The sequence below is a fragment of the Acanthochromis polyacanthus genome, chromosome 3 (assembly GCF_021347895.1).
Source record: "Acanthochromis polyacanthus isolate Apoly-LR-REF ecotype Palm Island chromosome 3, KAUST_Apoly_ChrSc, whole genome shotgun sequence".
Taxonomy (NCBI): Eukaryota; Metazoa; Chordata; class Actinopteri; family Pomacentridae; genus Acanthochromis; species Acanthochromis polyacanthus.
The window spans coordinates 3715406-3842184 of NC_067115.1; the positions used below are offsets into that span (position 1 = coordinate 3715406).

Genomic DNA, 126779 nt, shown 5'->3' on the forward strand with positions numbered 1-126779 from the left:
TCAGAATTAGTCTGCAGTGGCCAATGTCTGTCTTTGACTCTCTTCACTCAGCAGATTTTTTATTTCTGGATTCTGATTAATAAATGAGGATGAACCCAGTTTTGTCTCTGCCTGGACTCTTTTGTATTCGGCTTCTCTCTAATCATTTGTAATAAAAGACAAGAGAAATCAAACCTCAAGGTGCGCTCAGCCCAGCGGACCACCCACCTCAGGGACAACAAGTCCTGCTGGGTGCTGCTGCCCATCCAGGTGGTGATACTCCCAGACAAAACACTCTTAATGGTGCATCTGTAGAAGTTCCTGAGCATCTTGAGAGGGAGCTTCAAGTCCCTCAGGCGTCTGAAGTGGTAGAGACGCTGTGGAGCCTTCTTCACCAGGGTGTTGATGTGACAGGACCACGTCAGGTCCTGTGTGATGTCAACACCCAGGTACTTACAGCTCTCCACTCTCTCCACCTCTGTCCCGCTGATCCTGAGTGGGTGGTATGCCCTCTGCTGCTTCTTGCTGCAGTCCACAATCAGCTCCTCGGTCTTACTGACGTTCAGGAGGAGGCTGTTGTCTCTGCACCAGACCTCCAGGTGGGCGATCTCCATCAAATAGTCCTCCTCATTGTTGTTGGAGATCAGACCCACCACTGCTGTGTTGTCAGCAAACTTAATGATGATGGTAGAGTCTGATGTGGACAAACAGTTCTTAGTGTACGGTGAGTACAGCAGAGGGCTCAGCACAGAGCCCTGGGGGCATCGATGTTCAGGCTGTGTGAGTGGGACAGGTGTTTTCTTTGTGGTCTGCTGGTCAAAAATCCACCTGCACAGGGAGGAGGTGACGGAGGTCCCGCACCTTGGTGACCAGTCTGGAGGGGAGTATGGTGTTGAATGCTGAACTAAAATCCACGAACAGCTTTCACACGATTCCCCTTCCTAGTGTCCAGGTGGTTGATGGCCATTCAAACGGAACCCTGTTTATCAGCAGATATTTCATTTTACTGACGCCAATAAACTTTTGCGCTGTGCACACAAGGCATAGAAGGATCAGAAAAGGAGATAAGGTTGCCTCAGTATCCTGCTTTTGAAGGGCTACACATAGCATTACACTTACAAATACATATCCTGGATACTGAAAAGCCTTGATCCAACCTGGGACAGCACTATGCATGCAAATGCACTGCAGAGCTGAGCCAGTCACACTGAGTCTTCTGAAATGTGCACTGTGTGAAAGTGAAATCCACATTTCTGCCATATAAAGGTCACGGCAATGACCAATCTCTGACTTGTCAATAGCTCACGTTAACAACCTCGTCAGATGGACAACTGTGAAGAACTGTGGACAGTCATTCCTGTGACAGCCCTGAAATATCCAGCCTGACTCATTACAGCGTCTAAAGAGGCAACATGGATGTCTCATGGCAGCCGAAGCATTTCTTTAAACACATTTTTAATGGCTCGCATTACTTTGGTCCTACGGGGTATTTTTAAATGAACTCCCTCTCCTTCCCTGCTGCTGAAACCTTCATCCACGCATTCATCACATCCTCAATTGATTACTGCAGCAGCATTCTCTATGGTTCATCTTCAAAAGTCCTCAATAAACTTCAGTATATCCAGAACTCTGCTGCCCACCTCCTCATCTGCTCCCATGACCACATCACTGCTGTCCTCCAAAACCTCCACTGGCTCCATGTCCCACATCGCATCCAGTTCAAAGTCCTCCTTCAAAGTCTGCTTTATTGTGAATTCTTCAATATGTACATGAGGTACCAAGAATCAAAATTACATTACTCTCTCTTGTCTTAACAGTAGACATTAAATGAACACTAAGAAGGTTCTGAGATGAAATAGTATAAATTTAGAAATGTAATGTACAAAATAGGATATAAAAAGGCAAACACTATGCAAATGAAGAACTGGAGGGCAAAAAACAGGTAAACTAAGAACAAGGAAGCAGAACTAGAACCAAGCAACAACTAAGAACAGCAGAACTGAGTGAAATGTAAACACGACCATGAGATAAAGTGGCGGATTTAGTGCTTCTGACCCACAAAGACCTCCATAGCCAAGCCAAGTCTGATGTGTTTTATGACTGTTCCTCTGTTTTAAGGTTTGCTGATTTTATAAAGTAACTGTAAAGTGTCTTATTATAAAGCACAAGTGATCGTGGCTATCTGACATCCATCCTATTAAGATATGAATACAGAGTAATTAAATAGTTTAATTTCAAACTATTCAATTTTAGTTACATCAAGCAATTGAAATATAACCTAATTAGCCAAGCTTAACTAACCTAACAAACTTCTGGCTCCATCATACTGAGGAGAGGTGTGAAAGAGGAGGTAATACCCTCATGTGGATCCTCCAGTGCTTTTAACTACAGCTCCTCTGGCGCCCCCTGCAGGCTGAACCTCACATCTTCAGTCCTCTGCTGGTGAACATCTACTAACACCACCGTTGTCTCTTAATGTTGTGTCCATGCTGCATTTATTCTGGTGTGCAGTGAGCATTACAGCCTCACGGGGTCTCTGCTTTGGACGCAGATTTTCAGACTTGTTTTGCGCACAAACTGTGTGGAGTTGGATCAGAATATTCAGGCTGCATCCGAGACTCCTCAGAGCATCACAGCAGGAATTAACTCTGATTGTTTCTGTCTTCTGACAAAGTCCAAAAGCGTCCCCACACACATTTATCTTTTTTTTAAAAAAATCTCCTCCTGATTGGCGCCCCCCTCGTCCCGCTGATAAGCAGCATAACGGGGAGGAGCTCTCTTCTCGCGGGGCTCCTCCTTCCGACCCCTCCGTTTTTCTTTCACTTGCCCCCACACACACACTGATCTCCACCTCCTCCTCCTTCTCACAGCCTGCCTGATCCAGAGGGAAGATGAAAAAGACGTAAAAGAGGAGTGCAGGGGGGAGCTTCTTCTTTTCTTATGCGCGGAAAAAGGCGTCACAGCGGGCGCAAAGCGCAGCGCGAAGGACTGAAGGGAGGGAGACGCATCACGGACAGAGAGAGATAAAAAAGACGGAGGGAGGAGGCGACAGAGGCTCGTAAACACGACAGAAAACGGCGAATAGGACGGCAGACAGCGGCGATCACCCCCCACCGCCACCCCCATGTCCCTTCTTCATCTCTCCATCTCCATCCTCCTTTTTTCGCACCGTGTGGCTCATTTTTTAGCGCGTCAAAGTCGCTCGGTGTTTTTCTGGTCCCCGTTTATTTGAATCCTGCCCGCTGCTCGGCGTTTCGTAGAATATAAACATCAGAGGCAGGAGAGGAGGCTGAGCCATCACCACGACCGACAGGATCCCCCTGTAGGTCCTGGCCGGGACGGTTATCGGCGGATCAAACCGGAGAGGTGGGAGAAAACACAGCGAGATGACTGTCGAGTAACCGTGCCGAAGCTGAGAGAGACCCCGGCCCCGGTTATCACCGAGTCTCCAGCATCACCAATGCGATGGCTTAGCGGCTTCTGCAGCAGAAGACTAGACTCAGATCAGCAGGGCTCTCATCCACCATGAACCTCTGAAAGACATCAACACAGGCACAGATGGGTAAGAGGAGATGATGCTCTGCTTTGTGCGTTTTTTTTTTCCTTTTTCTTTCTTAATTCCGGATGTATGGAGGCTGGGTGGGAGGGGGTGTGGAGGGGGAGCAGGACGGCTGGTGACGTGAAGACCCCTGCCATTACAGCCCTCATACCAGACCGCAATGTAAGGGGGTGTATGTGCGTGATGCTGATGAAGTTGTTTCTCATGATTTAGCAGGAAGGTGGCTTGGAGTGAGCAGATGGGCTTTTCCTACTGCTGAGTGTAGTGTGCTTTAAAGAGGAGGCTGATGCCATCTTAGATTAATCTGTTCTCTTAAGTTTAAGTGAGGCATGGTTGTAAGAGTCCTCCAGGATCATGGGTGGATGGAGAGCTGAGTGGGCCTGCTGGGAACAGAACCTCAGGGGTCACGGGGTTGACTCGGGCACTTCTATCTGCAAAAGGTCAAGAGACTAAACGTGAAGACAAGCAGAACCACTGCAAAGAGCAACACAACCACAAAGGGAGGAAAAAAGGCCACAAAATGAGCAAAAAGAGAAACAAAGCGACCACAGGCCACGCTTCAAAAAGACTCACTGACACTTCTGAGTGGCTCACAGGACTGATGTTGCACTAATGCTGCCAGGATTTGGGGTTTGATCCCCTGTTTGGCGGCCCATAATTACACGCCCCTTTTAATTGCCTGCTAGTTTAGCTGTGTCCTTCAGGCTTCTTCTTCATTCTCACACATCTCATTTTCCACCCAAACAACAACACACCTGAGCTGGTGACAGGCTTGTCTTTGCTCTGTCTTGCAGCGCAGAGAAAAGCCATGCCACACGTCACCTCGCCACATCTACACCACCCTGCCCCGGGCCCTTGTCCTCTGTATGCAGAGACTGCAAGCTTCGCCGACAAAAACTATTTTCATCTTAACCGAAACCCTGCCACCACTGCCCGCTGAATCCATTTCTAATTTCCAACGAGAGCGAGCTCCTGCTCCCCGGCCGGTGCTTAGGGGTCAGGTATTGATCCGCGGCTCCAGAGGGGTGTATGAGGGGTCGAGTAAGCCGATCCCAGATAGGCAGATAGGCAGTTAGGTACAATTCTTGTGTAAATGAATGAGGGGGAGGTGGAGGCCTGAAGAGAAGCAGATGAAGGTTTTTGACTGCCGAGCAACACGCTGGAAGAATCTGGATTGTAAACATGAACTGCTTCCGTTTCCCCCTGACATGTTGCCCTTCAGCTTGGCAATTAATCAGCAATAAGTCCATTAGAGCTGCTCGGTGGTGCGGCAGTAGCAGACTGTAATACCTGGCAGCTCCCAGGTGAGAGCGTGTGAAGCAGGGCATCTCTGATGAGCATGCTCAGTCCCTTCACTGAGGATGAATGCAGGCTTTTAAGGATTCATGTTGGGTAGAGGTAATCATCTGAGAATCTCAGGTTGCTCCAAAAGGGGGGGGGGGCTCAGTTTGTGTGTGCTTTGTATGGATGACATTTGAGAAATGCCACTCTTCACCCAGTTGAACCCACAAGCGCACACATGAAATGGCAGCTTAATTTTTTGAGTTGTTTGGACAGCAAATTGGTCCCAGTTCAACACATGCCATTCAGCAAAGACAGCAGAGAGGGAAGGAGTTTGAGCCAGAGGAAAGCAGAAAGCACTTCACTGCATTCGCAGCAGCATAAACTGAAACTGAGAGATGCTACTGCGACCATTACTTACTCTAGTTATCTGTGGTTATCTCTCCGTGGCTTCAAATGGTCGAGGATGCCCTAAAAAACATGCCAGAGCTGCACGTTTCAAACAACAGCATCAACAAAGACCACATCTCATGGGGATGCTGGCCTTTTCACTTCACAGTGATGCTGATGCTGAGAGACAGGGCAGCGGGCTGGTGTGAGAGTCTGAGCGTGTGAAAGGGGAGGTGTGTGTGTGCTGTGGAGAGGAGGAGGAGGAGGAGAAATAGAAGATGTTTCAGGGGGCATCTTTGGGGTTTTAGATACCACCGCTTGGAGCTGAAGTGTAACCACTGTGGTCATACTGGGGAGATAAAATGAGTGACATCTGGAGATGGTGAGTGGATGGATGCTTAGGATGACTGGAGAATGAAACGGAGACCAGAGGGATTGAGTGGACTGGATGGATGTTTTCCAGTCATCTGCTTTTAAATAAAACTGTGTGGACTCGGGAGATCCACCTGAGCCCCACAGCTGAACCTCACTTCTTTTGCCAGATTTGATTAAGAACAAACCCATGTGATTTCTCCCTGTCTCACACGCTCAGTTTCACTCTGTTTGCTTTACTGGCGTGACATTTGTGCTGCCGCAGCATATAGAGAAGAAAATAGTGGATAAAGGAGACCTATGCAAAGATGTTGGTGTGAAAGAAAAACACTGACCATGATAGAAAAACCTACAAAATTACATCTATATATTAGAAGCTGTATGTTGCATCTTGTCTTGATCTTCACAGCAACAAATCAATACTTCACATGTCCAACTTGATTTTTGTTGTTAGACTCGATCCTTCTCGGCATGAAGGATCTCAAATTTCCAGAGCGATTCCTTAGCGGCATGTTTTTAGCTGCTCTTTTGCGTCGTTTTGTCTTTGAAATACAAACCAAAGATGTTCCATTGAGTTCAGGTCAGGTGACAAATTTGGCCAGGTCATCGCTTTCACTTCATTCTTCTTCAGAAACTCTTGTGAGATTCTGGCAGTGAGCTTTGGATCGTTATCCGGCGGGAATTTTCCTTTTCTGCCAAGCTTCTGCAGACTGGAAGTGATCTTGTCGGCAGATACACTGATGTATTCACAAACGTTCATGGCGCCATTGGTAAATGTCACCCCCTGAATCAGCACTAAATCAGCCCCATGTCATCACACTCCCAGCTCCGTACTTCACTGTCAGGACGATGCATTCACTGTGGTAGAACCGGCCAGGCTGAACCAATCCGAGCCAGCACAGTTTGTTTAGTTTTCATAAACAGTCCATAGCAGTTCATGACATGAGGTGGGCTTTACACTGTCTGGGTTGTCACGTCAACTCTCATTTCCACTGATGGCCCAAATCTGAAGCGCTTACCTGCTTTTAAAAGCAAGACTGTTCAGATTGCACGTTTTCTGCTGTGATTGGTGACACTATGCCCCTTGATTGTAGCTGGAACTGTGTTTGGGCAGATTTTTTGTTGTTCTCTTCCATCTTTGCGAAAATTCACATTCAGATCTACTCTACAGGTTAATTTCCACGTGGATTCATGATGCAGATATTCAGTGAAGCACAGCCCATTGATCCAACACTGAGAATGTCGTTGGAGTTTACAGCTCACTTCTGGTCAGAACTTCACCGTTTGTGTTTACATACGTGGCAGTCTAATTCATCTAGCTCTCGACAAGAAAGTAAATAAATTCTCAAAACGGCAAACTATATCTTCATGGCGGTTAAATGCGTCCTGACGGATTATTTGTCCTCTGTCTGTCTTTCCTTGTGGCAGCAGATAACAAACTTAGCTGCTGGCCCTGCAGTGTTTTTGTCTTTGCTCACTAAGAGAGAAAAAAGCTTTTCATCATCAGACAGGGTCATAATGTCTGGAATACTGATGCTTTTTCAGGAACTTGATCGTATTTACTTCTAATATGTTTGTGTTTTGGTTTAGTGCTGAGGACATTTTTGTGTCTATGTAGCTGGTGGTTGCAGTTTTTCTCTCTTTAATGAAACAAATAGCTGTGAAATGAGTAATTTGTAAAATAATGTGTTTCTCCATATGAACCAACGGTGATATGCAGATTTACACCTAAATTGTTTCATCAATTTGCAGCCTTTCCCCTTCATCCACTCTGTCTCCTTTTCCTCCTCTCACTCAGCTCTTTCATTATATTTCGTTCTCCTTTCACTGCCCGCGACTCAAGTTGCAAGGCCGAAACAAATGGCTTTGCTGGCATGCAGAGAGGCTGTTAATATTGCCAGAGGTGATCTGGGTACGCGGAGATCAGCCGCTTCATCCGCTTCCAAAGCATCCTGTTTTGCAGCCTTTCCCTCTGGAAAAAAAAAAAAAAGGACATATTTTTTCTAGGAAATCAGACGTTCGCTGTGAGTCACCCAACAGTCAAACGTCTGGTAATCACACCATACTGATTTCAAAACTCGCAGGCTGCAGTCGGATCAAGGACCAAAAGAGATTATTCCCGCAAGTCTTTTTCCAACGTATTGCATTTTGTGAAAGAGTGAGAGTGTCTGCAGGAAATGACCACAAACCGAGCTTGTTGTTATAAGCAGATGGAGGCCGACATCTGATATCCTGCAGTGTGTGAACACCACTGAAGGACAGCAAAGGGCAGCAAAGACAGTTTTGCGTAGTCTTAAGAAAGATTCTGTATCAAACTAGAGTAGCTGCCTCAGACAGAGTGGCTTCTGCTCACTGACCTTGGCTTGCTGGTAATGGAACAGAGTGGATCAAATCCACAAAAACACAACAAAGGAAACTTCTCGGCCATGATTAGGCCATAAAAGACACAGTTAAAGTGTGTTTTATAACCTTAATTGAAATAGTTTTGCTCAGGGTTACATTGAACAGTACGCTTAAGGAATACAAAACGAGGGTTTTTAACGATCCTCATCACTAAGACGTTCTTATTCTACCTCATTTGGGTGCTTGACCTTCAGCCTGCAGTGTGAAAAATGTGTTTCCAAATTCATCGGCTACAAGAAGGAACTTTCTTCTTGCTCACACATGTACATATGAGCAGGATTTCATGGCATCGCAACTTCGCTGGAGGCCAGTCTTGGTTTGCTGTGCGAGTTTCACAAGTGTGATGTGGAAACTTGAAAGAGCCAGACAAGTAGGAGACATATTGTGCCCAGCAGTTACACTTCAGAAATGAATGTACTGCATGTCCTCTTAAGAATTCAGCCTATCAGACAAAGTATTTTCGTATGTCTGGAAGGGATCTTTAGGAAATTGGTGCATGGGAAATGAGATTTTATAATTCTGTACCAAATTCAGAATTAAATGTGGGAACTGTTAGGAAGGAGTGGTTGTTTTCAGCGACTGTGGGTTCATTTCTGCTCCATTTCTAAAGCTGTAAGACACTGACAGAAAAGTGAAACTAGTGTGCTTTCAGGATGCAAATTTGGCACATGACTTATTTTCTGCAAACTACTGATGTTGAAAGATTGTGGCCTGGAGCAGCAGCTGTAGATGAACCGAAATGAATACTGGTTACATTTACCTTTTTATTTTTTTTAAACGGAAGCTGCCAAGCAGGTTCCAGATAAAGTAGCAGCAGAATAATCTTGAAGTGAATGTAAAAAAAAATGGCCGTCTCCTGGTTGCAGTAATTCTAGATGACCGGGTGTCTCCGTAGTGAAAAGTGCTGGGTGGTGAAATTAGAGCAAAGGTTGATGAAAGCAGGATTGTGCAGGAGGACATATTGGTCCCAGCAGTTAGTGTTTCTTCCCGCCCGGGGTGGGCTTGGGTATAAATATACTCTTTATTCCATGAATGGTCAGTGGGACAAAGGGGTGTTTTCAGTGCTGCACAGAGGCCAAAACCCTGGTGTGCACTAAAGCAACGACAAGATGCAGGTGAGCGGAGGGTGGAAGGAGAGAATAAAGAAACATGCCTCAACATGAGAAAAAACTGGAAGCATAATCTGTTTGGTAACATTTCTCCTTGTGCGCCTCAGTGATTGTTGTTTTTCCATTGACCTGAATCTTACGGTGCAACCAATCTCCGTGTGCATCATTACCGCTGTGTGTGTGTGTGTGTGTGTGTGTGTGTGTGTGTGTGTGTGTGTGTGTGCAATCCATGCTGTGCAAGCGGGGTCGTCCCAGGCTTCGGGATGTCCAGAGAGCACTATACTAACCCCAGCAACAGGTTACATACGGCCGAGCACAGCCTGCTGCTGCTGAAGGAATTAAGATGTGCTCCACCTCTGATCTGGCATCTGCGGAGCCTCATGGACGTGCACACCGCTAGCGTTCTCACCCTATTCCTGGAAAGACGGAGACAGGCACACGCATACATCTCTTTCCTTTGCTGATGTCTCTGTCAAGCAGGGTGCATATAATTTCACTTGACTTATCGGGCTTCCAGTGAAGTTCTCAGTGTCTTTTTCTCTGCCTACACATACCTGCATTGTGATCCCCCCTCAGCCCACACAAACTGCTAACCCTGTGTTGTGTTTAAAGACGGCACACAGGAGGGAGCTGGAATGGGGGTTTCAGCCGGTCTGTGTTTCCTCCCCTGCCTTGGGGTTGAGTGGGCCGAGCCCTCATTAGTTGTTCGGAGAACGTTTGATGGTTGGATGTGTGAACAGCTCAGAGTTTTCAGTCACTAACCTGCTGTCGCCCGACAAGCTGCGGAGACAAAAATATCATTCTGGAGCTCCAGCACATGAAAGGTAGCACCGTGGTGTTCTGCTTTGGCTCTGAAAGCTCACATCTTCCTGCACACTGTGAAGCGGGTAGTGTACGTGGGGCGAATGAGCGTTAAGCATTTTCTGTCTGAGCTGTGCCTTTGAGCAAGGCATTTTCTTATTATTTTTTGGCCTTTATTGCATGGGACAGTGGAGAGAGATGGGAAACGTGGCAAGAAGAGTTGGGGAATGACGTGCATTAAGTGGCCATGAGCTGGATTTGAACCCGTGATCGCTGCGTCTGTTTGTGGGTCGTCTGCTCGGCCTGCTGAGCTATCTGGGCACCTGTGAACAAGGCATTCGATGCAAAAAGACAACAAAACAGATGTCAGAAATGTTTCTTGACGGCCACAGACATCCAGTCATTGGACCGTAATTTTAGAAACCAAACTCGCAAGATGAAAACTTGAGTCATCGGCTTAACTTTTGAGTGACGGCAGGCTGAGCCGATGAAAGAGATTTTGATGTGAAATGACACAGTGAGACTCTGCAGCTGTGCTCAGGCCGGGCAGTGTGTTGATATTTATAGGTTGTCATCTATTGTTGTACTGATGACTTCAGATTTTTTTTTTCCAATCAAGTCTAAAATAATAATAATTAAAACAATTACAAAGCCAAAGTCACCAAAATAATTTCTGGGGCAGATGATTGTGTGGAACATTCTGTTATTGGGAGCATTTTCTATTATATTTGCAAACTAGTAAATATAGTTAAACAAGTGAAGAGTTTGTACATCAAATATAGTGCTACAGAACCAACTTTATTCAGGTGCATTTATTTGCTTTTTGCATCGGTTTGAACCACATCTCATCGCCGTCTTTGCACCAAGATTAGGATAGATTTTGAACGCGTACAGATGAACAAATACCCCACCCTTTGCCTCCAGGGCTCCCTCCACAGTCACTCCTCCAAAATGCATGAGCGCAGCACTGCTTGAGTAATACTGGAAGACTGATCCATGGGTGTTTGTGGGAAGTGGATATCTCATTCACCAGAACACACAAGCGTCACCGCTACAAACCAAACGAACGAGATAATTACCTGTGAAACCGAAATGGAGGCAACCACAGCTTCTCTTGTGGAGGAGTTTGGAGGTGCTGAGTGCATGCTCTCAAACTGAATGCAACGATTGGATGGGATTTTTATGACACTGACTACCACAGATGGCTGGATTTTTTTTTTTTCTTGATGGCACTTGATTTATTGATTGCTGTCAGGCTTTATAGAGACTTTAAACAAACGTAACAAAAACACCCCTGGAATATTTTACATTCCCAACCTGTAAAGACTTTAAGAGCCACATCTTCAGGGATGTTTTTCCTTACAATAAGTTGTTTTACTACTTACTCAGTACAGCCTTAATTTGCACACCAGTCAGTGCTAATAAAGTATTAAGTTGAATATTAAATTTAGTGCTGTTGTGACTTTTGTGCGGTTTCTGATTGTGTTGACTCACATTTTTGCATAATCAATGTTTTGCTCAGACTTTGTATTTTTCTTGCCCAGTCAAATTTATTTATCACACACAGAGTTGGCCCACAGCGTGTCACAGTCTGTGCAGCATATGACACGATTAATTCTTATACCCCGGTTACAATAATTATGAAGCTTTCATGAATAAGAATTGATTTATTTGTTGGATTTGTGTGCCAGGAGTTGTTTCCTGTACTCACTGAGGATGTTGCACTTCGCTGTTTGTTTTGGGTTTTATGATGACGTCGAGCATCTTGTGTCTTACCTGTGACCTTGCGTAGGAGTCGTCTGCCGCCTATAAAGATTGCTATCAGAGCTGTTTCTGATGCAAACAGTTTAACAAGGGCTCATAAAAATCCTACAGGTGTGTCTACAGTCTTGTGCTGACTCTCTGCTTACCAACATAGAAACGCTAAATTTTGGTCTTCAGAAGTACATTAAATGACCTGCCTCGTATGCCGCTTTTCCACTAGCACCTACTTGGCTCGACTCTGCTCGGTTTGGGAGGTTTTCCATTAAGACATAGCACCTGGTACCAGGTACTATTTCAGTACCTACTCGACCGTGATACCAAACGAGTCGAACTGATAATGTGACATCTGCAGAGTGCAGGCCACTGATTGGACAGGGAGTGATGACACATGAGACTCCTTCACGAAAACCAAACCCGCCATTTAAAAAAACAAACTTGCAATGGTGCGTATTTCTCTTCACGGAAGTTGGCAAGATAAAAAAGTCATCAACTGAGCAGCAGGTTTACCATCGCTTCCATGTCCTCCATTGTTGTGTTTGTGTCGCACACAAATGACGTTAAAGGACTTCAGGGCCGCCGTGCCATGACGTCTCCACCCAAGATGAGGTGGTACTCAGTTGTAATGGAAAATGACCAGAGTCGAGCCGAATAAGTGCTAGTGGAAAAGCGCCTATAGTGGTCCCATTGGAGTGTACATAAAAGACAGACTTACAATGCTGTTTTAGTCCCACTTAAAAACTCCTCCATAGTCTCTGAGACGCATGCACAATCACACTCCATTGCTCCAGCAGGGTCTTGAGGGGGCAGCCGTTGTGATGATTAAGTATGGATTTCTGCTCTGGCAGGTCAAACTGAGTGTGGCTGGGCTTTATGTGTGGGTGGATGGAGAGCCCTGAACACTGCTGCTGCTCGTCAAGGACAGGAGCGACCATCAAAGGACTGCCACTGCTACCTTCTCCTTCCCTCACTTTTCTGTCCCTCCCCTCCTGCTCTGTGGAGGGTGCTTCCCTTTTCTAAATAAGGCAGTTTCTCCCTTCGTGTCCTCCCCCCCTCCTCTTCATACACAACACCACTCGTGGTGCTCTTGTCAGACAGCCAAGCTGAGTTTACCACTGGGCCAAAATAGAAGTCGTCTGTCCTTGAGGATGTATCTTTCCCTTTCTTTCCGTGCCCCACTTTGTCTCACCCTCTTTTTCTCCTTCCCCTCTCTTGGTCACCTGAGTGTCACCTTACGGTCATGTCCCGCGGCAGACACTCTGGGACACCCTCAGGAGACCCACCTCGCAGAGAAAATGGTGCTGACCTGTGCTCGACCCAGCACCAGTGTTTACTGAGGCTACGCCGCTGGAATGTACCACTGCTGCACAATTTATAGGGGGTTTCTGGTGACAGTTGGAAACGTAGCACAAGTCACGTCTAGGTCAAAGATGAATATGCAGATATTTCTTAGCTTGCTTAGTCAGTGAGGTGTTCCAGATGGTTTGTGTTTAACATGCGGAAGAAAAAAAGAAATGCTTAAAGAGAGAAGTTAAGATACAAGAACTGAGCCTAATTCTCTGCACGTTAAGCAGTTTTGGTGGGTTGAAGATTAAAATACATCTGTGCATCAAGATAAAACCTGGGTGAGTACATTTTGTTTTAACATTTCAGCAACTTATTTGGACTTCTGTAACACAGAACTACAAATCGGTGGTCATCATACTATGATGTAATGCTGTGATCAGAACCAGAACTCACTCTGGCAAGTTCCTCTGAAAAATGTGTCGACACAGCGACACTATTTAAATTTATAACAACCAGTTTTTGCCGATCTCAAAATAATTTCATGGAGTTCACTATCTGTGCTTGCATCATTGCAGTGCAAGAGGAAATGCTGCCAGCGTAGCATGCTTTCTGTTTTGCTGAATCATCAAAATGTGAAGAGGTGTGGGTTTAAAAGTAGGTCTCAGGTGTAAAGCTGCACTGCCTTCATGGTGCCTCAAAGAAATAACCTCAACTAAAACAACGCTTTGGCAACAAAAAATCTAAATGATCGAAATGGCATTTATTGCAGAAGGAAAACATTCAAACCGGATCTAGAGAATCAGTCCATAATAACCGATATGCCGCAACATTTAAAGTACATGTTCTGTCGGTTCCTTTTTTGCCTCCAGAACATGGATACCATATCTCTGGTAGTATCCTTTGGATATCTCATACCCAGGCATGAACTAACCATGACATAACCCGTTGGTTTCAACGCCGAGAAAATGAAGCCCGGATTTTGCTAGGAGAGCAACTCGGGGCAGGACCAGTGTATGGGCGGGCCAGACTGAAGCCAGACTGCTGAAAGCCTCGCCCTAAAGGATCTGTCAATCATTCCAGACAAGACTATCAAGTATAGCCACGCCCCCTGGCTCTGCCAACTTTAACGATTTATGTAAAATTCAGTATTGATTTATTTTAAGATCAGCCACCTGATCTCTCATTTTGACCATGAAAACTAACGGGAAAAAAATCCTGAGCTGTAGAAAATCAGTATCAAATTTGATTTTTTCCAAAAATGAATTGGGGTCTATGGAGCAAAAGCTTTTTGGAGCCAACCCTAGCGGACGGCGTGATATTGCAAGTTTTTGACACTTCCGGGTGGGCTTCATTTTTGGAGCCAGATGCTACGTCCACTTTATATACAGTCTATGCTCGTACCAGGATGCTGGTGGTAGACACTTCTTGTTCTTGTGGATTGCAGGATTGGGTCTTCGTAGATCAGGTTTGATCCAGCAAATCCTCCACGTGTCTGATCTAATTGTGACCTGAGACGTTTGTAGACCAGATCAAGACTTTGGGTTCATTGTTTCTTGAGCCGTTCCTGAGCAGGTTTTGTTTTGTCAGGCCACATTGTCTGGTGCTGGGGATTGCCATTGCTCTGTCTGCTGTGTTGGGGTGTGCTTGGCCTGAAACAGTGTTTAGACGAGTGGTGCTTGTCAAAAGCGTTTAATAAAAGCATGGAGGGTGTGAAACAGCGAAAACACAATGCGTAGTTAAGTCCTGCTTCATAGTGATTTCTCAGTAAATGGTTATAGCTGGATATAAATATTTGACATTTCAGTGTCTTTTGATTTGGAAATGCTTTCTGGGTGTGTTTACAACTTGGCAACACAATGTGTTTTCATGTTGAAAATCTAATATGTCTCAGTTTGACACAAGCTGGCTTGAAAGAACACAGAAACATTTGCAAATGCTGTTAAAGCTCGATTCGTTGAGGCTTTTAAGTGGATTTACAGTCCAAATTGGAGGACACAGGCCCTTGTGACATTGTAGAAAATAGCAACCACCGAAGTCATATTGTTTTTCTGTTTTTTTTTTTAAATAATCTGCAACCGATTGGCTTGAAGGTCATCTCCACACAACGCACACTGACTTTTGACACACTTGTGCTTCGTTGCCTCTTGTGAGCCTACAGCATATCCCAAAACTGCTCTGAAATCATTCTTTAAAATAGCAGATGATCCTTGCACTATTTACCTGAACATGAAACATGAAGATGCACTTCTACCCAACTAGGTGTTAAGAGTAATAAACCTTTTTCTTGAAAGCACTGATTCATGGGGGAGATTCTTGTCATTTTACCAGCATTATGTTTATTATAACACGATTTCAAGGATGTGCTCGAGAAAGAAGAAGAATGTGGAGGCCAAAGTAAAAGCTACAGACAGTAGACAGAGGAGGAAGGTCGGGGGCGAGCTTGTGATTCATTTCAAGCTGCAACAAAGCAGCTCAGCCATTCAGCATGTTTTGTGAGAATGACAATGACGCACGCTTCTCACATTACTTTTGTTTTTGGCTGTTGGGAGATGCATGCGTCAATGAAGAGGCTGCCGCTGGTAGTGTGAGGGAGGTGAGATGTGAGCAAAGGTGGAGGAGGAAGAGCAGCGCCAACTGTTAGTCTGCGGATGGATGGATGGATGGAGGGCCTGAGAGGGAGAGGAAAGACGAAAGACATTTTCATCAGGATTATCCTGCAGCAGAGAATCTCATCTGGGAAAGTGGCCCAGTGCTTACTGAACACACGCACACTGCCTCAGGAGGCTGCAGAACTGGAAGAGCTGTGCTTCACCTCTGTTTGCCCAGGAAATCCCCTCTTTAAGGCTGCATGCTGCACTGGGGTCCTTCCATGGAGACACTGCAGCTGGATCTTAATATATAATAATGCAAATTTGTGTGTCTGTAATTCTGTGTGTGTGTGGTTTGTGGGTCTGTTCTTCTCGTTGAATCTCAGTGGATTTCCTCCCACTTGATTACACTGTTTATTCTTTGCACATCCCCAAACTCCTGCCCACCCGCCAGCAGGCTGCAGCCAGGAGGGAAGCCTTGATAGCAGCATGGAGCTTTGAAGTTGGAGGCTGGAGACCAGATGCATAAAAATCTTTGTGGATTCAAGAGTAAAATAATGCTTATAGACAATAGCAGAATTGTGTAGTACAAATAGTCAGTTCATCAGGAAATTGATTTCCCATCAAATCTGCCAGTGGGGATATCGTCCCCACTGTTACCCCCCAGAGGAAGCCGTCGATGGCTGAAACCTCTTACCAGAGTGAATCCTTCTCTAGTGGGCCTAGTGTTGGGCACTCAGTGGTGCATGTCTCCGTTTACTCCTGGGTGTCCCAGTGCTGTGAGTTTTCTTCGTGTTCCATTGCTGGTGACACTCGTACACTGCTCTGTTTGTCTCTCCTTGCTGTGGAGGATGAAGAATGAACTGTGATGCATGGAGGTTCATCTTCAGGGCCAGATGGAGCTCTGTGTCTGGCTAGCCCCTGTTTACTTTGTGGTTAATTTCTCTCACATTAGAAGCAGTGCAGGTTCACCACATGTGCAGTAAAGTTGTAAAATTCTCTGTCTTGCCCTCTGCTACGACCCTTTCGGTAATGATGGCTCGCTAACTTTATATCTCTTCTGGAGTCCACAGGTCCCTTGCTATTCCTTAATGTGCCTCCTGCTTATGTGTCTAGACAGCGCTCCTCACGCGCCTGCTTCACCACGTCCACCACCTCACCATTCACTCCATTTCATTTTATTGCCTTTAGCTGTAACAGGACTGCCTCCTCAGTGAGTCCCTACACAGCACATTGGATCTGTGCTTCACAGTCCTGTGTCTGACGGTGCAGGTTCTGCTGCTCCTGGTTTTGTTTCCGTCACTAATTCCTTCATTCTCTTTCGGATTACTGAAAGGCACTGGGCAGGACCACATTTTCACAATCTTATCTCATATAAAGCCACCTTCTCCATCCCCTCTGCTGAAACAGTTCTTCCATTTTAACTTAATGTAAGATCCCTGTAAGGCTTTTATCTGCCAAGATTTTGATCACAACAAGCAGCACTGATTTTTTTTTTTTGTTACCCTTGGTTTAATCCTAATGAACATCCACCTTTCATTGATACAAGCCCCTCAGAAATGTTATTTTTCCAAAAGCTGGATCGACAGGTTGAGGGTTAGTTGATTTTAGTTGTTGTTTCACGTGGCCTGCTGATTCTGATTTCAGGGAGTAACCATCTCAGATTTCAATACGTCAGCCAGTATGCTTTTATATATTTACTGTGTATTTTAGTTGTATTTGAAATGGGAAATGATGGAGTCATTTCCAGCAATGCATTTTCTAAAGTAGTTAAAAGCTTACCATGAAGACACCACTGGAGTCCATGCACGCTCTGCTACATGTGCTGCAGACAGTGCTAAGAGCATTGCAAGCAATGAATGTGGAGGCGTTCTGCTGGAAAAAACAGTGTGCAAACACTATTTTTAAATTGTCTTCTCCATCAAAACAAAAATTTTGTTATAGGCCACTTTCTCTCGACTGATGAACCTGTTGCTTTTGTTTTAATGTACAGATGCTTTCAATTAATGTATATTTAGTGCCCCTCTACTTCCTCTGGTTTATTTGTAATGATTTATTTTAAACATTAATATTCCATTTAATTGCACCTAAAAAATCCTGTCAAATCCCAGCCATTCCAAATGCTTCATACATTCGATCTTGTGCTCTTCTATGGTTTCTGTGTGGAAAGTGTGAAGTGGTTGATCTCTGATGGCAGGTTTCATCCCTCTCCCCTGAACTCAAGCCCTTCAAACTGATTCACTTCTACTCTCTAAATTTACTCTGTCTTGTTTCTGTCAATTCTTACTGCTTCACACCCATTTTTTTTAGTGTCCATGAACATCAGGGCCTCACCATGATGTTTTTAGTAGCTCTTGCAAAAGTATTACTCCTGTCACGTTCAAAACCTTCTTCTCTGTCCTGGTTAAATGAAGACATAAGAAATAACAGCAAATCCCTAGCCAGGGTCGTACATAATCCTAGAATGCGTCTTAAAACCATAAACTCTGTGATTGATCCCTGCTTAGCCAGCAGGTTGAATCCTCCCCAGAGAGCTGTGAAGAATTTCTTCATTTCTTCAGCGCGGTAACACAGTATTCAGAGAGCTTCATGTTGACTCTGCTGCTCATCTGCAACACTGACTCACTTCAAGTGAAATCTCAACCCTGGAACTCCCTGTGGCACTTTAAAAACCATCCAGTAGCCCTTCAGACTGCATTGCCACTTGGTTTTTAAAAACAGTATTTCAGACTGTTGGTCCAAATATTTCTACCATTATTAAGTTTTTTCTGTTTCCTGACATTTTCCCTTTTAATTTGCAGCATGCCACTGTTTAATCCCTCCTAAAGGTGCCCTCTCTGGTTCCCTTTTAAGTCGCTGTAGACCCATCTAAAACCTGACATTTTTATCAGTGACTTCAGAGTAAATTCTTTCAACAACAATCCGATCTTTGGAAAACCTTAATCTGGTTTTCACGCTCTGTGCAGCTGTGAGGCCGCTGATGCAGGCTGGAGCTTCATTGTGTTCCTCCTTTCTTCAGCTCAGCGGTTCATGATGTCTTAATCAGCCATGTGAAAAACTATGTGGGCACCAGAGATGTGGGTTTTGTGATATTTCCCTGCGTATGGCATTTCAGATTATTGCTTCGGCACATGTTGCACTCGTGTCCTTTCATCCCATTTGTTTTGATCACACGTGGCTTGGATTTGATTTCGTGTTGAAGGCAAGAAATGAGGTGATGTGTTGGGTGGGATGGTTATTGTACACACCGTCCCATAAAGTCACAGGTCAAGTTTACACCACTGGTGATGCGTTTATCCCCTTTATGGGGGAAGTATCCAATCAGCTGATTGTCCATGACCTCTGACCTACTGAAGCACAGACGTCTGCAGCTCAGAGGAATAGAGGAAGAGACAAATGGTTTAATCCCACAGTGTGAAAATGGAGATGCAGAGCTTTGTTTTTTTTTAAAAAAAAAAACCTTTCTAATAGATAGAGCTGGACTCGAATATCCGAATATTCGTTTGCTACGGCAGTATCCGGATATTAATTTTGGTTTCCGAATATTCGGCTCATCTCGGCTCCTCCGTTCATGTTTGTAAACACCACCCGAATTGCCGGGTTGCTGCTGACTCTGACGTCACGCTTCACTTCGTTGCATAAACACAAGGCAAGATGCTGAAGACTGTTTGGGAATTCTTCAGTTTAACTGAAGACAAAACGAAGGCAAAATTTGGACCCGGGAGACCAGACGAACGGATCCGAATATTCGGGCCGTCTCCGCCACAAGCCCCGCTCCCGCTCTTTTTACAAAGAACAAATTTATTCACAAGGTTACACAATTCAGAAACAAACATCTTCATCAGTGACAATCGGACATCTTCGAGGACATACAACTATTTATCTTCCTGCTGTTCCTTGTTTGTGTTATTTGTATGTGTATTTTAAGTAGTTAATATTTCAATAAAGTAAAGTAATTTTGCATCTTCAACAAAAAATGTTTTAAATAAAGTTAACAGAATGTAAAAAGCTGTGGATTGTTTTCTTTTCCTTCTGCAGTTGCTCCTCCTCTCATACTCCAAGGCTTCCAGATGGATTTGATGTATATAAGTTGTGAAATCTGACAAAGTTTGAAGAAGTTCCGTGTTTTCAGATTAACATCACAATATGCATGAGTTCTAACTTAAAACCCAGAGAGACTTAAAATAGATGTGTATTGATCGGAATCACTTAATCAGTCAATAAATATCTTTACTGAGCCGGTTATGGTTCTATCAATCCAACAAAAAGCCCCACATAAGAGCAGCATGGCTTCCTGCCCTCCCTGCCTCGAGCTCAAACGCTGAATGTAGGCTCTTTCTGCCTGCCGTTTCACTCCACCGGTGGCACATTGTTCTGTAAAGGTTGTGCAAGCAGACCCCACTCCCACCGGCACTGCATCTCAGTTGTAGGTACCTGGAAGACAATGGAGGGCTGAATTAGTGTGACTGAGCCACAGCTATTATCTGACAGGAGCTAAGCAATGACGGCTTGTGAGGAAAGGTCGTGTGAGGGATCAGGTGTGTTTGGGAGTTTGCGTGCTTCTGCAGCATCCAGGTCAGACACCGCCAACAGCAACCGGCTCACATTTAGCAGCTGTATGGGACAGAAGGTCAGTCTTGTACACCATGTACACACACAATGTATGCACTGTCAGTAACCGAAGATACTCCTTTAGATCAGCTTCAACAATGTGTACGTGTCGTGTTGTTTATGCTAAAGAAAAAGACCGAGCTGAGGGCCGGGATGGCGTGGAGGTCTTTATTTCAGTTGCAAGCGTTTAAGGCACCAAACATAATGCAGATTATGTCAGTTGGTGCATGTCATTGGACACTTTTTGTTTGTAAATGTGAAATAATATCTGGGTCATGAAGTTTAGTGACGTGATGGAAACAACCCAGAGACCCAGCATGAGGGCGTTTAGGTCAAGCTTTGGTGTGCTTTTTAGTTTGTAAGTTTCCATAAGTTATTTTGCACAAAAATATGTAAAAAGCAGGAATTTCCTTGACAAGAAAGCTTGATTTAAACCTTATTTTGTAATTGGAAAATTTGTTGCCTGTATATTTTTTTTCTGTATGTTTTCCTGTAGAAAAATTGCACTCATATTTTTGCATGTTAACACGGCCTGTTCTGCACAAACAGTTTCATTTGAATTACTTAATTTGTACTTAATTACATTAACTCCTAATACAGTTTTTACAGGGACAGGGATTGTTAAGTCACCTCAAATTTTCTGTGAAATACCTACAGCTCAGTCACAGCATTAAACTGACAGGTGATCTTGTTACAGTGCGATGGTCTGCTGGAAAACCTTTTGGAGTGCAAAAAATGGCTTGTCCATGCAAAGAAAAACTACCCAGAGCTTTTATTAGAATATAGCAGAATAAAAATCATCACTGTTGCAGGTATTTGGTCATAAGCCAGAGTATTAGACAAATTAAAACTCGTTAAGCTCATTTTAGTCGACCTCGATTCACCGTTCGCGTTTGAACCGTATTTTGTAGCGATCATCAAACGGCTAAAGGGTAGCTAGTTGCAGATTCTTGACGTTTACGGAGAACAGCTCAGTCTTGACATGGATATGTTGACTTTTGGGTTGTTAAATGTTTGTTCTCTTGAGTTATCAGTCAAATGCCAGTGAGTGTATTTGCTTTACTCTTAAGTCTGTGCACGTCAGCCTACCTGAATGTGACACTAACACTGCAGCTTAGCATGCACTCATATCTATATTGTGCTTTTTAAAATATTAAAATGGATATGATTATCCATCACCGAAGAGCTTGAAGGCCCATTAGGTTGCACTGTGTGAGTTTACGTGATGAAGGCCTGCGGTTATTCTAATTCTCAGGCTGACATGTCGTCCTATTGTCACAGTTGCTCATGACGGTATTACATCAACGTAATGACAGTTCAGAGATGGCTTTATCGGGGATTATGCGAGTGTGTGCGAGGCTCATAGACACACACATGCTCCCGCCCCCTCCATAAGCAGTGATACAGCAGTATTCCAGAGACAGGAGGTGGGTACAGAGTTGAATGGGCTTCATTGTGTTTCAGCAGCACTGTCTTGGAGACAAGCCTGTGAGCCACTGCGCATGCACACCCACAGAAACGCACATAATAGGAGGCACTGTGCTGGAATTAACAGCAGTCTGGTTCTCTAATAATTGATGCTGTTTGTGCACATTGGCTTCTGCTCGTCTCTAGAACTCTTCATGCATCTACACACAGAGTGGAATCCAGGCGTTATGCTGCAGACGTACTGCAAATCTGCTGTCTTAACATTGGCTCTGCAGCAAGAGATCAAGCGAGTTCTCATTGTTGCATTTTTTTTTTTGTCGCTATTTCCATATAAAAACAAATGAATTCACAATATACTGCTTTCATTTCTTTGAATTACTTAAGCTTTATTTATTGAAGGAATCTCCATGAGATCAAGATCTCATTTACAGCAACCTGAGAAGTAATTACATATACATAAGAGATCACAACACTGAAAATCATTCATCTGAAGCAAAACAAATCCCCCCCAACCCCTCTAATTAAAAGTAACAAACTATTACAGATATAAACGAGCAAACTTTGAAGTCTCTAAGATGAGTGAATGTATTTTATTTCGCGCTGTGCTGCCGCTCATTCTGGTAATAACATACACAGCGTCAGAAATCAGTTTGTCACAGTTCACAATTGCGGAACCTTCAAAACCAACTTCTCCTGTGAGCCGGTCTTGTAGAAGAGCAATCTAATGTTACCTTTAGTGATGATTTCTTCACCTTTTCTGACCCCATTTTCAGTCCTTCCAGTCCTAGTTTTTCCAGAGGAAAAAAAAGAGGCTGCAATCATAAAGCAATTTCAGTTGAGCCAGCACACTAATCTTTATGTGCCACACCTTTCCTGAGGGCCTACGTGCAATAAAAATACCTTTTATTTGTTCACTAACTGAGGCAGACAATGAGTCCCATGATGTAATGAAGAGATTTCGGCTCACTTTATGTGATTTTTGAGATCGCTGATGGATTCAAAGTGAATGTGTAGACGGAATAAGAGATGTCAGTGCTGTGATTTTTATTAGATGAGCTGTTCGGTCCTCGGATATTCTTAGTCCAGATGGAAAACCCTATCAGATGCAGCCGTTTACAGCCCCATCAGGATGATAAATAATAATAATATGTTCAATTTATATAGCGCCTTTCACAAACCCAAGGTCGCTTTACATAAACAAAGAGAACAACAACAAAACTACGAAGAGGAGGAGGCAAAATGATTATTGAAAAGATGAGTTTTGAGCAGAGATTTGAAAGTAGAGAAGGAGTGACAATCACGGAGGGATTGGGGGAGTGAGTTCCAGAGCTTCGGGGCAACAGCACTGAAAGACCGCCCCCCACGGTGAAGAGTTTGGTTTGAGGGATGGAAAGGAGGTTGGAGCTGGAGGACCGGAGAGAGCGAGAGGGTGAGTAGGGGGTCAGAAGTTCACTGAGGTACGGAGGGGCCAGATTATGGAGAGCTTTGAAAATGAGAAGGAGAGTTTTGAATATGATGCGGGACCGAACGGGGAGCCAGTGAAGCTGACGAAGGATGGGAGCGATGTGAGAGGAGCGGTTGGTGTGAGTGAGGACACGAGCTGCTGAGTTCTGGATGTACTGAAGTTTCTGTAGGGATGATGCTGGGAGACCAAGGAGCAAGGAATTACAAAAATCTATACGGGACATGATGGAGTGAACCAGAGTTTGTGCATCAGTGTCGGTGAGGAAAGGGCAGAGGCGAGCGATATTGCGGAGGTGAAAAAAGGCAGTCTTAGACAGCTGCTTTATGTGAGGTTGAAAACTGAGGGTGGAGTCAAAGTATGCCAAGGTTTTTAACAGCTGAAGTGGGTGTAAAGAGGGACAGTGTCAATGGAGAAAGAGAAGTGGGATGAACGTCAATAGCTTCATTGATCTGACTTTTTATGAGGTGACACAGCACGTCCAAGTTTCAAGTTCTCTGATATTTTATAACCGCCTACACAACGAATCACGTTGCTGTTGGTCTCGACTCTTTTGCTTCGTGCAGTTTGCAAATGTTAGCATGCTAACCCAATAAACCAAGGTGAGCATAGTGAAATTGCCTTGACGCCTCATATTTCTCATGTCAGTGTGTTTGCATGCTGGTATTTGCATAGAGCTCTAAGTATTGCTGTGCAAGTACAGACTCACAAAGCTGTGTAGACTAAGGAACTAGTAACTAAGTAACTAACTTCAGTTCAACAACAACACCACATCAGTCCACAATGTTTTTTTCCAACACTGGCTGCATATGAAGCAACACCAGACACAAAGCTCCCACTCTGCCTTAAAAGATAGATTTATTTATTTTTGTCCTGAATATATTGTATAGTCAGTTAGTGGTGACCCACATTGCTTTATTTTATTTCTTTCAGTTATCAGCTCTGTGTTTACGGAGTCATGGTCAGTGTTTTTCACCTGCTTGTTAAACAGAGGTGTATCCGTACTACAAGTTTGCGTTGTCTGGTTCTGGTGCAGGATGTTTGGTTTGGTACATTAGTAACCCAGTAAGTCTGATGCTTGGTTAAATATGGTGTAATTACATGCAATAATGAGTGTAGAACAGAGTGTCTAATGTGTAATTTCCTCCCAGAATGTTTTTTGTTTTTAACAATTTATGCAAACAGGAACTCAGCACTTCAACACTCCTCCATATCATTCAGATCTCAAGTCTAGGAGCTCTATCGTTTGTTATTGTTGCATTAACATGAATAAGTCCAAACTGAGTCAACATCATGTGTCTGGCAGGAGCTACATCAGACCGGTAACTCATTTGCTACAGTGTGTGTTCTTTCCTAAGGTTGTCTTAAACAAATTAAAGGAAATTAAACAGTGTCTCACGCTGCAGACTGTTTGCAAACTAACAGCGGAAGCCACGGCGGCTTTGATCGATGTCAGTTCCTAAACCACGATCAATTAGTCTCACTGCACACATGCAGTTTTGTTTGAGCAATGCAGCTGTATTATTTATTAATTTAAGCTTTATTTAACCAGGAAGAGTTTCACTGAGACTGTCTTTTGCAGGAGCATCCTGGCCAAAACGGGCAGCAGAACAAATGATCAGGTTAAACATGCACGTAGGGTGTTTTAAAAAGAAGTTGCATAAAAATTGAGTGGCAAAGCATCATAAAATTGCAAGTGATCACATGGAAGCAGTTTGAATCAACCAGAACATGCAATTGGGTCTGTGTTCACATCAAGTGGAGTTGCTTTAAACTCAGCTCTGTAGTGTTCATGCAATTTTTGATTCCAAGCAAAGGAAGCAGAATACTTAAACACCCTTTCCTCCCAAATTCAGTCCAGGCTCAGGGTGCAAATACCATGAAAAAGTTCAGAGAGCAAAGACTATAACGTTCTGATCTTTTTTGAAGGATGTAGATGCACGACCAGTCAGCAGTTTGGACACGCCTCCTCATTCAGTGGTTTTTATTAGATTGTTTTCTGCATTGTAGATTAATACTGAAGACATCAAAAATATGACAGAATACATATGGAATTATGCTCTAAACAAAAAGGTGATAGTCTTCAGTATTAATCAACAATGTATAAAATCAAACAAATAATAAAAACTATTGAATGATGAGGTGTGTCCAGACTTTTGACTGGTCGTGTTTGTGTGTATTTAAATTCCATTGTTTGTTGTTTGGTCTCAGATATTAAAAATATTGATCTATTGAAAGTATTACCCCAAAACATGCGCTCAGAGTGCATTTCCTGCACTGTAATAGCCACATTAGCACAAAACTGTTGAATGATTATGAGCAGGAGAGTCGGGAGAGTTTGGAGCTGCAGCGATGGTAAAAGACTAAAATCACACAAACACTGCGTTGGCTGCCTCTCTTGTGCACACATGCTGTTGGATCTGTCTTCTCTCACGCACACATATGCTCTGACACGTCTTTATCTGTGCCGCACAAAAACACAAGCTCTCCCTCTTTGCTCTCGCTCCTCTGTGATACTGTACGGCACAATCGGGATAAATGACACACAGCAAAACGCCACTGAAATATAAATCAGCCAGTAAGAGGCAAAAGCCCGCAGACAGGTAGAAGCGTTCACGCCGACAGTACCAGCACAAATAAATTACACACATAATCATCCTGCGCACACCAGAAATGCGAGGTTGGTGCGGTGCTCGACACACGCAAAGCACAGGAAGCAGATCTGATGTGCAGTGCAGCTTTCTAAATCACCAAATCTTCACTTATGTTTCCCTGGTACTGCCCTCCATAACCAGCCCTTTGCGCAGCGATACCAAATGTCTCCCTGATTTGTTGCAATTAATATGCAAAATTTTGTTGATTTCATCACTACAGCCAGCAGCAGGTGCACACTGAGCTGCTTCAGTGGGACGGTTTGTGGACTAAATGTGATGCTCAAGCCAACCTGACACCAAAAGCTGCTTCCTTAAGTCTGAATTTTCTGATTACCTGTGAGATTTCACCCTTTAGGTGAACTGAGAAAATCAGTGCTAATCTTTGCAGCTGCATTTTGTACTTTACCACAGGGGGAAAAAAGTGTTTATACCCTGCTAGGTTGTTAGGGTTGTTCTTATGATCACATAATCACACAATCAGCAGCATGTTCACTTATTGCAACACATGCACAGGTTCCTCTCCAGTTTTTCTCATTTCATGTCACCCCCCACCTCTCTCCACCTATTTTTGTCTTCTCCTTCTCTCAGACACTCTGGTACAGTGTCACGCTGCCTCTCTGCAGGTCTCCTGCCATTACTGCCGATCTGCCATCAGTGTTTTTCAGCGTACTTGTGTATTGTGATGTAAAAGCTGCAAAAAGAAAGTTTTATCAAGCCTCAAATGGATACCTCTGGCTGTTACCAACCTGTGACTAAATAACAGGGTGTAGGGGTATGTGGAGAGAGAGGCGGGGACTTCAGACCTTCATGTTCCAAATTAAGCGATGATGTTGAGTTGCATCTAAGCTATTATAAGGCATGAAATTCTTATTTTCATTTTAAAAAATGTCTGCATCAGTGATGTACGGAGAAAGGTTTGATCAGTGACTGGAGATGAGCTTTAGGGTCAACATATAATTGCGAGACTTTTTGTAACATCGTTGACATTTTTGCTGTTTTCAGACCTAAAATCAACATGGCCACCTATAACCAAACACCACGTCATTTTTACAGAAAGATTCTTCTAAATATTATTTATACAATTGAGTAAACTTGAAATTGAAAGTTATTTATAAAGATAATACAGTAAACCTGTTGACTACTTTATATTAAATAACTCAGAAAGCCTTGGGCTGTGTCCGAAATCGCATACTAACATACTACATTCTCAATGAGTATATACTGTATACTACGTACTATAAGTATGATTAGAATGCCAACCGTTCACACTGTAGTATACTACTATGTTTCCCATAATGCATTTCAAACCTCTGACGACAAAAACCGGAAGTACGGCTATCAAATATCTCGGCTGAATGCCGGCTTCAGGTCGATTTTACGCTAACAAACAGTCGCATAATTAATGTGGCAATTTCAAGCCAGCACTCCTCATGCAGTTATTAGCCAGATTATGTGAATCGTTTCAATTGTAGCTGCAGGCTACTGGAGGTAGCTGCTACTTGTTCTGTATGCAAAGCGAGCTGCTGCAACTAGCTGCTAGCATTCAGTAGCACGTTGTGAGGCGTCTGACAAATTTACGTTGGTCAGAAAACGCCTATTTCTCGAATCTGTGGGGTGATTAGGATGACTACTTAACCACATAAAATAAAATAAAAATCGCCCCGGTCCAGCCACAGATCCCGCTGAGGCTTCCATTTCGGTGGGTAGCTCGCAAAGCATTATGGGGCGGTTGAGTATGACTAGTGTGGTCACCGCGCATACTTAAAAAATTTTCCGGAAATAGTATACATCCGGGTATTTGTCGCATACTCAATCTTTTCATACTATCTAATGTGAACGCACTACATACTTATTTTGACGTCACACTTAGTATGAGTAGTACGTTACTATGCCATTTCGGACACAGCCTTGCAGTCTGGCCAGTCTTTTCTTCAGGAGGAAATGACATCATGCGGAGCAGGTCATGTGATCTGGAATTAACACACTTCCTGGAAAGTGATTTCTTAGACACAGATACAATGTTATTTTCCATGTAAAGTTTGATATATTCCCAAAAAAGAAACATCTGTCAGGATTATCTCAACTTAATAAAAAGAACACAATCAAAACAATTTTCAGTAAGCTCATTTTATTACTGTTTATCTAATTAGAAGGTGGTTGTTCTTAAATTTGGAAGGTTATTTAGTTGACATTTGAGTGATGTCCAATCATTTATTATTAATAAATGATTTTTTTTCCATAATAAATGATTATGGAATTTGTAAAGACAAGATCATATTGAACATAAAAACATTATTTTTTTGTTTACTGTTAATAAAAATGTCTGCACGATATACCGCATGGACTTAAAAATTCCCTCAATTATATATTGACTCCTAAAGACTCAAGGATAAAAGAGGTACTGTAGTGGAAGTGCATCCCACTGGGCAAGAAGTGATGTGTACATCCTGGTGAACCCTGATGTGTTTGTTGGATTACTTGGCATATCTCCAGTTCTAGAAGCAAGCAGGAAGTACAGTAATAGAGGGTTTATATGGCAAATTTTACATTACTGTTGGTGATATTTGAGTGGAAAAGACTGTTCCCCACTGAGAACATCAAGAGGACAGAAAAAGTAGTGCTTGTTGTCCTCTCAGAGTTTAACCAATCAGCATTTGTCTTTTTCGATTTGAACAAACCAGCGTCAAGACCTGCACAGCGGTTCTTCAGCCACGGTCAGAAGTACCCACCTTGCAGTCGATGCTTTTCTCTGCCCCTGAAACGGCCCTGAAAGTGGCTCTACAAGGGCACATTTCATGGTGGGATCGCGCTCAAAGGCTCGGGCTGCCCTAAAATGGCCCGCGTATTCCTGGAAAACAGCCTATTGTTTTCATGTCACAGTGCGCTAAGTGGCAGAGTATTTGTGTGCTTCAAAACTGATGCCATTTTTGGGGAATAATTAGGAGACGTGTTTGCAGTGCTTGGGTAGCTTTAGTGCTTTTTTGGCACGAAATGAACGGTTGCACTGAGCTGCATTTTGACAGACAGACTGTTACAAAGCTTCTTTTTCCATTTAACAGTCCTTCCTATTACCATTCATTCTTGAGAAACGAGGCCTAGTATGAAACAGTATGTTTGTGTGTTCATGCTGATGTGTTTGCACATTTCGGCGTCTGTAATGCGCTCTTAAAGGTTCATTGACGAGGCATGAAGTTGGAGAAAAGCCCCCCGACTGTTCTGTACCCCTCACTGTTTCGCCGACATAATGCTGCATTTATCAGAGAAGAGAGAGGCTGTTTGTGTGTCTAAATGATCCAATTTATCCATTTGAGCATACAGCTGTGTTTGTATTCAGACTGTACCACCATTTAACCAGATGGGCCGCTTTACCATTGTCAGCCAAATTCAGGAATTCATTGTTGGTGCGTTGGAGTTCAAGACTTTCTTTGTTTCTTGACGGAAAACTTGATTTACAGCGAATCAAAAAATACCATACACACTCGGTGGACAATGAATGGGGAGCGTTTAAATTAACATCAGCATTGGGATGACTCTGTCACCTTTGTCAAAGCATTAGCGGCTGTAGGCTGAAAACTCATCACGTTGAGAATAACCTCACGTCACCTCACCGAATCACATCCTGTCTCCTACATCGTCCTCCTCTGCTCGCACTCATTACTCTCATTAAAGAAGTCCTCCTTCTGCCTCTCTCCTCTCTGCTCGCCACATCTGAGTCCTTGCTGCATTGATCCTTTTAAGGTCAGAGGGATTTTGTTTTTCATTTTTGGTTACTGGGAAGTAAAAGGCTTTTCCTCTTGCATTTCATACAGTCGGTTGATTGAAACAGAAGTGATACAGGAAATGAAGCTTATTCTCCTCCTGATGCCAAAAAATGTAAAATGTAAGCAATGCGAAGAGCAGGAAATTGAATGAGCAGTGGAGTGAAGGGCTGAAATTTTGCAACAAGTCTAGAGTCACTGCGGTTTGAAAGCAGTCCTTCCTGTTTTGTGACCCCTCATCAAAGGTCAGCGGCCTGCGAGCAGATGAACAAAAAAAAAAAGCTCCTCTTTAAGTTAATTTAGTGCAGTAGATTCATATATTTCCTTTCATTTTGCAGCTCTTTGAATTCTCGTGCAATTCCTCACGGAGTCCTGACAGACTACTAGGTAACAGCAGGGTTTCAGAGGCTTGTTTTCTACCATTTAATATATCTTAATGGCTGCATGCGCACTTAGAGATAGATGCCTCTCCTCCTGAGATAAACCTCCGGGCATAGAAAGCAGCTTTGAAACAGATGGGATACAGATGGTAAACGAAAAAAGGGAAAACAATTCTTTAATATTAAAATGCCTAAGAATAGCTAATAGAAGCAGGTGCTTGGGTTGGGGAAACAGGTAGCTACACTGATGGATGCTTTTAAAAACACAAATCCTGCAGGACTCTAAACCTAAAATGTTTAATCAGAATTTCCTGCAGCTCAAAGTACGGAAAAGTCTTTTGATTGTGTTGATGCACAATCTATCCACTGTACTGATTAAGACCATGTAATAAGATTTTATTTAAACATCTTTACCGACAAGGAAAAAATTCTGCTTTGTAGTGATCATTGATGCTGATGTCTGACTGAAGTTAACTCTACAAAATTCTGCAACATTGTAGCCACACAGAACCTCTATTTCTGCAAAATATCAACCTTTTTTTTCAATTTTTCATAGATGTATGTGATCTCTGTAGACTAAAGTTCCTAATAGCCTCTAAAGCAGCATTCAGAATAATGCATCTACAGCTGCCATTAGTAATGAACTCTCGTCCGTCCATCAGGAGAAGGAGGGCTTAACATCACTAACAGGCCCTGTGTAATTGTGGTGTGTTAGCTTGTGTGGCTGATTGAATGCTGAGGAGTGACGATGAGTGAAGTGGACAGATGTTACTGAATTTCCAGGAACTCAATTAGACCTCATTGCTTTATGGGAATTATGCAGTGCCGCATGTGTATGAGGTTATCGGTTTCCACCTCTGTTTGTAGTTTAACTGTGTGTCTTCTGTTTGTCGGCATTTGTGTCTATTTCTGTCTGCCTTGTGCATCCCGTACCATCTAATAGTGAGGGTAAGGTGCTAGCTGAGCGTCGCACTCCTCCACCACCCGCATCATTAACAGGTTGTCTTGCCGAGTATAATGAGCTGCCAGTCTCTTCTCCCTTCTCACACATTTACCTCCAGAGACAGCCAGTGGCCTGATGGGACAAGTACTCATTTGCTAATTTTTCAGTTTTGTGGGGGGGGAGAAAATCCCTTATTTGCGCAGTCAGTCAGATTTGTGTCCATGCAACATCCTTTGCCGCCTCGACAGAACGGTGGCAGGTATTCATTAGGAGCCGGCCATCGTGTCCGCTGGCAGGTTTGCGGCGGCTTGTGGGCCTTCAAATGGGTGCATGACTGTTTTGTTAGGGAATGGAAAATAATGACTTTCTGTATAGAGCACCTCACAAAACATTGTTTACAAAGCGCTTTGACAGACAAAGCAAAGGCAGGACACCCCGAGGGCAGAATAATAATAAAAAGCCGTACAGTCAGGCCAAGCAAAGCAGGACAAAATTAAAGTTGCAATAAATTCAGCATTATTCACTTAACCTTTCTTTAACCAGGAGGTCTCTTGGATTCAAATCATTTTTGAAGGAAACTTTCCAAAGAAGGCACACTATTATGAAAACCCAAAATATTATAAAATCGGCAGACCTAAGTTAAAAGTTAAAAGTAAAGGATATTAAAACAGTGAAAAAATCCAACTTGGGATTTGCAGTTGTGCTGTTCTGCTACACATCTTTTGACCAGAGCTTTGAACTCCACCAGAAAGACACAAATGACCCATGATTGATGAAGTTCAGAGCAAATCCTGGGCACCTTGTATATCAACCATTTAGACGAGTGAGAATTATAACAGCTGTTTGTGTACAGGGTAAAAAATGAGACGGGTATGAAAGAAATTTTAATAATAATGGTTAATATAGCGATGTAAAGCTATATTGGAGTACTGGTGTCCATAGCTGAGACTGTAGTCACATTTCCTCTGTGTGTGTTGCAATCTGAGTGCCTTTGTTCATTGTTTTTGACAGTCAGTCTAGCAGAGTGTGCATGTTTGTGCATGTGAGTCCCTCCCTTTGAAACTGTTGGTCCTCCCACGCTTAAAAATCACCTGAGCATGACTGTCTACAGCGTATTATAAAAACAAAAATGCAGTCCAGCATTCAGCCCAAAAAATGAAGCTAGAGGAGGACGTACAAATGAAGCGAAGAAAAAACATTGCTTGAGTTGACGACAACTTGCTACGCCCATTTGGTGCATTTTACAGAGCTAGCGTGGGCTAATGGTTCTGGCTGGGTTATTATTTTTGCTGACTCATGTGTACACAACATTGTGAAGGGGGGAGGGGGGGTGGCATGTGCCTGCTGGTTTTGTCTGTAATGCTGGTGGTAGTAGTGTTTCTGAATGTTACACAGGAAACTCTTAGTATAAAATTAAGGTACATCTTAAACAAGACACGATAATACAAAACGCAGCGTGTCCATATAAGTAAATGCCAGGAAAAGAATTAATGCAGTAAAAATAGAGGTGAAAACATGAGATTGTACAAAAGCAAATCTGTAGGCATAGGCTTTAAGAAGTGACCTGTTCTATGGTTTTATCATTCCAAAGTTAAGGGGTTTTGATAGTTAGGGCATTGTCACGTTTAGATTTTCCATTAGATTAAGATTTAAGCCTCGACTTTGGAACAGCATGGAGAGTTCCACCTGAGGACCTAAAGCGTCGAGCTGGTTCATATGGTGTCAGTTTCCTCCTCGTAGATTATGGCCATGAGCTCTACAGATTTGTGTAGGTAAACTGTACAACATACTGCATCATCTGCTACCTTTTACTGTGTTTACAGTTCCACAAACTGTTTTTGTCTTCCAAACAGTGCTGGGTGGTTGCTGAGTTGAGATAATGAGCTTCTCCTGCTGTAGGTTGTCACATGTGATAGTAATTTCAGTGAGTCCTGATCTGTTGTTCGGGAATGAGAATAATAAGAATAGTTTTTGCAGCCCTGAAATAACCCACTTGTTTTGTTTTTAAACCTGCACCTAAACAGCAGGTGTTTTATTATTATTATTATTATTATTATCATCTGCTGTGTATGTTCTTACCTGTTTTGTCGTTCTGGAGATGATTAGCAAGCAGTTTAATTAGTCAAAGCTCTAATTGCAAATGCTTGGCCTTTCATTAAGGGAGTCTGTGTTACCAGCTCTGGGGAGATATGTACATATGTTTACCTAAGCTCTGCGTCATTAAGGAAGGAAAGTGGCAACTAACCATGAAGTATTTTCATTCGGTGCTGGAGCTGTATCAACAGCATTTGACTGTAAAAGTTTTTCCTGGGTTTCATGCAAAGCTGAAGTTTAAGATAAACTTGCTTTTATTATTTCAGTCATGTGGAGACCTCATCGCTTTGCTTCAAAAGTCTGCTTTCACTTAACATTTGCTGTCTGAGTGCAAACTTGCTGTGCATGTCAGAGTTACGAGATCAAACCAGCACCAGCAAACTGTCACATACGGTCATAACAGCAAAAATCAGTTTGCAGATAGTAATTTGTCTCTTCTTGGTCCAAGCATGTAAAGTTCCCCAAAGCGTAGTTCAATATAGGGCATTCTTGCAACTTCTTTGACTGCTAAGTATAAGGGAAGCTTTAGTCAGGATATTAAGTCTGAGGTTTCATTAAAAGATACGTCATGTTTGTTTTTAAGTGGAAATGCTGAGTCATGATGTCGACTGCTTATCTTGCTCGAAATGTGTATATAAAAGTCCCTTCGTTAACATATTAACAAGGTAGAAACTTTGACTTAATTGGGTTTTTTTTTTAAGTGGAAAGTCCCTGCGAGGAAGTCAGATTATTTACGTACATGTTCCATTCAGCTTCGATCAACTAAAGCACAGGACAAGCCTGCAGTGACTCATCAAACCGCCGTGATCCACCGTAGATTTGGAAAAATCAACAAAGAAGCCGAAAAGATACAGAGTAGATCAGTAGATGACTTTAAATGTTTTAACGGTAAATAGTTTTCTGTGATATCATTTGATGTACGTCAGCAAATGAAGTTTCCCAAGTTGTCATGGAAACACAGATGTTCTGTATTGTAACAACTATTTGTCTGTAGTGGTTGAAAAGATGGCTTGTGTTTTTGTTTTGTGTTCCTGACCAGTGATTTCTTGTGCTCATATGAATAATAGCCACCTGAAGATTCATACCTCCATGATCTCTGAGCAGTCTCCATCTGCTGATGAGGATCTCGTGATAATGTGATGAAAAACCCTGGAAGAGCTCATAATTAGACTTTATAGTAAGGTTGTCTTCCAGCCAACTTTCTTGTAAAGGTATTAGAGCTGGCAAAGTGCAACATCCAAATTGCAAGAGCTGCAATTTTTTGATAAAAGATAAAAGGTGTCACAACATCCTAAAGCACCGTGGTGCTACTAAAATGCCCCAGACTACAAAACATGTTCTCCAGGAACATGCTTGTTTGGTGCAGAAATCACACCATCGTTGTCATTTTTCATTGGAAAGGAAGCATGTCCTTTCCTACTAAAAACCTGACTTGCATCCAAATACCCGTCACAGTTATCGCCATCACGCCCTAATAGGTATGAGGATTTCTACATCTTCCACAGACTGCAAGTTGCGGCTATTGAAGGAGAGCACAGCCAAGTTATTTCAGTTTGTCATGGTACTTTTTATAGCCCAGAGCGTAAACTCACACCCGGCGCCCCGAGGCTACACGTCTGGCTGTCTCCACTCAACTCAACGGAGACACAAGTTTCATTGATATGTGGCAGGAATATTTTATACGTGGCTGCATTCATATGTTTCACGTGGTGACATGATCAGCTCTTGTCTTCCCCACTAATTCAGTTATTCCTGGGTCATCTAGAGGTCCTGTAAATTTAGACTAAAATTAAAATGTAACAAACGGATTTCTGCAAGGACTGATTTATGGTTCTGCCGCGACACGCTTATTTGACACGACAACATTAGCTGCTGGTTGGTGTCAAAGTCATTACCGGACTCTGATTTCTTTCTTTCAGTCCATCATTATTTTATGATGGGACAAACAATGTGTTCCAGGAGCAAGCTTACCTTCGAGTTTCTTTCATGTTATCTGGTGATTTGTCAGGGTAACGATAATGAAAAATGTGTTTTGCTGATGTGCTGTGCTGCGGTGGGAGCTTTAAAATGCCTGCAAACTTTCTGCCTGACTTTCTTTGTCGGCCCGAGATGACAGGGGGAGGCGAAACCCGGTAGAATCTTATTTTCTGTTTTTTAAGGCTCTGGGCAGGAAAGAAGATGGAGAAAAAGACAGTGGGAGAGAAAGGGAATGACAGTGAGATGTCAGCTAAGGGAAGATTGAAAACGGTGACGGTGTTATTTGTCTGTGTGCACGCCTGTGTGACGATTAGCATGAACGCTCGCAGGAGCACAGCACACAGCCCAGGGTTGTTTACCAAGCTCTCAGAGGGATCGGACATGCTGGCACACCACCTCCTCTCTCTGACACACATCCCGCTGACAAGTGGCTCAGGGTGGCTGACATTTTCCTTTTCGTTTTTTTTTTCCCCCACCGTTTTCTTTTTCCTCTCCCTTCCTGACCTTTCCAGCTCGGCCCGCCGGTGCTGGTGGGGCTTGTGCTGTCGAAAGGGAAGAAGGGTCGGCAGAGATAAGAGCACTTGAGATGCCAGTCGGTTGGCTGGGCTTGCCAAACGGTCAAGGTGGACACCACTGGCAGGGAAACATGAGCTGAATGCAGAGCTCCAGTAAGTGAATGAATGTTTGTGGTTGTACTTGAGTGGCTGCTGACAAATCGTCCAAACAAGAAACACATGAATGATTCAAACGCTGGCCTTGTCTGCCGTTTGACTGTCAGAAGGTCTGTTCACCCAAGTTAGAAAAAACACATTCCTACCTTTAGTGCTATTGAGCCATTCTTGTGGTTTTATTTGCACAGATTTTAAGATATCTGTCTGTGAGATTTCTCCTTTTTTTTTAACCAATTACAGTGGAGGTGGAAAGAATTATTCTGTGGGCTCCCACAGGCTGTGGATAGTTTTTATATGAGCAATTTCTTTGGTAGATAGTAGTTCCAATGAAAACTGAGTTCTGCGACGGTTAGAGGATTATTCAGAGCTTGGAATTTTGTTTCTGGAAAGGCATGTTGCTTTTCAGTTTCTTTTGAAAGTGGCACCAACAAGTATTTTTCATAGTAGCAGTGGATTGAAGGAATATAAGAGAAGGTTTACACAGGACCAAACTCTGCAGCTCCATTTTCGCTTCTGTCTCTTTAAACACTGGGGGTGTAACGGTACACTAAAATGTAATTTCGATTCAGTTTCCTAGAGTATTCGGTTCGGTTAATTTTCGGTACAAAAAAGGCCGGGGGGGGGTGCGCGGTGCGCGGTTTGTCCCGGGCATACGAGCGGCGGCAGCTGTTAGCCGACCAGCTAGCGGGGGAGACCGGGGGAGAGCAGCTGGCGGACCCGTAGAGTTAAAAATGACAGCTCCGGTGGCTTGGTGCTTTACGTTTTTTGGGGTTTTTTTTTTTTTGGGCGCGGACCAGTGAGGCGGCAATTTCGGAAAAATTGTAGTGAGGCAGTGGCCTATACCAGTGAGGCGACCCGCCTCGTCGTCGAGGGGAAACACTGCATTTAACACGCCTGCTAGCAGCGCCTCCACTTCTGGAAGAAGTGGTGTCCGACACTCTAAAGCGTCCGTGTGAAAACACGTTAAGGACTTTAGTTCCCGACGGAGCGCTTAGATCACTCCAGTCATAAATTTGAAGAGAAAATAATAGGAAATCTGAACCGAAACGGTGCGCAAGTGGACCGAACCGAACATGCCGTACCGAAACGGTTGAATACAACAACGTGAACCGTTACACCCATATTAAACACCACATGAAAAGGTGAGGCTGCTCTGATTGGTCGGTAGCCCCTTTGAAAGTGAGGCAGCATTGGCCACCTACCTTAACATCACATGTGTAAGTACAGGCAGAGAGATGTAGATGTAGCAGAAGCAGTTTTAGCGAGGAAATAACAGCAGATTGTGAGGCAGCTGCTCATTTACTGAGCACGTGCCAAAGTAGCCGCTCGGTGGGCGTTATGTCAATGTTTACCTGGTCATGCAAATATGTAATGGAACTTCCAAATTAGGTGTTTCAGGTCCAGGTTTTGTACGAGTGCTAACCTTTTATATGCAGAAAAACTGCAGCTATGCAAGGAAAAATACAAAAAAAAGCCTCATATGGGTGCTTCAAATATATGCCTTTGGTACAAAACAAACAGTAATGCAGATTTCTATTTTTTCCCCCAAATTTCCATTCTTCTTCATTGTATCGGGGTGGCAGGAGGAGTCTCAGAGACAGATGCATCACAGCACTAAGGAGACAGAGCATGCCTCTTTGCAATGTGGGAAAAGCAAAACGTTCAACATGAGAAATGACAGTGGGTCAGTAATAGGAGAAAGTCTCCCTGATAGCCTAATTGAAGGTTTTCCGAGCTGCAGTCTCTGAGCTGGCAGCTGAAAACCGTAAAAAGTGTCTTAGCCAGTGTGTGTGTCCCACTCTCCTTCAGTGGTCTTATCTCTGATGCTTCTGTCAGACTGGAGGAGCTCTGATTCTGACAGTGACTGGTGTCGACAAAACAGACTGCAGCCACCGCGACCTCTCTGTCAGCCAAGAGAATAGCAGAGTTTCAGGTGTGGAGGTATGTTGTACTGCCTGCAGTACTCTGTTTTATCAGCTGAACTCTGTGTAGCTTTACACATTTCTCTCTATATACATTTTCTGTCATTTCATGCCTTTTGTTCATTTATTATCTCCTTTTTTTCTGTGAATGGTGCACAAAATGTACATTTGTATTTAAAAAAAAAACCCAACCCATCTACTGCATTGACAGTGGTTCCAGATGATTGTTTGCTCCAAAATGCTGTGTTCAGTCAGAGTAATTATCTTCCTCCTGCTGTCACATCCTGTGTATCTGCTGCCATTTGGGGTTATTATACTGAATTTCCCTTCGGGGATGAATAGAGTGATTCTATTATATAGAAGGCTGAGGTCAAGGATGGCAGTATTCATTTTTTTCAGTGCGGTTTTGGAATTCAAATCTGAATTGTGCTCGGGTCAGTTAGTTGCATGATTCTAGTCAAATCAAAGAAACAAATCTGCTGAAACTGAGAACTGGTGCACATCATCGGCTGCTTCTGATCCGAGGCTTCTATGGCAGCGCTGCAGGAAGCAAGCCCGAACGAGGCGTCATCATAAGCAGCACTTTTGTTGCACCAGTGTTGTCAGTTATGTTGCAAGAGCTTTCTGCCTGTGTCACACACTACTTCTCACTGGGTTTTTCTGCAGTGTGTCGTCAGATACAGAATTACTAGGAGGGATTTTTTTGTTGCTAGCGTTTCCTCCACTTCTTTTGCATCTTGTAATTCACATCTGCACAGAATGAGGCCTGATAAAAATCACTCAGGAAGTTTATTTGACTCAAAATAGGTCAGCGGTCAGTGCATTTCTAGAAAGCTGCCAGAACTTTTGAGATCCACTGTTGGCTCTCCAAAATTAGGAACAGAGCAGACGGCTCATTGTGCTGCTGGAAGTATGACAAATTTATGTGGCCCAGAGCTAGTTCCCAAGCAGTTGCCTTTCGAATGATCCTTTTCCTGCCCAGATGGGTCACAGAGAGGTGAAAGGAGGATTTTAATCCACATACCAGCCCTGGATCATGGAAAAAGGGACTCCACTTTAAGGAGTTATATTTCCTGGCATTTTTATTGTGGTTTCTGTGTAGCTTCATTTGCTTTCCATTCGCTTTGCTTCACTGTTCAGTTCCTCAAATGAACTTCCTAAATGGCAAGTCTGAACGTGAGAGAGGGTGTGGTGTGAAAGCTGACAGAGTTATGGAGATAACAGTAACACACAATGACCCACAGTCTCTGCAGACAGACATGTATTCACTAGTTGAGCAGAAAGGCACACACTGGGCTTCTTCTAAGGAAGCGCACACACTTTCTGCTTCACAAACGGTCCGACCCAAAAGCTCTGAATTCCCAGCGTGCGCGCCGCTTCCTGAACTGTGCATGTAGCAGATAAGTGAGCCGTGGAGTGCAGAGACGGGCCTTGTGATCGCTATTGGCACCGGACTTGTTACGAGTCTGCACAACGCCACGGCTGCAGGAATCTGCTGTACGCGATCGCACGCTGTCGCTCCCACACGTGCGACTGCAGATCAATCTGTCACACTGCTTGAGCGCTCTGCCTCGGACGGGGAAAAGAGCTGTGGGCAGGAAACAGAGGGAGGGTTTGTGAGGGTGTGTGTGTTTCAGTAATGCAGGTCTGGGGTTGTGTGAGGTGAGGTGCATGGCTGTGCTATGAGTCAACAAATGGGTCTTGGAGTCAGCTGACTAACTTTCAGTCTGTACAGTATCAATGTACACTAACAGCTGAATTTCTTCTCACAGAGTTCATTTTGAAGTACCTTGTTTCATTTCACCATTAGAACAAAGGACCAGACTTTACTTCTATCAAATCACAGCTACACAAGCAGATTCATAAGGAGAGTTGAGATTATGTAGATGAGTTCTGCACAGCTTGTGTCAACTTTCAGAAATCGTTCCTTTAGTAATTGCTTTTGAGTTTTCAAAGCTTTCAGAGAAATTAGTGGCTTAATTACAGGTGCTTGGCAGATCCAGAAAGGGGGAAAAAAAGAGATGATGAGCGACAGAAAATTTCCCTTCAAAAGGCAAACTATTATTTTACAGCTTCAGCAAAACAAAAAACAAAAAAAAAAAACGGATTGAACTAAAATTCTGTTAAGATTTTGCCTTGCCAACTCTATCAAAGTGCTGCACTGACAACCACCATTATCTGAGTTATGGTTAACATTCAAGTAAACAAGTTCAGCCTTTATTTGGCCCCATTAGTGGTTTTATCACTTTTAGTGTTTGTCAGAAGTCCTGGAGTGCAGAGAGATTTCCTCTTCCTTTATCCCACAATGAACTGCAGCTCCAGCATGTTTAGACTGACATTTACAACTTGACCACAGTCCAAAGAGGAGTGAATCTTTTCGCACACAAGAATGCTGGATTCTAGCAGTTTTGTCACCCGTTACAGATGCTTCTTTTATTCGCTCTAACCCTCTGAGCCCCCCAAGCAGCTCCTGGGTGTTTTATGTTCCTGTTAGGCTTTTAGTCTCTGGGGGTGAGCTTTTTACTGCAGCATGACAACAGCACCACTATGACTAGAAGTAGAGAAAACTCTTCTGTGCTGCAGAACAAAGTTATGTTGTAAATCATTAAAAGGAATAAAGCAAAATTATATTGATTATTCGTTTTACCAAAAAAATAAAAATTTCCAAGTGCCCACAAATGGTAACTTTGCATAGTGCAGATATTGTGCCACTTAGTTCCTACGCTAAGGAACGTGGCGGAGTTATTTGATGTTATTGTGTTGAATTGTCTGTATGTCTGTTGGTAAAATAACTCAAAAACGGATTAACAGATTTGGATGAAGTTTTCAGGGAAGGTCAGAAATGACACAAGGACCAAGTGATTAGATTTTGGCAGTGAGAGCTTAGAGTCTGGATCCATGGCTTTGTCAAAGATTTCTGTATAGTTACAATATAGTAGCACTGTAACCATGACAACGAGTGAACACTATGTCAGCAGCCTGCTGACGATCACATGATTGTGATCCTCCTACAAATCCACCGCTACAGACTTATCGGGACTTTTCCGTCCGAAATGAAACAAAGAACAACTGATTAAATTGTGGGGGTGTTTCTGAGTCCCATCAATTCTCACCACCTGCTACATATTGAGGTCGCATGATTCGGTATCTGTACATAACATACACATGCAGAACACACGCCTGTGCTCAGTGCAAAGTCATTTTGTTTGTGGGTACGTCTATAGTAAACGGCCGTACTCGATGTTGCCGTGATTTCTGATCGTCAATAGCTATTAAATAAATGCTGCTTCTTTTTTTAAATGCTGTCTTTCTGACAATGCCATATGGGGGAATGAACAGCCTTGGCAGAGTACCGCGCTCTCTGAGTGCTTCGCTAGTTTTAAATGTCTCCTTTCTGCTCTGTTTAACCGCAGCCTGCAGTTCAGTAGACAAGTTTTAGAGTTTGTGTTCCATGACAAGGGCACCGGATTTTCAGGTGCAAGTCGTTTATTTTTGGTAAATTTCCAAACGAGACATGTAGAATAAAATGATTTTTGATGAAGTGTTACAATTTTAAGCATGGATTTGGTCAAATTTTCTGACAAAACGTATCATCAAAAATGAGCAGATCAAAGACTGTCGCAGAAGTTGAAAATCTGGAAATTCACTCTGTTTTTAGCGACAGAATGTCTTTCAAACCCAGCAGTGGATTCTGGGGTTCAGAGGGTTAATTGTCCCTCTTCACTGCATGTATTTTATTTATTTTTTTTGTTAGGGTTTTTTTTAATGTGTATTATATCTAACCGCTTCTCTATAACCCCCTACGCTATGAAGATGCATGCAAACGCAGTGAAGTAACCTGATTTTCACCTCGGCTGGTCACGTCTTTCACTTCTGACAGAAACCTAGCTGCACATTGACACACTTCCTCTTTTGCAAAGCTGAAATGAACAGTGTTTCTACCCACACATCTGTAATTCACTTATTAGAGAAAATTGGCCAAAAAGAACACAAGAAAGCAAAATGTAGTGAAGCTCTAGAAATCTTATGGATATAGTTGGTGAAATATTAAATGTGCAGTGTGTTTGTCGTTTTTACAGAGACTTTAAAAGGCTCTTCCTGTGGGACTACCTGTGATCTCTTCAGGATTTCCAACAATAAAGCAGAGATTCATCTGCACAGAGTAACTTGTTGGTTTCTGTAGACCAGACCTTCTGGCTGTGTTTACACACCCAGAGTCGGCATATTTTGACATCATTTCCCAAATGGGGTCTTAAGCTGTAAGCTAATTCTAGAAATCTGTTACATTTTCATTAGCAGTTATTTCTTTGTGTGCTCAGCACTCGGTATGTTTGGCTTTTTAGCTGATGAAGGCTGGGGTGTTTGTTCAAAACTGATTATTCAAAACAAACTTATGTTGGTGCGAAGACACAAGTTGGATTCCCCACCCTGAATGTGAATTGCCATCCATCCATCCATCCATCCATCCATCCATCCATCCATCCATCCATCCATCCATCCATCCATCCATCCATCCATCCATCCATCCATCCATCCATCCATCCATCCATCCATCCATCCATCCATCCATCCATCCATCCATCCATCCATCCATCCATCCATCCATCCATCATACATTGCTTAATCCTCATCTGGGTGGTAGGAAGACTCACCACACCATCGCTTGGCCACATGGAGAGACAAACACTCACATTCACACCTACGGACAATTTAGAGTTACCAGTTAACCTCAGCATGTTTTTGGACTGTGGGAGGAAGCCAGAGCACCCGGTGAGAACACATGCATGTACAGGAAGAACATGAAAACTCCACGCAGAAAGATCCCGGGAAGGCCGGGACGCAAACCGGAGATCTTCTAGCTGCAAGAGGACAGTGCTAACCTGTGAATTACCAGATTTTTCTAAAGTGTTAGCTGATAGAAAGGATCAAAGGAGACAATTATTTCTTGGTCTTTACCTCAGCTCTTGTCATACTATTGGAGGAATCTTTACCCTCCTTGTGTTCAGATGTATGAAGGCATATCTCTGCATGTCTGAGAGCATCTCTTTATTAAGGCTGAACAATATTGTTTTGTGTTTGAACATTTATTTTAAACATTTCAACAGATAGAAAACGGCAACAGAAGACAATGAATAAATTCTCTTTACATAATGATCTTCAAAATACTATCATTTATAAACAATAATAATGACAATAAAAATAACTAATAATAATCATGTCATAACAGTAATAATAGTGTACATGATATAGAATAAATATACACCAATATATCCATTTACATTCATATAAAACTACCAACAGCAAAACAGCAGAAAGAAAAAAAAAAATGGCGTTGCAAAATCTTGTTTTTACACAGTCTATATTTGAATATGAAAAGAACTATGAAGTAAATGTAGCATGGGCATGAGTCTGGTCAAAACCCCGCAGCCTGGTTCGCTTTCTCAGGGCAGCAGTCTTCACCATGTTCAGCACACTGTCTGTTGTTGTACAGACTTGACGTCTCTCTCTTGGTCCCACGGCAGCCAACAGTCGTCTCATCCCCGCTGCCGTGTTCACACTTGTACGGTCGTTTGGGAAAAATCCCATTTTGCAACAGCAGCATTTCACTTGGAAATCCACTGCAGCTTCATAATATTCCTCTGTTGTTCTCTTGCTCTGTGATGGCAACTTGAGAAAAATAGGGCCATGACTGTGCTACAAGCTGCCCGTCAGGAGGCCGGATCCTGCTTTTAAAACTCTCTTTGCTAACTGTGTGAGCTGGTTTTAAGAAAAATGAACGCATCACTGATTTCTGTCTGTTGTTTGGAACGTATGCTGAAACAATGGCAAATGTAGACTAACTGGTATTCTTGCTAGCTGGATTATGTTCATTTTGTCGTTTCTTGCTTTGGAATAGCGTTGCTGTCGGTTAAAAAGTCACGCTGCTCTGTAGTTTTCTTGCTTTGGGTGGCTCTCAGGTCTGGTTATGAATTCAGCATACGGTGATTTGTAGTGGAGACTGAAACGGTCGAACAGATCAGTTGTGTGGAAGAAAGCAAGACATTGCTAACAGAGTATCTGCTTTTGGTCAACATAGGGCTGGGCGATATTGCCAAAAAAAATAAAATCTCGATCTTGGACGATTACAATTTTAATCTATTTTTGTCGTTTCTTTGCGGTCTGTGTGCTATGGCTAGTGCTAGCCATGCTGCACTCCCGTAGCTGCCAGCACTCTTCCCATTCTTTAGGATGCCTCTGCCGGAGGTGCTGAAAGAGGTTAGTTGTGCTGCTACTCTTCGTTTTCACAGTACTTTTGCAAACCTTGCACACGACTGTAGTTTGCTCTGTGTCAGTCTTGTCAAAGCCGAACCACTTCCATATAATCGATGTAACATGAGGCCCTTTTCTCGCGACCAACTCTTCGTCTGCTGTTCTGTCCGCCATGACGGGGGTGTGAGTGTTTTGGAGGAAGGAGATGAGAGGCGGAAGCAAACGCCAGTGCACAAGTCGTGAAAGGCAGAAGAAGAATCTGTATTGTTATATATTTAAGCTCGCCTCGATTTTACGATTTGGCAAATTTTCAAATCGTCAGGTTTTAAAAACGCGAATTAATCGAATTAGTTTATTTATCGCCCAGCCCTAGGTCAACATAATCATCCTTTCTGTCAGGGAAATATTTCCGTACGACTGACATTGCATTTCTTTTTCCGTGTTTCTCTCCTGATCCTCACTCATTTTGCTGTAACTGTGAGGTTCCCTTTCCTCACACTCTCTTAGGAAAAAAAATGTATAAAAAATATCTGATTATCTCAGAATCTTTACATGAGAGTAAATTGTGTGCTTCTCTGGTAGAACCGTGTGAGGTTTTCTTGGCATTGCACGTCCTCTGGCTGTTGCAGTGTGGACGCTGCGATGATGCATCATGCGGCTCTACTCAGGAGGGACTTGAGGGACCAGTAGTGTGGGCCTTTTCCCTGGTCGTCTTCTCAGGAAAGCGAGGAGCCGACGACGGCAGAGCCTGGAAGAGAGTAGAGCTGATAGCAGTTTCACCTCGTCCCTCTGAGCTCACAGCTGGCAGGGATCACCTGACTCTCTGTTTCATCTGGCTTTGCAGGCATCCGTCTCCACACGTCTAAGTTCACTTTCATAATGCGACAGTCTGCCTCCACTCTCCCCTCGCCCTCTTTTTCTCTGTCACTCACCGAGTTTACATGCATTTTAATAATTTGATTAGAGCCAGTGAGGTAATATTGCAACTGTCAGATAAACCCCTTTAGAGTTATCTTATTCGCATTAAGGTTGTAATCGCAGAAGCAGAACTCGATTAACCCAGCTGGATTACTCAAATTCCTCTTGGCACATATACAGCTCAGTGGTTTCCTTCGCTGGAGAAAAAGAATGTATCATTGCTAGCAGCTATAGCAAAGAAATGACGTTTTTTTGTATTTTTTTTACGGGGTGACAACCAAACAGGCCTGTTGTTAACGCTGTAAGTAACCGAGCTTGTGTTAATATTTATCATGTTTCAGTTTTATTTATTTATTTATAGTGCACCTTTCATGGAAAAATGCTTCACATAGCAAGAATAAGACATTTCAACAGCAAAACTGTACAATGTTAAAACAGATAAACGGGGTTAAAAAATGAGAAACAGTGATTACAGTGTAAAAAAAGTAGCATTAGGATGGAGCATTACTCCAAATAAGTATTTCTTTTACAATTATGAAATAGCAAGAGAACTTATCATCATGTCAGTGTATATTTGAAGTAATAGGTAACAAGAACTTGCATTGTGGAAGTGGCAAAGGTATAAGTTGAGAAGGTGTTTTTTGCATTGCATCCTCAGCTCAGTGTTGTTTATCATCCATGCATTTGCACGTTTTCTGGTCTCATTTTTTTTTCTAATTTCAACCTAAAAGTTTTTTTGCATGTGCTTGTGTTGCTATTTATGGCTGTATTTTATGGCAATTTCAAGTGAGATCTGCTGTTTAAAATAGCCTGCAAATAATAAAAATAACTTTATTTGTATAGCGCAGTCCGTACAGCAACTGAAACCAAAAATCTCAGCACGACCACTGGAAGCAGTGAGGACTCAGTGGTCCTCTGTGCAGCATAACAAAATAAAAATGTCATAAATTATGAAAAGATATTTTGCTACGTACATTTTTAACTTGTTTCTTATCTGCCCTGCGTAAACACAGCTGTATGCTGATTAAAAATCAAGATTTTTAGTTTGATTTGGGTTTTTTTTTTCAGCAAGTCCTGAAGTCATGCATGATTTTATTTAATGGGTTAATAATATACTCTGAAATATAAATATTGGCCTCTTATATCCACTACCACTTGGCTTTGGTGCTGTTATCGTGGCCATCAGGTTACCGCAGATCTTATTTCCTTCATTAAACTGTTCTCCTGAATCTACGGTTCCGGTCAAAGTGTTTGCGTGCATTTAAGCGTTCTAAAGTGTTTCATCTCCTTCTGTTGAATTTGCTGTTGTACATCGCTCTTCTTCTTCCTCTGATCTCGATCACACACAGCTTCTGGCTCTTTCCTTATTCAGCCACCATTGCATTCCTCCCCCACACCTCTTTCTCTCTATTTTTGTCTCTTCCTCCCTCCCTCCTTCTCTCACTCGCATCTGAAGCTACACAGCTTCCTGCTGCACTACAGTTTAGTTTGCACCAACCTTCCTCTTTTTTCTCACACTTTCACTTGACACTGTCTCTCTCTCTCCCTCTAGCTGTTTCTTTTTTTTAATTTTTGCTCTCTACATCCCCTCCTCTCTGATCAAGCTGTCTCCTCAGTTGACCTATATTAACAAAACTTGTCTATGAGCTGCGTTCAGGTAAAACTCCTGACTCCAACTGTCCCGCTGTTCCTCAGTGCTGCTGCAGAACGCATCATCGCCATCAAAGTGCCCATTTGCCTCGTCGCGTGACGGTGAAGAGTTAAATTGAGAAACCACTACAGAAATTGAATTTACGGTTGTCAATTTCATGGCTGTGGGTTGTTGCTTTTAAACCAGTGTGGCCACTTTTCAGCAGCGAGTTTCCTGTTTTGCACAATACTGGACACAATGGCGCCATTCTCCAGGTCCATCAGCCCCGATTTTGTGCGTTCAGCAATTACCGCCTGGCCTGTAGACTAATGCAAAGACCATAAGGCTTAACCAGAGCCAAAATGGAACCTTTCTAATGGCTTCCATCTTCCTGTTTCCATAATAACAATGGCAGCCACACAGACAATAGGAGTGTGTCAGTAAATCCTCCAGCCCAGTATTTTTTGGGTGTTGACCTACTTTGGTTAATCCCAGTCCTGCGTGTTTGCTTGTGCGCGGCTTAATTTACAAGTAAGCAATTTTGAGTGGAGCGTCAGAGACGTGGGGCGGCGTGTGACCTCACAGATTGACCACATCGTTAGCCAGCTGTCTGACTCTGTAAAATGTGACTTTCAACCTGAGTGGATGCAGCAGATTGAAGGCAGCAGCAAAAACACATCACAAAGATGCGGTGAACACAGGCAGGTGCACTCTTCAAAAAGGCTGTTTCGTGCTAGGATGTGTATTCACATGGGTAAACAATCACAGAATCAGTGAAAAACCCACTTGCGTCTGCTGCCATTTCATTTCCTCCCACGTAGGCAGACAAGAGGCCTGCATGTTCGGTGGGCAGAGCTCGTCCCCACACAGATCCGCTACAGAGACCACCGTCACCCCCCTGACTTGCTCTCATGCTCGCACACAAACAAACACAACTAATGACTTCTGTATTTCAGGCCCAAACAGTAGCTGTAGTCCTCGCAGCCAACAATTCTCAGTTCAGCAGGCATCAGAAGGGATGGGAAGGTGGGAGGGAGGTGGAAAAAAAAAACAGACCGAGAATTGGTGTTTTCATCCTGTCTTGAAAATAATGACACACCTGGGGAAAAGCATCGCTGCAAGGAAGGCATCTTTGTTTACTGTCAAGATGATTGGCGGAGCCCTGTCATTACCACTGATGTTACACCAAAACAGGAGCATGAGTCAGCTTTGTCCAGCAGACACTCACAATGCAGAGGAGTAACGGCCTAACAATAGCCTCGTACCAGTTGGCCCTAATGGAGTCCAAGTGAGTGGGCGTGGCATAAAAAACAAGAGGATAGATGCTGCAAATGACTGAAGGAGTGAATCGCTGCAGTGAAAACAGCTTTTTTTTTTTTAAGAGAGCAGTGCTCATTAGTGGAGCTGCACTGTGATGTATGACGGTGTGGGAAATTGGGAAGATCCACGTTGACGCCTTTGTAGTGGGGAGACTTTTTCCCGTAGGCCACAAATGTGTAATTGGCTTACTTTTTTTAATTTGAAGTTCAGTCAACAGGGCTGGAGACTAAATCACTGTGCTACAGGGAGTCTTATCAGCTTTCTAGGATGGAAAATATTCTCGAAACTGGTAGAGGAAAGCTGAGTTCAGGTCAGGGTTGGAATTAAGATGGTGGCGATGATTAGACGCCGTTTAACTTCATTTGAAGTCACAGTTTGATTCTCTGTGGATCAGGCAAAAATGCTTTGAGACTCAAACTTGCTTCTGGTCGGTCGTTTCATCGTGAACACAAACAAGAATTTAATCTCATCTGACTCATTAGTGCATTTAAGCTGCAGCATTAGTTTGGAATTAGTAGTTTAACAAAATGCTCACACCTCAAGATATGTTTATTTTTTAGAGCTTCCGACTGCATCTCATGGTCTTTGTCAGCAAATAGAGATGCAGAGTTTGAGTTAAAGCTGAAGGGTTTCAGATATAAGAAATAATCTTCATGATTTGTTACCACCCGGCAAAACTGCGTTTTCCGGAAGGTATTGTTTTGAGCTGCATGGTCTTGGTTGGTTGGTTGCTTGTTTGTCTGTAACAATTTGGTTTCCGCGCGATAACTCCATCAAATTTTGATGTAGCTTCACCATATTTGGTACACAGGTGTACCATAATAAGACACAGGTTAAGTTTGAATTTGGTGACCTTGACCTCATTTTCAAGGTCACAGGGGTCATCTTTGTCGCCGGGCGGTCCAAGTTTGGTAAAACTTCTTGTTTAAATTTAATTTTTTTTTAGTTGTATATGAATCAGGATTAGGGTCCCTGTAAAAAAAATGTATTGGATTTCTGACTTTTTTTCCCTCCTGGATTTAAAATGTAACACTATAAAAAAACATTTTTTAGAGCCAGAAACTCCATAAACAGAAAAAAGCATTCAGTTTTCAACTTTTCAATGGACTAAGCTTTACCTAAAGTTCTGACATTACTCTACATGTGTAAATCGTTTGCAGTAACTATATTTAGTAAAAACAAACGTAGTAAAATATTTTGTACGCAGTTTTTCAAAAGAAATGTGTATTTGTCTTTTATTTCTAGTTTATGGCATTATAAGTGTGTTACACTGCACAGAAGACAATCCAGAATTTGAAAAAAAAGTTTTATTACCTTTAGACACGATCCTTTCTGAAATGTATGTTTTGTTTTTAAAAAGCATTTTATTGAATAACAAGAGCAATCCGAGATTTCTGACCTCCGCCAAGGGAAGATGTGGATGGTAAAGCAAGATCTTTTTTGCCACAAGAAAAGTTAATTCTGTCATCATGATTGTCACTAAATTAAATGACATAAAAATCCGGATCCAGAATCCAGATCCTTATCCGGATCAACACAAAATTTGAATGGAGTCTTCCCTGGGCCAAGATCCACCTCTGGTGAAAATTTCATGAAGATCCGACAAGTAGTTTCCAAGAAGTCCTGTCCACAGACACGCACACAGACAAATAAACGGACCCGATCGCATAACCTCCTTGGCGGAGGTAATAATATACAGGATCTTTAAAGTAGTTGGAAGGATTTACCACTTATTTGGTGACGCTACATCTGCAGCAAATAGATTACAAATAACAACATAGTCTACCTTTGTACAGCTGCTGTGTTTGGTGTATTATGCAGGATGGTAAAAAATGCAGGTCTGATACACAAAATAAAGCTACACAGAATGTTACATCATCCCCTGAACATCAAAGCGTCTTCACTCGTTTGTCTTGCCACAGTTCCACTCCATTCTACTTCTTCGTCTAAAAAAAACAGGCTTAATAATGAATCTCAGTTAGACAGAACTTGACGGCTTCAGTCGGCATCGTAGTCGCTGCCGTCACGTCTTCAGGAACATGTGGTCTTTACATGGAAGCAGTGTGACCGGTGGGTGTCAGGGCGCCATTCCAGTAAAAGCCACCTTCTCAGGAACGGCAATCTGGAAAGACGGAGCAAGAGAAATCATTATGATAACAGAGGAAATTATTCTTAGCAGCTAAAGGGAAGATGGGGGTCTGAGCATGTCGTCGCTGCCTCTGTGAGCTGCTGGTGTCGGAGTATTTTAGCTGACAGTGAGAAAAAGTTGACATGAAAAGAAGGAAAGGAGCTAATCAAGAGAACAACTGAATCACCCTCAACAGAGGAAAAGGGAGAGTTGAGTTGAGCGAGGCTTGTGCTGTCCCTGAGGTGCGTTCTTCGTACCGATTTTACGGTTATGAACCCAAAAAATACACAAGAACATAAAATTAGAACACAGACCAATAGAAATACAGCTGTTTTTGTGTGTGTATATTCCCATTTCTCATACTAATAAAGCAACAAGTCATCCTTCTACCATTAAAATTCTTTTACCAGCGTATTTACCCACCACCGATTTCACGAGAAGCACAGCTCAGCCTGTGGGAGAAATTCTATAATGTCTATTGTGTTTCTGGGAAGCTTTAACCACTGAGAGAATCATTCAAGTGGCACCCTCGAGTGAAGCAACTCCAGCAATCTTGTTTTGTGCTTGGAGATTGCAGATCTTTAATAGGAAGACTGAGTTACAGATATGTGGCGTAGATTTGTTAAAATATGAGCAGTTATCCAATGTTTCTGGATCTTGGGACTGAAAGATATCTGACCATTAAAAATCTGCCGTTAATTGCTGGTTATGTTAGATTAGACCATAAAACAGGTGGTGTGTACTTCCATGTCACAGATCAGAAGTGTTTATACCTCGTCTGAAAAGCTCATTCAGATTCAGAAGTGTGTACAAATGTAGTACAGTTTTGTTTTGTTTTTTAAACCTAATGTGAGTGTAACATTTCTTGTGAGTCACTTCACATCACATTCTCCCCCATGTGGAACTAAAAAAAATAGCAAAAACAGTCGAGTTTCCGTCATATTGTGCAAAAATCTGCGTTCCTTGGAGTCTGCGGTGACTCATAGTTGTCCCTGTTGGGCAGCAAAGGTGGTGACAGTTTAATCTGCACTTGACCCAAGTGTCTGCAGGTAGTTTGACATTAAACGCAGCCCTAAGATGACAACCTTCTCACTTCATAGCTGCTAAGTAAGGGCCAGATTGTACAAAAAGGGTCTCTCCTGCAGTGTTTGCTTTTGAAAACGAGAGGCAATCAAAATGTGGGTCGTTGTCACCAAAAATGCCGTGCAGTCTCGCATAAAGCTGGACACCTGGTCACCCTAGTTTGAAGCGATTCACGTAGAAGTGCTGCATTCTCAGCTCAGACAAATTAAAACCCACCCGTGTAATATTGTTCAGGTCTCTCTGGTGCTGCTAGGGGCGTCTGACGGCAGATCCTTTGGGTCGTCTGTGGATTTTTGATGTCAAAGTTCCTTCAACATGAATGTAGGATTCAAACTTTGACAGCACAATGCGGCATTGTATTTGATATGACTGGAGTAGGAAGTGTGAAGTTAATCCAACCTGTTGAGCCACAATAGTCACATTTAGTGGAGGTATGTTGGGTTAAAATATACCAGAGTTACCCTTTAATATGTAGATGATAGTTGGGAATTCAGAACATGTATGTATGGGTTTAAACACAAGGCTGGAGAGGGTCTCATCCACTCCAACACATTCCCTATTCAGAACATCTCCATTCACTGAGCAGCTGCTCATAGCTGCTTGGCCTCCAGAGAGGTAGCAGTAGATAGGGATGGATAGGTGGGGGAGACGGTGAGATGTACCGTGGAACACTTGTCTCCACCTTCAGTACAGAGAGCGAACAGAGGGGAACGAGAGAAAGACCTCACGGACTGCCACGGCTCTGAATTATAGATGAGGTCAGAGGAATGCGAGCACTCCACCGGCTTTTCCCATCCGCTCACCTCCATCCATGCACTGCCACGCACACACACACACTAAATCACGCCTGCTACACTGAAACAATATTCCATGCACGCACCAAGTCTCTTAGAGGTGGCATACTGTCACGCTGCAGCTCCAGCCCTCCTCTTCCACATATTGGCGTACACGTAAAACCCCAGCTGTATCTCAACATACACACAGTTTCACACATGCACACAATTTTTGGAGGCCCTCAGCTGTGCCTGCATTATTGAAACCCACTTAGCACGCGGCCTTTCTCTTGACATTTGACTCACCAAACCAGTGACCCGTAGTCTCAGAGAAGAACAGTTGAATTCCCGGATTCAGCTAGAAAAGAGACAAGAGAAGAAGTGGCGCGTTCAGCTACCCGAAAGTCAACGTCTGATGCTAGAAAACAAGGGGCCAAACTACTTTTTTTTTTTTGTGAAATGACCCACCGTATTTGTCTCTCGTGTCGTCCTGCGGATCAAAATTGACCTGTTTTATTTTGAAAATGTGGAAAATATATATATATGTTCACAGTGAGACTTCTGATGTCCACATTTTCAGCATTTTTGGGAAATCTTTGAACATTTTTTGGTGGGGAAAAAAAGAAATGTTAAGAATGTTTCTTAAGAACATTCACACAAAAAATCGACCAAAATCCAGCGAATTTCGCTGGATTTTGGTCGATTTTTTTGTGTGAATGTTCTTAAAGAAAATAGATATGTAATCACTTTAGATATTTTTTGGATTTTTTTTAGAAGATGCTTACTCATTTTTTTGAAAATACTTACAAGAATTTTCTTGCCAAATTTGGGGGATTTTTTTTAAAATAAAACTTAAAGAATTATTGGAATTTTCTTCCTGAAGGTTTTGCAAATTTTCTGAAATTTGGGGAATTTTTTTTTGCTGAATTTTTGGATTTTTTCACACAAGGAAACCATATTTTTTGGTGCCCGTAAATGAGGACAACTGGAGGGTTAAATCCAAAAGAGGAAGCCAATCTGAGCTTGATAGCAAAATTTGGAAAAATGCAAAAAAACTAAAAGACATTAAAAAGTTTTGGTTGTGACGTTTGTGGATGTTTTTATCCAACAAATCACCTTCAAAAGAAAAGAGGCTGACAAACCTTTAGTAAGTGTGTGGCCAAAGTGTCAGCTCCAGGTCTTAGGATGCACTCGGGCCTAGAGGGGGACTCTGGCATCCACCCATGTGGCATTAATCCAAAAACAGCTCCCAGCATCACATATATTCAAAAACCGCTTACCACAATCTGAACTGACACAGCAAAGCCAATAGGACTCAAAAGCTGCCAATCAAGAGTGGCATTCAGCCAGAACAATCCTGAAAAAGACTCCAAATGCACTGGTATTATGTGTAAGAAAGTAATGAAGACAGAAAGTTTTGTCAGCATATTCATCAAGTGAACACATTTCAAGCCGTTTTGTATTTTATCCAATGTTAACATTTTCAAAAGAAAATGCTCTTTAGAATGCTAAAATCCATACAGAGATCGCGTTTTATTGAGACTATTCTCTCAATTCAGCCTCAGCAACAAAGAAGCTGTTAACAGCACTCTGTGATGTGTCTGTAAAGTCTAATCAAGCCATTTAGACATAGAAGGAATAGTGTGAGCAGCATAGAACAGCAGCAGCTCTCCTGCTCCACGTGTGTCGTCTCAGAAACTGTTCAGCCACAGCGTTGCATTGTAGGTCAGCGTCAAGCTCAGAGCCCGATGCATGATCACTGGACGTTGGATCTCTCAGTGTGAAATGCAGGAAAATGCACAAGGTTGCGTACAGTGCGAGGGAAAACCATTCTGCATTTGCAGTCGGCTGCACTGAATAAAATAGGAGTGTGTCTGTTCTGTCAGATGCACGTGAGGCGAATGACTGCAACATGCGGCTGAAAACCTGCCGTGTAGATGCGCTGCTGGGTCACATTATGCACTCAGGCATGAAAACTGTGTGACATTCATCCAAAAGCAAACAGCTCAAAGCATCACATATATGTACCGTCTATAAAATATAACCGCAGCTTTGGTAGGACTATTGAATTCAGCTTAGTGAAAGGAAAAGATAAACGGTCCTGTTATACAGCCCTGCATCCTGAAGGGAAGAAAGACTCGAACCTTTTGTCGGTCCAGTATGTAGAGGAACAGAAGAGCAGTGATGGCTGAAGGCTGTTTTGGTTGAAACTGAAAAGCGCGACTGGTAGTAGCTTCAGATGATTTTTCTAAACGCTTCAAAGACACACGTACTGTATGTACACTCCAGGCCAAGTTTCTGTTCACACTGTCTTTCTTTACAAGGTAAAAAGTAGTGAAATCCAGTGTGGATTGTGTGGATTTTGGGATGTATTCACTGCATGATCAGGCTTTGCTTTCATTGATATGCACCATTTATCTCAATTTGCCTTTAAGTATACATTGAAGTTACCCGACAATTGCTGAATAAATGTCAACAGAAGAAAAGAAGGGCTTAGTTTTAGAGTTAAGAAGATTAGCAAGAGTCACAATTTCAGTCCAAAAGTTAAAGAAATGAAGTCACAGTTTGAATTATGCACTTTAGTTGTTTGATTTTTGAGAGTTTGCAAACAAAAATCCCAATAAATCTCAACAGTATCTCTACAACAACCACAGAGATGACTAGAAAGAAACAGCTGAGTAAAGAAACAAGAGTACAGTTACAAATACCTGATACTTGTAGTAAAAATGTATTCTGATGAGCAACTCTTTATAAAATATTCATGTTTATTTTGTTACAAAGTATACCAGTCAAACTTTTTTGTACAAATTTGATCTTGCTTCCAAACTTTTGGCCTGTAGTGTGAAGAAAAAATTACTCTCTGTCCCATTAGTAAGATATTTCCTGGCAGGTGTTAGCTTAAGACATCCCAGAATATCACGCAGGTTGCATCTGTCATCTGCAGTCACCTTAAATCATTCTGTAGATCCTGTAGGTCGCCTATAGGTCATGGTGTGGAGGTGCATGTCAGCAGGCATCGAGTTGAAGGCAGCATGAAGACGGAGCAGAACATTCACATCTTGCAGAAGTCGATGTTTGCGAGTATGAAGAAGCTATTAGGGCATCAGCGAGGCATTTTCCAGCATGATAACGACCTGAAGCATTCGGCAAAAAGACCAAGTAGTGACTGAACAAGAAGAAGTTTAAAGTTTTGGAGTGGCAACCACAGTCTCCAGACTTGAAACCCATTGAAAACCTGTGGGAAATCCTTAATCACTATCAGGACAAGTCCAATCATGTAAAAAATGAAGAGGAGCTGTGGGAAGACTGTCAGTCAACCTGGTCAAAAATTACTGGAGATACTGCAGAAAACTGGTAGAGTCCATGCCCCGCAGGCTGCAAGAAGTCATCAAGCAGAAGAGATACCCTAAAAAATATTGACATGACTATATCATTGGTGGTAGTTAAATAAAAATGTGGTTTGAGCCCAATTTAGGACTAATTTTCTTTACACATTGAAGCACAAACAAAACCGTCATAAGTTTAGACCACCTGGAATTTAGAAAACATTTTCTTTCTCTTTAGTTATGTATAAAAAATACTTCAATGGTGATGTTAATAAATGTGAATTTGAATGGATAATTCACAGTAAATATGTCAAGATTGTATGGAATAGTTTGATGCAATAACATTCAGATTTGCACTTTGGTCTAAAGTTTTGGCCACCACCGTATACCCACGGTTGAGGACCCGTCTTTTTGGAAAGACAGGAGGAATTGTGAATGAAGACATGCAGGTGAGGAACAGCCTCAGGACTCTGACATCCAGGATGCAGTTTCATCTTCTCACAATCTTTCCAGTAAAACAGACTGGCTAGTGGAGCAAAAAAAAACACTTATACGACAGTTAGCTGAGCAGGCAGTGAGGGCAGAAACAAGAGGGGAGCAGTGCATGGTGAGAGATTTACTCCTATATTCTGGCAGTGGAAGGATCAGGCTGATAAAAGTTTATGGCTGAAGCATTTCATTCTGAAACTCATCCATCTTTAGAGCAAATTGCTGCGTGATGTTTGAGATTTTACTAAAGAAATAATCTTTGAAAACCCCTGTTTCAGTTTTCTGTTTATTTTCATCCCTTTGTGGGGTCATAAGACTGAGAAATGCAGGTGTTTTCATGCATAACAGAAGTACTTCATGCTGGGTAATGCTGAGCATGCTTGGCTGTCTCCCTGTTTACCTGGGATCATGTGGAAGACATCAAAGTGTGCTAAACTGTAGCCTTGTTGCCTCAACCTGTCACTTGTCTCTTCTCAGTTACAGGGCATGCTATTCTGTTTCTAATGAGCCGTGGGTGTCAATTTATACCCTTTTGTGCCCATGTCAATCCATGCTTTGTGTCTTCCCCTCCCACACGCTACTGATACCCTTTCTTTGACAGCGACACTCACAAGACCGTAGTTTTTATTTGAAATATCTGAGAATTCTCCTACTTTGTCTGACTTTACAACTAGATCATGTTTCTCTCCTTGTCTCCTGCAAACAGAAAGTGTTAAACACAGTCTAACAAAGTGCAAGAACTCAATTTAGGTAATTTCAAGTTTGAGAATTGTGGTTCAGTGCAATTAGGAGTTTTTCTTTTGTCCGTGAGAGAAGCACTTCTCTAGCTGAAAGTTCAGTGTCTGAACTAAGAGCACTTTGATTGTGCTGAGCTTCTGATCGTCTGGTTGGAGGTTGGGCTCACTAACTGCTGCACCCAAGGTGCTTTGTTTTGTTTTGATATCCCCCCCCTGGGTGCTTGTTAGGTGAGGCCGGCGGGCTGGTCAGAGACTGTGTGTGGTGCTGAATAAGCCGAGAGACATTTGTAGTCCAGATGAGACAATAACAAAGTCTTTCCCATGTGGAAAGATGTTTGTCACTTTTTTCCTTTTTTTTTTGTTTTTGGTGCACAAAGAGAATAAAAAGGGATTTAGATGAGGCTTCTCATGGAGCACACACACACACACACACAGAGCACAGCTTTACTGGAGTTCTTATAAAGCAAAGGCCTTTAAGCGCTTTGGAGAGGCAGTGCATCATTTATCATTCCACCTATGAAACAGTTTAGCTGGCGTGGCAACATTTTTAAAGCGACAAACCACCGAGTGTGAGATTGTGTGAGCTGAAGTGTGCCTGCAGATGTTTGTTTGTGGAAATACTTGTATATCAGCACTTAATGTCCACTGGGTCCAAGGCTGCAGTCCTTGAATCCTTGTCCTGTTTGTGTGTGCATGTGTACATGACAGCATCTGTATAGTCTGCACATTTTAGTGGCTTTTGATCGCTGTCTCTCACTGGTAGCTGTAAAACAGAGCCAGTTCATGAGAGGAAGTATAAATGTACAAACCTGTTATCTCTAGATTTCTTTGATGCATTTTACAGTGCCAGAAATGCTCTAAAATGTAATGATAGATTTCTTTTAGGTCTGTTCTGTGCTTGATATAGAGGAAATAACCAACAGAGAATCCTAATCGTTGTGCTAATTCTCCATAGACAGTCAAGCCTGAAATCATTCACACCCCTAGCAAATGTTGACTTAAAGTCGAATGTCAATAAAAGCTGTGAAATTATTTTTTTTCCCACAATGATGCCTCTTCTAAATCATCTTATTATCTTTTAGGAAACACCTGTCAATTGCTGGTTGAAACAAAGTAACTTTAAGCCAAAGTTTGCTCGGGATAGGAATAATTTCAGGCTTGACTGTAGACACTAGACTGTTGTCTGTTTTGTTTAAAAAGGCTAACCTCAAATTCTAGCTCAATGTCACATTACTTGAACAGGTCAGCAGTGCACGCACGCACGCACGCACGCACACACAGATTAAATTAGAAGCAGTTAACTGGCAGAATTCCTCCTCCCGGCACGTAGACGGTCTCTGTGGTTGTTTATCACTTGGATCGGCCTCCATGACTCCAAACCAAATGTTTGGACTGCGTTCGTGGGCCAGCGGTCGGGGGTGTTCTGAGCTCTCCAGGGGTGCATGTGCAGTCCGAATGCTTTTTTTTTTTTTTTTCTCAATTCCTGCAGAGGGAGAGTTGGGGTGGACTGAGGAAATGAGAAGGCGAGGGGGGAGATTAGTTTTAGAGCTGTGAAATCTAAGACAAACAGTGTTGCGGGGGAGAGCAGCTATCTTTCCTCCTCATCTGATATCAGGCTGGCCTCAAATAAAAGCTTTCTGCTGTATAAATAAAGGAATTGAAGCCGGCCTGAGTGAAAACACACAAAAAGTAGTGTTCTGTAAACTTCCCCTTCCATAACTTTAATGCATTCCAGTTCTGAACTCAAGCCCAGGTTCAGTTGATGAGTATCATATGTGAATTATCAGCGTACAGACGTATACTGACCTCCTTTTGTGTTTTATCCTGCTGGTCGACATTCCTGTGCTGTCTAACTTATCTCCATGTGTTAATGGATGAATCTGCAGGTGGGGCTTTAGCTCAGGCATTCATGTTCGCTGCTCTTTGCGCACACATTCACAAAGTTGTCGCTTGGTTGCATTCTTGGAGGTGGTAAGCCGGTATTTAAAGTACTTTGTCATCATCTTCTTACACAACAGCGGGTGTGCAGAGACAGTGTGACTTTCAAAACTCCTCCCTGTGCGTTATCTGACAGCCAGCATCAGAGGGAAGATGCAAAACGCATCAAAAGAGTTCTGTGTCTGAGCGCGCTGGAATCATTTCTACACTCACGTTTTGGCTTTGAACTACCAGGGTGTCCCCGAATCCACTGAAAGCAGCCCCGCGAGGCCTGCAGTCAGTGCTTTTGTATGTCTGTGTGAACTAGTGGTGGACTAAAATAAGGCGAATGGTCAATTTTTACATTTTCCGTGATTCCTCTGTCTTTATATTAGTCTTCAGCAGTAAATGAAAAGCTTAAAAATGCAAAAATGTGATGCATTACATGAAGATGTCAGTGAATTTGCTCTGGTTTTTGTTATTCTTCTTGTTTACGTACGTGTACCTGTTCTCAGACAATAACACCTGCAGCAAATGAACATTTTAGTCATCATTTTCAATGTTCTTTCTCATAATGCTTAAATTACTTGTGAAGGACGCATTAGAACAGCAGGACGTTAATCACAGGCACATAAACAGAAACGGAGCCAAAGACTAAAACAGCAGTTTAAAATCTTGATGCGTCTTTGTATTTGAATGTGACACTCGACTACATTTCTTCACACTGTCACACCATATTATAGTTTGTTTTTCAAGTTTCGTTTATTCAGTTTTTTTATTTGTTTGCATGCAAATTATTGTGAAGTGTATACATATGCAAACACAGTTTTACCTGCATTTACTAGTAGTCATAAGCTCTGCTGTGCCCCAAATCAGTCGAAGCACACGGCCTGTAAGTTTCTAGATTTTCTTTGGACATGCTTCTCCTCAGGCGACAAAAGTGATTTAGTCACTTGGCTACTAACAAAATTCTCATTTAACACACAGAAACCCACCTAATGCATTTTAATGTTGGTGTGCTATGTTTCTTACCTGTCAGAAATCTGCTGAACATATTTGACATTTTTGCATGAGAAGACAGCAGAGGCATGAAGTCTGCGCCTGTCTGACTGACTTTACATAGGGTTTCTGCAGGGCATTAATTAAGTTGACTGTGAAAATTAAGGTCTTAGATAGCATTAAAAATCATTAAATTTGATTCTCAGTGGTGTTAAAAAATTCTTTCTGCAGTTTTCAAGAAAAATATTTGACAATAGTAATATTCGATTCGTCAGATGTGTGCATCGGCCTAAACATGCCGAAGCATTGCCATAATTGTTCGGCCGGGTACAATTGCCAAACCTTGCATGTTTTTAAAGTGGCCGGCAGGCTGGACCAGGTGGAGGAGAGCTAGGAAATGCAAATTCCAGCAAAAACTGCTTGAAAACGTGGATTTCAGAGACTGACTGCAGCCCGTGGGTGGTCAGGGATTCAGAAACAGTGACAGTTTTCATATAAAAATCATCTTTTACAAAAACAAACCCGTGTAATTTGTTGAGTTCACGGTGACATTAAAATTTTTTACAGTATAGCATTAACATGGCATTAAAAAGCATTAAATTTGACTGGCTGATTTCTGCAGAAACCCTGTTACAACTCATGGTAAATGGTCTGCATTTATATAGCGCTTTGCTATACCTGCAAGGTACCCAAAGCGCTTTACATGATACGTCACGTTCACCCATTCACACACACATTCACACACTGATGGCGGAAGCTGCCACGACCCATCAGGAGCAGTTAGGGGTTCGGTGTCTTGCTCAGGGACACCTCCACATGAGCACGACGGGCCGATCGAACTGGCAACCCTTCGGTTGCGAGACGGCCACTCTACCCACTGAGCCATGCCGCCCCCATCGCAACTCATCTCAGTGACAGTAGACAAAGCGATACATTAAGTCCCCTTTCAGACATGGGATGCTGAACATTGCTGGCTTCATTAGTGCACTCATGTGATGTTGTTTACTCATTAATTCTCCATGTGTGTTGCCTGAGAGCTTTCCAAACACAAGGTTAAGCGTTCACCCATCAAGCACACAGATTCAGCTTTAGCTCCATCTCAGTTCTTGGTCCCAGTGATGCACCCTTCGTGACTCTGTCCTTACTCTTTGCATTACATTCACAGCCGACGGGGGTCGGTACAAATTTGCTGTGTGCCGTATGCTTTTTTTGTGCGCTAGATTGTGTCTCTTCTCCAAATGCGACACGGAGTCTGTGGACATGCATGACTGAATTTAATTAAAAGGAAAGGCTGCTTTTGCGTCCCTCTCTGTTGCTTTCAATTTCTCTGTGTATTGGGAAAGACGGAGAGATGAGTCCTGGTTTTCTCGTCTTTGTATTTCAAGGCGAGCCATGAGGGAAGCAGCGGAGTGAAGGAGGGAGAAAGCAAACGTGAAGGGGAATTAGAGATGACAAATAAAGTGTGGCACTGAGAGCTGAAGAAAGGATGTGGGAGATGTGGTGGCGCTTTGCTTCAGTAATACACTGTCATAACCCGGCTCAATGCCACAACAAAAGGACGGGAGGATCAGGCAATTTATTACAAATTAAAGTAAGATAACAAAGAATAACTGCAAATATGGAGTGTGTCTTGTCTGTAATGTCAGTAGTAGAACATTCGGGGAGAAAAATCTACCAAAATCCGGCGAAATTCGCTGGATTTTGGTAGATTTTTCTTTTCCTGAATGTTCTTAAAGAAACATTTTTTTTAACATTTCTTTTTTTTCCACCGTAAAATGTTCAAAAATCTCACAAAAAAGTTTGTTTTTTGTGTGAGTATGTGGAAGTTTCACTGTGAAAATGTAATTTTTTTTTCCACATTTTCAAACTTTAAAACGACAGGAGGGTTGAAAGAAGATAATTTCAAGATTGTTTGACTTCACAAGATTTTTAAGAAGCATTGTCTGAAAACAAATCCCTCCATCTTGCTGAAATGCCACTTGTTTACAGAATTTATCTTAAATCCAGAGGGATGAGACAGTTTGACTAAAAATAAGACAAATAGACTTGGTAATATTTTGAGTTTTTGCAGTACATCCCCAAAAACTGTGCTTTGACTGATTTTTAGTTGGTCAGAGAACTTCCCATATCCTTCTCCGTCTTTGTGGCATTTATTTATTTTATGTGAAGCCTTGGGCAGACATGTAGAGATTTATAGCAGCTCGTTCTGTAACCACGTTCATGTGATTCGACCGTATGAAAATTGCAGGTGTATTAAAATGTTTTCCAGTCATCGCAGGTTTTCTAACTTGTAAGTCCTGCTCCATTCATTGCTCTTCTCATTCCCTCACAGCACCTTCTCCAAACCTCACCTCTCCTCCCCTGTCTTAACCCTCTCTCCCTCTCCTCGTCCTGTCCTCCTTCACACTCATTTCACATCCAGTAGGGGCTGAGCTGAACTTTGCTGCTTCACATTCATGTGATGCGTTCCTATAGGAGGTGGCTGGCAAACTTGGCTCTTTTACTCCCTTACCTTAGTGTTTTGTTCTTTGTACCCCAGACCGCTGTAGGCTCAATGCGTTCAGATGTCCAACAGTTTTTTAAAAAAAGGATTCAAGTGCAAGAATAACTCCTGCTGTGTAAGCGGTGCTGTGTTGACCGTAGTGCGTGTGCCGGGCTAAAAAGGAAATCCTACTCAAAAGCGAACGCAGATGTGCACAGTCAGTGGCTTTGAAACCACTTTTCTATTTCAGTCAATTTTTAAATATGAAATATTTGTGATATAGCTATGCAGAGGTGTACAAATAGATAACTTTTCTGTGCAGTTAGTCTGGCGTATTATAGTATTCTTGTTGGAAATCAGCCTATCCTACAATTAAAAACCAACAGAATATGTGTAAGGCTGTTTCCACCCAGTTCTTTTGATGGAGTAGTCAGGAGACTTCTTCTTAAAATCAAAAGTATTTATTACAGCAAAATTGAATGTGCGATACAGAGCTCTGGGCCTGAATCCTCTGTCCCTAACCAACAAGTGTTCAGTCAGTTCAGATGGAATCAGACTGCTAACTGTACCTGACCCAGTCTTCTTATACTCTAACAGTGTGTATAGCTGTCTATCTGGGCTGGCCGCCCCCTCCGGTGCTGCGTTGGTCCGCTCTCCTCTGTCACAGCTGATGTTTTGTCATTATCGCTCTCGTAGGAATGACTTCACCGCTGCAAAGCGAGATTAGAGACTGCACACACAACACGCTCATGTTCTTTACTGATTACGGCCTACGTCAAAAACTATCTGTAGGGTGATATCAGCTAAATTGGGCCATCAGGTAAAATGGGCCATTTAAGCTTTGGATGTCCTCGCCCCTCTGATTTTTAGAGCCAATGACAGCAAATGGTCTCAAATGTTTGCCACAACTGTACTTAACATGAAACAACAGATTTTATTGGTCTGTGGTTGTTTTTGTGAACGGAGATAAGATTCAAATCCACACTGCACCAGAAAACTGCGTGGTGAGTGGACTGCCATAAGAATTTCTGATAAAAATTATAAGGATGATAAGTCAATTAAAGAAACGTGTATATATAAAATTTTTGATGTGTAATATCTGTCTTGATGACACCTATCAGAAATAATGCTTAAAGTTTGATATTTGGACTTTTTTTTTTTTCAAAGATTGACGTTTTTGTTAGTGGCCCAATTTAGCTGAACCTATTCAGGTAAGTTGGTCCCCCTGGTTTCAGCTAAAATGGGCCACCCTTGTTGTCAGTCACACATGCACACATGTACACATTTGAAGGGAACGGAGTAGGCATTTATGTGAAAAGGATGCATCTGCCTAAAAACAATGATGATCAGTGTTTTCAGTAACAATCCACTGACTTTATCTGCAGTTAGTATGGCAAACAAGAAGCAAGTGAGAGGAAAAGAGAGAGGGACTGAGAGATGGAGGAAGAAAGGAGACAAGCAGAGGAGACAGAAAGTGAGAGAACAGTTGAGGATAGATGAAGAGAGGAGGAACAAGGACCAGAGAGGAAAAGAGAGAAGGATGAGGCAAGGAGGAAGGGGTACGTTGCTATATTGACTTTTTTTTTTTACAGTAAAAATTGATAACTATCCCTTTGTAGTTGGACTGGCCCAACTTACCTGATAAGCGTCCCATTTTACCTGATCAGCTGGCCCATTTTACCTGATCAGCTGGCCCATTTTACCTGATCAGCTGGCCCATTTTACCTGATCAGCTGGCCCATTTTACCTGATCAGCTGGCCCATTTTACCTGAACTTTGCTTGTGTAAAAAAATTGGCACAGCTGACGTATCAAGACCTGTAGGAACTAAACAATCCTATTTACCAGATAATTTCAATGCAAAATTAAAAGAAAACAACCATTACTAGCCATAAAACCACATTTTAATAGAATACATGGTTTTTTGTTAGTGCTTCAAGCGATTTACCAAAAAGTGGCCCATTTTAGCTGATATCACCCTACCTTTATTATCAAAAACTGTCTGTACTTTTATTATCAATCACCTTATGTCTTGATCATCCTTGCATTCAAACACATGAATAATAAGTAGAATAAAGCATAAGCTCCTTCTTATCGATTCTGGACTTTTCTACTCTTTCTTTCATTGCAGTCACACCGTGGTAATGATGCTCTTGACCTTCCTATTCCTCAGAACCAATACAACTCTTAAATATGCACACTTAGCAAATTATGAAACACACCATTTCCCACATTCTTGAGCAGTACAAGTATTCACCAACATCTGTCATTCTTCTATTTCATCTCGTGCACATAAGCAATTCCTCTGGGAGAAGCTGAAGAATATATAAATAATGATGCAATGACAGTGTTGCTTCCTCACTCCGTCATGCTTACCCGTATCGTCCATCCTATGAAAGCCACAGGACGGGAATTAAGTCACATAATTACATTAGTATTATCAGCCGCATAAATATGTACATTGTTTGATGCCACTTTGATTTTTCAATACTAAAAGACTAAAAATGTACACTTATTTAAAATTGTTTCCAGCGATATAGCGCCGCCCATATCAACTATTATAGTTAATGTTAATTGGAGTTCATTTTATTTTGATAAATTACTTGCCATGCTGTAATGCCGTAAAGTACAAAATATAAAAGGTTTTCATAGAAAAGTGCAAAGGTGTAAAGTTAAAGTGGCACCTCTATGGTGATTTTAAAAAGAATGGGGAGAAATCTAAGTGTCTATTTAAAAGGTTTTTTTCAATGGATAAAAAATGTTTCGTGTATTACACAAAATGCAATGGATATTTCAAATCAATTTAAAAATTTTATTTGTCTCCTGGGAGCAATTCAGAGATCCATAGAGCAGCTGGACACAGAATGGCAACAACTGTGCCATGTGATGCTTAAACACACGGAGCAGCTATAAGGCAACTGCTTTTCTCCTTATTGTGTTGTTGTTGTCTGTTGTTGTAGCAGCCATTGTCTCGTGGTGAGTTCATCAGATGTTGTTCTGGTAATGAGGTTAGAATTTCAGTGGTGCAGAGCAGCAGCTTGAGGTATCCGGTGTGAATGGCCTGTGTTTCCGTTTCACACCTTCTGACGACATGAACAGAATATGTAAATGAAGACGGCTTTTTTTGAGAATTCAGCCGTATTAAAATACTGTGTATGTGAGCGGAGAGTGAGATGGAAGCTAACATGATGTAAAATGCCTCCGTGTTGAAAAGCACCTGTGTGTTTTCCTCTCAGGTGCTCATGCTTTGCACTGTGCTGCTTTGATCTGACATGCAAACTCCACATAGTTCACAAACCGCATTTTTTTGTAAGAACAAACCATTCCAAATGCTTTTAAAGCCCTTACGGCCGCTGGAAACCGGACTGAAGCCACTGAGCTCAATTATGTAGTGCTACAGAAGAAAAGAATGTGTTTCAGTGAAAAGACATTTCACATTTACATCTTCGATAATAACTGACCATTCATGAAAAAGGCCCAGGACCATCTGATGAATGCAATCCCTGTTTTAGCTCTTATTTGGCCTCCTCCAACTCTTTAGAAAATTATACGGCTACTTATCTGCTTAATGCTCCATTATGTTCGCCATGAAACTGCAGACGTTGTCACTGCACTGTTTGATGCTCGGCAGTAATAATTCGGTGAGTTTTTTCACTTCTAACAGCTGCCTGTGTTTGGCTGCTAATGAGAGTGATAGGAACCAGTTGATCCAACATTAATTATACTGTCAGACAACAGTGGAAAATAAAAACAAAGGCTATTATTATGAATTGTTTGACAATACCCACACCTAATTATTTCATTCAGCTCATATCAAATCCTCCTTAATTGAATCAATCTACTCCATTATGCTTGCACAGAAAAAACCAAAGGGCATACATCCATGAGGCTTGTTGCGTCTGTAAACATCATACTCCCAACATCTTTTTTCTCTCTTTTTTTTTTCCTTTGTATTGATTCCCTCTCAGCTGCGTTCTTGTACTTACAGGTGAAACTGAAAAGTCAGTGAACAGTGTGCTATCTTGAAGTATAAACTGCAGATTTGTGTTTTATTCTTCTTGTCAGTTGTTCTTACCAAAACCAAAGGGTGGCAAATTTCCTTTTTCTTTTTTCTCGACCTATTTACCAGCCCCACAGGCCATTACGCTTACATTAATTGTGATTTAACCACGAAGGTAAACGATGCAGATGGGATTAGAGAAAATACTCTACAGCGGAAATTTGTTTTTGATATTAGTCTGACCCTTGTTTCTTCGTTTCTTCCCTTCCAGGATGAAAATGCGGCGGCACAGGGTGTTCTTGCTGTGCACGGTGGGTCTGTGCGTCATCTCCTTCCTCCACTACTACAAGGCCCTCCACTACGTCTCCCTGCTACGCGAGCTCTCCGCTCCATACCCCAACATCAAGTCCTTCATCATGGTCACCGGCTTCTTCTGGAGGGAGAAAGGTGTGGCTGCCACCCCGCTCAGCCCGGCCTCCCCCGAAGAGGCTCCTCCCCTACCTGTTCTCCGCCAGTCGGACACCAAAGCTAGAGGGATGGCGGGTTCTGTGGGAGGAGGCCTGGGGAATGGGGGAGTCATGGTTGTAGGTCCTGGAGTGATTGGCCATGCGGGGCTGGAGATGAGGCAGAGGGAGGAGCCGGCGCCTCCTCACCCGTGGGAGAAACCAGAGGAAAACCAGCCGGGAGATGCGCCAAATGAGGTGGGGTGGATAAACCGTCAGCATAATTTTATTTACAGTGAGAGATGAGAGAAACAGAATGACTTCTAGAGTGTGTTGCAGCCTAATACATCAGCCCAGTCGTAGAACAACAGCTTAATTTTAAAGCTGTCTGTTGTTGTGTTGGACTTTTGCATTGTAAGGATGGGCAACACTGTTAAACACCTTTCTCTTACTACAAGAAAGATGCGGTGCATTTTGTGCACTAATGAGGTTGTAGCGGACTGCAATATATTATATAAAGTGTTATCGTAGCCCTATAAGGTACAGTCAGTTCCAGCCATTTTCAGTACAAAAAAATCGCTAATATTTTGTTTGTAAATAAAAATATGACGAGAAATACAGGGAATATTGGACGCGCATCGCGAGGTGCATTTCCTTGAAAACCAACAATTCGTGGATCATATACCGTCTTCAAGACATGTTTTGGACAAAATAGTTTACTGGCTCGTTTCATCTGGATGTCCAAGGTTGGATTATGGCCGTTTTTTGTGGAATATTTTCATCTGTGTGTAATAATGAACCCGCAAATGTGAGTCGCGCGGTGTACGTTAAAGCCGTGTATAGAGAACGGATGGATGGATATTCGTTGTTTGTCGGACAAATGTGTTTTTCTCACCCGCTGTGGTAATCACATCTGAAAGTGGTTTATACCGGCGGATTCATGAGAATCTAAGCTTTCCATCGGCGTATAGTGTTTGTATAATCGCGTTTGCAGCTTTAGGCATTTAAGGAAATGCTTATGCAGATCTCAAACCGGTGAAGTGCAACGGGTTAATGCCGTGATTCCTAACCTGGGGTCCCCAGTGGAGGTCACAGCAAGGATGCTATAATAAGTTAATGTGAAGTGAAGTTCTGCAAAGCATGCTGTGGACTAATAACATCACTGAAAGCAAAATTCACAGCACGCGCACACACGAGGAAGAGGAAATAGTCCAGTTCATGACAGCTTGTTTAACCATATCCGCAGCAAAATTCACCAGAATGGAGGCAGTGCATGCAGTTTATCAAACACCTGTTCAACAAGTTGGACACAAACTTGTAGAAATGGGACATTCTGCTGCATTCTCACAGACAGTACTCTGTTCCTTCTTTAACCCCAGCCAGTATGTTTTACACAACCAGAGTGATCATTATGCTAATTTCTGCAAAGTGTTGCCAATACGATAAGAACAAACACAAATTCTGGGTAATGATTGACTAATTAGCTTTGTATGAGCAAATGAGTTGATTGAGCAGCCTCTCCTCTCCACCAGCAGCAGAGCAGAGAGTAACGGCACAGACGGTCCATCCCAGTTTCACATAAAAGACCTGCGTCCATTTCCTTATGCTTTATGTGGTGATATAAAAGAAAGAAATCCACTTAGGATTACCAAGCTCTGGTTAACTGAGAGCCTACACAGTCCTTTAAAAGACGAAGCTAAAAACAAGTCACGTCTAGTCACTGTTACTTATACGTACATTCAAAGCAACAACTTCATTACAAATGCACCTAACAAGTTTAGAAATTAAGATTAAGACCCTTCACTGTTATTTGTGGTCTGAATTTATAAGAGTTATGTAAAAATTAAGGATAAAACCAGTCAGCTTAAAGTGACTGAGTTTCCTGCTGTTCCTATGTGAAACTTACTGAGTTACTGCTGGAAATGCAACAAACATGGAAAAAAAAATGCATAAACCTGCTGGGAGATGATTTCAAAGAGTGTGAATTAATAATGCAATAAGACAGTATCTAAACCTGATCACAAGCCCTTTGTTTAAAGTCGGTGCTTTCGCATTGTGGACAGTTGAATCCATGCTCATGTCACCATGTCAGGACAATAAGTAAAAAGAGCATGAATGTGACCCATATGCTTTAAAGCACTGTCACAGATGTCTGAGAAGCTGTAAAGTAACATTTATACAGTAAGCATTTACCACAGACTATACCGCATTTATCAAACTGTGCACTAAGCCTACAAGTTTTTATCATCTTCTGATCATATTGCATCTTCTGCTGTCGCTGTTTTTATCAAGGATCACTTTCGCACGGTTTGCTGAATCCATGTGCAGCTTCTCAAGCCTCTGAAGTATGAAGAGCACGTTACATTTCTTAGCGTTACCGAGTTAAATCTTCACAAACATGATGTTCAGGTTTCTTGTATCTGGTGTCTGTGGTTGTTTTATTGCGCACAGACTGAATGTGTTTATATTGATGTACGCATAAGACTGTCACTCAGGTCCTTTGTGATCAAGTTAAAGATACAGTAAAAGACATGTGGGGAAAAAAATGGTTTCACACTAAAAGCCAACCTTAATTTGTGACCCCAATCTTCTAAACAAAAATCCAGGTTACCGTGTTCCTCCACCACATCCTGCTCTTACTGTGGACTTTGTTGCTGTTTAAACGAAAAACCTTGTGATTAGCTAAAATCTCTTATCACAGGCTACTTTTTCTAAAGCCTGAGCTCGGAAGGTGGTGCTGAGGTCTATTTTGCTGCTCTCTGTGGCAGGATGTTTTAGGAACCCTTTTCAGCTCGTTCTAATGTAACATTGCCTCATTCTTTATTGATCGCATCTCTTCTTCCATCTGTCCCCTGCTATCATTCTATTTTATCACTGAGCAAACAATGTTCAACCTTCAGCAAGTTCCCACATTCATTGTCATGGCGCCTCAGAGACAAAGAAAGCCGCCATGTTATCACTTATCCGAGAGCACATGGCCGGCTGTAAAGGGAGCGGACGCCAAATGGGTTTCTAAAGAAGCAATTCCTTGGAAACCAATGTTGCAATGATAAGGTGTCGTTGTGAGTTTGTTAGCCGCACTGTTATTGGTGGATATTCCTAAACGTTAACAGCAGGCTGGTTTCTCTGCCTTTGCATCCGCTCACATTACCTGGTAACCCAACAGTGTAGTCACTGCACTTTTTAAGATACGTTATTGCTAATATAACTGCATTGTGCATTAATGCGCACGTTTACACAACATCTATGAATGCAGAGTGCAACAAACAATTACAAGTGTACACTTTGCTTCAAAAGGTTAATACTTTGCACTGTTTCAACTAGCAACATTAGCGGTTCTACAAGTGTTTTGTGCGAGGACACTTCAGCGTGTGGAGAGGCCGAGGACTCAAAATCCAACCCTGAAATCAGCCGACTGACTCAGATTAGTCTTTGACGTTAATGTGATGCTTGGGAGGTAATATTATGAGCCAAATTTCATCTGATAAAGCACCACTGGGGATCATCATTTGCTGTAAAAATGTCCAAAACTGGGCTTCACAGTGAGGTCGTGGTTAGCACTTTCTCCTTGCAGCAAGAAGATCCCCGGTTCAAATTCGGCCCTGGGCCTGGGATCTTTCTGCATGGAGTTCGCATGTTCTCCCTGTGCATGCGTGGGTTTTCTCCGGGTACTCCAGCTTCCTCCCACAGTCCAAAAATATGCTGAGGTTAATTGATTACTCTAAATTGTCCGTAGGTGTGAATGTGAGAGTGATTGTGTGTCTGTATATGTAGCCCTGTGACAGACTGGCGACCTGTCCAGGGTGTCCCCTGCCTTCACCTGAGTCAGCTGGGATAGACTCCAGCACCCCCCATGACCCTAATGAGGATAAAGCGGTGTATAGAGGATGGATGGATGGATGGATGTCCAAAACTGGTGGAAAACGGACAAAAAAGCCTGAAAAGTGCATCCCCAGTCTTTGTCTTTTCTTTCACAGAACTCTTGTTTTTGTTTTTTACTTGTGCCCTGTCATTAAACCATCTTTGAATTTGTTCTCAAGGGGCCAAGAGCACCTCTCAGTTTCAAGGAAACTACTACAAGGCTTTTGTTGCATGATTACTCTTTATATAAACATTTCAAAGTAATTACACTGATTCAGAAACACACGTTTTACAAGCTAATATGTAGGTGGTATTTCAATGAGTAGGCACTATCAAAAGGCACCTTAGTGTCACTTTAAGTTACAATATTTTCCCTTCTACTTTAATCAGCTGTGGTGTAATTATCAGTTCCCTTCATTACTTTATGCCTATCGTCGGTGTACAGTTTAATTAATTGTGGCACTGAGACTTACTGTATTTTTTGAAGGGGAGGTCACCATAACTGTGTCCCATCATTGCCCTTTTTTTTCCAGAAGAGAGTTGAAGACCACTTGAATCTGCGGAACCCCGGCCACCCGGCCCAGCCTGCCGGGCCAGAGGTACCGTTTGCAGGAAAGGAGCACGTGGTGGTGTTTGCCCATGAACAACTGCCAGACCCTGTAGAATCAATGGGTGACCTCCACACCCGTACTCACCAGCTTCAAGACGACAAAACACCTTACTTTGTCCGCACCAAAGCTGGAGCCCTTTGCTTCAGACAAGGGACGGAGGTGGCCACCCCTAAGGAGTACTCTGGAAAGCCAGGGGGTGCTGTGGCTAACGGAGCCGGGGGAGCTGGTCGAGGTGGAGCTGCCGGGCAACGGAAACCTCTGGAGCTCCAACAGCAATCTTCCATAGCCCCAAAAGCCAAGGTGAAGGCCAGGGGCAATGGGAAGCGACTGGTCAAGTGTGTTTGCCGGCCGGGATGGCACGGACCTTACTGTGGGGTTCCCACCATGGTGTACCATTCAAACCTGCCAACCAAGGAGCGACTCACACCCAGAGAGACTCCACGGAGGGTGATCAATGCCATCAATGTAAACCACGAGTTTGACCTGCTGCATGTACGCTTTCATGAGCTCGCCCAGGCCGTAGACCTGTTCCTTGTATGTGAATCCAACTTTACTGCATACGGAGAGAAGCGGCCCCTCAGGTAAGACACAAATTTTTTGAACTGGTGCATGTGTGGAGATTATGAAAGCTATGCCCTTGAGGTTAAGTTGTATTTCAGTGAGATGTGTAATCCCCTACTGAGCTGCTCTGTGGCCATCAGTAGATGACTCTCTTTGCACCTGGTAGTAGAGCATGGTAAAATCAAATGCGCTCTCAGCAAACTTAAAGCTGGATGAAAGACGCCATGGTGGTACTGGTATTACAGTGTCATGAGAAGAACATCTATACACATGCACATCAAGCCACTTTGTTTCAATATCCATAAAGGAGTTTTTTAGGTCACACTGCACACCAGAGAAGCCCCATTCAGCAGTTTAAAACTCAACAGTTACGCATAATCCCAAATTTTGCCAAGTTGTGACACTGCTGGTGTGATGAGTAGTTACTGCTAACAGCTTGCAGTCTTTTTTTTACAGCCACCCTTCATGCTTCTGGACAATCAGTGTCTTGAATAACAATTACAGTTAGGTTCCTTTGGCAACAACATGAAATGTCTCAAGAGCAATTTTACACCAGATTATGACGAGAGACACGATTGACTCAGCGTGTAGCCTTCAATGGGGAGATTGGTATGTTCAATCACAGGATGTGACACTCCATGAGAGCAGCTACATTCAGTGAGCACTGTCTTTTGCTATGCATATCAGCAGGTTAATAACGTTGTTCCTGCATTCAGTTTGGTGTGTGGTAAGTGGCTTTTCTGTACTGAAAGGCGTCATTTGTCAGACAAGTGCCTTTCCGACCTGTTGTTCTTTATCTTTTCTGCTTTTTATTTCCATTTTCTTTCCAAATGCCAATTTCGAAGTGTTTTTTTTCTGTTCCATAGAAAATTGTTTAAAAATCAATTCACAGCCTTTCAAATCTTCTTGAGCTGCATAATCCATGACAGTAAACATCAAGTGTCTAGTCATTTTTTTTTTCAAAGTCGCATGCATGACAGTGTAGTTTAAAGCCACTAGACTTCTAATACGAGACAGTTATGTTGATTGTGTATCGCCTTATTATGGATTCTTGAAGTCCAACAAATGTGTCAAATCGATTTCCTCAAACGGTGTTCAAAGCAGAATTTTAATCATGTTTTAAGAAATAGATTTTCTGCTGCATTTCATGGTACAATCGCCAAACGTCAGCAATTGAAATAGCAGCAAACTCAGCCCACATGTCTACTGATTAAAATACATACTCAAAAAATAACAGAATAGGTTCAAGCACAAGCTGGCTGGTTAAAATCTGCACTACATTTTCAAGGAACTGCAATATTACATGATACAGAGCGATTTGTTAAGTATGAATGTACACTGTCATAGACTAAAGCATGTTTTCAGCATTTAGTAACACTGATCCACAATGTGGTAAAGACTGGAAACCAACAACCTCATGAAGCAGTAGGTAAAATACATTAGAAGATCTGACAGCAGCAGCTTTGGAGAATAGTCAACAAATACACTGCAATGTTTCTGGCTAAATAAACCACCTAATGATATTTGTGATCTCTCCAGTTTCCTGCGGCTCCTTCTCAACGGTACGTATGACTACATACGACACAAGATCCTGTACGTGTTCCTTGACCACTTCCCAGAAGGCGGTCGGCAGGACGGCTGGATTGCTGATGATTACTTGCGGACCTTCCTGACACGCAACGGCATGTCCAGGGTGGTGGGCGCAAGATCAGACGATGTGTTCGTCATCAACGACGCAGATGAAATCCCGGCACACGAGGGCCTCCTGTTCCTTAAACTGTTTGATGGCTGGACAGAACCTTTTGCCATCCACATGCGCAAGGTAACATCATGTCAGCTGTGAGAGAACGCGTGATGCATGAAATTTAGATCTTTTGTAGTTGTAGTGAAGCAGCTGTGCGTCCGCCGATTACATTTAGGAATGCATGCAACAGATGAACCATATTTCGCTTTTTTTCCCACAATTCTATTACATTTTCTTCTCTCTCTGTGTCCAGTCTTTGTATGGCTTTTTCTGGAAGCAGTTTGGGTCTCTAGAAGTGGTTTCAGGCTGCACGTTGGGGATGCTCCGCGAGGTCTATGATGGCGACGGTATCAAACTGCGCCGTCGTGAATATTACACCATGCCGGGTTTCCGTAAGTATGAGAATGACACGGGCCACATCCTGGTGCAGTGGTCGGTGGGCAGCCCCTTCCACTTTGCTGGGTGGCACTGCTCCTGGTGCTTTACGCCCGAGGGGATCTACTTCAAGCTGGTGTCGGCGCAGAACGGAGACTTCCCGCGGTGGGGCGACTACGAGGACAAACGTGACCTCAACTACATCCGCGATCTGATCCGGACAGGGGGCTGGTTTGATGGCTCCCTGCAGGAATATCCTCCCGCGGACCCCAAAGAGCACATGTACGCCCCCAAGTACATGCTGGAGCATTATGACAGGTACCACTACCTCCTGGAGAACCCTTACAACAAAGCGTCCAGACTGAATGAGCGCTAGGAGTTCAGTTGGGGGGAAAAAACAAATATGTGAAATAACTAGTAGGGTCCAAGTAAGGCCTCTGCACTGAGTTTTTGGGGTGGAACGGTACTGATGATTTACAGCTCTTGTAGGAGCAAAACTATGTATCTCCGCCAGGCAGCACTGATGTTGCAGGTTTAAAATCTCTTAAAAATCATTTCTTTGGGGTCAAAAAAGGGAACACTGAATCATATCCGCCATGGATCTACAGAGAAAGCATCAAGAGGATGCAAGCACTGGATAAACAAAATCATAGATTTCCTCATTCCTCCCTTTTTGAGGGAGACGCCAAGCTAACTCTTTCTGCCACCCCGCCCCTGTCCTCCCTTTCTTCACCCGCCAATTCGACACGCCTGTTCTCTGAGAGAATGGGGCAGCTTCAGTGAAAAGCCAGGGATATTTTGCAGACATGTGGAACCTGTGGAGATGAGAAACTTGTGAAGTGAAGGACATTTTTTTTTTTTTTTTTCTGTCCGTGTTTACTAAAGTTTACAGACCGGCTGACGTTCCCTCTTCACTCTCTACCTTCAGATGTCTTCCTGTCATATTTGGTGACCTACTTCCAGAAACAGACTCATGTTCAGATATTACATTTTTTCTTGGGTCGCAGTAGAAAATTACAACTCCTATTTAAACCCCCCCGCTGGAGTACCAACCGCCAAATGAAAGGGAATGACTCAGTGGAGATGTTTCAGCTCATACATATGCTCACATTCATCTTCATGCACCTTAGATCTGTCTGTGCGTTTGTTAAAAAAAAAAAGAGAGAGAAAGAAAAACAAAGGTGTGCTTGGTCAGTCTTTGTGTCACAACATGAGGTTTTGGGCTGTGAAGGAGGCATAAAATCAGCAAGCGGAAATAAGAGGGACAGACGGCAAGAGAAAAAGGACGATAATGAAGGCGGAAGAGAGCGGTGGTGATGGAAAGAAAAGTGTCTGCAGACGTACGAGTATTGCAGGGATGTGTGTTTCCCAGAGCTCTGAATAAATCATACCCCGTCGATGGCATCTGAGGCGGTTATTGTCGTTATTGTTCGTCCGATCTGAGAACAATCAAGACCAGTTGGGGTAAGATCACCCTTCAGTTTTTCATCTCTCTGACTATCCAGCAGCTGGAATAACTTAGTTTCCTTGGAAACTACGGTATGTGAAGTAGAGAGACGGGATGAGTGTTGTTAAGATGAGTGGGTGGGTTCACATCGGGCAAGGAGCTGCAGCGTTCAGACGAGGTCAACCCCAACTGTGAGTCCCCTTGATTAAATATTCTGCTTTCTACCCAGCTGCCACTAACAGACTAAAAATGGCTTTTCTAAGCTTGTTCTTTCTCCCATCCTCTCTTTATGCAGGCAGTGTTGCTCTTCCCAGTTTGTTTCCTCATAATCCCCATTAGCAGGGGATGTTTTGTTCACTCTTCATTTTGCTCATTATTTTTTCTCCAACGATTCTACTTTGTGTCAGAAATGGTGAAACTCGTCCTGTGACTTTCCTTCACTGATGCGTTCACAGACTTGCACTCGCTCTCCCTCCTTTTACTCTATATCTGTTTCATGCTAATGGCCCATTTCAATAACGGGAGTCTATTTATCTTCTCCATGGCTCATTTCTCTCCTTCCGGACAGTTCAGCCGTTATCATGCCTTCAGTTTGCCCACAGAACATTTAGACAGGCCTTCTCTGTGCCGTAGACAGCTGGCGAAGTGTGCCTAGGTGCCTGAATCCCCACCCCGAATCGTTTGGCACTCGTCGACAATGTCGCAGACATTTTGGTGAGCGTACTTCTGTGGTTGTGTGTGATGTGGGCTGAGGCCAGCAGGGAGCCGCGTTCCATTGTTGTGATGGGCAAGGAGAATGTAGCAGCAATGTTTACAATGCTACAGAGCAGTAGAAAAAAAAGGCTATACATGGAGCAGACAAGCACCGATCAAACAACAGTGCATGCATTGATTTTTCTCTTAACTGCAGATTGACTGTATCCGCCATCTGCTCCTTCAGCGCTTGTCTGGGCTTTGGAGATGCTGTTTACCTCGGCTTCGGGCGAGACGCTGTTTCAAGGTGGAGAACTCCTCAGGAGGAATAAAAAGTTGTAGAGGGGCCAGGATAGGACTGAGAAGCTATCAAAACCGTATGATAAAAGTTTAATGTTGTAGCTTTAATTCCACTTACAAACAAGGCACTGACAGAGATCGTCTCGGTACAGAATGCTCTTTTTTCCACCTGCTTAAAGTGTCCTTGAATCAGACGTTAAAGTTTGTCTTTTTTTAGATGTTGCCGATCTAAACCCCTAAAAGCCGGATTGATAACACAGTAACAAAGCTAAAACATGCTTAACATGTTAAGCATTTCTGTCCCTCAGTTCACCACCATGCTGGCTCTTCATGGCTGTAAGCTCTTGGTGGGAAAATGCGATTAACCAACAGGCCGCTGACAGTTGTGTCGGGCCTGTGCGTGGTCTGTGGCGGCAGCTGTTAAGGGGTTTGGTGTTGGTGTTGAGAGCCAAACTGCCATCCAAACCCAGAGGGGCTGCAGAGAAATGAGCTTTAAATAGGATTTGACATGAGGCAAGAAAAGAGGCGACGGCAATGCACCATTTAACACTTCTTATTTCTGAATTAGATTTTCTACCTTTTAAAGAAATAATGATTGATCACAGCTGATGGAACAAAAACGAAACGAGTGATGAATGTTAAAGAGAGGTGGGCAACTTGGGCCCTGAGTTAACACTTTAACAGAGTGGATGCTTTAGAGATATTAAATCATGAATTCAGGCAGTGGGCCATTTTGCATTAAAGCACTTCCTTTTTATCTGCTTCATTTTTTGATGATTTTGTGGCACATATCCAGGCAGGGGCACATCCCCTGCTGAATTAATGAATACTTTTGAGCTTTTCTAGCAAAATATCATAGATGGATGTTTTCTGATGTCAGCAGTGAACACGAAACTGACCAAAGTAGTCTCATTTGAATTACGCCAAACAAACAATTTTGCCCTCTTCCCTCTGACTTCAAGGCCTCAAACCGCAGCCTCTTTCTTGGTTAAAAAATGGGTTCACTCTCACAGCTCCGTGCTGCCGTTTGCAAAACTAAGTTTGTGCTTTAAAGTTAAATGCCATCTCTGAAATGTGACCACAGGGGTGTCGGTTCAACTCGTCAAGAACTGGGGTGTGTGTTTGTGTTTAATCCCTGCCAAGAGGCATTTAACTGAAGTTAACTCCCAGCTCTCAGCCTGCTGCAATCAGGCCGTACATCTGGTGAGCAGTGTGCGTGTTTGTGTATCCCCATGTATGCTCCACAATTTTAAAATCATTTCTGTATGTGTGCAACAGACAGAGTGACTCATGCCAGATAAGGGTGTCTGGCGTGGTAAAAGACAAGTCAGGTTGCTTCTTACTTGGACTGTTTCCCTATTATCGCCATGGCAACAATCCCTCTGATGAGTCCCTTCGATCCCCCACAGCCTGAGGTCATCAGCCAGGATAGGAGGAGAATAGGATAAGAGGTGAGGGAGTGCAGAGGGCATACGATTGGAGAAATCACAGCATAGTTTTCCACTTAGCTCCACCGGCAGAACCTGACATGAGTATGAAATGCAAGCTCTCTCATTGCTCAGTCATTTTCGGTAAATGTCACAGCACTGCAGAGCTGAGAATAGTCACACACACACAGCGTACACCATTACCCTGCACACACCTTTATTTTTCTTACTGTTTGTTTGTGTCTTTTTGTTGATTTGACTGGCCCATCCCAGTATGCAGACAATTTGCATGAAAAGCAGAAAAGCTAGACAGGAAAAGCGGGTTTTTTTGTTTGTTGAATGACATGAGAAGCCTTTTTTTTTTTTTTTTTTTTTTTTGGACTGAGCAAAAACAGGAACACAAATATACAAAAAAAAAATAAGCAGTCCTTTCTCATACAAAGCCATCGCTTGCTCTATGGAGAGTGGAATCCAGAAAGAGACATTTAGGAAATAATCCTTCCAGCACCGCTCCCAGTGACAGTCTTATTGGATGAAGCGCGGTTATGACACAGAGGAGGGGAGGGAGGTAATAAGCTTGACCGAACGGCTTTGATTTTTCACTTTGATGAGGGAGAGTCATCGCGGTGATGAAATGAAAACCGTCCAAATGAAGGGAGCAGCTCATCTCCTCTGTGAAAGAAAATCTATAAACCGGTGACAGTTTAAGTAAAGATGAGGTTGTGATGTTGAAAGACTGGAGCGGCGTCTGAGCCGCCTCGATGGGCGTGCAATGGATTCAAAGAGGCCGATATCCAAAGAGGAGGGTCTGTCTTGCTCAAGGACACTCCAGCAGATTGTGGCCGCTTAGAAGGTGCTTAAAGTCTGACAGATTTGTTAGCGGACAGACTAATCGCTGCTCTGACCTGTAGCTTGCTGTCAGTTTTTCTCATGATCAAACCTAAAATCAATAAAGCAATAACCAGGGCTGTAGTGGAGGTTAAATGTGTCTAAACACTATTTACCCATCACTTAAATTCTGAAGCAGAATTCATGCAGCTGTGCCTCAGCGTTTACAGACTTTTCACCTGTTAGTGCATGAAAACTAGGCTTCCTCTCTGATTGAATCTGGAACATGGATCCCTCATTCAGCACCGTATTAACACAGAGCCGCTATGAGTCCGACATCCGCCTGTATGACCCAAGAATGAAAACAAACGCACCCCCCATGGTAAAGCTAGCAAACTGATCGTTAAGCCTGCGGTGCGACTTTTATGGGCAGAGCATGATTTAGAGTCCAGAGGAAAGACGTTTGGCATCTTTGTTGTATAGAGCAACCTGTCAAATGAAACACCAAAACATAGGCGGAAACCTGTATTTTTGAATAATATTTTTAACCATTCAGTTTGTCAGCTTTACTGCTGCTTTGTAGATTGAGCTTGAAAGTAACTCTGCAGCTCATAACCTGCTTAAACGCCGCATGAAGCTGTTAATTCACAACGACTGTAATTAACACTGTGCAACTTTGAGTACTGCTAGATGGACAGCTTTAAAAAGTGGGCTTGCAACAATCGAATTAAATGAAACCGCTCTGAGGTGGCAAGAAAACGTTTAAGGTCTACCTTATTGATTTTTTTTTTTTTAAGACATCATTTAAATGCAAGCAAACAGAAGGTTGTAACCCGCTATAAAATGACAGACAAATCTCTCACTAAAGGGACTTACGCTGTACAACAAACACGCAGTCTTCTGATTTAATTTAACCCCCTGAACCTCTAGCAGTTTGTGGGCGTTTCCTGCTTCTGTCACATTATCCACTCTTATATTGACATTAATCCTAAAACACAAATATACATATTCTTTCCATTATTTATTGCACAAAAAATGTTTAAAAACTGGAATGAACACATGTAGTTTTGCCCAAATCTGTAACCAATACTGGAAAAATGGGTGTTCCACATACTTTAGATATTTAATTACTTCCATCTTTAATTTGATGTCAGGTTTGTGTAAATACAGCCTGCAGTTCAGCTCAGTTGAGCTGAAAAATCTCTGAAGCACAGAATATTTCTGTTTTTACATCTGCTTCCAGCAAATGGTTCATTTTTGGTCCGTTTTATAATTCTTACAGTTTATTTAAGTGCTGTTTACATTAGTGTGGTTTAAAGACAAAACTGACAAATTGAACAAATTACTTTCAAATCAGACAGTTATGTTCCTCTATTATAATGAAAAAAATGATCAGAATTAAACGCCACATGCTGCAGATTGTGTAGTGATTGCAGATTGGTTTTCAGTGCATCCCAATCAATGGAGGTAGGCTTTTATTCTACCACTAGGGCCCTGCTAATAAGCAGTCTTTAACCATATCAGCATAGCCTTCAGGATGTCACAGCATTTTCGGCGTTTTTGTCGTTTCCCCAAAGATACAAGCTCCGGCTCTTAATTTGATCCGTTTTCTCTGAGCCGCTTGCTTCAGTTGATTAGAACAGAGGGAATAAATTAAGTGTAAAATGCAGAACTGTAAAGGAGACAGAGTGATACTGCTGCAGACAGGTTTGGAGTTGCGTTGCTAGGTAACAGCACGGTGCCAGCTTTATTTGCTTTCAGTTATTGATATCAGCAAGAGGAAATAGCCATTTGGAAGATTTGTGGTTGAAAGTGCAGTGGTCTAAAGTTAGCATGAAAGCGCAGTCAGCGGGTGTTTTCTCAAGAATCATTTCCATCGTTCTGCGAGGGTGGTCACAGATGAAATCATCAGTTCCATTTAATATTTTATTTGGCAAAAATGATCGTTTATTTAAGAACATATCTTCACATGATTCACACACCTAAAGGCCTAAACGGGCACCCCAGTGATTTAGTATCCTGCGTCCCATCAAAACACAGAATTGATGCAGCAGGAGCAGAGACGGCCTCCAAACACAGGATCTTACGTTGGGTCACATGTTTTTACTTCTTTGCCTTGTAAATACTCCAGTTTACAAAACAAGTTATTTGTTCTAAATTATAAAAGAAAGTTTTCAAGCCCTGGTCGACTTAACTTCAGTGACATCACCATGGCATCATCGGGCCGCCGTGGTAATGTTTAATTAAACTGACAATAGAATTGGTGAGGTTGCTCTTAATTATATCTTAAAGCCCAGAAAAATCTGAAACATCAGTCTAAATAGATCACTATCAGCCCTCATGCCCCCCATTGTCAGACCGGCCCGTTTTCCAGCACGCGCACGCTAACCGCCAGCACATGTTTGGAGCGTTCAGCGTGTGAGTGTGTATTCTGTACAGATGTGTTTCTGCAGGGCTGCGTTTCCCCACCATCACCCCCCATCTGTTGTTGTGCTCACAGAGTAGCTGACTGGCTGCTTGTCCACGGCGCTTACATGCCTTCACAGCTCTGGACCCCCGCCAGAGCTGTGGCTTCCACCCATTGATCTTTTCCAAGAAACATTAGCGGCAAGCAGGCCGGAAATCAAAGAGAGGAGGGTGTGGGGGTGCAGAGGAAAGAGGGCCCATTTTACTGGGATCCCTCTCTTTTTTACTTTGTCCGTTTCTTTCTTCTTTCTTTTTGATGGCTCCTTGCATGGCTCTTGAAAGCGGTATGGCAAAGGTGTACGGTCTTCTTTGCTTCGTGTGACTTTTCAGCTAATTCATTCCGAAGTCCATAACTGTGAAGAACATTGTGGCTAAATCAGGCTGAACACTCCACCGCTTCAAATCAAGAAATTAGCTTCTTGTAAAAGGATTTGGAAATGGGGCCCAGCGCATGTCTCCCAACAGGCTGTCGTCTTGGCTGTAAACATGTTGTTATTCTCTTCATGCTAGTGACGGAAAGCATGCACATTCCACAGCCTGAGCAATCGCATTTGCTGCGACAGCTGCATCGATGTGTCACCGCTGATTGGAAAACACTCCGACCACAAGCAGTGCAGCCAAACAAGTGCACGGCCGAATCCGCTTTTCTGTGCTTGGTTGGTGCTTAATGCCTGGATCTGGTCATATTACACCTGTTGTGATGCAAATAAGTCGTGCTAAAGGGTCAGTCCACTCACATAAGAAAAGTGAAGCATGTTCCCACTCCTTTGCAATGCTACATTATCTGAACTTAGTTTTATCTGCCTAGATTTCGAGATAAGATTTTATTTTCCTGACTCCACCCTAATACAATATTGATAGTGGTTTTCCTTCAAAAGACTTTCTACCGCAGAAATTGTCCTCATGACAGCTACTGACGGTGTGTTTTATGGATCATGTGGAATAAAAGAGTGATTGTTTTTATGAATCCCACAATAGATGCTCCATTCTCTTTAAGCATTCAGAGCTGGATGCTGATATCTCAAAACCTGGCTAATAAAACCAAAACTGAACTAATCCTTCACCGCATTAGAAAGTGTTTCTTCCACTGAGGAGTAGTACCTTCCTTTTGTTTACAGTCTCGCTAATGAGTAAATCAATTGGCTCCAGTCCAGTTCTGCTCAGAAAGAGCAGCCAAACTGTGGGAAAGAATTTTCTCTATCGCACAACGAAGCGAGCGCCGCCTCAGCAAAGCGACTAATTCAGTTACGCAGCGTTGAATGTGAAACAGTGGAAACATTTGTAACGAAGACCAGGAAACGCTGCTTCTGTAAACATGTCAGGCTTTATCACATGAATGTGTCTGGAGTGTATTGGAGAGGTGTGTGTGCGCACAAGTGTTGGTAAGTCAGGAGTCATAGCTCTCGTGAATGCCTTCCAGGACAGATTGCCGGCTTCGGGGTGGGTGTGGGACGCGTCTGGTCCAGGAGTCCATATGTTGTGACGGGGCAGATCAAAAGATGAAAGTCGGTGCGGCGCCGCGGAGACAGATGGACGCTGTGACACATACGCTCGCGAAAAGTCGGGCAAACAGACAAGCTGACACCTGGCTGCAGATCAAATGCCGTCAGAAACTGGAGGGATGAGTGTTTGTGTGTGACAGACAACACGATGTGGCCAAAAGTATACAGACATCTCTGACAGCGCATGGTCTCAGTTTGGCTCCTTTAGTTCCAAATATGGGAAATCCTAAAGCCCCTGAAACCCAAAGTATTTCTATGTCATGATGATATATGCAACAAAGTAAACACATGAGTAGGCACTATTTATTAAGAATCTAAGACAACAAAATTCATCAGATATTTCTACATCCTGACTGGTGCAAATAATATATGACATCACTTTTTCTACCTTAGTCCCACCCTGTAACAAAACCTGAAATAAAGTAGAAGAAACAGGACTTTCTAGTGTGAAACGGTCAAAACTGTGCTGACTTTGGTAGAAAATAGTCCATGCATGGAAAGAGGCTGATTGGAAAATAAATGTGAGCATTTAACGTACTATTTCAGACTGCAGCCCACACGCAGAGATCTGTATACTCTCGCCCATGTTTGTTGTGTAGGTTGATTCCTCTTTGTGCGGTTTGTGCGCCGTCTGCTTTGTAAGTCGAGGTTCCCTGCAATTCTCGGAAACCTGCCGCTCCTTTGCAGCCCAACCTGAGTTGAGACGGACACAGAGAACGAGGGTGACTGGGTTAGAAAAAAGCAAATGAAGGGGAGGGGAGACTGAGGGAGCAGCCTCCAGAGGGGGTTTGAATTCCTCGCAATCAGAAACGGAGACCGAGATGGAAAGAGGGAGGGCGTGATCCTTACAATCAGACTTTCCACATTTAGAGCGTCTCCCCTCTTTGTTTTGGTTTGCGCTTATGCTTTTATGTGAAGTCAATCGATGTGTCCTTCCTTTTTGGGGTTTGATTTTAAAAGTTTTAATATTGCTTTTGGTGGAGGCCTGAGAAACAGAGAGGGATAGGTGACCAGTGTCTGTTTTTCTGTTTAACTTTGTTTTTGTACTTTCTTATTTGTAATTTCATCCACTTGGCAGCTTCATATTTAATATCTTTTTAAGGCGGTGAGTGAATGTGTGAGCCTCCTGCTAAGATAGACTTCCACTCCACCTCACAGATCTTTTACCTCCTCCGATGACATAAAGGGGACTTCATACTGTGGCGGCCATCTTGTTTTGTTGTTTTTGTGACATCATCTTTTCCTCGTGACCTTAACAGCATCACCACTTGATTTATGGGTTGCTTTTTTTGTTCTGATATATTCTTCCACTGTTTTTCTTTGATTTTTTTTTTATGCACACATGGCAGTTGCACTCGCAGATAACTACACACACACATACATTCTCACAATGACGCAAACACACGCACACACAGTACAGTCTCTGTTTTTTGTTGTTTTTTTTCTTTTTGGTCTGATAGCAGCCATGTCTTCTGCTGGTCAAACAGTCAGACCACTGTAGGCGCTCTGTTTGAGCCCTCGCTGTCACGTGATCGCTGTGAAGGCTGACCATTGTGTGACCAAAAAACATTTTTGTCATCACTCAGCCACTCAGAACCGGTTCGGGCTGGAGTCATGACCCGAGAACAACCCAGGAAACAGAAGGCAAAAAAAGAAACTGCCATTTTTGCCCTCATCTTTTCTTTCGGTCTTCTGAGTCCGTCACACAGCAAAGCGGTGCTGGTTTGATGCTTTTTTTTTCTGCTTCTGTTATCACTGATATCCTCTGTGTGTGTTTTCCCCCTCCAAACAGACAAAGATGTCACAAAACTAAAATATATATATTTGGGAAAAAGCTTTTTGTTTGAGTTGCATGCTGAACTGCATAAGAGTAATTCTGTCTGTAAAACTATGAATTGCACCTTACTGGAGGGATGTGCTTTTTTTTTGTTTTTATGCATACATAAATATATATATGGGGGATGTATACTGTTTTATTTTTGATTTTGATAAAGGATGTAATTGTTAGCTAGTCAGGCAATGTATGTATCTTAAACAGGGTTCAGATTTTTTTTTTTTAACTATTAATAATGCGGAGTTTCACTCTAGCTGATCAGTCACTGGTGTTTGTTGTAGGACGGCTTCACTAAGCAGAAACTGACCGTGGTGAGCATGAAAAAGCCCAGCAGAGTTCCAAAAATACTTGTTTTCAAAACAGGAGTTTCCTGTCTTTACTTGACTAATCTGGGAATTCTGTGATTCTTTAAGATAAGACACAATTTGACAAAGTGTTTATCTGAGAAAATTGATGAATTCTGTGCCAACTGGAGAATAAAGTAGAAAATCATGGTGATAGCTGCTGCTTAGTGAAGCATCGTCTGCATCTATTCACACACACACACACACACGCACACTGGCCTGTCCTCACACGGTGACCACTAGGAGGCGATCTGCTGGTCCTCCCAAATAGCACACATCCACACTCCCTTCTTCCGCCTTCCGTCCATCCTGTCCTTGAAAAAGGGCGAAAAATACCGACAAAAGACACCATGTTGTTCACACACAGACACACAACAATACAGTCTTGGCAGATGAGTGGCACTCGGTGTGGTGCTGCCACCCGGTCTAATGTCCCCGGGGCAGAGTACTGTCTGCAGCCAATTAACCAACAGGGCTGTTTGCCAGTTCCATATCCATCTAATCCTCTCCAACCGCCCGCCGGTTTGCCAGAATAAGCCCTCCATTTCTTTATAGACTTTGTTGTGTTGAAAAGAGAAGAAAAAAATATGGTTTACAATGGGAGAGGGCTAATGAAAGCAGGTTAGTTGTTTTGGTGTATCTCTATCGGATAAAATCCTGGTGAATCTGAATGGGTTGCAGCACTTTGTCTTTTATTTTATAAACGATGAGATCACACCATGCCCCCGTTTTTAAAAACAAAAACAAAAAAAAAACGGTCACACCTTTTCAGGAACACATTTCCAAAAGCAGGAGGAGCATGACTGGACATTACTGTTTTATTTTTGGCACAGTGGCTGCACATGAGCGAGCCCTGCTACACATTGTGATAACATACAATAACGCAACCTCTATGCCCTGCCTCCCTCTGTCCCCATGCACTGATAATGATTGTAAATGGTCGCATAGTTTTATTTTTTATATCATTGTTGGGGCTTCATTTTGTTTCTGGGGTTGTTTTTTTTTTTTTTTTTTTGTATTTTGTGCTGTTATTTTGAAATGATTTGATGGGTCTCTGTGGGAAAATGTGTGTGTGTGTTCTGCAGCTTACTGTATGTGTGCGTGACAGATGAGTAAAAGAGACTGGATGCGTTGTTTAGTGGCTCTGTGTTCAGCTCCCGATGCACATCAGCCCTTTGCCTGTGTTCATCATTGTGCCAGTGTGTTCAGGTGTTCCCTTGCGCCTACATTCGTTCATCCAAATGAAGAGAAAAGGAACTGGAGATGAAGAGGAGAAGGCAGACGGCCTTTTCCCTCGGGGGGGAGAAAAACACATGCGAGAAGATACTTTTGAAAAAAGGATATTTTTCTCCTCTGCGGGGGGGTCACAAAGAAGAGTGTACATTTCTAAGTTAATTGAAAATGATGAATAAAAAAATCATTTGTTCTCAATATGAACGGCTGTATGTTAACCATGAACAAAAAGTAATGAGTTCTATGACAAAGACATATAATAAATTAATTTTAAAATTTTAAGCACCGCTGTCCGTTTGACTTCAAAGCGTGTGTGTGTGTGTGTGTGTGTGTGTGTGTGTGTGTGTGTGTGTGTGTGTGTGTGTGTGTGTGTGTGTGTGTGTGTGTGTGTGTGTGTGTGTGTGTGTGTGTGTGTGTGTGTGTGTGTGTGTGTGTGTGTGTGTGTGTGTGTGTGTGTGTGTGTGTGTGTGTGTGTGTGTGTGTGTGTGTGTGTGTGTGTGTGTGTGTGTGTGTGTGTGTGTGTGTGTGTGTGTGGATGTTCTACACTGTTAATAGATTACTGTGATTTGCATCATCCATCTCTCATCTCACTAGAGGGCAGCACTGCAACACACATCATTACATCTCATTAGGAGGCATCACAGCAAACTTTCTGTTGCTCTGGATTCCTTTTAATGAACTGCTAATGGAAAGAAAGGCATTGCATCTGACTGAATGCTGTGCAGAACTCTACATTGCATATTCAAAAGCCGTAAGCCTTCGCCAGCCTCAACCGAAGAGTCCCTTCGTATTTTTTGTGACTGTTGGTCACACCTGAGTCAATAACTGCTTCTCAGTCGCACCGAGGAAGGCCGGATTTTTGTTTTGTCTACAATATGTTTCTTTTTTTGCAATTTCTAAAATGAGATGTAGGAAGAGATAAAGATCAAAATTTAGCTAAGATGTCTGAATTTTAATTTTCCACACAAAAAGCTCACATCGCACAAGATCTGTTCAAGAACCACTGAAAAATTTAGAATCTACCAATTCTTCCCTGTTTTCATTGTTTCTGGCAGTTGTAGTATTGTGGGTTGTATAAGATGCCTTTAAAACCTGCTGATGGCTTTTAGGGTTCAGATGAATAAACCTTATTTGTGAATATGCACAATGTGAGAGAAATATAGATTACACAAAAGCTGTGACACGGTCCCATCTAAGACAGGAACAAGATTGAGTTACAAAGGAGGAACTGTGTGAGAAAATCTGTGCTTCGCCATGTTCACATGTCTGTTAAAAATGAAGCAGCAGTCAGGACAGTTAGCGTGGATTAGAAAAAGATCTGAAACAAAGAAAAATGGCTGGCTAAATGGCCTGGCTCTTTTAAACAAAGATGTGTGTAAAAGTAATGAGATGTGGCTTTAGAGGGAATTAAAAGAAATCACTGTTTCACTATTGGCTGTGCAGAGTGACTTACTTCAGCCACAGCTGATCGCTTCTCCAAGAATCGGTTTCTTCACATAATTCCCTCCTAAAACCATAAAGCTGTCATATTAAAGATTTATATTTGGGGCTTTTTGCCTTCATTTGATAAGGCGGTGTAGAGACGAGCAGGAGATGGACATGCAGCAAATGTTCTAACAAGCTGGGTATCAAACCTGAACTCCACTCTGTAGTGAGCTTCAGAACCGCTTACCTAGCAGATCTGTCATTTTACACACAATAGGGTCAAACTATTTCTTGAAATGGTGCAAATTTCAATAATCAATTTGCTAAAATCAGTTGGCATGCATCAAACCTGGGTTTTTATTTCCATCTTTTGGCACTTACACACATGACCTCGTTGGCAAATTGGTCCCCGTGGACACAGCTCCTCTCCACGAGGATCATACCTTTGCTAAAACAATATAGGGGAAATTTTTTAAACTTAGCTAAAAACAGGAAATAATGAGTTTGCTGTCAACGCCACTGCTGCTGAGTATCTACAAATGATACCACGTCAGTCAATCTGTTCATCTTTAAAAACAAAAGATGTGGGGAAAAAAAGGTGCGATTTTAGGCCATGTTACTGCTATGACACGTTACTCGGGGAGGAGGCAGCGCCTTTGTGTCTGAACCTTCGGCTAATGTCCAGTTGAAGTGCCAGATCAGCCACAGTGGACCGGGGTGTAACAGCTCCCAGCCCAGCCACACAGACCGAGGAATGTACCGCTGCTGTTTTTCCTCAGTCTGCAGCCAAGACAATGAGCTACAAACAAAAGGGTTTTAAATATCTGAAGACGCTCACACGCAGACAGAACAGGCCGATACACACAGATACAGGCAGGATGAATGGAAATGTACACTGACAGGGACGGGTGTTAGCAGGACTGCAGCATAATTATCATAATGAAAATCAACAATTGCCCGAGTAGGGTTTGATCTTTTGCTCCATTAAATGCACAAACACCGGCTGACACAATTGCAAAGCAGAAAACATTCACCCCAGTGTGTAACAGTTTCTAATTTGACGTAAAAATATTATACAGAACAGTGTGCTCGTCCATTTTAAAGCTGCTACAGTTGATATTTTTATATATACAGTGGATAAAATGTAAAATAAGTCACTTGCATAACAATCCACAGATAATTGCTGCCTTTAAGGTCTATGGAGCATCTTTCAGTTCACTATTTTTGTTTTGTTTTTTTTACCTGTAATTTGACCATTTAGGCTCTCTGTCTCTTCTCTCTTCAGTATTAATCCCAGCACACGTTTGCCGAATGATTTTTAAAACCCACTGGACACAACTCACTGAATACCAGAGACAGAATCTGATGAGAAACATTTGTCAGCTAATGACCTGATATCTCCTAAAACTGCAGAGACCAAAGGAGAGTAAATACCGGTCCAGCACTCGTCATGTAGGTACTCGACTCCAAATGACTGATCCAACATCCAAACTGATAGAAAGTCAGCTTAAAAGATGTCAAATATGTCTTGTGGTGCAGTTATTGACATCCTTTTCTGGTCCGGCTGGAGGCTTTCTGTGTTATTTTGTTTTGTACGTCTAGTTTGTTTGTCGTCGTTTTTTTCTTTTTTGTGTTTTTTTTTCTCCTCATACGGAATTGTTCAGTGAGTTATATATTTCTCTTATTGTAATTGTCTAAGTCTGTACAATTCTTGTGCAAAAGTTTAATAAAAAAAGTTTTGAAAAAAAAGATGTCAAATATTATAACCTGCTTTTTTCTGCCATATATAAAGTGTTCTTGATATTAACAATGGTAAATCAACTGGGCATCACTCCTGTCCAAGGCTGAAAATGAGCTTCTACCTTCAGGTTTGGTATTGATCAGAGATCTGTAGTACAATAAACAGCACTGTTAGTAAGTTCTCTCTGTACCTACACAGTAACTTATACACCAAACAGATTACAGCGTGTGATGTACGGATCAAAGTCATATTGCATTGTTCACAGTCTTTGGTGTCTGTGCAGCTTGAAAAGTCCCATCAGGGCTCCATCAAACACACCGCTGATCGGCGTCCTCACCAGTCCAAAGCTCCACTCTGTTACGCTGTACTCAGCTGGGCTGCCTGCTGAGACTCAGTGTTCCTTTCTGGGAATAACTCTGATAAATGACAGCAAGTTCCTTCACCGGTAGCATTTGAATAGTAGCAGAAATCCACACTGATGCATTATTAAAGCTGATATTCCAATCATAATTCATAGTGATTGTTAGAAAAGCCAAAGGGACACGATCTGACTCACTCATGCGGTGAAAGTAGCTCTGCTCTGTTTGTGCTGTCAAATCGCATGATTGTGTATTTACTGATGCACATGTGCACTTTCTACTGTTTCTGCAATGAACCACGAACCCAGTTCTGTCCTCATACAGGCTGCATTGCCGTCTAATAGTCCTCCTTTGTCCTAATTTACTAGTACGCATTTGCATCCTTTGCTGACCTAATGAGCCGCTTTCCAGTCTGAATTAATAAAGTTCATCTCATCACCTTTTAATATCCTCTTTGTGTTTTTTCCTAATTGGTGAAGACTCACATCCCCATCTCAGCAGTTAATGGCCATTCAATTAAAATGCTTTTCTCAAAAATTACAGTAGCCCAGCCATGGATTGGGAACAGAAACAGATAATTAAATGTACTGTGGTGCAAAATTGAATCATGAAGCAGGAAACGACTGCAAAGCAGCACAAAACCTCCTCCCAACAGAAGCATAATTTTCCCTGCAGGAAAGAAGGAGTGCTGTCTGGTGGAACAGAGCGGAACAGCATGTAACAACCTTATTACATCGTGTATTATGAACCTGTTATTTGCTATATTACAACAATACAATATCTGAAAGGACATTATGCCCCAAATACACCATTGTTACAGAAATGAAAGAATGCAGTTAACAAGGGTTCACGAGGGTGGAAGCGCGATAACAGCAGGTTGCCATGGAGACGTCCTCGGATGGACCGGTCCAAAAGTCAACAGGTGTCCTTGGCAGGGGGGGGTTAGGAGAGCTATCTCTTGGCCATGAAAACTTCCAGAGGAGTTTGTTATCGTTCCAGGGGCGCCAGAATGTAATCAGTATCCTTCTTGTTTATGCGGGGGAGAGGAGCAGTTTCACCTTCCCCTTAGCTGCTCTCAACTTCTTAGACCTCAGCTGTGGCGATCCTCACCTTGATGGCATCCACTTTGAGACTCAAATGTATTAGAATAGAATAAAAATCGGATTGCATATGGCTGAAAAAACTGAAGTATTCAGATATATCCTGCATTTCAGTACTAAATGGTCTAAAGCAGAGGTTACAAACTCATTTTAGTTCAGTGGCCACATTCAGCCCAGTTTGATCTCCAGTGGGTCAGACCAGTGAAATCACAGCTTAACAACCTACAACCTGAAACTTCTTAAGAAAAATAAGATCAGTTTCAACGACACTCTGCCTCAGTTCATCATTTACACATTAAAATTTACAGATTACAGTTTATCTACAAAGGCAAACAATTAGCCACAGCTTTGTGGAACTGAATGATATTATATTTTACTTTAGGGTCAAAACAACAAAAGTCAGACAGAAAAAGAGACAAAAACAACACAAGCAAGACAAAATAATACAAAAATGAGACACAAAACAACAAAAGCAAGAAACAAAATGAAAAACATGGGATAAACGACACAAAACAAAACAAAAAAGAGACAAATAAGTTACCAAGTGGCAAAAAATGGGAACAAGCGAAAAAAAAATTGGAGAAAAAATTACACAAATGACACAAACGAGACAAAAAACAGACAAACAGCACAAGCAAGACAAAAGGAAACAAACGACATAAACATGAGACAAATGACAAAAGTCAGATGAAAAAGGCAAAAAAAAAACCCCAACAAAAACAAGACAAAAAATATTACAAAAATGAGAAACAAATCAACCAAAGAAGTGGACAAATGACACAAATGAGACAAAAAAGACACAAAACAAGACAAAAAACAACAAATAAAGTGAAACATAAAATCATAGAAACAAGACAATAAAACACACAAATGAGACAAAAAGGAAACACAAAACGACAAAAATCAGACAATGATTATAAAAAGGAAAAATGCCTTGTATTTCTATTTCAATTTTTGTATTTTAAAACGAAAATCAAATAACCACTCGTTTTTTGTTTTTCAATATCCGTTTCACAACGGAAAATCCAATTACCAAAATTTACACGGAGCGTGTCACGGTGAGGGGATGATGGATCAGGCAGTGACTCTTTGTACTTCTGACCAGAGATTCTCTCCTGAAAATGACTGGCAGCTTTACATTTGTTGTTATTTAATGGTATGTGCATATCAGTAGTGTGTGACAGTTATGTCTATGATGAAAAAAAACCAAGACAAATTCTTTACAATCTTCATACTAACACTGAGCATAAAGCGGTGTATAGAGGATGGATGGATGGATACTTACACTGTAAATTAAAAAAAAGTTCTGCGAACACCATCCCTTTCACTTCTCAGTTGTTTTTGTGGGACTGTCAGCAACAGTAATAAGTGGACTGCTTGTTAGCAAACACAGTGTAAACAAACAGCCTGACCTGTTCCCAAGTAATTTCTGTTATTTTGTGCCTGACATCACTTCATCTTTGTTTTTGTGACCTTGGAGGAGTCATACTGATGCGTCAGTGCAACACCAATGATCTTCAGGGGTTTTTTCAGCTGGTTAAAAAAAAACTCTTTCCAATGTTGTTTTAAACTGCAAATGGCAAATAAACTGAAGTGAACTGAAAAGTGTGAAAATGAATACATACCCCATACTGCACAGCACCCATCGGGCTGCACATACAGCGTATAACTCAATGATTAAAGCGATTTAGGTGGTGATCCCGTCTCTCCTACGGTATTTTTTTTTTTCCAAAAGTCTCTACTGAGTACAAAAATCAGCAGAAATGCCACAATAATTACAGAGAAATCAGGCAGGATTGAACCTGAGGCCCTGTGTGTCAGCGTTAATGAGAATAACTCATATAAACCACCTGCAGATGGAAAACTCTGGATGGCTGCTGCAGAGCTGGATGGCAAAGATTACAGAAGGCCTTGGGCGAAAAGGATCGCTGTTGCTCCTGTATTGCATGGTGCTGTGTGTGTGTGTGTGTGTGTGTGTGTGTGTGTGTGTGTGTGTGTGTGTGTGTGTGTGTGTGTGTGTGTGTGTGTGTGTGTGTGTGTGTGTGTGTGTGTGTGTGTGTGTGTGTGCGTGCAGCTTCTCAGAAAAGCACGGGGTGGGGTCAGGCTAAACAGGGCAAGCAAGTCTGTAATTTGCAGCCTAAAAAATGGGGCCAGACAGCTCGTCATTCTGTGTGTGCATGTGTGCGTGAGTGTGTGCATGACTAAAGGAATACCTGTGGGCTTGTATGTGTGTACGTGCATCTTTGTTTACTGCCATTGTTGTGGTTGGTTCAGCTGCGTAAAAGCCTCAGAGAGTAAAGAATCTCTGCAGAACATGAGTGGGGATTTCACAACCATTAAATCTATCCCTAACCACAACCCAAAACATGTGTAACAGTTGGAGAACTCCCACTTCAGCAAGACAAGAATTTGATCTCGATACTCCCAAGTATGAAATAAATGAATATGAAAGTATGAAAAAAAAATGTCCATCAGGGAAAGCCCAACATATTCACTATTTATTTAAGGACGTAGCAGTTTACTGTTAATGTACATACAAGTTTTTGTCTCTCATTACAAATACTTGGACCGTAGGAACTTTCATGACTCTCAGAAAATGTGTCCTACTAACTTTTTCCTTTGGAGCCAATGTGAGGTGGACATTTATGGCTCAAGATTAAATATCTTGACAATTATTTGTTGATCATCATGAATCTCCCTCTAGTGCTATTTACAACTTGAACTTTAATCAACTTTAAATCTAAAATCTCAAAGACCTAGTTGACGGAATGGCACTGATTTTGGACATCCATGGTTCCCAAACAATTTGTCCTCCTGACTTGATGATTCCCTGAACCTTCTTTGAGCTACCCCAGCATGTAGACTTTTTAATTTATTTCATTTTTTTAAAATATCTGATCAAATACTAGATATATTTCCATTTTATTTATTTACATACATATATTCATGTTCTCCTGTATGGAGTCACAGGAGTGCCAAATCAAAATATAAATAAATAAATAAATAAATGTGGAAATATAAAGGGAAATAAATAATTAAATAAATAAATGTGGAAATATAAAGAGAAATAAATAAATAAAAGGAAAAAACAGGAAAGGTAGAAGCAAAGATAAAATTTTCCTTTTTATTTATTTATTTCTCTTTATATTTCCACATTTATTTATTTATTTATTTATATTTTGATTTGGCACTCCTGTGACTCCATACTCCTGTAGATGAACTGTGAATGATTCTACCCCCTTGTTTATTCTAGCACAATCCTTTGATCAAAATTCAAATTTGTCCAGCACTCTCTTTTTTGACCAAATACCTGCTAAATAAATGGCATCAGTTTTAAATGTGCTTTGTGTTTTTGTGGTAATTAATAGTATTGCCAGTCTACTGAAGCAACACAGCGACTCTTTTAGCTTCTAAAGTTCAGCATGCTGGTTTTGCCATTGTGACTATTGCAGTATTTAATTTGGTTCCAGGAGCTGTCCTGACCAAACTGCACAAGTGTGACACAGGCTAAAATGCCTCCTATTAACTCTGGTGACACACTGCCTGGGATAAACAACAAACTGAATGCACAAATGATCCAAGCAGTTACAAGTCGGTGGAGCTGAAAATGAGCAAAGAGAACTAGTCCCTGTATCCTAAAGTATTATAGCTGGCAGCAAAACCCAACAAGAAGTCATGTCAGTTTCCTTCTCACCTGGTCTCCTGTTGTGCAACAACTTCCACAATGTCTGTGATGTTGACCAATGAGACCCTGAAGTGCTCTTTCTGCTCACAACATGATGAAGTGAAAGATCCATTCTTGCTGTATCCACACTGCAAAAACTCCAAATCTTAGCAAGTCTATGTGTTTTATTTTTAGTCAAAATGTCTCATCCTACTTGATTTAAGATAAATTCACTTAACAAGTGATGTTTCAGCAAGATGGAGGGATTTGTTTAAAGACAATGCATCTTAAATATCTTTTTAAGTCAAAAAAATCTTGAAATTATCTTGTTTTGAGTTGAATTTTTACAAAGAAGCTCAAAATAAGTTTAACCACAGTCAAAATTGACCCGTTTTAAAGTTTGAGAATGTGGGGAAAAAACATACATTGTCACAGTGAAACTTCTGATGTCCACATTTTCAACATTTTTGGGAAATCTTTGAACATTTTTTGGTGGAAAAAAAGAAATGTTAAAAATGTTTCTTCAGGAACGTTCACAAAAAAATGTTTTTAAAGAAACTATTAGAAGTTTTACTGATATATATGGAATCCCGGTAGATATTTGTAGGCTTTTTTTTTTGGGAAGATTTTTACTCATTTTTTGAAAATATTTACAAGAATTTTCTTACAAAATTAGGGGGAATTTTTTATTAAAAAATTTTAAGTAAAATTTTTAAAGAACTATTGGAATGTGCTTCCTGAAGATTTTGCAAATTTTCAAAAAATTTTGTAGAATTTTTTTGCTGAATTTTTAGATTTTTTTTCAGACACGTACACAATATTTTTTGGTGCCCGTAAATGAGGACAACAGGAGGGTTAACACATCTCAAATTAGGAGGTTACATGAAAGCGAAAATCGATTTTTGAGCGAAAAAATGCTTTCTTTCTTGAGCATATCTGGCTTATTTTAAGACACCTAAGCTTGACAATGTTGATAAAATATAGCTTAAAAAAGTTTCCCCTGCTAATTTTAAGATCTCAAGATTCTAAATATCACATCTTATTTCAAGAAATCTTACCAAGCCATTTTTCACTTGTTCTATTCAGGCGTAAACTAACCGTGATGTCACCCGTTGGTTTCAATGCCGAGAAAATGAAGCCCGGATTTTGCTACTTCCTGGTCGCCGTTTTGGATTTTTTGGAGCCAGTGACGTAAAAAGCGTCATCAAACAGGCTGGACTGGAGAGCAACTAGGGGCAGGATTGGCTGAGGACTCTCTTATCCCGCCCACATTTTACCACAGAGGCTTCTGTTGCTGTCTATCAAGTATAGCCACGCCCCCTGGCTCCGCCAACTTTAACAATTTATTTAAAATTGAGTATTGATTTATTTTAAGATTGGCCACCTGATCTCTCATTTTGACCATGAAAACTAACGGGAAAAAAATCCTGAGCTGTAGAACATCAGTCTATCAAATTTTATTTTTTCCTAAAATGAATTGGGGTCTATGGAGAAAAAGCTTTTTGGAGCCAACCCTAGCGGACGGCGTGATATTGCAAGTTTTTGACACTTCCGGGTGGGCTTCAATTCTGGAGCCAGATGCTACGTCCACTATATATACAGTCTATGGTTCTATTGGCAGACTTTTTCAATTATTTCAAAGTAAAAGTTCCTTAAAATAAGTTTTTTTTTTCTTGTTTGGAGAGGGGCATTTTTTTTCAGTGCATGGACACATCCACAGTTATTTTTTTCCCTTTCCCTTTTAATCTTTACAGAACACAACAAAGCAAAAATCATTTGTGACATTTTTTTGCTCACATTCTAGTAGATGGTGTATAGCACCTGGTTCCTGATGATATCACACAGGTCATGAAAAGTTGTCGGGCTCCGTCTGGTTGGTGGCCAGTGCAGAGTCTCTCATGTAATTCAGACAAGTGGCAGCAAGAACTCATCACTACAATCTTTCCGTTTTAACAGACGCAAACATCACGAAGTCTGAACCTGAGAGAGAGAGGGTAGTTCAAACATTCAGGGTAGATGTGGAGGAAACGGGCACCATATCTGTTTGCTTGTACGTACAAGTTTTTCAGTTTGGTCACGCATCTCAGTGTTGCTTTGCTTTTGCATCAGATTCCCTCGCTGCGTCTTCAGAACCTGTTGCATGTCAGGAACCAGCTACCTTCAGCTGTTGGATTGTGAAAGACAGTGGAAAAAAAACATCCACCTTATGTCAAGTGAGTGTTTTTGTTGTGATCTAGCTGTCTATGCTGAAGCCACACATTAGCAAGAAAGAGAAAATGACTTTCCTCCCCTCTCCTTTTCAGCTGTATGACCTCGTATCGATCGCCACCTTTCAACCCTAAAGCTACAGCGCAGGGTCACAGTTTGTTAGATGTCTGTCACGGTCGTAAATTGCTTGGCCATGACGGACATGTAGCCACCTGAAGCTCACTGGGTTGCCTGGAGGAGAAAAGCTACTTACTGAGGCTTTGTATGAAGCTCTTGACCTTCAGTGTTGAGTATGTAGAAGTGTGTACATACGGATACACGCACCGCAAAACTTTGCATTTAGTAACGTTGGATTTAAATTGACTTGTGTGCAATTTAGTGTATATTCTTGACACTAGAATGAATAATGAGTTACTGAGTGTGCAGAAAGTTTTTGAGTTGTAGTACAATTATTCTGCATCGTGTTTGCATTCATTTGCAGAGTCCTAATTCAACCTTAAATGACAGCGGCTCAGGGGAAGCTGCGCAGCTCCTTCACTGTTCTTTTATGTAGAGTCAGCTGAAGTAGTTCAGGCATTTGATCATCGCTGTGAACTTAGGGGAAAACCCAAAGCATGCTGAGGAGATGACATACTGCATCCCATCTGACCTCAGAATACCTCAGGATGCCCCGAGAAGAACAAACTGTTAGGACTAAGAAGAACTTCCTGACTTAAAATGAAAGCAGATGAAATAAGAACACCAGGTAAGGTCGTCTTGTACAACAACAGTCGGTATTTGGAAAATGAGATTCTTAATTTATTCAACCATGATTATCCTCGCATAACCCACACATACTGTAGCTCTTTGGCAGCACTACATAGACTCCTCAAAACCGACACTGACACCAAAGGAGTCTGTGAAATGACCAGAAATCAGTTTTCTTTCTCCCAGCTCAGCACCACACAGTGCAGGGAGCAGATAAGAGCTCTGACCTGGGGCTGGTGTTTAGCAGCCGGCATTTTGTTCTTTTGCCCAGGGAGAGCATTAGGGCAGATCAGGGCCTGGATCAGTGAAGAAACTTTATCCGTCTCCTCGAGGATCGCCCTGTCAGCTGCCTTCTCTGGCTCTGAAAACCAAACGACTAAATTAGCCTTTGATTGAGCGATAAGTCAGAGCGAAGAAGCATTTTATTTTCCGGCTGTACATCTGCCCGAGGAGAAACTTACGTCCTCCAGAAAACCTTGACTTTGTTTTTATTGGGATGGAATATTACAAAAATACCAGCGGTGCAGCACTGTAAAGCAGTATACTGCCATTAAAAGGGTTGTAGTAGGACTAGTAGTAAAATCAGATGCTTGCAATTATTAATATTGTTTGTTCTTTTTTATTATTAACAAAATCAAATGTGTGAAACATTTTGGTTCATTGCAGCTGTGCTCTGAATGTGTTATTTGCATTTAGTTAACATCTTCTATATCACGCTGTCCATCTCATTTTCAGGTTGTAGCTGCAGGTTGTGGACATTAATCAGACTAACGCTAAAGACTGGAACATTTTGTCATTTCAGTCGCACACAGATGAAACCTAAGATTTTAATGCATTGGGTAAACTGAATCTCTTAAGTTTTGAGGAGGAAAGATTTAGATTCCATAGGCATTTCAATTCTGTATTTGAAATCCTTTAAATGTGATTGAATCCCTTCCTTTATAGAAATAGTTTGATCCAGCTTTAGCATTTCAGGTCAGTTTTCACCTTAAGGACTTCAGTCTTCCTGGTGATTTCCTACAGATGTAAATTACAACCTGTTACAGCAATTATTTGCAGAAACCCATTGCTAGCAACACAAAGGAGAAAACAAGCAGACAGTGACTGACTGACTGAACCCACTCCGATAAATCCCATCATTGTGCTCCTCACAGTATCCCTGCTGCTCCTGCACACATTTACCAAACAAAACCTGCAGCAGCTGAACAGAATGTGAGCAGACTTCAGATTTTGTCATTAAAAGTTGAAATGATGTGCTGAAAAACCCTCCCTGCCTCTGTCCTCCATTGACTGGCCTGCTCTGCTGGCTCAAGACAAGATTTTACCTCATTTGCACAGACCTGAATCTGCTTGTCTTTGCTCAACTCATGACCTTCACAGCAAGATAAAATAAAGCCGGCGGAGCGTGGAGCTGTGTCTGGCACTGCCATGTACCTCCTCCCCTGCCTCGGATCTGAATCACCCAGCAGCTCTCTGGCAGCGCTCTCCTTAGAGCCATTACCCAATTATTAGCAGTAAGGCTTTTACAAGGGAAATAGAGAGGAGCGAGGGGTGATGGAAACACAAAAAGACACTTCAAAGGGAAATGTTTAAAGGAGACCATGAGACAGCAGAAAAATCCTGAAATGCTTTAGTCAGTGCTGAATCTTGGCAAATAAATTTATTTAAGTTAAATACATACAGCAACAGTATCACAGTTTGATTGCACAATCTGTTTCTCACAACTCCAATAAACTGCATTCGTGTCTGTGGCGATGGGCGTGGGAGAGCTCAGCTACAGGGGAGAGAGGTGTGGAGGAGAGTGTATGGAAGCAGCGTCAGGTTAAGGTGGTGACAATTAGGCTGACCTGATTACCTCCACAGTAGCAGGCTGGAGCAGAGAACAAAAAGACGCACAGAGAGGAAGGACGGACAGACGGGCGGAGGACAGCGGACAGGACGAGGTCCGGTGGAGCGGGCAGCTTACCGGACGAGATCCTGTGGAGAGTCAGCCTGATACTGGGACTGTTTACCGGATGAGAACCGGCGGAGAGCAGGGCGGACACTGAGACTGTTTACCGGACGAGGTCCGGTGTAGCGCCAGGCAAGGAAGACTGTGTATGTATGGTGGTGGGTGGCGAATAAAAACCTGGGTTGCATTGACGAACTGCCGTGGTTATTGCACTGAGAGGACCCACAGACAGGTGCTCTGTCACAGTGTCTCTCACAAAAGAAAATCTCATCTGAAGTAGCCTCTCTAGACTAAAGTGTCTGTGGGAGTTTCAGTTTTTATGTTCCAGTTGAAAATGTCTTTCAAAGCCATGAAACTTTTACAGTCATACAATACTCAGAACTGATATAAAAAAATTAGTTTCACTTTGTGTACATCCAAACTCTGCAGTTTATTGGAGCTATTTAATGTGCATTAGTCATGCAATATAATGCACATTAAGAGTTTCTGGAAGCCCTAAAAATGTTAAAATGCACTCTGGTGTCTTATGATAATTATCAACTCTAATCTACAGCTACAGTCATAAAGTCTGGAACTGAAGTTACACTTTCATTTCACAATCTGCAATGCTGCAGTCTTAAAGTGGATCTATTGTTTTTATGAGGTGATTTAAACATTGTTAGTGCTTCAGCTTCCAAGCTTCCACTTTAAATGCTGTTATTTCTTTAAAGGCTCTGAATGTAGACTGGTTTTAGTAGCAACAAGCAAAGTGATGGTCTGATCTCTCTCTGTCACACACACACACACACACACACACACACACACACACACACACACACACACACACACACACACACACACACACACACACACACACACGGTTTGAACTTTAAAGGGGGTAACGTTCACGCAACCATGTGAGGTTATTTGTGACCCCAGCTGTATATTTATGTACAACATACCACTGTCATATGTTGAATCAGACCAAATGTCTACTTCTCAGACACCTTATTACAGTTTTTTTTTTTTTTTTTTTAACAGGAAATGGCCCCCTGGTGTGGCTAATGGAAAGTTGTGTACGACCATTTCTGATCCTGGAAACATACATATATTTTTTAACACTACACATCTTGATTTTATAGTTTTTTCTACTTCTAATGACCGCACTGTAACGTTTTGAAGTGTGTAATGACTAACAGAGCTAGTGTACCAAGATTTACTGCTGCAGCAGCCTTGCAGAATATATTCCATGCACAAAGTACCAATGAAAACAACTGCATTTTTAATTAAAAGAAATATAAACTATAAATATTGACATTAGGACATTTTCTTAAAGTAAAGCAGCATATTTCAGACAGAGGACGAACAGAGGGACTGCAGAAAGGGCAGCAAATAAGACAAATGAGAATCTTTTTGAACTAATCGAGTCCTAGGATGACAATATCAAGCTGGAAAATGGCATAATAGCTCTCTTTTTATTAAGTTGTCCGAAATGGGCTTGAGCATGACCACGGAAAATGCATGCATATGATTGGACGTTATTAGATCCACAGCTGTGAAAAATAATCATTATCTCCAATAATATTCATTGCAAAGCAAACTGCAAACACCTGGTGCCAGCAAGCCAATGCAAACACAATTTTAGAGCTTTACCTGAACTAACGTTATGCTAATTCACTTTGGGCTGCATTGAAATTATCCAAATATGTCGATTTACCAGCAAAGTCAGTCTAATAATATGATATATGACAGTATGTCAGTCACAGGAGTCATTTGTCTGCATCACACCTTTTTACTTTTTATCCTATATTTTCCTGATACTTTCAGTTTTATTATCTAATACTTGTTCCATCACTGCTTATTAGATATATTTGTGATTTATTAGCAAATGTTATTATGCAAATAAGCTGAAATAAAGTGGCAGCCATGGTGAACATGGTACCCACTGAGTCCTGCATGTTGGCATTCCTTTCACTGTTGCTGTGAATATGCTGACGTGAGCACTCAGCTTAAAGCACCGCTGTCCTCGGTGCAGCAGCACTGAGCCGCCACCTGCTTCTTTGTATTTTTATCCTGACCTCTGGACTGCTTTTCATGCAATTTACTCTCCTTGTATGACTTCATGAAAAATAAATGACAGTATCTGTGATTTATGACAAAACCAAACCAAACTGTCTTGTTTAAAAAGTGCAACACCAGTGCAACTTTTGGCAACGTGCTTGAACTTTTTTGGGTTTTGCTCTTCTGTTTTCATGCGCTTTTCTCTACACCCACCAACATAAACTTCTTGTGGCTTTTTCTTTTTGGGGCAAATCCTTTATTTCCTTCTTACATGCCAACAAAGCATTCCTCACTGTCAATTGTGAAACAAATGAATAAATAAATTAAATGAAAAACAGCTCCAAACTGGTGCCAGCGGAAAACTCACAATGACCTCAATGTGTCTCCATTAAGTAACACACATGCACACACAGTGTATCTGAAAAGAGCAGAACTATCCAGCGCTCAGAAATTACACTGCTTACTTTGGAAGGGTGAATGAAAGGATAGTTGGCTTTCTCAGCATGTCTTCCTGTCTGTTCTATTTATGCTGCAGTGCGAGATTGGAGCTCTAGAAACAGCAGATTTAGGAGATTTATATCTTGGTTGTTGCTAGAGGTACGGACCCGTACCTGTAGCCTGTGGACTACGGATACGGCACTTTCCATTTGCCAATCAGATACGCGAGATCTGGTCACGTGACTCCTGGTAGATGCTAGCGGTACGGACCCGTAGCATCGGTACTACAGGTACGGACCCTAAACCTGACCCTAACACTAACCCTAACCTTAACCTTTGCTTACCTTTCAACAGTTTGCAGTGGTTAGCAGCTTCTTGACTCGCGAGATTCGCGTACGGGTCCGTATCTGTCTGGCAAATGGAAAGTGCCGTATCCGTAGCCTGTGGGCTACGGGTACGGGTCCGTATCTGTAGACACTACCTTATATCTTGGGGGTTTTAGATTTAAAGAGTTGTAATTTTGTGACTTCAGGAATCCGCCGGGAGCTGCTTTGCAGCTTTTGTTTACCTTCCAATTTAGTTTTTTGTTTATATTTCCACAACCATCCTGGCTGCTCGTATGCTGCTACCTGCTTTCCTCTTTTTCCTCTCAGTCCTGTCTCCCTCTGACAGATGAGTGTGGTCAGAGGTCGTGTGGTTGTAATTAGGAGAGCGCTGCCTCGGCACTCGGCCCTGCTTCCTGTTTCTAATCTACGGGAGAACAGACTACAGTTCAGCCAGCCCTGAAAACAGCTGTTTGCCTCAGGCTCAGCCTTGAAACTCTCCAACTTAAATAAAACTGTCTTTAACCTGTCTTCATAGTCTTGTAACATTTATCACAACCTTCCCCTCACCCCGCCAGCTCCACACTCTAATTTCCCCCTCTGCTCTGCCAGTTACATAACTGCAGAACTACACAGACGCAGGAATGCCAAAGGCTTCACAGCGCTTATCCAGTATTGAGAGTTTGAGCAACATCTGCCAAATGAGATATGCTGAGTTGCAAATCTTGTGATGCCAACCGTTATTATTATTATTATCGGTCTGTTAGTTTTGTATCAGTAGAACAGATCAAAGAGTATTCCCTGCCTTTCGCTTTTGTGTCCAACTATTTATATCCAACATCATTATGCTGGTTTTCAAGTTGCTTTACTTTGCAGATGGCTCTTGTTATTCAGATTTAGTCTTTGGAAATTTCTCCAGCCCTAAGTGCTGTTTTCCTGTCGGTCTGTCAGCATGAAGAATTTGCAGCTTTAGTCTTGTGTTCACCATTCAAGAGGACAGAAGCCGTCCATCAATGGATCTAAGTGAGGAAGCAGTTAGGTTTCCACTTCTAAGTAGAAGCCTTCACAGAGCACTCATTGGACAGAAACATCAAGATCACAAGGGAAGCTGTGAGGGCGAACAAACTGCCATGTTGGACTGTGCTGTGCATGTTGGGGAAAACGAGAGCCTCAACACTGAAGTCTACAGAAAACCTACACACAAACCAGTTTCTGCTTTTTGATTCTCACCACTGGAACATAGACTGGGGGTCATCAGAACCTTAAAACACCAGGCTGAAAATGCTCCTACCAAGGCAGAAAAGAGGCGGAAAACACTCACATTATGAAACTGTGAGTGCATCAACTGGGCCTTCGTCAAATCATCAAAAAGACCTGGAAAACACAGCACCACAACAAACACCGAAGATAAACAGAACAGGAGGAACAACATCGTTATCTCATCGGTAGCTGAAGTATCTGAATAAACTCAGAAGGATTTTCTCCAAACACAACGTACTGGTGCACTTTAGATTCAGTAACATTTTGAGAAAAAAACTGGTTCAACCCAAGGAGAAACCACCCACATACAAGCAGAACAACGCTGTATGTGCAGTGAAGAGTGCAATGACTTGTACATAGCGGAGACTAAACAACAGCTTCATAAGTGGATGTCTCAACACAGGAGAGCAGTTCATCAGGACTAGACTCAGCATCCATCCTTCGAGGACAGCAATGTTCTCATTCTGGACAGAGAAGACAGATGATTTGAGAGATGAATGAAGGAAGACATCTATGGCAAACATCTCTAAACAGTAGAGGGGATCAACAATACCACTTATCAAGCACCTGCAGCACAGAGCTAAGATCTCTTCCCAGCAAGTTGAACCATCAGTAACATTTTAAGTTGCAACCTGGTATGATAATCATTCTCACCTTGAGGCATGTGAGACCTGCGACTATGTGAGCTGAAGTGACTAGAAAGCTGGGACTGAAAAAAGCCCCTTGGATGAAAATGAAACAACTTCAAGAACCTAAAAACCTTTCTGGTAAGCAGCCACTGTCTCCCACAGCAAAACATTAGCCTGTCAGCAAGCTTGCCTAGCAATGATCAATACTCTACGTAACCACTCCTCAGTCTTTCAAAACAAAGTCCTTGGCCTTGTCACTTTCCAAGACTGTAGCTACGATAGTCTGATTCCCTCCCAATCTTTAAGCATGCTTTCCATCAGGCAGCATTCTGCTTCTCTACAGCGTGTGTGTAGTTTGGGAAGACTCAGATTGTGACATTTCACCACATAGACCCTGGGTTATAAACATTTAAGGCCAGTCATGTCAAGTCTGATGGGACCAAACCTGCATTTGCTGAAGCCCCATTGACTGTGAAGTCCATCCATTCTTCTCCACCATGTGCTTCTCTCTTATCCTTATACTGTGGAAGTTATATCTCCTATACTTCTGAGAGACGTTTTCCTTGTTGCTCATTCATTTTGTCATCGCATCCGAGAGTTAGCGGCCGTGTGAAGGCCTTGTGCTCAGTCTTCTAGGTCTTTCGGTTTGACTGATAAACTGGTCGATAGAAAATTTGACTTTATCTCTCTCAACTGACTCTTTTCATGGAATTGAGTGAAAGATGGCGACATCATTCCCACCAGCTACATTTGCTGCTGGCAGCTCTGCAGGGCTAGCATCATTTCTTTTAAATTAGTGCCTTAAGCTTTGAGATCATTTGCAGTAAGTTTCTGATGAATACCGCAAAACTTGCAATCTTATGCTTTATTCCAAAGAGCAGAGAATATGGATATGCCCAATGCACACATTTAAATGAAGCCTCTAGCGTTGTGTACAACTTGTCAACACGCTAGGAACCCTCATAAAAATTCTTCACAGGTAAATATAGGAAAAAGACGCTGCTAATGAGATTCTTCTCATTTAGGGTTTTTTTTTCCAATGCGTTCTCTGCATCCATAATTTTGTTGCTGTTGAGAAATCACTTATACTACGCAAACTTGCAAACTGACTCTCACTTTTAACAATGTTTGTTTTTCTTGTGATACACTAAAGATTCTAAGAACTTCGTCTTCTCCAAATGTTTTGGAATAAATCCCTGAAAGGTCTCAAGTTTTGCTCAGTCACAAAGCAAGTCTTTTCAGTAAGATCAGTATCACCTAAGATCAGTTGACCTAAAATGGAAAGTGTCCCGTCAGTATGATGAGAGATGCATCTGTTTATAAGCACTGCTTGTGACTGCTGATGAGAGAGGCCTGCAAACAGCTCTCTGCAGTCCATCCGTTATCTGTATCACTTGGTTTCACTTCACTACACTCCACTATGACTTCTGTCTTTTCTGTGACAGGGCCAACAGGGAAAAGACAAAAACAGTGGACATGAGCAAAAGCAGCATTTGCAGTTGTTCCACATATTTTTGATGCTGGTGTCAAGTGGCAGCAGACAGCAACAACAAGTGTGTATCTGCAAAGCTGCATGTAATACCAACATCATGCCATGCTAGAGCCTCTGGGGAGTCATAGTGTTTTCTTTGCTTTTGAATGTGGTGCCATCATGCCTATGAGTCTGACATCGGATTTAAACAGATCTCAAACTTATTTGACATAAATCACTCCACTGTGAGGAAAAGCACGAACAAGTAGCATCGATTTCAAACAACTGCCAGTTTGTCCGGGACGAGCTGCCTCAGCAAATTCAGCTCAAGAGCAGATTATCTGATGTACAAAGAAGTCTCCAAGAAGCCCAAAGTTTCATCACTGCAAGAAACTCTTGCAACTAACGGTGTCAAAGTGCATGAGTCTACAATCGGAAAGAGATTGCACAACTTGAGCTGCATAAGACATGCCAGGAAAAAAAGGAGCCTTTGTTGTCCAAAAAGAACATTAGAGCAAGGCTACAATTTGCCAGTATGAAAACAGGAAAAGAGACAGATGTTCAAAAAATTTCACCAAAGTCACGAACTGGTGGTCTGTTGTGCAAAATGCACAAGAAGTTATTTCTTCTTGAGGGGACTTCTAAAGCCAAAGATGCATTTACTTTCTCCACATAAGAAGGATATCCTTCTAAGGATATTTTTGTTGAACAAATGCTCCAATAAGCTAATATTCTTTGTGGTGTTTCAAGTGTTTGTTTGCTCAAATATGTAAAAAAAAAAACCTACAATTTGCATGAGATGCAGGCATTTTTCACATGACTAATTAACAGCCCTTATGGTTCCTGAATCTGTCCTTGTAAAACTAATCTATACACCACTTACAAGTATCAGGATTTGTCCCTGTGCACAGGCTGTCTTAGCGCTATCCTTCAGCATATTGTCTGAACACCAGGGTGCTCATTGGGAACCGGGACTGTTCCAGCATCGCATCACTCACTTTCATAGCTGCTCTTTTACACTCATCAGGGATAATTGGAAGTGATTTTACGTCACTCGGTTGTTTATCGTTTAAGCGAAACAGCCTCAACATAGCCGGTTGTTTGAACCATTCCTATAAAAGTTGAGTTAATTAAGCTGATCGCTGTAACTGCCTGTGAAAGTGTTTAGTTAAAGTGCTGTGCATTGTTATTTTTAATGGGCCACAAAATGAGCACAAATATGTTTAAAGGCTCAGAGCTTGCACTTTCCTGTAAGAGTTACAAGTATAATTTTTGTCATGTCTGTCATTTGCTCAATTTTATTTTGTTAGGTTTAATGTGTTCTGTTGTGTCTTTTCTACAATCTTTTGATTTGTAGAGGAGAGAGGGTCTGTCATTGTGTTTCTTTATTCTCTCTTTAATAGCAAACTGTAGTTGGACAAACCCAAACTAGGCCAAAACATACACCTTAAGTGCTCGTTTTAGCTAACAGCTTGGCTGCTGTACCTGCTGGAACAGCCTCCACTAGTTTGGGCGGATGATCCAGGAAAGATGCTGTGCTTTGTTTCTCAATAGAGCCTTTCAGATCTCCTCTGAAGGCTTAAAGTATTTACAGTGCTGCAGTCTGCTTTTCCTCTAGCAGAAACCTCCCTGAGGACAGCATTACAGCTAATGGGAGAGATATGGCCAAACAGATGGAGCAGGCATGCTGCAGGCTCATCAGCTGTCACTGAGAGTTTGAGACGGGTTTTTGTTTGCTAGTTTCTTTGTTCAGTTTAGAGAGATGGCCAATTTTTAGGGTTAAATCTCAACACCAATTCCCTCATAAGGTTGAGTGGTTTAATTGTGCACCAGGCACTGGGCGGAATGCTGCCATTTGTAAAGAATTAAATGCATGATGAAAAATAAACTGTAGGGATGTGAAGTGTGATGATGTTCATGTGATTTGTAGTCAAAAAAAGACATATTGACAAACAAATGAAATATACAGGCTTCTGATTTCATGTGAATTTACGAAACTTTTAATTTCTAGTAACTGTCATTTTGTTGCTTAGCGATACAGAACGAGAATAAAACTTGTGAAAGAGGAAATATTGTTTACAAATATAAACACACATACACAACTGAGCCCCAATAGCATCAGTGGTAACACATAATAAAGCTATTAAAGGCAGGTAATATACAGATATTTACATAAACTGCTCTGCAGTCTGAAGTCTCTGTAAGAATGCATGATATTTAATTGTAAAACCTCAAATGCATCTCTGCATTTCATAACAAAGCACCTTAATTGTATAATTTGATATGTCGGGATGTATTTATATATTCAGTACATTAAAATTACAAAAATACTGCAAGTTTAAAATGAAATTTGAACTGCCAACAGTACATTGAGAGAAGATTTGATTGATCAAAGACAGAAGAGGCCACTGACTGTCACCATCGCTAGCAACCTCTCAAGAGCAAGTTTGATGTTTGACGCTGCAACAAAAAATAAATTACTGATTTGCTGTCAATTGTTGAATCAATCACTAACAATTCTGACAATAATTTATCAGTTTCTTTCACCTTCTTAAGCTTGAAAATGTTCTGCCTTCTTTCCTCTATGATGTAAACTGAATATCTGCAGGTTGTGAACAAAACAAGACATTTCAAGACATCATCTTTTTCAGATCAACATTTTTCACCAGCTCCTGACATTTGTAGTCCAAATAAGCAATTGATGAATTGAGAAAATAACTGACAGATTAATCAGTACTGAAAATGATTGTTAGTTGCAGGCCTGGAGTCAAACTAGTTTCCTCCATTGAAGGTAAATAGGATGCTGTACCGTCCTCTCACCTACACTACGGACCGACCAGTGGGAAAATCTTCAAGTCAAAGTTCCACCATGCAGATGTCTGGCTCCAATCTTCAGTGATTCAAAATGTATAAAATAATTTCCAAAGCGAACAAGTATGAACCCGCTATCAGTTAACAAGTGGTCGTAGTCAAAAAGAACAAAAATATAATAGAAACACTCTAGGAACCATTTTAAAGTCGTAGAAATGGATATTCCAAAGACTAATGTATAGAAATGACCTAATTTCATCACCGCATAGGGCTATAGTAGATTATAGCTGACACACTGAGTATGCTGGTGTCCACTCAGGTTTACTTGGGTATGAGACATATTGACACACAGATCTAAGACCTGAGTATAATTCTGACTGAGTCATGGACTCAAGAGACCTCTGCGAAACTTAAAACCTCTGGAACCGTGAAGTGATAGTAGCTGAATGAGTCACTGTACTACACCATTATTCAAGGATAGCGGCTCTCTTAGCTTCAGCAAATAAAACTTATGAAACTATCTGCACTGTCCCACTTTCCTCCCAGATGCTGTATCTGGAGGAAGTGGGACAATGTTTTGCTTGCGATACTGATAAACTGCCCTTTTCAAGTGTTTGTCCAAATGGCACAAAAAAAGACATTTGATAAAGCTATGACAGTTTGGAATGCATGATGATATCAGCACCAGTATCAGCGGATAAAATGAATGAAAACAAACACTGACAGTCAGATAATGCCCGTCAGGTCTCAGCTTTACAGTTTTGTAAGAAAATGTTCCATAAAAATAAATATGGCATGTTTTACAAGTTGACATTGTTTTCTTATTTTGCGTTGTAAATGTGTATCTACACCTGCCAGAGGGCCATCATGATAAGATTAGGCACAGTAATAGTAATATGTTATTTCCATGACAGCACAGACCTGATGTTTGCTGCAATTAGGTGGAAAATATATGTGCATATGTGCGTATCGGAAATTGGCAAAAAAAATTGGTTGGAATACACCAGATATCGGCAAAGATCTAACATGTGCATCCCTAATGACAGCAGTCTGTCTGAACAGATGTCAGTCTGACAGATACTTGGCCTGTGTTGAGAATCATCGCACCACAAATGCTGCAATAAACTGATTGCACAGATTTAGAATTCCTGATACAACTCGTGTTTTTACACAAAGTCCCTGAAAGGAGAGATCCAGGAAGGAACAGCAGCACAGCACAGAAGCAGGAGAAAATAATGATATTACTTAGATTTACTTTATACAAAAAAAACACAATATTTTTAGTGCAAAAGAAGTATGTCAGCATTTCTCCTTATTGTGTGCTTTGCTACCTTGTTTTTTTTGTTTTTTTTTTAAATTTGGATTTTACCATTTCTGGGGAGTCCTCATTTAAGATTACACAGCATCTTCCTCTCCAGACTGAAAGGAATATTTAATAAGCACCAAACATGTAATGTTCTCTATGTAGTTTTTCTTTCTTGCCACAAAGGTGTATCCACGGGAAAAAAGATTACACAATCTACTGTTTTTTCCCAGTGGGATGCTTTCACTGGATGCTGGGTGCTACCAGGTATCCATTAAAGGTGATGTAAACATCCACGTCGTCGCTGTAAATGGCGTTCTCCCTCTCCCGTTTGTAGAGCCGCACCCACACCTCATCGTTCAGAGCCAGATCCAACATGACACTCTGACTCTGCATGATAGACCTCTCACTGGGCTGGGCGTACAGGATCACCTGCTCCTTGTCGTTGTGCATCAGGTGGAGGTAGGTCTCCTTAAAGTTCCAGGTATGGATGTTGATGTTGAAGAAGTAGATCCCTGGCACGTAGCAGTAGAACTTGCCTTTGAACATGTTGAAGTGCTCGTGGAGGTTGACGAACACAGTGTCGAATATCAGCGCCTGGTAGTAGTCCACGCTGTGCAGGGACTTGCGGCGTCCCACTGAGAAGGAGGAGTAATGGATCTTGCAGGCGTCACCTGGAGCACCTGCCTGGCCTTTGCTGCCTTTAGGGCCCATGGGTCCTCGGGAGCCAGGAGGGCCCTCCAGACCTGGTTTTCCAGGTGTACCTTTGTCTCCTTTGTCTCCTTTATCACCTGAAGGGACAAGACGAATTTAAGGTAAGTGGCACAGACAGAAACAAAACAAGCTACATTTTTAAAGTGGGCGTCCACGGAAACTTTAGCTCTTAATATACGTTGTTTTATACAAGTTACAACACACTAAGAAAACTTTGGTAATCATTTTGTCAGTTAAGATGGAAATTAGTCCTTATTGTACCCAGTAACAGCCCATACTACATGATACTGTTCCCAACTGGCTATACCAAACATGCTTTAAGGACATGGAGAACATCCCAGATCGAGAGAGGTCATCTTGTCATTAAGCAAAGTGCAGTTCTTACTGAGTAAGCAACAAGTCAGAAACTTTATCTCGGGTCTTAGCAGCACAGACAGTCCATTCTGTAATGCACACAGTGCCACTGAGTGTTTTTTGTCTTTCATAATGGCTACAAATCCTGACAAATTCCAGCAAGCCTTTTACATCTGACATTCCAAATCCTGCTTATAAATCTGAAGGAGTTGTTCTTTTAAACTGCTGCTTATCTTGACTGTGAACTCTTCGTGACCTTATGACAAACTGTTCCAACAAAACAGTCCGCTTGCAGAAGCTACACATTTTAGATGTTACAGTTGGATTCCATTTTTAGGGAATCTGTGACCTTTATTGACCTCTACTGAAGTCCAGTAGGAACTGCAATAAAAGGTGCAATTTATTTCTTCCTAAATCGACAGAGAAGGAAAAAGAGGGATATTAGCGGGCTTTTGGAAGTCAGAAATCTCATGACTGAAAGCATCTGTCTGAAGAAAATGCATATTTTAAACAGATTCTATTAAGATGTAGTGCCTACATAAACACTTTCAACTTATGTGAGACAGTGAAGCAGTAAAAAAAAATGTGAAAGCAGGGCTGTATTTATAAAATTGCAAAATGTGGATGTGTGTTGGTGTTCAGCTATTGAATGCTAATATGACATACACACCTAAAGCATGCAAATGTGCATGTATATACAAATAAAAGAAAGTAAAGGAAAAATGAACATGTAGATCCACTATGATCCTAAGATGCCACAAGTCAACTGAAATGATGAGCATGTGAGTTCAAAACCCTTAACTGTGTTGTAATCTGGGGGCTATGAACATCAGTAGTATCATAAAATTCCCTTTAGTTGGATACCAATCAAGCTATGATTGTAAATGTTCAAACCCTTTATTTTATATAATGTTAAAAATGTTGCTTGGATATGTCTACTCTAGTTTATATCCTGCTTGCTTACTGGATTCTGCTCTGCTGCCATCACATCCCAACACCTTCTTTGCATTTTTTATTTATGCAGAACTTGACAACAAGCTCTGAAAATGATTAATGAGCTCATATATATTCTCCTGTCCTGCTGCTGCTGACTGAGATGTCTGTAGTTCAATGAGCGTTTTGAGCATTGTTATTGTTCCCAGTACACAAAAACCTCTTGAAATAAAGTGACACTGCTTATACAGTAGAAGTAAATGTCGCCACCATATCGCTGTGAAGCAGCTGTAAAAAAAAAAAAAAAACCTGCGAGCTACGAAAACATTCTCTCAACCATAAACAGAAGCAAATCAAGTGAAAAACAGTACAGCTTATTGGGATTGTTGGATGAAAGCTTGGTGACAGTTGTAGTGATTTCCCCATTCAGTTGACAGATGATATGCTTCTTGACTGACAGTGCTAAAGAAACCAATTCAAATTGTCACAGAAAATACAGAACTCTCTGGTTTCGAAGCTTCAGTTCTGATATGTAAATAAACATAAATCCATGAGGCTCAGAGAGGGCGACATAAAATCTCACTACAGTACATTTCCCAAAGTACAAACTCAACGCAACAAAAGTGAGTACATTTGATGACTGCCACTCAGATCAGATATACGTAAACTGAGTACATCTGACTGAGAACACCAGAAGAGGACAAACATTGGTGACCAACTAAAAATCAGTGGAACCACCAGTTGAAGAAATAATCTGCACAGAACGAGCCACGGTAGCACTGATTATCAGGTGCTGAGAAGCTTAGCTGCAGGAACTGAAGAGAGGAGAAAGCAGGTGAATTCTGGAGGTTCTAGTAAGGAGAGGTTAGTGGTGAAATTTGTTGGAGAGGGAGAGAAGGATAAGGGCCTTATGTCAGGACATAGGCAGGAGCTGGTAGGAGCTGGTGATTGGGAAGTGCAGGTAGATTTAGGAGGAAAGCTTGTTGTTCCCCAAGAAATAGTGTGTAGTAATCTGAGGCCAGACATTGTTTTGTGGTCTGTGAAGGAAAAGACTGTGTATTGAGCAGAGGGGATGGAAAACCAGAGTCGACCCATTTGAGGGGGAGTGTAGAGGCTTTGTTACAGGGTCAGCTGTTTTACTTTTGAGGGAGCTGGGAGTGCAGGGCAGAGTCTGAGGAAGACGTGGCTGTTAGATCTAGTCAGTGGATATGGATTAGGAGAAATAACAATAGTTAGGGGGTGAGATAGGGGCAGTATGGGAGTAAAGGGAGGCATAGGGCAAGCCTTCTCCTTCACTCTGCTTTCCCCGCCTTCTTTTCCCTCTCCCAATGGGCAGAGATCCAGGAAGAGGAAGTGTAGATAAGGTGGTGGCATGGGCTGTTAGAGTCTCTTTGGGACCATGAGGTCATCTCAGGTAAGTCAGTGGTGTGAGGTGGGTGGTGGTTGTGTCTTTGTCTTTTGTTTGTTGTTAGGTAGCATTAGCAATGAGCAGTCAGCAATTGGTACTTGCATCTGAGATGAAGTCTTCTTGTATAGTCTCTCTGTCTGTGGTGAGCTTGGCTGAAGTCGTGAAGCATTTTAGCCGTTAGCATTAGCATGTCGCACTAGCAAGGTTGTGAGCTGGCCTGTACAGTTTCTTTGTCAGTGTTAAGGTTTTCTTTGGACATTGTAGTTGTCTGGCAGCTAGCATTAGCATTTAGAGGGGTTTGGAGAGTTTGTAAGTATAGTTTCCTTGCCTTTTTTTTAAACAGTGGGCACTTCTGGATGGGACTATTAATACTTGTGGATATACCAAAATACTGGCTGAGGAGGATTTCCAGGATGATAACGATCCAAAGCACACTGCCAAATGAAGAAAAAGTGAAAACTCTGACCTGGCCTAACATGTTGCCTGACTTGAATCCAATAGAATAGTTTTGAGGTGTTTTAACAAAGATAGAGCAGCACAACCCCTCCAGGGAAGCAGCTGAAAAAATAGTCTTAAGAATGACAGTACAGCTCTGCAGAGACTTGTGCAACACTGGTATATTCCATGCCAAAGGTGGATTAAATCTGTCATTAAAAATAAACTAAAGATTTGAATCTCTGAAAGGTGTACTAACTTTTGTTGCATTGAGTTCCTGCTGTGGGGGCTGTTTTTTTAATATAGTGAATCTAAACTGTTGGTAGCAAATAGTTACTGTAAAACTTAGAAATAATGCAATTACTGTAAGGTGATAGGATACTGAGTCATTTGACATTCAGGTAGTATTGCACGGCACTGACTTCTGCTGTACTGTAGCTGTCTCTAGACTGTTTCATAAATCTGATCCACTGAGGCAGCTCTTATTGTGGCTCTCAGTTAAACACCTCTGGGCTGAGTTAACCACAAAGGAAGAAGCCACAGAGTTGCCCTCACTCCTCATGACCAACACTTTCTGCAGACATACACACAGCTCATCCTCTCTACAGGCCCACAATGACCTCTCCAGCTGTGACCAGTGTCCACACAAACAGTTCTGAGAGAGTTACAGCAGTTTCCACAAACAGCAGCTTAGCTGCACCTCTGTATTTTTGACCTATGGCACTGACCTGTTACCCTAGCACGGACCTGGGGTCTTTCTGTGTGAAGTTTGCATGTTCTCCCTGTGCCTGTGTGGGTTCTACCAGGTTCTCTGGCTTCCTCTCACAGTCCAAAAGAAAGCTGAAGTTAAGTGGTGATTTCAAATTGTCTGTAGGTGTGAATGCGAGAGTGCTTGGTTGTCTCTACGTGTAGGCCTTGATGGAAGGTTGACCTGTTTAGAGTGAATCCTGCCTTCACCCCGAGTTGGCTGGAATAGACTGCAGCCCCTTTGATCGCCTACAGAGAGTTAAGCGGTGCATAGATGATGGATGGATGGATGGATGGATGGAGCATAACATTGGTCCAGAAAGGATAAAAGGTCTGGATTGAGAAAAGCATTTTGTTGCAGGACACTTTGTTGTTCTGGCTGAATATAGTTCTTTATGACTCTGGCATTATATTTAGAGTCACTGCAAAATGACTTTGAGACCAACGGCATGTCTCCTTCATGGTATTGTGTTATTATAAACAAATCTAACATTTAGAGTGAATTGAACTTTTTCACAGTACTGCACGTATACATTTACTCCATTGGCACACGACAGGCAGGTTTTTCACTGTGAGGCAGACTGAGGTAGGGAGTAAAACTCCATGTCACAGCAGTGGAGGGCAGCATCACAGAGAAACAGCAAGGACACTGAAAAAAAGACGGAAGAGACAACATCGGCTGTCTGTGAACACCAGACCAAAAACTGGTTAAGGGTCAAGTTTCTCCATCATGAATCAGTGGCTGTCTAGAGAAAGACTAGGGATGCCATTCATTTCCAATGCCAGAGGCCATCTTTGAACAGGGGTCACAATCTCCATCCATGTTGTCCAACACTATGTGAGACATCAGCTCCAAACTTAGGACACAACATGACAGCTTGGTCAGTTCATTTTGCTAAAAAAAAAACTGCCAGCTTTAGTTTAAGGCTCCCTAAAAAGCTTGTAGTAGTAGTTTTGTAGGCTAATGGTCCACATCTGGCATCGGGTTTGTTTTCAATCCATTCCTTACATTTCTTTAGAGAAATGTGACTGTCTGCTCTCTCTGACTGGAATTGGGTAAATAACAGGTTGTGGTCCATGCTGTTCAAACCCTCACACAGAAGCTTTGTGGGAGAAAACCCAATGGCTCACACTAGCGTGGAATACACAACATGCAAATGTACAATTAAGCATGCACACACATTTTAAAGCCTTCTTTATTGTCATGGATTATTCAAAGAAAAGGGTATATGTGCACATATGCATTGTTTGATGGTGATCTCTCACTGACTTCCCACCAGTGAACGGTCTGATCTCAATGCTAAATACCGAGGTTGGGATCAAGCATGTTCAACTACATTGTTTAATATTCAATGAAAGTGTGGATGGTGTTTTAGTTTAACAGACCCTGCCCGAACTTTATCAGGAAGCAGCTGCCATGCTCAAGAATTTTTAATACTGCATTTGGTCCAGCTAGTTTATTGCACAATGTAAAGTGTTGCTTTAACTGAGAGGTTTTGGGTGCCAATCATGCCCAAGAAATAAAATTTGGATCTTGCTTCATGGAAAAATTTACGAGTCTTGCTCTGGTACTGAACAGCCTAAGCTGCCTAAAAGTATGCATGTGGTTAAGAGAGTGAGAAATAAAGATTTTATTGTGGTTCAGTAGTGGGACTGGTTTGATGGTTGATTGTGGGTCAGAACAGGATTGGCATGTCCAGCTATCAAAGGGCCAATGGATAAAAAAAAATACAGAGTGATGACATATCGTTAAAACTGCTCTGGTTGAGTTGGCCGCTTAGCATCTGATATTGGTTACACATGTTCTTATAAATCCCTTTCCAGCTGCGAGTGTGGGGTTCTTTCATTAGGAAATACTTGACTTTTTAATTGCTTTTTCTTGTCACTCTTCTCTATCTTTTACTCTTTTACCAGGCTAAAATACCCACTTGTACGTACAAATAATGGCATGCTAAGACAAAAGCATACTATCAATCACACAAATCTTCACTGTTGGTCTTCCTCACTGCCTGACCAGGAACCATATCTCACACAAGCTGATGCAGTTTTGACTGTTACCATATACAAGTAAGTCAGCTATCTGTAGCAAGCAGAGGCCTTCACGGGTCCACAGACTTTCAAGGAGACCTGATTCAGAAATCATCTTGGACAGGGTTTAAGTTTTACTCAGTCTAATCTAGTTGGGTTCTCTTCAGCTAAAGAAAGCACTGGATCTATATGTCACTGAGCATTTATAGTCCCAACATCCCACATACAACAAGCTGGGACCCTTTAGGGCCCATGCCAGCAACAGACCCCGCGTTGCCCAGTTGGGAATCCAGTCATGATCTTGGTGATTCACTTTGCTGCTAATAGTGGTGTCCACCCTCTGTGTGCGTAAGTTTGGGTTGGCTCCAAAGTGAATCTAGGGTAGTTATTTGCTGGCCTTCATCAGATTGAGTCTGACTGTCCTCAAATCCTTTCTGGATCAGGTCTCATCTTCTGAAAATAACCGTTTTTCTCAGTGGCTTTGGTATGTCATTTGAATGATCCTTAAAATTCACCCAACAGTAAATACTTTGCTCAAAGTGATTTCTCGAAACAGCACTATACAATGGATTACCTGCAGCAACCTGTAACTGACTGCGAATCCCTAGTTTATCACAAAGATAGTCCAAATACTAAGGTCTTTGTTGTCAATATAACGAGTCCTCCAAGTACTCTCTGATGTGAGCTGTGGCTTTGGGTGAGATTGACTGAAAGGCTGCATGTTTTCTGTAAGGCATATATCAATTTCAACAGTACAAAGTTATAAAATTCTGTATAGTAAAGATTGAATGCAAGAAATTGGACAGGATTCACATTTACCCCTTTGGTGTTTGTACTGTAGCTTGACAGACCGTGTCATTTCAAAGTCAGGACTGTTTTACAGCAGTGCACAGCTCAAAGGAAATGAAAATACATCACAGCAGGCGTCTGCAGAGACTGGATAAGATTTTCCAAAAGATTCTTTCCACGCTCCAATGCATGGCAAGATATGTGTTGTGGATGAGAATCTGCGACCTGACAGGAAGGTCAGGAGACACCACACTGGACTGCATGTACACTTCTGCCTCGAGGGTGTTTTTATGTTTCTGTACTCACGTCAGGACGCATGTACAAAAACAATCTAATAGAAGTGTATAAAAATATGCTTGACATTTTACATGTTCTGCAGTTAACTTATGCCTACGTAGATGTTTTGAGGGGATATGACCGAGAATCAACATAATACATTTTGAACAGCATGACATAAGCGAATGATAATGTAGGACACAGCTGACAGTTCAAAATCATTAGAAAAAATATGACAAAGTGTTCTGCGTTTTGTTTCAAAGAATGAGAAATTTGTTTTAGGACGAAGTGACGACGTTAAGGTTGAGGTAGTTTTAAGAATTTTGATTCTGATCTGCCAAAGCCAAAACTGTTTGCATGTTAGATTGATGTTTGGTCCATTCCTGATAAAGTCAAGCATGTAGAACCCACAAAGATCTTTAGTAGCAATTCAAATGCTTGAATTGAAAAGACAAGCTTGTGTAATATTTTTTTAGTTCCATACATGCTGGATATCTAAACTATGTTGATACAGACACAATGGCGTGCGTCTGTTACAGACTGCAAATGGATAAAATGATTCCGTTGTGCTTTTGCGTGGTTTGTAGGCAGACTTTTCTAAGCAAAAATGTCTCTCTTCTTTTATTCAATTTATTTCCTCCTGGCTTACATACATTCACATGCAGATAGGAATTTTCTATGACAGTTGCTGTCAAAAGCTATTAAAATTGCTAGTATTTGGCTGTCACAAAACGCTGAAGAGAGGCTGATTTTTAAGTGGTTCCAGGTTGCTTCTCTCAGTGAAGTATCTAATTTACTCTTCAATGACAGACTCTCTCTCTCTCTGTCTCAATTCCATGTAACCATCAATGCACAGTGACACTTCACCAGCACTGTTCCATTATAATGTACGTGATTACCCTTTTGATTAAGGACCACCCCTGTCAGAGAGACAGCCATCTGGAAAACCAGAAATGGTGATTAATGTAAAAAAAAAAAGAAGAAGAAAAGGGGCAAGACCAACACCGACATTTGAGAATTTCAGTAAATTAACGAGCAATTTTCCTGCAAACACTATTATTTGGTAAATATACAGCACCTATCCAATGTACAAACAAGTCTCAAAGCCCGATTTTTCATGTTAATTCTGACAAGAATCGGAGAAAAGCTGCACATTGGAGCAGCTGCTTTACACCTGAAGTAGTACTTCAACTCAACACAAGAGCACTTAGGAGCTGACAGAAGCTACTCAAGGCTCTGGTACCTTTGAGGATGGTCATGTTGATGACGGGTCGGACTTCAGGCATTTGATATTGAGCTGTAGCTGCTGAAGGCTCTGGATGGTCACAGCATCGCCTGCACAGTCTGGACGGCGCCTTTGACGGGGAGGGGACACAGCAAACCAAGGGCAGGAGCAAAAGCAGCCTCAAACACATCGTGATCATGGCTGTCACAACCTGAGGGTGGAATGAAAAAAATAATGAGAGTGTAGAAAGTTATAGAAGCTGTCATTGAACGTGTGTATGTCTATATTAAGTCATAGCAGGGAAAGATGTTTAGACATATATGTACTTTCTGCAGGATAAACTTTAGAAAGTCTAAGAAACTGCAGTGAAAAACCATCGACCCAAAACCAACATTTTTGGCCCGTTTTAATGTTTAGTGGTGCACTATATTTTTCACATTCCTGTGGATAGCTGGTCAAAATATTCCTCTGACAATAACAACATCTTCTCAGGAGTTGAAAAAACTGACAGCAGTCCTCAAGAAATTCTCAAGAATGACCAGAAACTCTTCAGCACGAAGGCACTCACGGAAAATGTTGAACCTCACAGATGACACCACACAACGCACCGAGCATTTCTCAGGAGGAATGTTTCATTTAACTTTAAAGAGCACAGAAAGACAAAACAAAAATGTGCTCCAAAGGTCAAAGCCACGGATTGTCTCGTTACTGTGGAGTTATCATGTGGGATCCAGAGGTATTGGATTGAAAAAATAAGCCTCGGAGAGAAAAAAAGAAAAAGAGGAAGGAGGGAATTATGTAGCCACATGTACCCGGACTCAAAGTGTATGTCGAAACAACAGAAGGAAATCGGTATTCTGATATGCTTTCACATGCACAAACACAAGGCAACAATTTCTCTTTCCTTCTGCTCTTTGAATTAAGTGTTTACATATTACAAGGCAAGAAAAAATGAGCACAGCTTGACCTCAACAATCCTAAAATTTGGCACAAAATTTGTACGTTAGACCGCCCTAAGTTGACAAGAATAATATTGTGAATCGCCCTTTGCATAACAGCAACCCTAACACAGAGCATATGGTCCTCAGTTGATGCTTTTGCCCAGAGTGCCTTATGGTAAACTGAGTACATATGTTTCTAGGATGGATGATCCAGGGCAGCTGGAACCTCCAGCCCTGGAAGTGTTCCTCTAACCACCGTGTCGCACAAGGCAAGAATGCGGCATAAAACCAAGCTGCTTCAAAAAATATAAATGAGCGTCTGTTTGTGTTTCTTTCTCTAGGCACCTTCCCAATACTAGATGTATGATGTTCTAGCATGTTGAGGACATAATGTTATATTAAAATGCCTGTTGCCAAAGGGAAACTGCCTGCCTGTACTCATACAATCAACTTAAAGGTGATGATATAGTAACACATACTTTTATATAGCCCTGCCAAAAAAACGTTAACATGATTTTAATGTATATTTAAAGATGCCATCAGTGGCCCGAATTTAAAACGGTCTCCCCACTGAAGTTCAAATTTGGAACCTTTCATTTCTCCGGAATGAGGTGAGACTAAAAAGCTGACATTTACTGCTGATTGAATTTGCTAGTGAGACATCACATTAGTCATTTTCAATAATGTATTTTTATTTGCACTTTGAGGTGTGAATTAAATGAGAGTAACGTAAAGGGCAAATCTGAATAAAAAATTACAAAAAACTGAGAGTTAATCTGCTTCATGGGAAATGGAAACACCTATTTTGAATAAGTTCTGACAAAGCGAACATTTAACTCGCATGACTGATCAGCCGTTTTCGCATCTTGTGTTGTCTTCGTCTCATGAGGTAACAAATGAAGTGAGGATTATGGTAATTTTCTCATAGACCTCTATATAATCAGACTTCTCATTGTAACCAGAGAAGTCGCCCCCTGCTGGCAGATAGAAAGAATGTAGCCTTGAGGAATGTCTGTGTATTTCTGCTTTGTTTCCAGCTGCTTCTCCTCATCACCTTATGAGGATACTATGCAGCCTAGTTTAATTGCTCCAAAGCAGGTAATAAAAATGCTTTTAAAAAAAACTTTCATTTACTGGCAACCGAAATAAAGTACCAAAAATGGAAGATAGATTGGCAGTAACAGATGTCACTTTAGTTGGTAAGATTTTTCTTTGGTACAGCTGACAGATTGTTAAAAGATAAAAAGGCACTTTTTTTTTTAATGCCACACAGTTGCAGAAGATCAGAACTTATAGAAGAAGACAGGCAGCAGCCCTTAGCGTTTTCCTGGAGTCTTTCTGATTGAAGTTTGCGAGTTCTCCATGTGCTACGTTGATTCTCATTCGGGTTCTATGGCTTCCAGATATGACATGTTGAGGTTAAATGGTGATTCTAAGTTGTCCATAGGGGGGAATTTGAGTGTAATGGATGGACGGCTTTATCAAACTCCTGAGATAAATACAGTATGTCTTTAGTCTCTAACTTTGACTTCTATTTGGTGCTGGCCAGCGTACAGTCAGTGGCTTCATCAGAGAGTGTTTGGTGAAATGAGCTGCCTCTTAATGTGGGACGCAAACCTGATAAGAGTGGTCTAGTCTGTAGTCTCCATCATTTTCTTAAAGTTTGCTTCCACTGTCTTTTACAGTTTACAGTTTTTCTCAGTTCCATAGTTCTATCTCTCTTCCTCCCTCATTTCTGTCTTCATCTTTCTTGTCACCCATCCCTGTTATTCTGCTATGAAATCAACACCAGTCCTCTGAAAAGCAAGAAGGAAAAATGTTTTTTTTAAAAAGAGAAGGAAATAAAATAAACAGGGAGGAGACAGATGAGAGGAATACCAGAGAGATTCCCCAGGAGGTTTTACAGTGATGGATGAATGTTAACAGGATTTGTGAGGATGGATGGAGCATAGCTGTGAGAAAATAAAATGACTCGGGCTCTGCCTCAACATTTATATCTGACTGCTGATAGTAAAATAGAACATTAACAATCCATAATCTGCTTCACTGCTACATCCACTCTGATGTCAGAGGACACATCTATGTTCATTTCCGCCAGCATGTTTGAAAAAAATAGCTCAGATTTATCATATTCATTCCTATTTCAGTCACTGATTTGATCTCATATGCTGGATAAGTGGGAGTGACAGCAACAAGAGAATGGCCTCAAGCCCTTTCTAAAACTCCCCAAACAAAATTGTTGTTAAAAAGAAGGAAAAAGAATAACACACTAACAGGATGTCGGTGCAGCTTGGAAGTGCTTACACTGGAACACTGAGCTCGTGTGGAAAATCCAAGTGATTATTTGGATTTTTTTCTTGGAGAGCTGTCAGCTGTAGATTCACTGCACTAACAATTTGATTTTGGGGACTTCAAAGTTTCCCGGACGCTACTGTATATTTGCTCTGTAGCCACCACAGTTTTCCTGAGCAGATAGTTTGTGTTTACAGGAAATTCTGCTCCCTTCAATGCAGCATACAGGATGCATGTGTGTCAAACCATCCAGAAAATTACCTCCGTTCTCCTGACAAGCAATTCTTGACTAGTTCACGTAAGCTACTTTCTGTCTGCTGCATGCACATACCACTAACATTCAAAAGTTTAGGATCACCCTGACAATTACATGTTTTCCATGAAAACTCCCACTTTTATCCATGTGCTAACATAACTGCACAAAGGTTTTCTAATCATCAATGAACCTTCCAGCACCATTAGCTAACACAATGTAGCATTAGAACACAGGAGTGATGGTTGCTGGAAATGTTCCTCTGTACCCCTATGGAGATATTCCATTAAACATTTCCAACTAGAATAGTCATTTAACACATTAACAATGTCTAGACTGTATTTCTGATTAATTAAATGTTATCTTCATTGAAAAAAAAGCTTTCAAAAATAACAACATTTCTATATGACCCAAAACTTTTGGATGGTAGTGTAGATGTTGCCAGTGATTCGCAAATGAGCTGGTGGAAGAGGTAAACTGGAGTCAGTGTTCATCATGACCTGGTTGACATCAACTCCTTGGTGGCAGGAAGAACTATTTTAATTCTGCTGAATGGAACGAGTTGTTGCACTTCTTGGCTGCTGTAGACTCTTGTTCAAGTCATTTAAATCTTTCGAAAAATCTCCATCTGTCCCTAGTGAGTTATTTCAAAGCTTTTAAGACAGTTTATATTGTTAATACAAATTTAGAGCCACAGAGGACTACTGAATGATGATCCTGTGCAAGACTTGATTTATTGCTAAGAATTACAATGCAAAAAATAAAAATTGTAGGGGAATAAATAGAAAGTCCTTCACTTGCAAACACATGGACAGCAAGCATGCACTATGTTTCTCAGAAAATATTGTTCCTCCGTTCGGTTTATTCTTCAATTCTCTGCCACTATATTGTCAGGAAGCACTCACTAGAAATGATATGCATGTGACTGTACCTTTTTTAATGCTGCTTGCTTTATCTATCACAACAGCTATCCTATGGTAGCAGCTCTGAGGAATTGGTAGTCTAACAAAGAGAAAGGAATGAGACTGGGGGGGGGGGGCTGCAGCAGCTGCAGGACAGAGCTGGACAGGAGATAAAAAAAAAAGCTCCAAAGGCTTTTGTACCAAGCTGTCTGTGCTGCATCCATGGCAGGACTGACATGCTGCGACACTCATCTCACCCAGGACTGGATCCTGGTGTTGGTAAATGGGATGACAGACTGCTGCTCACGCATCGAGGATGTCGTGAGTTCAAGAACACAGCTGAGATAAAATGTAAAATAACAAACGCCTACCAAGTCAAGTGTTGGTAAGGTGGGTCAAATGACTAATGTTATCTGCCGGGGAAAACAGGTTGTTGCAACAAAACCAGCACATTTAATGCAGCTGTAGCCCACAAATGTTTACATATATAATAGCTTGTTTGTTTGTAAGGCAGTTAGCAAATACTGCAAATAAACCAATGTAATATAAAATGAAATTCCAAAACTTGAGATGAAACAGACAGCCTGGTAATTGCTGACAGTCTTCTTCACTGCCTCCTCATGTTTCCGGCATCAGTAGAATTGAGGTCAGTGAACTCTGAGCAGCTCCCTCAGGACTGGACGCTTATGCAGCTGTAGTCTGGATGCGAATGGTTCACTGCAAAGCAAACCATCCTGAGAGACATCCGGATCTTTGACGAGAGTAGGCGGATATGTTCCATCTCATCCTGAGCCAAGAGTGATTGTTTTAAACATTTCTTTTTTCCACCAAAAAATGTTGAAAACGTGGACATCAGCAATTTCACTGTGAAAATATTTTTTTCCCACATTTTCAAACTTTAAACCGGGTCAATTATGACCCACAGGACAACACAAGGGTTAATCTGTATGTTCCGTTTTGCACTAAAACACTGAGTCAAGTTCTTTGGATGTATAAACCTAATTGGCAATAAAACCTTTCTGATTCTGTTCCAAGACAGTCCGCTTTGCATCCATGCTGCAGCTGCATAAGAGTCCAGCCCTGAGGAAAGCTGCTCGGAGCTCACCAAAAGTTAAGTTTTCTGCTGCTTTTTGGGGTTAATCAACAATCACTTTGCATACTAAAGAACTCCTGGTAACCATGATTGAGGATAATAAAGTATTCAATTTTAGCTGTCACTGGTAAATCCTCACACATTTGAGTTACAGAGCTAAATTAAAACGTTGCATCACAGCTTAATTTGAAGTCATCATCAGACCCACCACCTCCTCTTCCTCCTCCTCCTGCTTCCAGGCCACCAGGTCATCAGGACCACTCCACATGTGGGCACACTTTGCACCATGAACATGGCAACAAACAGCCGCCAATGTGCTCAACACACACACACACACACACACACACACACACACACACACACACACACACACACACACACACACACACACACACACACACACACCGCCTGACAGCGACACTTGCATAATGAAATCATTTAGGGAGCCACGTCTACAGAGCCAGAGCATCAGTTTGGCATGCAGCTGCACTCCGGATAAACCACACATACACACACACACACACTCTTACACAAGTCAAAGCACACGCACAAAGCCGGGCAGTGCGATGTTACTGCAGGTTTAACTTTTCAGAGCACACATTAAAAGAAAAAACACTGCTGCTGAGTTGGCAACTTGGGACGAACTTCTTCAACCCTGCACGTCTATGCAAGCACGCAAACGCGCCGCCGGGTGTTTCTTCTGCTACCTTCTTCTCTTTTTTTTAAGCATGAGGATTATTATGCAAAGTCGTGTCATAAAGTCGCATCGTTTCAGAGCGTCTGGTCGCTTTTCTTACCTGGTGCAGTTTCACCACAGCTGAGGAGGAAAAACCGACTGCCGGTGTCAGATAGAGAGGAGGAACTACAGAGAAGAAAACCTCTCTCTCTCTCTCTCTCTCTCTCTCTCTCTCGCTGTCTTCGTCTCTCTCTCTCTCTTTCTATCTCCCTCCCTCTCAGTCTTCACAGAGAACACACACCTTTACTCCCTCCCTCATCAAACATCAGAAGTCAGTCTCCCCCTTCCCCTCCCCCATCACCATCCCTCCCTAAACTCCGCATCCATCAGCGTAACTCAAAGAGAGTCTAAACTGCTGCACTCCATCCAAAACTTTTATAACAGGGAGCTAAAAGTGGCATTGGAGGAACTGTCACCACCCAACACAGAAATATAGGTCACTTCTCCTCTCCTCTCTCCCCCACTTTTCTGCCCCCATGACTCACATTCTGGACTTGCTTTAATTTAATTTGTTCCATGACTTCCAATATTGCATTCCAAAAATAAGGACGTTACATCACTGCTCATAAACTCCCACTGTAGTTCCTCCATCACTCCTTTCTAAACCCATTTACAATCTGTCATCTCTGCATCCGCTCTCATCTGATTTTCTGTCTCTGTGTGTAAAAGGGGCAGGTTGTGGTGTCAGGATAATGTAGTTAAGGAGATAAAAAAGCATGATAAATGTGCTTATGGAGTAATACAGATAGAGTGAATCAGATACTAATTACATAACCATCCTTTTCCTCTCATGCAGAGCTTCTTTTTACTGTATTAAAGCTAATGTTTAACATCCCGTCTGGACTCCTGGTACTTTCAAGGAACAAATCTTTCTGAAACATGTGGTGCTCTTTATCAGATGTCTGTTGGCAGTAAATCCAGCAGGCATGATCCTATCTAACATCTGGGTGTCCTGGATGTCCAGACGACGCATCCATGTGCACAAAGTAAATAACAGAGTTTAGTCGACTGAAGTGACTTTTGTTGCTATATTAAACAAAAACATTTTTCCCCCAGACATTATTCAATTTTCTAACATTACAAAAGGAAAGTCTGTAAATTATTTGTTATTTAGAAAAGGAACGGAGTGGATTTATGTGATGATCTGAACTGGTTTGTCTGTCTGTCTGTTCGCAACATTACTCAAAAACGGATTAACAGATTTGGATGAAATTTTCAAGGAAGGTCAGAAATGACACAAGGACCAAGTGATTAGATTTTGGCAGTGATGCAGCTTATAGTCTGGATCCATGGATTCAGGCCCGGGGTGGCTAATCGGGAGGACCGGGGCAATTCCCAGTGGGCCGGTCTGATGTTTGGGCCGCGAGGGCCGGTGTTCAGTCATGGTTCTGGGTTGATCATTCTGCTGCTGCCGCTGTTCCTGGACCGCCTCCACTGACAGCTCTTTTTTTTGTTTGTTTTTGCAGACGCACCGTGACGTAACACGTCCGTGCACACGGTCAGAGATGTTTGAAAGATGAAAACAGGAAGAGCAAGGGTGGTGCGGAGAAGGCAATCGCTCTGACCTACCTCTGAAGTTGCTACGTCTCTGGCAGAGTGCCGACATCCGCAACGGACTCAGCTAACCTTTGTTGCTAATGTTTTACCACGCTTCTGCCTTGGAAATTATTCGTCTGTGAGTAAACCATGTACATAAGCATCAACTAAGACTGCCATGTTAGAAATTGCTGTTATAACCTGTCACGTAGATAAACCGTGTCATACAGTGCAGCATTAGCAATCGCTCCACTCCAAGAAAGACACGTTTTCTCTCAGAGTCAAAAGTACTCATGAGTACTAAGGTAAACTACGGATAATTGTTTTGCTCAGTATCTACTCTTTGATAGGGTAATACACGTTACTCGCAAGAACACAGCTCGATGTCACGTCCAGCATCCAGGCAGCAGGTCAGAGAGTCAGAGGAGTGTCGTTTTGGAAAATAGGGCAGAGACTTACCGGAGAAAAGTTATTAGCTTAAGATAAATAGACATTTGCAAAATATTGATTTCCAGCTAACATTACGTAACATATGAGGTCCAGGAGCAAAAATGACTTTAACCAAGTAAGATAAATATTAGTGGAAGGACATAATTAAAAAAATGAATCTATCTAATTAGAGGCTTCGTAATTAATTAATCACGACTGATTAACAAGGGCATAGAGGTAAAAAAGCGATATATGCCAAAAGGGTTTTGCGGCTCTCTGTGTTTTCTGTGAGAAACGGGTCGAAATGGCTCTTTGAGTGTTAAAGATTGCCGACCCCTGAGCTAGCTAGAAGGCCTTCGGCGAAATGAACCCTGAAAACTTTTCACTGTAAGCACCCAGTCAGCGGCTTTTATTGGATTGAGTTGGACAACATTTTGCAGCGCATTATCCAGTTTTTTTTAATTACACGTGGCCTAATCTCGGTCTCAGCCATTTGAAGAACTGCAGATTTTAGCATTTTCACGTCGACTTTTCTTTTCAGTCCTGGATGTTACCGCCTGACTGCAGCACAACCATAAATTTATGGCAAAAGCTGCAGTACAGAGGTATGTTAAGGTTTAAAAAAAAAAAAAATCCTTATTATAATGTAGGATCAAACAGAGCGGGGGAATTCCATTTTCTAGCAGATGTGATCACAGTCAAACTGGAACAAACTCACTCCTTTTCAGTGGCCTTGGAATGAAGCCAACTCGTACTTTGCACTTTCATTAGTTGAGACCAACATGGAAGGCTGACTGTGATGGTAAAAACAGCTAATTATACAGCAAGAAGTCCCTGTATGGCCTCATAAAGGTCATTTGATGCCAGCTGCACCTTACCACCTTGCTGCTTCAGTGCCTTAGTACAGAGTCAGAATTTGAAAGGCCAAGTCCATCTACCTAAAAAACTTAAAGATGTTGTCATTGGTTTTAAAGGACGGCACCAAACTATTTCTCTGCATTTGTCTCTCTTTTGTAAACGGCAGCAAAATAGCAATCTGCTTTTTCCCCTGAATTTTAATGCATCTTTC

General features: G+C 42.0%; 2 protein-coding genes across 3 annotated transcripts; one reads left to right on the forward strand and one right to left on the reverse strand.

The window, feature by feature from the left end:
- The first annotated feature begins 2794 nt into the window (after positions 1 to 2794).
- mgat3b (beta-1,4-mannosyl-glycoprotein 4-beta-N-acetylglucosaminyltransferase b) lies at positions 2795 to 85431 on the forward strand. 2 transcript variants are annotated; one of them, XM_051946101.1, is made up of 5 exons: positions 2795 to 3541; positions 65752 to 66181; positions 70318 to 70976; positions 72496 to 72778; positions 72954 to 85431. In XM_051946101.1, exons 2-5 carry the CDS (start codon positions 65753 to 65755, stop codon positions 73449 to 73451), a joined length of 1869 nt encoding a protein of 622 aa, XP_051802061.1. In that variant the 5' UTR covers positions 2795 to 3541; position 65752; the 3' UTR covers positions 73452 to 85431. The 2 variants fall into 2 exon arrangements, with proteins under 2 accessions (XP_051802061.1, XP_051802062.1); XM_051946102.1 differs by having other exon boundaries at positions 70321 to 70976.
- Positions 85432 to 106482: 21051 nt separating this feature from the next.
- c1qtnf6b (C1q and TNF related 6b) lies at positions 106483 to 123949 on the reverse strand. Its single transcript, XM_022215081.2, has 3 exons — positions 123807 to 123949; positions 117547 to 117739; positions 106483 to 109410 (listed from the first exon to the last, which is right to left on the reverse strand). Exons 2-3 carry the CDS (start codon positions 117725 to 117727, stop codon positions 108863 to 108865), a joined length of 729 nt encoding a protein of 242 aa, XP_022070773.1. The 5' UTR covers positions 117728 to 117739; positions 123807 to 123949; the 3' UTR covers positions 106483 to 108862.
- Positions 123950 to 126779: the final 2830 nt, after the last annotated feature.

Coding starts and splice junctions, on each gene's coding strand:
- c1qtnf6b (XM_022215081.2), bottom strand. CDS start 117,727: ATGATCACGATGTGTTTGAGGCTGCTTTTGCTCCTGCCCTTGGTTTGC. Junction 109,411..117,546: donor CAACATGACCATCCTCAAAG/GTACCAGAGCCT, acceptor TTGTCCCTTCAG/GTGATAAAGGAGACAAAGGA.
- mgat3b (XM_051946101.1), top strand. CDS start 65,753: ATGAAAATGCGGCGGCACAGGGTGTTCTTGCTGTGCACGGTGGGTCTG. Junction 66,182..70,317: donor CGGGAGATGCGCCAAATGAG/GTGGGGTGGATA, acceptor TTTTTTTTCCAG/AAGAGAGTTGAAGACCACTT. Junction 72,779..72,953: donor TTGCCATCCACATGCGCAAG/GTAACATCATGT, acceptor CTCTGTGTCCAG/TCTTTGTATGGCTTTTTCTG.